Genomic DNA, 144,179 nt, shown 5'->3' with positions numbered 1-144,179 from the left:
GCAGTGGGGCTGGGATCTCAACTTAGATTTGCCTGATTCTGGAGCCAAAGCACTCCAGCACTGTACTCGACTGCCCCTGAATACATGACAGACGCATCTGCACAAACTGAAACTATAGGTAGGTTCCCTTAGGATTGAATAAATACACGGAACCCCTCCCCCACAGTGGTTTCATGATGCTCTAACAGATTTGGTTACAACTCTACCTTTATTGTGTTGAAGTTAAACAGATCTTTGTGCTTCACTCAAAATATTCCTTGCTTATATCCCAGGTAGGAGACAAAACCTTGGGCTGTATGAACTTCAGGGGCTGGTATTATGCTTCATGAGGACAATAGGCAACAGGATGCAGAATAGAGAAGACAGAGACAGCAGAGATAAGGCCTACGGTTAGGAGTCTGGGAAGCCTGCTTAAAGGGCTCTGAAGATTTTATTACAACTAAGTTCATGCTGATACATGACAGTTAGCCCAAACTTATGAGAAACCACTGGAGGTCATTTTTTTAATGACTAGTAGGGAGAAAGCAGTCTGAGACTTAAGTCCAGGCAATATCAGAACACATGCTCCCCAGACATGAGTTTTGTCTTGTAAGCCTGTCCTGCATATGTTCCAAGAGCCAGGTTCCCCCAGTTCCACCTCAGCCCAAGCAAAAAGCCTGTGACAGGCAGTGTGAGAACTGACAGGGCATCATATATGAACCGAAAGAAAACCCCATATACTTCCCTTAAATGACTTTGAGAAAATGCTTTTTTTTCATCTCTGACTCCAGACATACTAGTTGTCACTTCCATCTCTGTCATGCACACATGACTCATTTTTTAACTCTTCAACCCAGCTTTGCCCAAACACAGAGTAAAGGCTTAAAAGCCATTTTTCTGACCAGAAATCGTCTTCCTCTGGATGAGCTTTTCTTCTCACCCCATCAAAAATCAAAAGGGAGCCCCAAATGGCCTTGTGTCCTCTAACCCAGAGTCATCTCTGAAGTGGCGTACAGGGTGTACATCTTGCCTCTGCCTCATTCTAATCTGGGCTCCACAGCGGGTCCCTACTCGAGCCTGGATACCTAGGCAACCTCTGGGCTTTCTCACCCCAAATTTGGGGGAAAGCTGCTGATTGCGCCTTTCCCTCTGGAAGCGTGAGAAGGCACAGAACCATAGTGGAAAGAAAACTTACTATTAGGCGATCTGGCATGAACATGGAATTCAGAGGATGGAGTAAGGCTAACCTTTATCTTTCTCCCTAGTCACTATCAGGACATATTTATTTTAGACAGACTTTGGACAGATCCCAGAGAATCTTTGGATGACAGAGGTGATCCTTGCTGGCATGGCCTCAGAGGAGAGCATCTACAGGACAAATATGCCTTCCTTTTATAGTGTAGACTCCTGCTAGTTACATAATTTTGTAACTAGACTTATCTTTTCTCTACCTTCGGTGATCTGGAAGTTAGGCTATGTCTCCAGCAAAGGAGTGGGTAAGCCCCCCAGAGGATGAGGATTTGGGGTGTGGTAGGAAAGTCTTCCCTGGCACATAAGAAAGGGGAATGATAAAACCTTTGAATCACAACAATTATTTGTGATTCATCTATAATGTGACAAGTCCTGGACAAGGTGCATTGAGTGAGAGAAAGGTAAGTAAGCAAGACACACTCCCTTGCCTTCAGAGAGGTCCAGATTGTGGTAGAATATTCTAGAAACAGAGCCAGCTAGCTGAAGGAACTATGGAAGAAACCCTAGGGTGCTGCTACTCTAGAAAATACAATCTTAAAATTGAAAAGCCCTGTGGCTTTAGTAAATTAGCAATCTTTGGGGCTCTTAATTTTGAATTCTTTTTGTACTTACATATCTCATTATAGCTGTTTCTTTAAATAATTTCTCCTTCTTTATCCATTTCCTTTTTTTTTTAAATAATGGTTTGTACATGAATTATGCACTCAACGAGACATAGACCTTGAGTTAACAGTCAGGGTATTAAGAATAAAAAGGTACACACAGTCACTCCACATGGATGAGCACATTTGCATCAGTCCTGAATGAGCTATCCCTACACCCATCTCTGGCAAGTCTCTTTATTATCCAAACACTTAATGAAATAAACACAAAAGATGTTTTCAAACACAAAGTTTCCCAGCACCCACCTCCCCATCCCCTCTCCACCAACACACATTGAAAGGTGATCAATATGATAAAATAAACTATGAAAGGCTAAGCAGAGCTGTGTCATACCAAATCAAGTGTTCATCTGCTGCTCCGGCTGGGGCAGGGGAGGGGCCCTCAGCCCTGCCTGTTTTCTTTTCTCTCTGCTAGGCCTGGAATGTGAAGCTATCTGGTCCCCTCAGGGAAGCGCTGCCTGATGTGGTCTCCAGCAGCCTGGTCTTTTACCTTCTATCAAAAGTTCTCAAGCCCCATATCTAGAGCCTGGAAAGAAAGGAGGACCTTACCGCCTTTTGTTCCAAACTGCATACTCACAACATTACTAAAGGAAAGGAGACTTTTTAAAGGACTCAAGGTTTTAAAGAACTTTGCCACTAATAAAACTTGTACATCAGTCAGAGTTCTACCTTGTAAACAACAGAACCCACTTTGGCTGGTTTAAGTAGAAGAGAATGCCAGCTCACCCCCATAACTGCTGGGAGAACTGGGGGGTCAGCCTCAAGACTCAGCTTCCAAAACCATCCTTGAAGAAGACTCCACCCACACATCCCACACGTAGTTTCGCTGCCAGCACTACTGGCACCGTCACCAATGCCATTCTGCATTAGGAACTCAGTCTTGCAGCCATCACTGTTCCCCAAAGCCAGCCACCCCAGCAGCCACTGTGTCCAACAAAATGGGGCCCCCATTTCCTCAGGTGTCCTCAGGTCACTCCTTTCTAAATGAAAGTTTGACTTAGGTGCGTCTGAGAGGCAGAGCCCAGGTCCCATACCCGAGTTCTAATTGCAAGGTATGCTGGGAATTGGGGTTCTGACTTCCACTTTGGGAAGATAATGAGGAATTTCCCCAAATATAAGCAGACGACAAGTAGTCATGAGTTACAACAAATGTTCACTCTATCCCATAATCAGCCTTGAACATCAATTTTAAAGACCAAAAGCTATGAGGAGACCCATGTGCTCTCTTAATTTGCTACCCTTGTTCTCCATCATTTTGAATGAAAATCCAGAGAAATACATGACAGAATTAAGGATGTAAAAGTATTACATATATTTTTAGAGCATATTAATTTAGTTTACCCTAATATATGTAACGAACTGTGCTCCACTTTATGGGAAATACCATCCCCCCCCAAAAAAAAAATAGCTTCCAAAGATATAAGAAATATAGCAAGACCTTGTATCAGGGTTTCTCACTGTCTGCACTAGTGACATTTGGGATGGGATAACTCTGTGTCGTGGGAGGTTATCTTTTGCATTACGGGATGGTTAGCAGTACCCCAGGCTTCTACCCTCTATATGCCAGTAGTACACACACCTAGTTGTGACAACCAAAAATGTTCTAGCATTGCCAAATACCCTCCTGCAGTGAGGATAGGGGACAAAATCACCTCTGGTTGAGAAGTAGTGCCTTACACCAATACAGCACCTTTTTGTTTGTTTGTTTAATTTGTGGTGGTTTTTTGAAGGGAGAGGGAGGTAATTAGGCTTATTTATCATTTTTTTTAATGGAGGTACTAGGGATTGAACCCAGGACCTTGTGCATGCTAAGCATGCACTCTACCACTGAGCTATATACCCTTTCCCCCAATACAGCATTTTTAAAATTCACAAAGTACTCTGCTTGGGAGAGCTACCAGCCTTCATAGTCAGTTCTTTTCAGATGCCAGGACCTCAGAGTTGTATTTTGAAAACATATTTCCAAGATTGTCCTCTTACCACTTCCTAAAATAGTAATAGGACAAATTGTGAAAGATGATGTTTAAGGAAAAAAAAGAAAACCCTAAGATAAGTATGAGTTAATTGTCAAAGGAAGGAGAGAAACAGTCCAGAAGCCCAAATAAGGAAGAGCATACAGCTCTTGGGCTTGCGCAACAGCACTGCCACTACTAAATGTGAATTGTCCTAGTTCCAGAAGTACACAAGTCTTGGAAAATATAAGAAGTTCATAATCATGCCCACTTCTGAAGGACATTGAGAGGACCCAATATGTGTGAGCCAACAAACGCACAGCTGGCTCACAGGAAGCGGGGCTGCTCTTGGGTAATACTTTGTCCTGCCTTATGTCACCACCTCTTGTCAAGAGCATTTCTAGGATGCAATGCCTAGCTCTTCCACTTGAACACTATTTTGGAAGACAGTCTGTGGCAAGAATAATTTGCTGGTTTTTAGTCAAAATGCTTTCCTTCATTTTATCCTTGTTGACCAGTTATGCAAAGCCCAGGGTGAGATATTGTAAGAAGAATCAGAGACCCCAAAAAAGGACATTTATTGTCTAGAGTTTTGCAGTCTAGTGAGTAAGAGAGAAGTCTACAGAAATCACTATGCTGTACGATCATGATAAATGCCACTATCACCACCTGCTTTAAAAGGGAGACATTAATGATTGCTGGGAGATTTACTAACTGCTTTAGTAAATTAGAATTGTGTTTTCCCTTATGGATCATATTTATTTTCATGCACAAGTCTTTAAAGTGTTCATAACATTTTTTTCTCAATCATATCAACATTGCACACGTTGCTTAAATTTGTCCACCTTCCTACGTTTATGTCAAAGATACACAACTTAGGGCCTGTTATGAATCTCTGTAAGTTAAGTGTTCAGGTGGCAAGAAATTAACAAGAAGTCAGCATTCATTATGCCTTTCTAATCATCAAAATGTTCTTGCTGCTGAAGTTTTGGGTCAGGAATCCATCCTCCCTCTTTCCCCAGTCACTACTCAGCATCATTTCTTCCAGGGGAGATGCTCCTGGTGACCCCTGCATCCCTGTCAGGCCCTGGGTGAGACTGCTGCATGGCACACCTCCTCTCTCCTCCTTTTGACTGTTTAACTTTGAAATGTGTGTCTTCAACAATATCCCAAGAGCACCATGAATAATGCTGACAGGTGTGGCCTATTTTTGATGTGATTAACCAGTGGGGGAGGTGCAGGCTGGCTGCGTTGCTGGGCCCGACCCCTCTGCAGCATTCTAGGGTAGCTTTAGTACCTGTCCTTGGCTTATCTAGGGTCTCTTGTCACAGGCAGCCTCACTGCCACCATCCCTGGACCTCGCTGCCTTCCTGAAGATCCAAGATCCAGCCAAGTCACCATCTCTGGTGAGACTCTGTACAGAGACCACCCCTGCCCACTAAAGACACAAGGCTTGGCCAACCTGCCCAATTCAGGATCTCAGCCCATTTTATTTTTTAACTTTGATTGGACTCTTACTAATAGTCTGGTATTAGTGGCATGGATGGCATATCTAAGCTTAGTCTATTAGAAGTAGAAAATATATACAAATGCAGATAGACAGACAGACAGACATGGAAACCAAAGCAAAGCACTTGAAATCCATTTCTATTACATTCTTTTCCAAAGGCAGGGACAAAGCAATTTGCTTTCTCATTTTGATTCCTATCTTGCTTCATTATGGACTAGAAATGGCTTTTACGGATAGTAAAAATCACCTGGCACCTGCACCATGCCATTTAGCAGTGGAGGGCTCTTTGTGACCATATTTACACGGGAACCTTGACCTTACAGAAGCCCCTCATTTGGGTTCCCATTATTAAATGTCTCCCAACAAAACACAGCGATGAACCAAACTGCATCTTATTCTGTCCACCTCTGAATTATTATCAGAGTTCATTCTGGTGTTACTGTCTAATGTGAGGGGCCCTTTCTTGTTTTTTCAGACCAAGTGCAGAGCTGAAATGGTCCTTGCAGTGTTTTTGAAGTGCATTCATTATACACGTGCACGTGCACAAACACACACACACCCGACTTTCAGGGACAGCAGTTTGGCAATTCGAATGTCTCAGTATGTTCTCCCTGTGTTTTATCTTAGCAAGTGGGTCCTTGTCACCAGGGAAACAGCCCTGACTTTCATCTGGGAAGGACATCACGAGCAGTGTCTTCAGCAAAGGGTGAATTTATTCTCCTCCCAGTGTGGCCCAAAGACCACCTTCATCAGAAGCAACTCCGTTGCTTACTAAAAATGCAGATTGTTAGATATTATAAAAACTGAACTGTAATTGTAGATAATAATTCCAACCTATTATGGTTATTTAGATTTTTCTTAGTGAGATTTATTAAGAGACAGTATAGTGAAGAGCTATTTATTTGAAATTCAGAAATGCTTCAGTTTTATATAAGCTTCCTAAATGCAACTGAATACTATATTTTTTAAAGCAAGCAGTATTTGATTCAATTTTTCTAAAATTATGTTAACCTAGGCAGATAAAAAAAAAACTAGAGTGATGTTTACCAAATGATAATGATGGTTATTTCTGGGTGATAAGACGGATATAGAATAATTTTTTAAAAAACATTCTCCTATGTAACTTCCTGTATTGCAGGATTTTAAAAAAATTATGGGTATGTATCATTTCACAGAAAAAAAGTTTTTTAAATTAAAAAAATCACTATATTATGTTAAAGAAAATGCAGATTGCTGGACCGGAAGACAGACCCATTAAATCAGACTTGCTGATGGTGTGACCTGGGAAGATGAATTTCTCACAAACACTGCCGGTTATTCTGATGTGCTCTCAAGGCTGAGAACCACTGTCTGACAGTCTGCCAGTCTGCCAGTAGGTAATCCTGGAGCTCTCCTTCCCCGACATGACTGGGATGCCAGCCGGGGGTACAAAGCAGCTGCCACATTCAGCCTGGCTTCCTGCCACAGGCACCCACCCAGGGGTGGACTCCAGCCCTCCCGCTCTCCTTACATGACACATGCTGGAAGACAACTGTATTGTACTAGCACGATGCTTTCTCTATAGTCTATCCTTTTCAAGTTATTTTTAATGACATTAGTAGCACCTGAACACATTCTGCATAACAGGCATGAAACAGAGAAGCCTAAAGTCCCGTTTGACCTCCACCCTCCATCCCACGGTCTCCCGCGGAGGTTATATGAGTCCTTTCTCTGTTCAGTTACGTGCATATACCTAAACCCAGGGGAAAGAAGTATGGATGGACACTTAGGGGGGTTGCCACTTTTTGCTATTACAAACCTTACTGTAATAAATACGTACCAGGTGTTGGTCAAAGAGTGCAAACTTCCAGCTACAAAGTGAATAAATTCTGGGGAGCTAATGTACAGCGTGGTGACTATAGTCAATAATACTGTGTTATATGCTTGACAGTTGTTAAGAGGGTAGCAAGTTGGGCTTTTTGTTCAATTTCCATGATTCACCAGATCCAGTCAAAGCAAAGATGAGCTCATTCTTTTCAGGTGTTCTCCAGCCAGGTGACGGCGCGGCTGGTAACGATGACGCTTTTCATGCAAGATTTTTTAAAAATCGTGATTGTCTACTGTTCTCCTAGCTACTCTACTTTCACATCACAAGTTTCAAAAACACAATTAAGGGATGTGCTCAGATTTTTCCCCTTAAATCAAACCCACAAAATTAAGCACAGCTAGAAAGCTCCCTGAGATGTTTCTTATCCAAGTATCTTCTTTACCAAGAACAGAAAACACACGGAACACAAGGCAAATGGTGTTTTTCAAAAAACACCTGTCTTAAATCAAATATTCAAGCAGCTGTCAGTCCTGGGAAAATATTAGGACTTGAGATCTTCTTGCTTTCATTTCTCCATTTTATTTTTTCAATTCTGTTTACTGGTCTATTAAACATGGATTTCAATATTTTAGGGGTTTGCTACTCAAAGTCTGGTCCATGGACCAGCAGCCGCAGCACTTGGGATTTATTAGAATCTAGGCCCCACCCTGAACCTTCTGAATCAGAATCTGCATTTTAACAAGATCCCAGGGGATTGGTGCGCACGTTCCAGTTTGAGAAGTGCTGTGCTAGAAGCCTCTCTATCTTGCCTTCAGTTGGGTGATCAGAATCACACCCCTCATTCTGTATCCGAACAGATACACTAGTTTCATTCAGGAAAACCCCTCTGTGTAGCTCAGGCCAAAAATCAGGCCCCGAAAAGACATGAACTGTTTAGAGTTTACCCTGACCTTGTCCTGGTCTTTTGAATAAAACGTCTCGCCTTTCCCCAGCCACCACCCCGCACCCCTGGTGCCCTGCACAGAGCCCAGACAGCCTTTTGTGTCTCACTGCTGAGAGCATGATGTCCCTAGGTCACAAGCTCCACTTAACCACACTCAGGTACTGCAAAGTCCATCCCAGGCACCCAGGCACTTCCCAAGGAGCCCAGGAATAAAGACAAACATGGAACCTGGGGCAAGAAGGGTTTTACAGGTGAGGAGCCTGCGGCCAGGCTGAATGATGGGCCAAGGTCTCAGCGCCACTCAGCAGCACAGCGAGGCCATGGCCCCAGCTATCCGCAACTCACACTCAGCGCTCCTTCCTCTGGTCGGAGGGCGCTCCTGTGACAGTAACGGCCACCTGAAAGAGTAGCCGATTCCATCCGGTTTCCCAGACCTCTATGATCTGTCTCTTCTATTCATTCAAAATAGAAAGCCTCGCTGGTTGTGCAGGCACAATAATAAAAAGAGAAAAAGAGCAGAACTCAGAGGCCAAGTTTGTTCAGTTCCAATTCATCGCCTCAACTTGTCTCCAGTTAGAGCATCCCCAACCACGTTTATCTTTTAAAAGCCTGTTTATTTTCCAAGGCCAAGAGAAAATGGACCACTTCTCCCCATCTCAAGCCCACACCGACCTCCTCCTCTTACCAAGCCCTCCGACGCCGGCTGCCTCGCCTGTCCTGGGTCCAGCCCTCGCTCGCGTGTGCTGCTGTCTCCTTCCCCCAGGTCTCACTTGTTGGGCTAATTGCCCCCCGTGCGACCAGCCAGGGATGACGATTTACCTTTCTGTTCTGTGCAGCATGTGGTAGGTTCTGGTTAAATTACATCCAGATGAGGGAGACTTGACAATTGCCAAGATCAATTGAAGCAGCGTGAGCAGAAACACACCCGTGGGACCCGATGTTGGTTCCAGCCAGTGGGGATGAGATGAGAAACAGTTTTCCCTGGCGACAGAGTAACACAGCGTGGTGTCTGCTTTATACATTCAACCTCTGCCTTTTCCCTTCCATTCCTAGAAGGCAGAGCGTTGATTTTACAGGGAAAAGAACTGATTTGTACCAGGTCTGTTCACCTTCCTTTTTTTTTTTTCTCAGTCCAAACAGCCTTTGAGCTGCAACCGGCACCACTGGGGAGGAGTTGGACTTGGAGCAGAGAGCAGGTGGGCTTTGGTTTCCAGAGACGTTAAAAGAGCAGGACAGTCCCTCCGCTGTGTTCAGCCCCACTGCCTCCCTGCCACCCCAGGAGTCCGGAGACATGGTCTAGCAGCATGAACGCATCACATCCTCTGAATTAATTCCAAGAGTGTGACCTGCATTTCCTTTGGCCTGCCCTGGTAGTTATTCCTTGTGCACACTGCGAGGTCTGGTGCCCACAGCAGGCCTCCCCAAGCTCGGTTACCCAGGATTACTGACTACAAACATCCAAGCATGGGGGTGACGTTCTGGGCCAGAACCCAGAGGCAGGAACAGGGGAATCAGAAGGGTGGGAAAATACTCTCAGGGCCAACCCCTCAACAACAGCCTCTTTGAAAGCTCAAGCCTCGTGGAAGACACAGGGCAAGTGAAGGAGAAGCACGGCTAAGGAGGTAAGTTTCACTTGGGAACAAGCTTGTGGCGGTGGAAACACAGGTTTGAGGAGGCACGGGGGGAACTGGGTGGGCACCCAGAGGTGGCTTTGTGGAGGGGCCAGCAGAGACCTTTGGAAACCACTTCCTGGGGAGGTCTGTGGTGGGAGCTGCATGCCAGGCGTTAAGGACGTGACCTCAAATATTCTAACCCTGCCTGGCTATGTGATGCTGCATGAGTCATCTACCTCCCTGAGTCTGCTGCTTCTTTTCTGTAAAACCGGGTTCAGAACAGTCTTCACTTTCTGGTGCCCCGTGAGTCTAAATGAGAGACCCCAGGTAATGGGGCTCCGGGCAGGTCCCTACACGTGGTCAGCGTCCGGTAAATGTCAGCGACTACATTGGCCCTTCACAGGTTTTCTTGGTGCTCCGAACACCCATTGCCTTGTTTCTACCTGACAGAAGCCTTGAGATGTAGGTGAGATCATTACACCCATTTTACAGACTTGGGAGCTGAGGGTCAGAGAGATTGAATGATTTCCTGAAGCTCCTCTGGCTGGAGGGGCAGAACCTGGCTGCACACCCAGGTCCACTCCTCTCCTCACTCCAGACATCAGGTCACAGGTGCTTCTGAGAACACCAAGGAGCTTCTGAGCTTGCAAAGCAGTTTGCCCAGTACAAATAGAATCCTTCATTTAATTTCTTCATAAAATGGGAAGATAACTGCTCTCATGCTGTCCAGTTTGGGATTAAGAGTTTGGATTACAGAGCGAGACTGCTGGGTTCAAATAGAGGAGCCATTGCAGACTAAATATGTGACCATGGGCAGTTACTTACTCTCCAGGTGGCCTCAGTTTTCCTGTCTCTAAAATGGACACAGTAATTTTTGCACCTACTTCAGAAGATTGAATGATTAAGGTACTTAGAATGGCACCTGGCACAGAGTAAGCTCTCAGTAAATATTAGCTATGACCACCTACGTTTTACAGATGAAGAAAGTGAGAGGGGCAGAAACTCGAAGCTCGATTTCTAGGATTCTCCCCATCTTCACTTAAGAGACTGGCCCATCTGCTGGAGACTGGACCCACCAGCTGGAGCATCTCAGCGCCTGTGTCAGTCCCCTACCCGAATGATCAGCCCCCTCCTGTCTGACTCAATCCATAATTCCTCCTCCTCTCATGGGATTCTTTTAAAAATATTAAATAGATGCATTTTTTATTTCCTGAAGCTTTGTTGCTTTTTAGCGCACGATGCAGAAAGCCTTGGAGGTGAAGAGCAATGTAATTATGACAAAGAATAAATCAGTATTTAGAGGCTAATCTTGACATTGTGCCTTGAGCAACAAAAATCAGATGGATAGAAGCAGACTGAGAGCGTTGGTGAACGTACACTCAGATTCTAGACCATGATGGGAAATATTTTCACATTCAGGTGAAAACACTGTCTGGAAACATAATATGCTTTTCTTGTCTGTGGTTAAATAAAAATGTAATTAAATCACAGAAGTTGCCCTGGAGAGCTGTAATGAAGCCATGACGTGATCTAATAAAGAGAAAAATGTGTACGTACGATGTGCACACAAAGATTCAAGTCATCAAGCCCTGTGGCTGCTGATACTAACGTAAAGCTGGTATCGAGCACATTCTGCAAATTTTAGATCTGCTGCCGAACTGTGTAAAGTACCTATACTTCCTAAACAAATTTAAATATCAGTAATACAAACACTCATTTTCTCTTTTGGGCACAAGGGGTAACTTATTTTATTTATTTATCTTTAGAGGAGGTACCGGGGATCAAACCTAGGACCTTGTGCATGCTAAGCATGCGCTCTACCACTTAAGCTATACCCTCCCCCAACACTCATTTTCAAATGCTAGCAAATCTCAGCCTTTTTCTTCGCACTCAAAGATAAGGGCTTGGAATACTAACACGGAGTGGCATTTTTAGCTTTCAAGGGCCCCAGGTCTAGGATAGAGAATCTTGCCCAGGCTAGAGGTAATTTGGGTAAAAAAGGTGTGAGGGGGTTTACTGGCGGCAAGCCCCGCCTGAAATCACTGTAGGGGGTAGCTATTAAGAAAATGAACACATATGAGACAACATGAATAGTAAGGATGATGGAGATCAGCGGAAGTATAGGGCGTGAGTTTAAGGAGATGATTGTCCCACTATTTCACGAATTTACTTACCACTCAGCCTGACCCTGGAGCAGGTCTGGAAGGAAGACAGTGGGAAAAGTAGTGCCTATGTGATAAGAAGGCACACCTAGGAGGAAAAGCTGGTGGCACTGAGGTCGTGTAAACCAAAGAAACAAAGTAGCAATTAACAAGGCTTAGGGCAGAGATGGGGAGAGACTGAGGCATCCAAGAAAACATACTAATAGGATTATCTTGAATATGAAGGTTCCCACAAATACATTCATCATTAACATATATTTATTCATAAGAATAGAGCACACAGAATTCTTCATATTTAAGGATATTCTTTCTGCATGTATTTTTCTTGAATACATTTTTTTAATGAGTTAATTTTACTCAATGACTATGTCATCTTAAGGTTATAGTCTTATGAACATGTTCTTATAAATATATTCATGGTTCCTCCTCTTCCCGTCTTTTCCTCTGGGACCCCCTCCTCTCTCAGCCCTCATCATTACTCTCTGTTCAAGCTCTGCCTTCGGCAACAGGGAGTGAAGGCAAGAACAAACTGGATATTCCTTAAAATACTTCTGTGAAGACAGAGAGAAAAATCAGTAAGTTACAACTACTCAGTTCTACCTTTTTATTTTAATTTTTCAATCAGTGTGGTCATTCAGCAAATTGATCTGTGAATTAGCCTGGTGGCAGGTCATGTGGAAAAGATACAGAGATGCTAGGAGTTTCAGCCAAATCCACAATGAACTCACTGTGTTGGTTGGTATCCAGGTCATTCGAAATAAGTGAGTACATCAACTAATTGGACTAATTAAAAAGCTACACATATTTTGACAACATAATTAATAATAATAGTAATGGCTCTGCCCACTGACCTCAGCTGATGGAGTCAGAGGGGGCCAGCTGACCCAAGCAAGACCAATCAGAATTCTTCCCTAAGACTTTACAAATTGAAATTGAGAAAGAGAATGAGCCCTCCTAAGACAGAGCCCTTAAGACGTAAGACAGCTATAGGGGAAGAAAAAAATCTTCCTCAACCCTCTTAGGGTCCCTGGCTGGGCCTAAAAATTAAACTGACAAAGACAGGTTAACAGGAGAAAAGTGTACAGATTTTATTGGATTTTCACATGCACACAAGAGCCTGCACAAGAGAATGAAGACCTGAAGAAGTGAGCAGAGCAGGAAGCTTTTATATCTTTTCGACAAAGAAGGAATACCTTATTGAAGAATTGGCAATACAAAAGGCTTGGGCAAGGGGTGAAAAATGGTGACAAAGTAGCTGGGAAGATAAGGGTTGGTTTAACAAGGTTTGTTTGTACAGATTTCTCAGCCCCAAATTTGCATCTCTGGCGATAAGAATGTCTTCCTTCCTCCTGGTATAGGGAGAGCACCTTCCACATGGGAGATGTATTTGTTTCACAGAAGAAGAATGAGGATGGGAGGGGTCAGAGTAACCTTCCTGCTTCTGTCATTTTTTAAAAAATTCCTTCACCTTAAGATATTCGATACACCAAGGAGCCACATTTTAGGGTAGCGTATCCTGAACTCCATCATAGGGAATCCTGGACAAACTTCCACCAAGTGAAACAAGCTCCCAACTGAACGGAGCTGAGTGGCCGAGGGTAGCAAAGAACATGGAGCAAGAGTCTTGACAGTGTCCAAGCACCTGGATCCCACTCTTCCTGAAGCCCAGTTGCATCCTGACCCTGCCCAAAGGAGGAGGTGGCCAGTTCCAACCTGAGGGGATGTGTCCGGACATGTTTGGAATGAGAGTTGGAAGACGAGAGAGAGACTGAGAGGGACAGAAACACAAAGACCTGGAAGATCAGAGCCGCCCAGCCGAGAAATACCAGTGGTGCAGGTAGCGGAGCAGAATTTGGGTGAGAGGGGTCAGATGTACAGAAAAGGCTGGCTGGGGACCAGCAGGACCAGATCCGGAAGGAACCTGTAAACTAGGCTAAGGAGTTGGAGCTTTATACTCTAGGGACTGGGACCCACTGACAAGTCTTCGGCAGAGTAATGAAGGTCATTCTGGTGGGGGTGTGGAGGGAGGGTTGGCGTGGAGACAGGCAGGAGCTGGGGCGCCTCCAGGAGGCTGCGGCAGAGGTCCAGGTGAGAGGTGAGGAGCCCAAACAGGGCAGGAGTGCTGCTAACTCCCAGGGCCAGCCTTCAGCCCTTCCCACCCCTGAGTGCGCCGAACTTCTGTGTGCAGGTGGGAGTGAGGGGTGAGAGGGAAGGGAAACATGCCAAAGCAGCAACCTTCTGGATTGTTCCACAAGTTACCCCAGGCCCCCAGAACTTGCATGCCCTCCCTTCGCCTGTCCTGGCTCCCTCAGATGCTGTTTCCTTCCAAATACACACAAGGTGGCACGTGTGGCCAGCTGACCTGGTATCTATTCCTTGGCCCCTACGACAGTCGACAGCAGAAGCAGCAGCTCCCAGGAGCATGCTGTCTCTCTTCTGGACACATGGGATCCTAACCTGTCAATCCGCTTTATGCTTCACTCTGTGTCTACACCACAAACCTCCTAAATTCCTGTGCCCAGGCAGTCCCCGCAAAGTGGAGCTGCCCACCCCACAGGGGACCCAGCCCCTAAATACACTGCATTTCCCTGGACTTTTTTTTATCCATGATCTTGATGCCAGGTGGTAACATGGGGACCTGTTGCCAGGACAGTGGAGAGTGGCATGTGTCCAGGGCAGTCTTGATTGGGCCCACTGACCCTGGAACTCACACTGATTTCTGCCGTGTCCTCAGCCACCAGCAGAATGCAAACCACACCACTGTCCCCCTCTGGGCTGTCTGGTCTCATTTTACCCCCTCTTCCTCCAAGTTTCCTCTCTCCTTCCCCTCCGATCTAATGGACCAGCACATTTCTCCTGAGTTTGCTAATTTAGCTACTGTATCTACTGGCAAAAGTTGATCACTCTTCATAAACTAAGGATGTCCCCTCTCACCCACCAGTCACACAACATTCCCTCACTTTGGATGAGCGGCATTCTAAACTTACCCGAAAGGAAGCCCAGATGTAATTTCTCCCATCTGCCCTTTCTGTTTCATTTTTAAACTCATGTTGCTCTGCACTAAAACATAATAAATATATTTATATTTTATATCTATTTATATAATAACCAATAAAAGAATTCTATCCCCATTACCATCATTTCCCTTTTTATGCTATGTAACCAGTTCCAAGCTCCTTCTACAGAAAGATACCCTCGTATCCAGCTCGATTGCTACATCCAGACCACTTTTTTTCCACCGCTGCAGATGGAAAGCTGAGTTTCTTCTTTGTCTTTTTTTCTGTGTAGCTCATCACCCCTGCCACTTTTTGCAATGCTTTTTTTTTTTCTTCAGTGCTCTGTTGCCCGTTGTAAAGGTAAGCCTCTTTCATGACAAAAGCAAATTCCCTTTCTGCCACTGCAATTCAGAGCGTCCTGAGATGTCAAGAGTGAAGTCCTTAAGAGAGAGCACCTGTTCCTCAGGGCACGAACAGATCCAGCCTGCTCTGAGGACACTCTGACATGTCAGCTCCTCTAAAAAGAACTCTTCCCCATCTCTGATGTCCTTCCACCGGGAGCCCTCCCAGCTTCCTCCAGGTGGAAAGGTAGGTATGAGGACAGAGCTGCTCCAAACTGACCTTCACAACAAGGGACTTCCACGCAGCATCAAGCAGACATGCCCTCCAGGGATCGCTGCTACTGCTCCCAGTCAAGAAGCAAGGTGGGCTTCCATTTCTCCAGCAGAGACGTAAGACACAACTTTACTTTCCTTACAGCGTGCTCAGAGCTGGGCAGGACTCAGTCCCACAGCCGCTGCTGACCAGCTCTTCCAGAAGAGTCCCAGACTGCCGATGGAGACCCATGTACCTGATGACATCCTGTAGCTCCGTCAGCTCCGGGGCCAGCCGCCAGCTTGTCCACCAGCAAGCTCACAGTTAGCACCGGACAGGTTACTCAGTGACCCTCTCCTTTTCATGTATGTTTCTGCACCTTTACCACCACGTTAAAAATAATCTACCTTCCCCATAAGTGCTGTTGATCTCCTAGCTAAACAAACAGACTTTGTGCTTAAACAGCTGTGTTTCCCGCAGGGTTTACAAATTTCCATTCCCTTGTCTGTTTTTAACTCTTGGCTTAGCTTCCTGGAATTGACTTCAAAGTGTGTAGGTGTAGACATGACCTGCCCTAGGGCATCACTTGAGATCCAACTATGAATCCAAATGGAGAAACTCAAACTTCTCCCCAGGGAAATGCCAAACAGCCTTAAGATACAGAGCACCCAGTGTCATTTTCAAAAACTATTTTCCTACACTTGAAAAAAAAGATAAAAACGAAAGGGGGAGAACAACAGAAAGTATTAGCTCCTGAGGGCTGTTTTTAAACCCTCTCCTAATTTTCTCCTCTTGAGTTCTGTATATGAATTTGGTTTTGGATAAGAAAAAAATCTGCTGCTCCCTTACTCTCACACTCTGCTGCTACCTTGCGCACACTCCTGTGACCAGATGTGTATTTCCCCCACTCCAAGCAATTCAGCTAGTTGTCCTACAATTTAACTCAGTTCTGACCCTATCTACCTGAAGTCAGCCTCAGATTCCATAGGTTAAGGACTCAGTCCCTCAAGACTGCCCCCCACACTTCAGATGCCAATCACAGGTAGTCACCTGGCTTCAGACTGACTGGCTCTAAGTCAGAGGTTCCCATGACCCCCACCTTGGGTTCGATAATTTGCTAGAGCAGCTCACAGAACACAAGGAAACTGTTTACTTACTAGACTACAGGTCTATTATAAAAAGAAGACCATATGGTTCTGTTGTAACTCAGGAACAGCCTGATGGAAAAGATAAATACTACAAGGTACAGAGGAAAGGTTCAGAGCATCCAGGCCCTCTCCAGATGCACCCCACCCCCCACCCCCAGCACCTCCAAGTGTTCCCTAACCCAGGATTTTTATGGAGGCTTCATTATGAAGCACGATTGATTAAACCATTGATGGTTTGGTGATTAAATCCATCTCCAGCCCCTTTCCTCTCCCAGGAGGTGGGGCTGCAAGGTACAGCCTTCTTATCACACAGTTGATTCCCCTGGGATTGAAAAAGAATTATCATGAATAACAAAAGACACCCGTTTTACTTTCATCACTCTGCAGCTGTTTCAGGAGCTGGGAACAAAAACTAAACATCACGATAAGAGATGCCCCTAAAGCTCTTACCACTTAGGGAATTACACAGGGTTTAGGGGCTCTTTGCCTGGAACCCTGGAGCAAGTCCAAAATATCTATTCCTTATTATATCACAATATCATAATTGTCATTAATTCTTTAATTTTTTCTTCACTTTTGCTAATTCTTATTTCTCCATCACAAGCATCTTTTTTTAATTGACATATAGTCAGTTTATAATGTTGTATTAATTTCTGGTGTACAGCATAGTGACGCGGTTCTATATATATATATATATTCCTTTTCATACTCTTTTTCTTTATAGGATTACAAGGTATTGACTATAGTTCCTTGTGCTATTCAGTAGTATCTTGTTGTTTATCTGTTCTATATATAGTTGTTAGTATCTGCAAATACCAAATTCCCAATTTATCCCTTCCCACCCCTTTCCCTGCCTAGGAGCCATAAGTTTGTTTTCTATGTCTGTGAGTCTGTCTCTGTTTTGTAAATAAATTCATTTGTGTCATTTTTTAAAATCCCACATATAAATGATATCATATGGAATTATTCTTTCTCCCTCTGGCTAACTTCACTTAGTATGACAACCTCCAGGTCCATCCATGTTATTGCAAATGACATTACTTCATTCTTTTTTATGTCTGAGTAGTATTCCATTGTATATACATACCACAACTTCTTTATCCAGTCATCTGTCGATGGACAGTTAGGTGGCTTCCATGTCTTGGCTGTTGTAAACAGTGCTGCTGCGAACGTTGGGGTGTCACAGGCATCTTTAATGCTGATCTCTGCCTAGTTTCTCAGAGGAACAGGGACACATATATATTACCATAGTGCTGTCACCCCACAATTCCTTGAATTAACCAAGACTATCAAAAAAGAGAGAGTCAAATTAATATCCAAAGTCATCTAAGAAACGTGCTGTGACAGAGGCTCTTTCGCCGGCACCAAACTCCCTTTCCTTTTCCTCCTGGACGCAAGTTGGCCTACATTTCCCAGTCTCCCCTGCAGTTGGGTGGGGTGTGTGCGGGGAACCCTGGAGGAAGACCAAAATAAATATATTAAGTTCTGGCCCGCGGAACGCAGGAGGGATTGTTACACAGCACTGCCAAGTCTGGGCTCTAAAACTCCTCCGTGATCTTTTGTTTCCTTCCTGCTAGATGAATGCAAAGAGAACAAGACATTAGAAGATAAAAGACCCATATTATGGAAGAAACCTGGGTCCCTACATGACACAACCGAACAGGCTAAGCCCCAGTGCCCACTTCCGAATAGCCAGTACTAAACCAGCGGGCTGTGACATGAGCAAGAAGTAAAATTGAAAGCCATTGAAATTGAAGTTTTTTATGTTTTGTTTTGTTTTTGTATCTGTCCACCCCAAATTGTCCATGTACAAGTAGAATAATTTTAAAACTTCCACCCAGAAAATTTATGGAACAATCTCCATATCTTATATGCCTTCCTCCACACTGAAGATACTATGTAACTCAAGAACCAACCTGCGAAAGGCAAACAAACAACTAAATTGTGACGTTTTAGTTTCGATTCCACAGTGACCTTACATTTAGGTATGTTCCAGTATCATTACAAATAATTACCACATTTTTTTATCCCATCCTCAGGAGTTTGGGAAGCCACACTTAAAAACAAAATTCAACAAGTCACAACCACAGGAAGTTTTGGTGCAATTATCTAAATTTTTGCGTGAATTAACACGTTCTGCCTGTACTTATAATGTACCTCCATTCAGAGGCCTCCTTATTGGGGGGGGGGGGGGCTCAGCTAACACATTCTCTCCATTCAGGTCCCCTGTCCTTTTGTTGCAGGCTCCTCAGTAGTGAGACAGTCTCCCTCACCCTCCAGTCGGCATTGCACGACCTCTGACCCTCGCCCAGCACCATGCTGGGGAGCAGGTGCCTTTCTCTTTCTGCCTCTGGCTTGTGCTGTCACAGTAAGTAAATGAACATTGATGGTTACTTTCAGTTGGGTTCGTTGTCCTTGTTGACCACCTTGACACCTGGCAGCTCAACAATTTGTTCTTAACTGCTGGACTTTATCTCAGCTCCCACCCAGACGTTCCCAGAAACTCAAATGCATCAGATTCAAGTGCATCTTGGAGCTGATGCCCAGTCTGTCTTTTTCTTATCCTCCCCACCCCGCCCACCAACCACACACACAGACCCTTTCTCTTTTTCCTCTCCTCCTCCAAATCTTTTTCTCCTCAAGATCTGCCTGGACCACTGAGTTTCACCTGAATTTATCAGCTGAACTCCTATTTCTACTAAGTGATGTTGATGCCTTTCTATCATCCTATACGATGGTTATCTTCCTGATCAACAGTTAGATCACAGTATCACAGTCATGTACTTGAGATGTACCCAACACATGTCATGCACATGATGTGGACTCAATCATGTTGAGAAAATAGATTACGGCTGAGGGCAGGGGAAGGTTAGGAGGCCAATTCCAGGGGCTCTGTCTTGTGTGATGGAAAGGGAAGTGCTCTCAGGGGAAGATGACTGTTTCACTTGGGACATGCTGTGTTTGAGGAGGTGTCATCCCAGTAGGGGAAGATGCTGCATGGATTTATGAACAGGTTGGATGGACGCTTTCCTGTGTAGATGGGAGAGAAAGCCATGGGCATGGGCCATCTGCCGACTGTGCTGTCATCAGGGCTTCTGTACCCACAGAGCAATTGGAGCATCTGAGCCATGGGGGTCAGTCAATTCTGGGGCGGGGTTGGGGGAAGCATTTTGCCATTGAGCAAGTCATGAGGGTGGTCACCACGTTTTCACCAGAGAAACAAACTCTGCCTCTTGCACTGCTGTTCTTCAGGAAGGACATACAAGCAGAAAATCAGAGGCTCCTGCACCCAGGGAGTAGCTCCTTCTCCTCTGCTGGGTCAGAGTGGCCTCACTCGGGCTCTTTTTATCTCCTCCACAGTAAAAGCTCTCTGGAGATATAATTGCCTTTGCACAGCCAGCGTGGAAACTCTGAAAAGCCTTGGATGGGAGGAAACAGGGAGATCACAAGAGAGCCAGCTGGAGGTCCGAGGGGCCTGTGCCTTCTGCCCTCCCTCTCTATAGCAAGAAGGATGCTCCGTGCACTAGTGCCATAGCTCAGAGGGGAGCAGAGGGCTCAGAGCTGCCTTACAAACCAGCTGCACTGAATCAAGGGGCAGAAAACAGTCTCCTGCTGGTGACAGCAAGTTCCGTGACCAATGCGCTCCCTCTCACTCCTGAGCCTCCCCACCCTTTGGCTGGGTGTGGGAGAAATGGCTGCCGGGGCCAGTCTGTCCCCCAGTCATTTCTGAGCATGCAGCAGTGGAAGCTCAGAAAAGGATGGGGCCCATGCAAGGGCTTCCCAAACCTGCCCGACCTCCACAGCTCTCTGCTTTCTGATGCCTCCCAAAGCTAGGAGACCGTCCAAGATGCTGTAGAAGGATTCCCTGTGCTAAAGAAACCAAGAAGCTGATGTCACAGTTACTTCTGACTTGCTGTGTGACTATGGGAAATCACCGCCCTTCTCTGAGACTTACTTTCCTCACAAGATACATAAATGCAGCTGAGTGAGAGGCTCATGGCAACTACTCCATGAATATGAGCTATTTTGATGATGACGATAATGAGAATGTCAAAGGGGGCATTTGGATGAATGACCCATCTCCCAGTCCCCTTCCTGCCTGTGGCAGAACAAGCAAAACATCTGTTTTTAAGAAGCTGATACAATAATAATCAGAGACACTGTTCACTAAGCTGCTGTGTGCTGGGCACCGGAGTCACATTATTTCATTTATTTCTCTCTTCATCGTATCACTGAAGCCACCTCTGTAAAAAGAGAGAAGACATCAAAACAATATGGTACAAGTCAAAAATAGACACATAGACTAATGGAACAGAATAGAAAGCCAAGAAATACACCCAAGCATCAACAGTAAACTGATCTTCAACAAGGGTGCCAAGAATACACAATGAGGAAAAGATCAGCTCTTCAATACACAGTGTTGGGAAAACTGGATATCCACATGCTAAAGAATGAAATTAGACCCTTACCTCACACCATATACAAACCCAACTTAAAATGGATTAAAGCCCTAAACATAAGACCTGAAACTGTAAAATTATTAGAAGAAAACACATGGGAAAATCTTCTTGATATTGGCCTAAGCAATGATTTTTTTGGATATGACACCAAAAGAAGAGGCAACAAAAGCAAAAATAGACAAATGAGATTGCATCAAGCCAAAAAGTTTTTGCACAGCAAAGGAAATACTCAGTAGAGTGAAAAGCAACCCATAGAATGGGAGATGATATTTGCAAACCATATATCTGATAAGGGGTTAATAGCCAAAATATTTGGAATCCATACAATTCCATAGCAAAAAAATAAAATAAAATAAAAAATAAAAGTAAAAGTAAAAAATAACCCAATTTAAAGATGGGCAAAGGATCTGAATAGGCATTTCTCAAAAGAAGTCACACAAATGGCCAAAAGGTTTATGAAAAGGTGCTCAGCATAACTAATCATCAAGGAAATACAAATCAAAATCATAACGAGATATCACTATATACCTGTTAGAATGATGATCATCAAAAAGAAAAGATAAGTACTGGGGAGGATGTGGGGAAAAGGGGGTCCTTGTGCACTGTTGGTACAATTAAATTGTTACAGCCATTATGAAAAACAGTATGGAAGTTCTTCAAAAAATTAAACATAAAACTATGTCATGATCTAACAATTCCACTTCTGGGTAAATATCCAAAGGAAATGAAATCAGGATCTCAAAGAGATGTCTGCATTCCCTTGTTCATTGCAGCATTATTCATGATAGCCAAGACATGGAAATAACCTAAATGTTCAGCAACAGATGAATGGATGAAGAAAGTGTGGGAGAGATATATAGAAATAGAGAATAGAATATTATATATTATGTGGAATAATATTTAGTTTAAAAAAGAAGGAATCCTCCCATTTGAGACAACATGGATAAACCTGGAAGACATCATGCTAATAGAAATAAGCTAGATGCAGAAATACAAGTGCTGTATGATTTCATTTATATCTGGAATACAGAGTAGTCAAACTCATAGAAGCTGAGAGTAGAATGGTGGTTGCCAAGAGGTTGGAGGGGGTGGTAGAAGACACGACGAAATTTTGGTAAAAGGATACCAATTTTCAATAATAAGATGAGTAAGTTCTGAATATCTAATGTACAGCAGTGTGATTAGGGTTAACAATAGTGAATTGTATACCTAAAATTTGCTAAGAGGTAAATATTGTATCCTCACCCACCCTGAAAAAAAGTAGCTATGTAAGGTGGGTTTCTCGGGATATAAGAGCATTGGCACTCTACCTTTGAAAATGAAAGGGAATATGACAATTCATTCAATTTACAATACTTTCTGTATCTCCTTATGATTGCTTCTTTGACCAGTGGATTGTTTAAAGGTGTGTTGCTTCATTTCCAAATATTTGGAGATTTTCTAGATATCTTTGTTTTTAATTTCAAGTGTAATTTTCATTTTGGTTAGGCAGCATTCTTAATTTTAACCTTTTAAAACTTATCGAGACTTGTTTTGTAGTCCAGCATATGATCTCTCTTGGTGAATGCTCCGTTTGCAGGAGAAAAGAATGTGTGTTCTGCAGTTGCTGGGTAGAGAGTTCTACAGATGTCAACTAGGTCAAGTTGGTTGATAGTTTTGTTCACATCTTCCATATCCATTGTCTACTTGCTCTATCAATTACTGAGAGGGAGATAATAGATTTTCCAACTAGAATAGTAGAATCATTTGTTTCTCCTTTTAGGGTTCTGTCATATTTGCTGCTTGTATTTTGAAGCTCTGTTATTAGGTGCATATACACTTAGAATTGTCATGTCTTCTGAGAATTGGCCTTTGCATCACTATGAAAGTTTCTTCTTGCGGGAGGGTATAGCTCAAGTGGTAGAGCGCATGCCTAGCATCACAAGGTCCTGGGTTCAATCCCCAGTACCTCCTCCAAGTAAATAAGTAAATCTAATTACTCCCTCCCCAAAAAAAACCCAAAATAACTAAATAAATAAAAATTAATTAATTTTCAAAAAGAAAGGTTCCTCTTTATTTCTGGCAATATTCTTTATTTTGAGGTCTAGATTAAATAATTCATAAGCTCCCTTCCAACTCACGAAAAGAAAAAGAGAAGAAAATTTGTATGTCCCTGCAGCAGCCCTGGCTCATTTAAAGTCAAAGATAGTCTGTGGTTTTTTTTGGGTTTTTTTTTTTTCACTTTCTCTCTAGGAGCCCGACAGATCTCAACATTTAGAGCATTCATTTATATGAAAAAATAAAAAATAAAAATAAGTCTGCTTGGTTAAACCTTTCCAGATGTGATTTCAGTTCAGCTGCGGGGGAGACAACTGTTGATGTCAGATGGGCTGATGGGGCCCTTTGTCTTGGGGAAATGTGGCAATTTATCAGCTCTCTTAAACCCAAATCGTTGGGCTTTAGGGGGCAGATGCTAATTCTGCTCTTTGAAAACCTCAAGAACATAGATGACCTTCTCAGATAACAACCTCCTTCCTGTTGGCTTGTCTGTCATTTCACCTGCACAGGGATATGCTTGGATAGGGTAGAACCTCAGGTCAGGTGGAATAAAAGCAACTATTTACAGAAGCTCACCATGAAGCCAGAACTTACAGAGGGACCATGGGAGAATGAAAGGGGTACAAAGAGAAGAACCACAGGCATATGTGTAGTTTTTAGTTCAGAAGACAGGGGGGAATGGCGTTCCCAAAGACTGGAACGGGTTCTGATTGGCATTGTACTATTTCAGTTTTATATCCTCCGTGTTCAGCACAGTGATAAGTACCTCATGGATGCTTAATACATATTTTGGGGTGATTCAATAAATAAATGAATGAAACTGAAGTCAGAAGGTTCTTTCAGAGAAAGTAAAGGAATAAATCCAGGGTCAAAAATTGTGCACCTGTAGGGTCCTATTAGTCAGTGTTCAGTTGTAGATAACAGTAACTTCTGTAGCTAGTTTAAGTAGAAATGAATTTAATTCCAGGAGTCGAGTGTTAACAGACTCATTGGAAGGAATAGAAGAATAAATGATCTCTAGTCTGAGAAGAGATTCCCCAGAATACAAAGAACTGGGTCACAAAGGGAAGGGAATTGCTACTTGTGCTGTAATCAGGAGGCTGCAGATGCAGAAAGGAATTGCTGGCTGGACGTCTGCACCACCAGTGGTCGGGGGCCAGACGCTGCCCCTAGAATTGCCGGGTCTAAAACTGCATGGTGCTTGCTGGAATCCACTGCAGCAAACAGATGTTTAACTCAGTTCTGAATTCAAGTCCACCAAATGCATCTGTGAGTCAATCTGAATCATTTCTGGAGCCATACCTGCAGAGAATTTGGGAAATGCAGACCTTAGCTTTACAGCTTCTGCCATGGAGGAAGTTATCCTATAAGGAGGTTGGAACAGAAGCTAAGTGAGCCAACCTCCAGTCTCCACGACAGGCATCAAGCTGGTAACCTCTATGTGGTTGGTGTGAGACCCCAGGAGTGCCTGGGAATCAGACGTTCAGATTCTAAACTTTTCAAGAATATCGTGCTGGCCAGACAAGACACATGTCAACCACATCTGCCTCTCTCTCTCTGCAAGTGTGAGAGTCCTGGCATCAACACAGATTAGAGAGGCTGGGCAGAGCCTGGGGCGAGGAGCGGGGAGATGAGAAGCAAGAGTGGACATGAGGGGGAGAAAAACCAGGAAGTTGGATGTGGTCATGATCATCAGAGAAGGGGAGGGTCAGCGGCCCCTGGATTTGACCACAGGAAGCTCCTGTGAGATTGGAGGAGGGAGTAGCAGGGGAGAGCTGGGAGGGAGGGAATAAAACAACAGTGGCCATTTGGCAGGATCTTGTACAGCTGGAAAAGCACAACGTGAACCCTCCTGGGGGAAACTCACACGCATGCTCAGAGAGACAAGTACAGGCAGAGAGCTGGGGCCGCACAGAATGGTCTATCTATCTATACAGTGAATACTTGGAGAAGTTAAAAGGAGGTGTGTGTGTTGTCTGTGTCACACATACCAGCACAGACTGCAAAAGCAAAATGTGAGATGAGGGAAGCAAGAAGACCGATGACACGTATGGAACAATGCCACGTATCTCACTTTTTTAAATGCACACAAAAAAGTGTCCTGCTTATGGACACACGAGTGTGTGCTCACTGCAGTGTGGACGGGTCCGCGGCGTGCTTGCTCAGCAGGGTGTGGACGAGTGAGATGGGAGAGATGGGGCCCCACAAGTAGCTCCATGGCTAATGTTTACCATTTTTTAAAAATCATGGAAGAAAATAGGATAAGATGGTAACAGCTATTAATTTAAGTGGTGACAATATGATCATTTGTTATGTTCTTTTTTTACTTACTTTTCTGTGCAATTTAATTTCTCACAAAGTAGTTTTTTGTTTGTTTCTAAGCAAAGGAGGTGGGTGATTCTGAAGTGGTTTTGCATACGTACTGCAACTCACTGACATGTTTGTTTTTCACTGACACGTTTGGATCCGATGATTGCTGTCCAGTGGGGCCCAGCAAATCCTGCTTCTCCGAGGTTTAGGCAAATTGATGGGGCTTCAGGCAACTCATCTCTGCATATGAAGATGCAATTTAAAATCATCTCAGCTTCTGCTCCTGGCGGTACCTCTCTCCCCACCTGGTGCGGGGGTAGGGGGTGTCAGCCTCGGGGGAGGTGGACGGGATCCCCAGCCCCTGGAACCCACTGCCTCCTCTGGAGCAGGAGAGAGGAGCACCTCAGGATCCGTGGTCCCTCTCCAGCCCCTCCCCTGAGCCTCCCCTCCCCCCTAAGGAATCAGGAGTGAGAGAAGGATCCAAGGCGAGCAGAAGAACAAAAGCAGGGAAACAAAGAGCCCTCACAGCAGAGCCTTGCCCTCTGGGAGGCTCCCCACCTCACACTCAGGCTGTCTCCTCCACTTCAATAAACTCTGCTTCTCTGGGCAGAGAACGAGAGAGCACCCCCTGTCTGAGTACCCACATATGCCAGGCTCTGAGGCAGGCACTTAATTCAGCCAGACATCCTCTCTCTCATCTCCCAACAATCCTGTGGGTGATGTAGGTTCTCTGGTTACAAGCAAGAGAAATTAGCTCTGAAGAATGGAAGCAAAAAGGAATCTGGTTAGCTCATGGAAGTGACAAGAAAGCTGGAGAAACGGAATCAGAGGAGGAGCTGGAACCAGACAGATCCAAGGGCCTAAGGAGTCCGGGCTCGGTCATTCTGAGGCTGTCCCCACTTGGAGCCACTCTGGCCCGGGGGGAGGGCAGGACACCTTGACTTATGTCCCTCTGAGATTGCACATGGTGGGGAAGTAATTCCCCAAAAGGAAATCAAGGAGCTGTTAGCGAAGGAGGGAAAAGAGATGTGGAGCTGCCAATAAACAGCCAATTGGTAGGACTGTTATAATCACACCCATTTTACAGATGAGGGGCCCAGAGGGGTTTAATCATTTTCCCTGGGTCACACACTTAGTGCAGAACTAAGATTCCAGCTCCATTCTGTGGGCTCCAGAGCCCACAGCTTCCCACACTGCTCCCACGTCTCCAGAGACCACAAGCAGGACGAAAAGAGCAAGCATCGCCCCCAGAGTCAAGGCCCTGCCTGAGGTTCACTGCTGTACATTGGTCCATCTGAAAGCTACAGCTTTTCAAATTGTCCGTGCGTTCTCACCTTAGATGGGAATTAAGGCCGTGACCGTGCTCAGGACTTATTGCCGTGATGTGGGACGCTGCTGGAATAATTGTCTTATTATAGCAGGTCCAGAGACGTAATTTCCTCAAACCATCTGGCTGGAGTACGTGACTGGGAAGGATAAATGGAGATGCCCTTGGAGAGACTAATCAAATAATAAACGGCAGACACACTCCTGAGAGCACAGGTTCATGGAGAAGTAGCCCTGGGAGCTGTTAGGGACTCTGAGCCCAGGATGGCTTAGCCTGCCAGCCCGGCCCTGGCCCCATGCACCTGCCTTTCTGCTCCCCATCTCTGAATGAAGAGGCACCACCGTCCTCGTGGGGAGTAGGGAGGGGGAAGGAAAAGGGAAGCTTTGGGCATAAATGAAATGAGCTTGTTTGTTTCTCTTTTGAAGAGCCCAGCCGCTCATACCTGGGATAAAACATTTTAGATACAATCTTGTCAACATGATAATAACCAATATTTAGTCTGTGCTTTTTTCCCAGAGAGGCTGGAAACAAGCAGGGCTACACTTGTAGAAACATCTTCCTTCTGAGAATTGCCTTCTGAGCACGGAGCAGGTAGCTTGGAACTGGCCTGAATATATTTCAGATGAAGAGGTGGCATCAGGCTGAATGTTAAGGGACACTCTCCTGCTGCCTGGCTCCCAGTTAAGAGTGTGTGTGTGTGTGTGTGTGCGCGCGCCCGCATATGTGTGCACGCCCTACAACGCACAGGACAGCCCTGAATAAGAAAGAATCTTCCAGCCCAACACACAGCAGGGTTTCTCCACCTCAGCCCTATGACATTTGGGACGGGTTAATGCCTGGGCTGGCGGGTCGTGGGTGGGTGCTGTCCTGTGCACTGGGGGATGTAGATACAAGTAGCTCCCCACCCCGCCTCTCTCCAGCTCCTCCATCCTTCCCAACTCTGACATCCCACCAGCAACTCTGACAGCCTAGGTCAGAAACGGCTGAGTTGTGGGCCAAACTGGGCCTGTTTGGTTTGGTTTGCTGGTGTTTAATGCTTTAATCAGCTACTGACTGGCAGAACAAGTCAAATTTCCTTCTCGTCCTGAGAATTCAGAACGTGAGAGAAAACCCCTGACTCTCCTGGTTGGAGAGCAAGTGCTGGGCTCCAGGTGCTGGGTCACCATGGCAACCTTCCATCCTGCCCACACTCCCACTCCCCTCAGTCCTGGGACCAGCCCAGGCTTCAGACCAGTCGGTCGTGCCGCCTGGACAAGACCCCACCCTCGTCACAGCACTTCTTCAAGTAGCCTCCTTGTCTGGTTGCTCTGTGAGCCCGCTTCTCCCCACCACCCCGCCTCCAAGCACATCACTCTCAAGTTGCTGCCACAGGAACTGGCCGGGCAGCGGTTAATGTGTTCACGGCATGATTAGGGATAATGGTGCTGAGTCATAGGAGAGGTCTGACTGTTTTTCAGCTTGATTTTTCAAATTAGGGCTGGGAAAGCATTCCCACCACCACCCAGGCTCCCCCCTTCCCTGCCTCCTCCAGGCACAAACCGCCCATTCAATTAGAGGGTGTGAGAGGCCTGGCACCGCGCACTAGAGCTGTTGACAAGATTCTGCTCGATGCTGAAGCAGGTCCTCTGAGTTCCCAGTCCACCTGCTCTCAAAGCCCTGGTGCCTGTGCCTGGCCCGCCTACGGCAGGGGGTTGGGGGTGGGGGTTGTGCAGGCCAGGCCTGGAAATGTGAGGTGTCGGCCCCCTGCTGCCCTGCCGGCCCCCTCCAGCTGGTCCTTGTGCTATAGACTCCCCCAGGGCTGCCTCTAAGCTCGCCCCTTCTCCCCATTTCCAAAGACATGAGGACAAAGAACCACTCCCTGAACAGCTCCTATGCATCCGGCATCGCCTTGAGGCTTTTACACCAACCATCTCACTTAATGCTGGATTTATCTCTGTGTGGTAGGTCCCAATGCCGTCCTCCTCCACGGATGAGAGAAAGGGGATGCAGAGAGCTTGGGGAAATTGCCCGGCTAGGAGGTGGTGGCGGTGAATTTTGAATGAACCCAGCACATTGGCTCTCAAGTGTGATGCAGCAGAGCCTGGACAGGTGGGTGAGGTGGAGAAGGCCCTGGGGAGGGGGGGGCAGTAGTGCATCTCACTGGGGTGGGAACGAGCAGCACCTCCACTGGGCGCTGCTCTGATGTCACCCATGTCTGACTTTGATCGGGGCAGTGGTCACAGGAGGGAGGAGTCCTCACGCCCTTGTCAGCTCTCAGAGGGCACAGGGCATCAAGCAGACTTGCCTGATATGGGTCATTGTACACCCCCTTTGAGGCCTTGTGCCCAGGTGGAGCACCCGCTGGAGAGGTCCCCAGCCTCCCACAGCTGGGCTGGGACCATGCTTGGCCCTGCCCACTCCCCAGGAGCCTGAGGGCCCTCAGCTGAAGTCCATCACCAGGAGCCTCCCACCCGCATCAGTCTGAACTCAGCCCCCGTGCAGTACAAGCCCAGCCCCACATCCCAGAGGCTGCTCCATCCTCAAAAGTCTGGCAGGAGGCTCCCATTCATTTCCCCTCCAATTTACTGGCTTCCTTAAGTCCTTAACATCAGTTCCGTCTATCCCATTCTTCACTCTGCTGTCCACTGGCAACCAGGCGATGGGCAAGGGATAGCAAGATGTGAAGGACACTGGGAGACACTAATCCGGCCCAACCCTCCATCCCCGAATCAGAAGGCAGGAAACTAGGTTCAGATCTGTCTTCCTCCAATACTGACCAACCTCTGGGGCTCAGTTGCCTCATCTGTGCAATGGACATGAAAGTTACCAACCCACCCAGAGGCAGGGGCCTGGACCGCAGGAACTCCTGAAAGTGTGTCCTGCTCCCCAACTCTCTGATGGGCTGATCTTGGGGCTGGGTACCCTCCCTCCCAGATCACAAGTAGCTCTGGGGATGTTCAAGTGCACAGAGAAGGCTGCAGGATCTGGTTTCGGGGCCAGGGCTTGTCTGGCCAATCTGTGCCGCTGGCCCTGGAGTGGAGTTTCTGCAGCCCCTCCCCAGCTGAGGAGGCCTCCCCCAGGATGAGACTGGACAGCTCAGCCCCACAAGAGGGAGTGCTTCTCCAGGTGAGGTGCCAGGTCCTTCTCCTCTAGGGGAGTGGCTCACAACTTGGGCTCCTCAGTGCTGCCTTCACTGCCAATCTGACGTGTCCCTGCCGCCTTGGGTCCAGCATGAGGTCCTTCATCGCTGCAGAAGGACCTTCTTCTTTAGGGAACAGGCAGCAGAAACAGCAGAAACAGGCCTCTGTTCTCTGGTCTCCAAAGACCAGATGGGTCTGAGTTTAAGAAAAGGCCTTCGACCCTCCTTTTTTGCCACCGCCAAGGAGGGAGATGGGGCAGGGGAACTGTCAGAGGCAGACAGTCGATGCCGCTAGGGCGATGGGGAGAGTGAGGGCGCTGTGTCCAAACTCCTCCCAGCCCCTACCCTTGGTCTGAGCAGTCTGCCTGCTGAGCTATGGGCCAGGCTCTGCACTTGCATTTACAATATAGGGCCTGTAGCATCTCTCTGGTCTCATGGCCTGGCTGTGCAACCTTGGGCAAGTTGCTTAACTTCTCTGAGCCTCATGTTTTCTCAATTGTCAAATGCAGCATTTAGATTTAAGAAAAGATTCTGTTTTCAAACACTTTTAGCAGCAGAGCCCTCAAATATAAAAGTAGTGAAGGCAGAGGCTGACAAATCTGGGGAGCTTGGGGACAGTCACCAAAAGACCTATCTGTTTGGTTCCTCTCCCCAAGGCTGGCTGAGAGGCTCCTCCATGGACATGAAAAGCAGCCCATTCACCAAGAATCATTTTGCCAAATATCACATTGTCCAAAGGAATTGAAAATATCTCATGTGGAGACAGCACAATTGCTAAAAATCTCCAATGAAATGCTGGTAATAGTCTTTCTGCTGATGAAATATCTTAAGCAAAAGCAAACTCTCCTTTAATAAGTTACTAAATATTCCCTTTAGTAAATCAAACAGGAAATCTGATGATGCAGACAAATTGGTCATTTGGCAAATTGATTAGTGAGTTTTCTTAGAATGCAGATTCTTGGCCCCACTCCAGACTCACTGAATCAGGATCTGCATTTTAAACAAGATCTCCAGGATAGTCCTACTGCTCTTCAAGTCTGAGAAATGCTAATTTAAAGCAAAGATTTTCAGCCTTGGTTTCACATGAGAATCATGAAATCATGAGATATCTGCACCTCCACGTTCACTGAAGCATTATAGCCAAGACATGGAGGCAATCTGTCCACCGTTGACAGATAGATGGATAAAGAAAATGTGAGATTAGATAGATAGGTAGATAGATAGATAGATAGATAGATAGATAGATAGATAGATAGATAGATAGATAGATAGATAGATAGTTCAGCCTTAAAAAAATAAGACAGGAAATCCTGCCACTTGGAGGAACATGGATGGATCTTGAGGGCGTTATGCTAAGTGAAATAAGTCACACAGAGAAAGAGAAATTCTATAGGAAACTGGCATATGGAATCTAAAAAAGCTGAACTCGTAGAAACTGAGAGTATAGATTAGTAGATGCCAGGGGCTGGGGGCTGGGGGTGGGGGAAAGGAAATGTAGGTCAAAGGGTACAAACTTCCAGTTATAAGATGAATTAAGCTCTGGGGAGCTAGCGTACAGCATGGTGACTGTAGTTAACAATACTGTATTGTACACTTGAAAGTTGCTGAGAAAGTTGACCTTAAATGTTCTCACCAGCACAACAAAAAATAGTAACTCTATGATGTGATGGATGTGTTAGCTAACCTCATTGTGGTAATCACTTTGCAATATATTATATGCATCAAACCATCACACCGTTCACCTTAAATGTAATATTATATGTCAATTATACCTAAATAAAGCCAATGTGGGGAAGAAGAATCATCTGAGGAGCTTTTAAAAGCCATCAGTTCCCCAGTGCCAGCCCCAGAGGGTCTGATCTCATTGGCTGGCAGTGAGGTCTGGGCTCCCTGTTTTCAAGCTCCACAGCTCTCCGGGGCTTACATCTCACCAACTTCTGCCTCCCTTCTCTTTCTCCTGGGAACCTGGGAGCTCCAAGCTGTAGCAGATGCTCTCACTGGGGCCTGATTTCTGTCATCTGAAGTTGACAGTCAGTCACAACAAGCCATCAGCCAGGGAGATGCATATCTTTCAAAACAGCCGAAGAGCAGCATCGCTGTCCACACCGCTTTCCATGGGACCAGTTAATCACTGAGAGAATAACAGTCTGAGAAGCCACCCCTGCAGATTGCAGATCAATGATACCCAACCAGGAGCCGGGCCACCAGCATCAGGGACAGAGGCAGGGCAGGGCCAGCCCGCACTGACCACTTCCTTCCTGGCCTGCTCTCAGGTCCATGAGCAGGTCTGGAGAGGACATAGATCAAGGCAGATCCAGGGACAGCCAGGGCAAGAGGGAGGCTGCGAGAGGGAGTGGTGTGGGGCCAGGGGAGGGAGCCAGAGCTGCGAGCTGTGGTGGAGTTCAAAGCCGAGATTCTGGAGGCCCCCTGAGCTATGCTTCTCGAGCCCTGAAGACCCAGGTCACCTGGAGGGCTTCTTAAAAGGCAGATTGCTGGTCCCACCTGCTGAGTTCCTGATTCTTTCATTCTAGGGTAAGGCCCAAGAGTTTGCATTTCTAATACATTCTGATGTGCTGCTGGTGCTGCTGGTCCAGGGACCACACTTTGAGACTATACTTCAAAGCAGCCCCTCAATCACAGACTGTTTAGCATAATGGCTGGTGGAACAGTCTCAGGAGTCAACCAAAGCCGAGTTGGAAGCCTAGCTTTGCCACTTCCCAGCTGTGTTACGTGGGACAAGTTACTTAACCTCTCTATGCCTATTTTGCTTTGTGCCTATCTGCCAAGTGGAGCCAAGGACAGTAGCTATGCCTTAATGTTGTGAGGAGGAGTCAGAGGGGATACCTCCAAGGTGCCAGGAGCACTGGGTATCCTCTTAGCTGAGGCCAGGGTGAGTCAGGGGAGGTGTGTCTGTACCTCCTGTGAGCCTGGCCCCTTCCAGGGCTCAAGTGTACTTTACCAAATTTATCTCTTTTAATCCTCAAACCAACACTTAGAAACGATGCTAGTAATTCTCACCCCGCCCCGCTGCCTTCAGTTTACAGATGAGGAAATCTGCTCAGAGAGGCCAGGTAATAAGTCCAAGTTTACACAGCTAAGAAGTAGTGGGGCCTGTCTTTGACCCCTGGCTACTGATTCAATTGCCCTCCTGCCATCTGTTCAAAGCCACTGAACTGATACGACCTCAGCCTGTGCAGCCCTACTGGGTAGAAACAAGTTGTGTTCAGCAGGGTCTTGAAATACTGAGAATGGATCAGAATTTCCTAGAACATGGGCTTCTCCAGTTACCAGTAGTTTCCTTGCTTCTAGAGCTGCACTGTACAATGTAGCAGCCACCACTTGTAGCAATTGGCATTTGAATGTAAACTCACTAGAATTAAATCAAATTAAAAATTCAGTTCTTCATTTGCACTAACCACATTTCAAGGGCTCAATACCCACATATGGCCACTGGCTACCATATTGGACTGGGCAGACCTAGGACCTGCCCACCTTTACATAAAGTTCTACTGGACAGCACTACTCTAGACCCTGGATCTAATTCTCTGTACTTTCCTGTATTTTTTTTCCAAATAAAAAGAGAAAAGAGAACTTTGGTCCATTATCAGGAAGAAAGCTGAGCTGATTAAATGAAGCAAACATGTCTTTTAAACACTTGAAAAAGTAGTCAAGTCAATCAATATTATAGAAATGCAAATTAAAACATACTTAGGTACCAGAGTTTGCCTATCTGATTGGGATTAACCCCCAAAGTTAGCACACTCTGTTGATGGGGCTGTGGGTAGACACGATCTCTCCTACACACTAAGAGGAGTCTAAAGTGATTGTTGTTACATCTAAGGAGGGCAATTAGACAATAGCAAGCCAAATTTTAAATGCACATGCCATTTTTTTCAGTGATTTCACTTCTGGGGAATTAATCCTAGAGATGAACTTGTTCATATTCCAAATGGCAGATACATAGGATTTTCATTGCAGGCTGTGTATTTCAGGCAAAGATTAGAAGCAACTCAAATATTCATGGATAGGGGACTAGCTGGATCCATCAGTGCAATGGAATATTATGCAGCTGTAAACAAATATAAGGACAAGCTCTCTGAATTGATAGAAGGGATGCCAAGCAGGGGATGCACTATGAAGAACATTGTATAGAGGGGGTGAATTAAAATATACATATGTATTTTCTTGCATTTGCATATCTTTAATATGGAAGGACACAAGAAGCTAATTAATGTGGTTGAGTATTGATGGACAAAGGAAAGTTGGGGAGATTCTGGGCAGATGAGAGATAGGTATAAGAATGAAAACTGTCACTCCTTTAAAAAATTTTAATATTTTTATGAATATGAATGAGTTCTATACAAAAGATTTTTTTAAATAATAAAAGACACATAACAAATAATGCTGGAGATGTGGTGTTCAACTACCCACAGGTTTGCAGACAGGGGCCTCATCTCTTCAACAGTTGGTGATGTCTCCCTTGCCCTTCAGTTGCTGAGCAGTAGGAACTGATTGCCGTGAATCAATTTCCTCCACTTTCTCCAATGTCAAGGTTCTTCAGGCTTCTCAATAGATCTCTGGATCTCCCCAGTCCAGGTAGGAACTCAAACCCCAGATCATCTCCACCTTGAGTTCCAGAAAACCATTAGAGACAAGAAATCGGGCAACCTGATCATACTTAGCTGCTGGCACCTGCGAGTCTCCTGACAATCCATGAGGTAGGCGTTCTCCCCATGGGGCTGCCTGGGCTCAAAAGTGCTCCATGGGTCCCAGGCTCCTCACACATCCAGGCTCAGCAGCCCCACCTGCTCTCTGCACTGCATCACCACACTTGGTTTCCCTTAGCCACCAAGCCCTTCATCATTTCTCCACCCCAAGTGGTCTCCAGACCAGCACTGTCCATGGGAACCTCTGCAAGGCTGAAAGCCACTAAGCCACATGTGGCTGTCAACCACTTGTAAGGTGGCTTGTGCAGCTGAGGAACCGTAACAGAGCAGGACACGATGGGGCCTTCCCAGGGAAGACTCCTCCCCCAGATCCTCTGCTGTAGTTCCTCTCTGGAGGACCAGATAATAGTATCTCATGCATATTTCCTGAGTTTTTCCGATGCTAGAAACCACCATCAAGTGGAAGAAATTAACTACTTGATGATGATGAACACATGGCCCCCAAACCTTCTGGTGCCTAAGGATTGATCACCATTAACCAATCAGAATTGTGCACAGCTGATCATGTACCTGGGCTGCCCTTCCTTCAGCTGGTCTTTTAAAATGCTCAGCTGAAAGCCCTCAAGGAGTTCAGGGGTTTTTTGGGCATGGGCCACTTGTTCTCCTTGCTCGGCTCTGTAATAAACGTTTCTCTGCTCCGTACTCCTACGTTTTGGTTCATTTGGCCTCACGGTGCCTCAGGCACACTAACTTGCATTCTGTGCCAGTTTTGGTAAAGCCAGCCTAGGGTTCTGTGCCCGTGGCAGGTCAACCCCTCCCAGAGGCAGCCCCTTCCCTGGGTCCCCAGCAGCTGCTAGAGCTCACTTCACTCCGGGGAACGGGAGGGTCCTTCCTGACAGGCGCCAGCTGAGAAGCGTCCAGAGCTACGGTCTCGTCCACAATCAGTGTCCGTGGGGTAAGTCACTTCAGCTCGTACAAGGTGGGCATTCTCTCCACCCCATCCGGGCTCTTTCCCACCAGGAATGAGCCGCTCTCAGTCCTTTTCTTTTGAGAGCTGGGCCAGTCTGTTTGGAGGGCTCTGTCTGGGAGTGGAAGTGGGATTTTTAGACAGCAACTCCTCCGATTTTTCTGTCTGTGCTACCCGAGCTTATTTGTTGTTCGTGTTTTTGTGTGTATCATTTTGGGGTGAGCCACTCCAGTTTGTGCAGGATGGAAAATTCTACCTGCTCCATCTGGGCTCATTCCCTTCCAGGAAGTGAGCCATCCTGGGCTCACTGGGAGCCAGTCTGGATCCATTCTCTTCTGGGAACCAGGCCATTCTGGAAGCCTCCGTCTGGGTGTGGAAGGGGAGTTTCTGGACTACATCTCATCTGAGCGTTTGTTCGTGGGGCCATGTTTGTGTTTGTGTGTATCAGTACTTGCACTGGCCGTCTGAGACGTCTTCGGTGAATCACGGGGCTCGTATGTGATAATGTTGCTGGAGAGTAGGTTCTTGTCTCGCACAGGAAAGAATTCAAGAGCGAGCCGTAGTAAAATGAAAGGAGATTTATTCAGGGAGATACATACTCCATAGACAGAGTGCAGTCTGTCTCAGAACGCAAGAGAGGCAGCCCCAGAGCATAGGGTCCTCTAGGGAAGTGCAAGGATGTTTCACTTTTATGGGCTCGGTAATTTCATATGCTGACAAATGGGAGGATTATTCCAACTGTTTTGGGGCAGGGATGGGTGTTTCCAGAAATTTGTCCCCTGTCCACGTTTTGGCCTTGTATAGTCAGCCTAGGAACTGTCATGGTCCCGTGAGTATGTCATTTACCAGTTCATGTATTACAATAAGCCTCTAATGAGGCTCAAGGTCTACTGGAAGTCGAATCTTCCACCATCTTGGAGTTGGTTCTAACCAGTTTATGTCCTGTCTTCAATGGCTATGTCATTTTTTTAATGATTGGGCCCTGCCCGCTTCCCTCCTACCTCAAGGACACTGGGTATCTGCCCTACTGTGTTGGCTTCACCTGTGGCAGAGTGCTGGTTGGGGTTTTCTCTTGCTAGCCTTGATCTTGTACTCAGCCTCATCTCTGGGCATTGGTTGGGAATCTCATTTTCTGGGGGGTAGTGAACTGTGATCCAGAGAGACTGTTTTGCATTGTATTTGCTTGATATTTGACACCAGCTGTGAATAATTATGGGGTTATTCAGCACTCTGGTCCATCTTATGGTTCCCTGGGGTATTTTTGCAAAACAGGGAGATTTTTAGCTATGCTCCCATCAATGAAAAAAAATTTTTTTATTGTAACGTTGTATGGCCTCAGTACTCCCTGAGATCTGGAGAGCAACATCCTCTAACGGCTATATCAAAGTGGGCCTTTTGCAGTTACCTTGGCTTTTATCTTAGGGGTGTGTGTGAATGTCTCAGTACTTGAGTCCAAATCCTGTTCTCTCTTCCTGGTTTTGCTGAAAGTGAGGCACGTGAATGTAAGCAAATGATATATATTATTGTCTATTCCTGTTATTTCTTTAAACTGGAGTGGATATTTGGGAACTGCAAAAAAAAAAAAAAAAAAAAAATCCCTGAAAGTAGCCAAAATGGCAAGGTTTTGTGTAAGCAGTTAGAGGAGGAATTTGTATTTTAATTCCTGTGCCTTTGAGATGTAAATGATCTACCTGGGCTCTCAAGGGGGTGGTGGGGAGAGGTTTTTTTATTTAAAACTCAAGCAGAAAAGCTGAGATCTGTGGTTCTGTCGGTCTTTACATAAAAATTCAATATTAAATATCCGATGTTAAAGCTAGCTTAAGCTTGTTGGTATAATCAATAAAGACAAGTCTTTTATTGTACCTAGGTTTACTGAAGGTCAATGAAGTTTATTTCTGCTGTAGAGTTTGTCAGCAGAAAAAAAATTAATTAACCTGGTATGAAGAAATTCTTATAAGTGAATTAAATGCAAATGAGATAAGAGCTTTTGGGAGAACTCTTTAGAAATAATTATGTTTTAGGAATGTCTACTTAAAAATTCTCTCTCTAGATATTTGGTAACATGAAATTTTAGAGTTGTGCTAAATTAAAGTAAATGATGGAAATTTATTGAATAGCTAGATCGTTCCCAAACAAAATAAGATACTGAAACATTATTTGCTAAACACTGGCTTCCCTTTATAGAGAAACTTAAAGTATTTAGGACTATTATTAAATGTGTTTGGTGCCACCCTGAGATATTTTCATAAAAAGCACACATTTAAAAAATTATTATTGGTATGTATGTTTGCCAGTCTACAGAATACTAATGGAAGAAACAGTTCATAATTGCTTACTTCTTGGTTTTCACTTAGAAATTAAGGTTTTTAAGAGTTGAGGGTTCTAGCTTACATGTCTAATTAAAGCTACTAAAAATAATAGAGGAAACATCATTAAACACTCGGAAAGTAGTATATGTGTTTTGAGTTTAAAAAGGAAGATATGAGGAATGGAATTGCATTTAGTTAAGGGAAAAGAAAGTGATTTGGTCCTACTGGTTGTTTCTAGATGGGAAAAAAAATTAGGGACAAACTAACATGGATACAGGAGGTTGTGGAAAGTTTGGAGAAAGGAAGCCCTGCAAAAGGATTTACAATAGCCAAGACATGGAAGCAACCTAAATGTCCATCAACAGATGACTGGATAAAGTAGTTGGGGAGGGTGTATATACACACTATATATATAGTGTATATATGTATATACACACAATGGAATATTACTCAGCCATAAAAAAGAATAAAATAATGTCATTTGCAACAACATGGATGGCCCTGGAGATTGTCACACTAAGTGAAGTAAGTCAGACAGAGAAAGACAAATACATCACTTATATGTGGAATCTAAAAAAAATGACACAAATGAACTTATTTACAAAACAGAAACAGACTCACAGAATAGAAACAGACTCACAGACATAGAAAACAAACTTGTGGTTACTAAGGGGGAAAAGTGGGAGTGGAGGGATAAATTGGGAGTTTGGGATTTGCAGATACTAACTATATATAAAACAGATAAACAACAAGGTCCTACTGTTTGGCACAGGGAACTATATACAATACATGTTAATAGCCTATATTGAAAAAGAATATGAAAAGGAATATATATCTATAACTGAACCACTGAATGCTGTACACCAGAAATTAACACACCATTGTAAACTGACTATACCTCAATGAAAAAAAAAAGGCTCAGCTGAAACCCTTCAGGTAATTCAGGGTTTTGGGGACAGGAGCCACTCATTCTCTTTGCTCAGCCCTGCAGTGAACCTTTCTCTGCTCCAAACTCCCGACATTTTGGTTTGTTTGGCCTTTCAGTACTTCGGGCACAACAGCTTGGATTGGGAAACAGAACTGAATGTTTGATTGTAATTAAATAGCCACACATGCCTAGCGGCTACTGTATTGCACAGTACCGCTCTGATGGTACCTAGTTCACCACTTCGTAGTAATTTCTATTCTGAATGGTGGCTAAGAATCATTAAGCTAAATTTAAATTGTGTTGAATATGAGCTGATGCGTGTTTAATGAGGTGTGGAAGTATGTAAGTCACTTCAGACAGATTCCTTTAAAGAAGGTAAAGTTAAAGAGAAAGAACGGTGGGGAGCAGCACCAGGTAACTTGAGTCGTGCACTTGGGGGACCACCTGTCTCCCTGCACAGCCTGTAGATCAGGCATTTCTGCGTCTCCTGGTCAGTAAGGCAAGTGGGAAGCTGTTCTGGGAAGGGTAAAGCAAAAGGCAGTGTCAGACAATGAGAGTCATTAATAGCCCCACTAGCAGGAGCCCAAATCCTGCCTGCTAGAACAGAGCAGCCCAACCACCCGGCTCTGCAGGGGCCAGACCTGCTTCTGCTGGTTTTCCTGACTGTCTGGTAGCCTGGCTTAGAGGGCACTGGGGGTGGCAATTAGCTCTTTCCTTGCAATTTCCCCGTCTGAGCCTGACAGAAGCCTTTTGAAGACCATTCACCTGTCATGTTCCATGAGCTGAAGTGGGGCCACTGGCCTCTCTGCAGGGTGGATGAGTGATGCCCACAAAGGGACACTGTCAACCTCCCCAGAAACTAGGACCAGAGGGGTGGGATGGAACTGATGCTGGAGTCCCAGGGCCTCTGAAGCTCTAGGACTCCCATGGGTTTCCAGGACAGTACCTGGCATAAAACAGACACTCAACAAAGAATTGCTGAATGAACAACTTAACTTAACCTGTGCAGACTCTGGGGCCAGGCCACATGGGTTTGTGCTGTACTTGCAAGAGAGAATTCTAGCAGCTAGTAACGTGGCTTGGTGGTTACCTGGACTCTGCTTGCCAGAGGTCCCCTTCCTGGCGCTGCTGGAGTCCTGCCTGGCATGTCCGTAGACGTGGTCCACAATCTCCAGCTCCTGCTCTGTGTGCTTCTCCAAGCCTCACAACAGGGAGGAGCCCCAGGAGTGGAGAGTAGTGCCCGGGAGGCTGCCCAAGCATCCTGACTGCTGGTCAGCGCCCGCCCCCATGCCAGAAGCCCCAGATCCTCTCGGCAGGACGTGTCCTGGGGCAGTGCTTCATAGACAGTCCCCGTGTTGTCTTCAAATGTCAGAACCACTGCCGCTGGCCTTCAAGGCCCCTGGTGGTGAGCCCACTGGCCCAGAACTTGGAGGTCAGAGGCCACCCCATATCTGCCTTATTTCCCCTCGGGGCCTGGCCTCGGGCCAAGAGGCCAGTGGAGTCTCTTGAACAACAACCCTCCTCTCGCCACACCCCACTCTTCCCACTCCAAACTCAGACTGCAAAACAGAAGGGCAAGAACAGAGATCCCACCAAACTCAATCTCCATCCCCTGGGTAATGAATGGAGCCAGGCCTTGTTGCCAGAGTAACCGTTCAGAATCTATTTGAGGAAGGCAAGAATCCTGTTTATGCCAATTAATCTTTATTAATAAAGCCCTTGACCGCAGAGGGCTTGGGGCGGGGGTGCAGTGTCCAAACCAAAGTCCCCCTCCCCGTCCTGTCCCATCCCTCCCCAGCTAGCTGGGTAATCCCTCACGCTACCTGGGCCAGCAGACCACGGGCTCACAGGGGCTGAGCTGCAGCAGGGCTCACAGGGCTCAGGGCAGGCCTGAGCCAGGCCCCTCTCAGGACCCCCGTCTGGGGAGGCTGAGGACAGTCTGGGAAAATGTCATCATGAATTCTAGAAAATGGGACCTGTGTACCCTCTGTGCTGAGCCCCCATCGAAGGGCTCAGCTCCTCCTGGCTACCTCTGCATGTGAACCTACAACAGGAGGACAAGGACCACTGTGTGCCCCCATCAGCCTCCCACCCCGGGTCCTGGCACAGTGACGAGATTGAATAAAAAGATCAGCTAAACTTGGGATTCTCATCTTAGCGCTAGATGAGGAAAGTTGAAAGATGACTTCAGAATCGTCTTCAGTTAGACAACGTAGAAGTTAGACCCTTAGACTTGACGGAGCCTGTGTCCCCCAGGGTGGTCCGCTGCGCGTGCATCTGAGCCACCTGGAGCGTGAGGCTGACACACAGGTTTCCGGGCCCTGCTCTTGACCTTCGGCATCTCGGAGTGGAGGGGCAGTAGGAGGTAACCGTCTCCCTGGGTGATAGCTCTGCACACTGAGGTTCAGGGACCCTCCCCCTCTTCTCACCAGTGAGAAGAAGGGCAGCCAGCTGGCCAGGGACATGTGAGGAGGAGGCCTGGGAAACAGCTCTGAGAAACTGCTGAGACGGGGAGGGGTGATGGCCAGGCTTGATCTGCTGGGAGGCAGGTAGACAGAAGGCTCTGGACATCAGGGTTTTCTGCAGGGCTGTCACCCACTGAAGGAGATGCACACCTGGCAGGTGGAGTCTCCGCCAGGGGGCTCTTTGGGAAGGAGCACATCCCCTGGGCTGGGATCCACTGTCACATGGTGGCAACCAACCAGCAGAGGCAACAGTGCAGGAAATAGAGCAGGTGGGACCCTGCGCTGGGTCTGGCCACCTAGGCTCTGCCACTGGACTGCTGTGTGACCCTGGGTACCACTCTGCATCTCAGCTCCTTGTCCAAAAACTGGGACTAGCTGGGGTTCCTGCTTCCTGGGGGAGCTGTGGTGGGTGTGTGAGACCGTGCAGCTGCTCGGTTGCATTCGCCTCTCAGTCCTTGCTGGTTCCCCTCTGCCCATCCCCTCCTCTCCTCTCCCTGTTTCTGAGTAGATGAAGGGGAGGAGGGAGAAATGTGAGCTGCAACTCGCTCCCAGCCCCAAGCCTCCCAACCCTCCCGCTGGGGGCAAAGCCCCGGATCACTTCCTTCCCCGCTCCCCTCCTGGCCCCACCAGACTCTGCTCGGGAAGAGGCTGCCCACCCGCCCACACTGCAGTTACATGCTAACTCATTCTCTGTTTTTATTAATCACATCTTTAACTGCCCATTAGGGCCAGTTAGACCAGAATGAAACTTCCAAGGTGACCATGGAGATTTAATAGTGATCCAGCTGCCAAATGAGCCAATCTGAGCAGAATTTTGAGAGTAAATGATTGCTTTCTGTTAAGGGTCCTGAAATGCTAAGGTGACTCGGAGCCTCATTCCCAAGCTGGGATCTGCCATGTGGGCCGGGGCTGAGAGCACAACTTTTGAGGACAGACCCAAGTTGGACCACAGCTCTGTCCCCTAGTAGCTAAGGGACTCTGAATACGTTACTGAATTTCTCTGAACGCCACTTACCCCATCTGTAAAATGGGGCTGAAAATGTTGGCCTGCCATGGGGATTAAATGCCACAGTGGATACAACGCGCTTCACCCACAGCTTGACAGTCATTGAGAGCTACTGTTTCTACCCAAGGACTTCCATCCCGGCCTGAAGCCTTGGATGCCGAGGTGCGGATCAAGTAAGATGAAGACACCTCAGATTACCATGGAGATCACCTAATCCAGTCTGTGGAGGCCACTCCGTGGCTGTTTATTGAGTTAAAACAGGAATCAAATTTTAGCCCAAAGAAGAGAAAGTTAAAAGGCAGCTTGAGGAACGGGCTTTGGCTAGACAGCATGATAATAGCTGCTGCTGCGTTCAGCACTCACTCTGTGATAACCGCTTTCCTTTAATGAAAAAAGAGTCATTGAAATTCACCGCAATCATAGCTACTATCTTTTCCCCAGGACTAGTACCAGCCCCACTTCTAGTACGAGCCCCAGTGTATCTGTCGGTGGGGAATCGTAGACCAGTCACACTGCACTCGTGGTACAGCTGAGATGCGCCTGCCTCCCTGGAACCATGCTCCTTCCTGCCAAGCATCGCGCACTGACCGTCAGAAGGAAGACCCAAGCATTCTCACCCATCTCTGTCTCCCCTGGGGAAGGGGACAGAGGGTATGGCCCAAGCAGCTTCCAATATCAACCCCCAGTGAGCGGACTCCACAGGCCCACCACGCCCGGCACCAGCTGTGCCCAGGAGGCAGCAGTGTCAGGAGCTGATGGCCCTGAGGGGAGGTGAGGGCGGCCTGAATTTACCACCAGTTGGCTCCCCAGGGCCACTATGTAACAGAAGCCGCTCTGGAGTCAGACAGCCCCGTCTGGGACCCAAGACTGAGCCTCATGTGGACAACATGGGGGAGTGACGGCCTCACAAGGCTGAGTGAGGACACAGGACACGAAGTGTGCAAAGGGCCAGGCACCGTGCTTGGCCCAAAGCAAGGGCTCACTAATTCGGTGTGAGGACACAGGGAGGCCAGGGGACAGTGGGGGCTCTTTCTAGATCTCACCTGGCAGAGGATGAGAAGATCATTAGAGCCCGCTGTGTGTGGCCCACCCCCTCCATCCCCCACTGACCTGGCTCCCACTCTCCCAGAATATCACCTGTCCTCTCAAAGCCCAGGGGACCCAGCACCGAGGACCTGGCCCAGGACGTCAGATCGTCTTTGCAAGCTCAGAAATGCTGTGGTAGAAATACACCTATTGTTGCCTGGAGACTGAAAATGCATTTTCACTCTGCCAGGCACCAGGGCAAAAGCAATTTGCAAACAGTCAGCCGGAGGAGGACAAGGATAGCGATGCATTGCAGGTCATTAAACAGCGCAGACCAGGGACCCAGGCTGGGCAGAGCGACACCTGGGGGCTCTTAGGGACAGCGTGCCTGGTTACTCCATCCTTGGAGCCTTGGGTTTGGGATCAACTGAGACATCTCCCATTTCTCTCCAGAGAGAAAATGCAGAAGAGGAAGAAATCATCCTCTCCATCTCCATTAAGTATATTCATTTATTTGTTCATCACTTTGTTTCAGAAAAGCTCCAAAGTGGGAAACAAAGCCTCCATTTGCAGGGAAGGGCTTACACAGAAGCAAGAGTGCCCAAGAAATCTTCTGGGGTCTTAGGGCACTTGGGCTGCAAGCAAAAACACTGATCTTCACCACTTACAGTAGAGGAAGGGTGGTCACCAAGTGGAAGGCCGAGCCAGTCTTCGGGTGGACAAGCAGCTGTCAGCTCCAGGATCTTAGCAGCCGGAACCCCAGCCCAGTCCCTGGTGTCTCCACCCTGGGGAAGGGCCAGTTTCCGCCTCTTTCAGGCTTCAGATTGCTCCATTCACAATTCCAGCTCCTGGGGAGAGAGCTGATTGGCTCAGGTAACATGCCCATCCAAAGGCTGAGGAAGAGGGGACACCCTCACCAGCCCTGCTCAAACACCATGTTGAACAGGGAGGAGCAGTTCCCCAAAGTAAATAACATGCAGAAGGCTGAGCAAACCCAAACAATGCTGGGCACCACCTTGGGCCAATTTCTTTGTCTTACAGATGAGGAGACTGGAGGTCAGAGTGGTTCAGGGACTTGCCTGGTGAATTAATGGTGGGGCCAAATTTCCTCATCAGATACAGATTCTAGGATGAGGTCTCCCTACAACAGAGTTCAGCCTCCCCTGAGTACATATGACCTTGGCCTACACCTCTCTCCCTCCAAACAGCAATGGTTAGCCACTCAATTGTATTTTCTGGTGTGCTGGCAGGGCAGTTTAGTTTAGGGGTCTCTGGCCCTACTGAGAGAGCCCACTCTTGATAGACCTCTGTCGGGTATCTCTCTCTGTGTGCCCCAAAAGTCTGGTCTTCTCGAATCCCAGGGCACTTGGGGTGGGGCTCCGTCTGCAGGCTCAGGGCCTACTCAGAGCTTAGGGGGCACTGTCTCCTAGAGAATGCTGCCGACACAGAGACGGCCTGCAGGCCGAGGGCTCAGCGCCTGTAAGAGTGATGCTGCCTGGTCACAAGGAGGCTGAGTTCATGCCCCTAGACACCTCTGCCGCCCAGGCAACCAAGCCGAGGAGGAGCTCGCCGTGATGTGTGAGCACCTGCTGGGCACTTGCTCTGTGCCAGGCTCTGTGTTCTGGTTGCAACTTGAAAACCTTACGTCCCTGCCAATGTGAGATTGTGAAGGACAGCTGCTATGTGACAGCTGGGTGACCTTGGAGAGGTCACTTTACATCTGTGAGATCCAGCTTTCTCACTGGAAAACGGGGCTGTCATGTAGGTCCATGGAGACAGAGGAACAGAGGGCTTCCCACAGTGCCAGGCCGGCAGTGAAGTCTGGATAAATGTAACAGTGGAAGCAGTAACAGTAGTGGAAGCTGTCACTCTGAGACCTGAGGGATGAGAAACATCTAAGCCATGGAAAAAGTGAAGGCAGGAGCACTCTGGTTTTACAGCAGAAGGCACCGAGGCTCAGAGAGCTGCAGTGACCTGCACAGGGACAACACAGCACGTAAGACTGGGAGCCACTGACCCCAATCGCACCTCTGAGTCCGGGACGTGTATGCTGTCTCCTGCACCACAAAGCCTCTTCCAAGTCCTGGTCAACGTCCCAGCTCTGCACTTGCCCTCTAGCCTGAGTCTCTAGGTCCCCAGGTCTCCTGCCCGCAAGGGCTCACCCTAGGGCCTGGCCTGAGACAGCCCCATGTGACTGGCAGTCTTGGCTCTTAAAAATGCCTTTACATCCAAACTTCCCAGAGCACCTGCCGCTCACCTGGATTTTCCCATTTCTCCTTCCAGGGCCCCCTTGCCCCCTCCCGATAAGATGCCCCTCCCACCCCCACCACGCGGCAGGAAGCCCTTTCATGCCTGCTTTCTGCTCTTTGAGCGCCTCTCCTGTATTGGCAGATGGGGGGGGCACCTTTAATCTTCTTGCTATGCTTGTAGTTCTGAAGCAGTTCCCCAGTTCACACTGCCACCCTGGATGAGCAGAGTTAGCGTGATTTTCAGTAGACTCGAGGACTGTAGGTCTGTGGGAACTCCGGAGTGTCTGACTCTAACCAGGTTATCCTTGGAAAGCCTGGGAGCCGAGAGTGCGAGGAACCCAGAGTACAAGGGCCCCCTTAGTGCCCCGGGATGACCCCCAGCTCGGAGCCTGGGCGCCTGTCAAAGGACTTCGACCGCCCTCTGTCACACCTTCCTCGGATGGGTTGCAGTGACATTTTCCCTAACGTGAAGCTGATGATACCAAAGTCACTTCAACTCTCGAGCCCTGATTGGAAGCTCACATGTACCTTCAACCCCAGCAAGAAGACACTATGAACAAAACACAAGTATTTACATGCCAGCTTGTTAAGCTCAGACCCTTCGATTTGAAGATAAACATTTAACTCATCTCAAAACAGATTTTTACGACAGCTTAGAAATGAGCCACCAGCCCTAATACCCACACGCCCATCAGAATTACTGTGGCTTCCCCGTATGACTCAGATTCCTGCAAGAACTATTATTTCAGACCTCCTTATCGTTCTCTGAGAAACCCATGGGACTTAAAAAACAATTCTCTTGGGGAAAAGGTTTTAGATTTATGTGTGGGAGAATTGCAAAAATAGTGCAGCGTTTCTGTAAATCCTTCCCCCAGCTTCCCCTAGGGTTGAAACCTTACATAACCATGGTACATTTATCAAAACTAAAAAATAAATCATCTTTGGGGCAACATGATTAACTAAGCCAGAGAGTTCATCTGAATTTCCCCAGTTTCTCCACTAAAGGTTGCTTTTCAATCCCAGGACCCCACACTGGTTTTAGTCACTATGTCTCTGCCATCAGCTTTTTTTCTTCCCCAGATTTTTCATGATCTTGATACCTTTGAGGAGGAGCAGTCAGGTGTCCTGGAGAACGTCCCTGACTTTGGATTTGCCTGATGTTTTCTTGTGTGTAGACTGAGGTCATGGACTTGGACGTGAAGTGTCCTTCTCACGCATCGTACCGGGGGAGGACATCGACACAGCTCACTACCGGGTTGTGAACCTTGATCACTCAGTTAAGGGGCTGCCCCCTGGTTTCTCTGTGATGAAATCGGTTATTTTCCCTTTTCCGTACTCTGTTAGAAGCCAGTCACTGAGTCCAGCCCACATTCAGCGGGGAGGGTAATTAAGCTGTACCCCTTGGATGCAGGAATATCAAAGAATTTGCAGACATGTATTACACCAACCACACTAATAAATATTTGGGGGGTAGAATAACTTTGAGTTTACGTAACTATCCTATTTCTCCTTAAACAAATTCTGCTCACTAATTTAGCATTCATCAGTAAATCTTGCCCACAGCAATTATTACTGTGGTGTTCTAATGGACTTTTTTTTAATTGAAGTATAGGTGATTTACAAAGTGATATTTCTGTTGTACAGCATAGTGATTCAGTTATACATATTTATGTATTATTTTTCATTATAGGTTATTACAAGTTATTGAAGATAGTTCTTTGCTCTATATAGAATAACCTTGTTGTGTATCTACTTTATATACTAGTTTGGGTCTGCTAATCCCAAACTCCTAATTTATCCCTCCCCCTACCTCGTTTCCCCTTTGGTAATGATAAGTTTGCTTTCTGTGTCTGTGAGTCTGTTTCTATTTTGTAAAGAAGTTCATTTGTGTCATTTTTTTAGATACTGCATATAAGTGATATGATATTTGTCTTTCTCTGTCTGACATACTTCATTTAGTATAATAATCTCTAGATCCATCCATATTGCTGAAAATGGCATTATTTCACTCTTTCTTATGGGTGAGTAGTATTCCATTGTGTGTGTGTGTGTGTGTGTGTGTGTTTATTTATTTATATATATAACACACCTTCTTTATCCAATCATTTATCAGTAGACATTTAGGTCATTTCCAAGTCTTGGCTATTGTAAATAGTGCTGCTATGAGCATTGGGGTGCATATATCTTTTCCCCTCCATATATATGTGCCAAGGAGTGGGATTGCTGGATCATATGGTAACTCTATTTTTAGTTTTTTTGAGGAATCTCCAGACTGTTTCCTATAATGGCTGCACCAAACTACATTCCCAGCAACAGTGTAGGAGGGTGGGTGGTTTGTTTTTTGTTGTTGTTGAGTTGTATGAGCTGTCTGTATATTCTGGAAGTTAAGCCCATATCAGTTGCATTATTTGCAAATATTTTCTCCCACTCCGTAGATTTTTTTTGTTTGTTTTATTTATGGTTTCCTTTGCTGTGCAAAAGCTTTAAGTTTAGTTAGGTCCCATTTGTTTATTTTTGCTTTTATTTCTATTGCCTGGGTAGACTGCCCAAGAAGAACATTGCTAAGATTTATGTCAGAAAATGTTTTGCCCCTGTTTTCTTCTAGGAGGTTTATGGTGTCTTGTCTTATGTTTAAGTCTTTAAGCCATTTTGAGTTTATTTTGGGGTATGGTGTGAGGGAGTGTTCTAACTTCACTGATACGTGGCTGTCCAGCTTTCCCAACACCACTTCCCAAAGAGACTGTCATTTCTCCACTGTATATTCTTGCCTCCTTTGTCGAAGATTAGTTGGCCATGGGTGTGTGGGTATTTCTGGGCTCTCTACTCTGTTCCACTGATCCATATGTCTGTGTTTGTACCAGTATTTCCAACAGCCCATCAGGACCCTTCATGCCCCTTCCTAGGTTGATACCTACACTGCCCCTCCCCCCACACCCAGACCAGGTCGCCAGTATTCCGACTTCCATCGCCGCAATTCAGTTTCTCCTTTTCTTGAACTTCACACACGTGAGTCGTGCAGCGTGCGCTTGTCCGGGGCCAGCTCCGCCCCTCAGCTGTTGCTGTGTCTGCGAGTTTCAGTTGTGATGTTCTTCACAGCAGACACTCTCTTTCACTATTGCCTCTTATTACACTTTATGAATAGTCTGCAGCGTATACCAAGTCCACCTCATTGTAACAAACAAAAATCGGAGAGACAACATGTCATGGGCGTGTGCTTAACATCCCTTTAAAACCTCTACACCCCTTCTTTCCTCCAGCACTGCAGGCCTGAATCTCCTCTCTGTTCTCTTAACCAGAGTTAAGCCTGAATATTTCTGATCACTGCTTTAACGTCTTTCATCTCATGGTTGGTAAAACCAATAAAATTTCGCGTCGCCCACTGGTCTTTGATCCCATAGGGAGGAGCCGTCTGCTCACCAAGCTGTCTGTCCTCTACGCTGTGAATGCTTCTCCAAGCCTGGGCTCCAAATCTGAGGGCCTGCATTAGGCTTTTGACAAATAATAATCAAACTCAAGTGATGTCAAGTTGAATTTAGTCCCAGCCCTGGATTCTTCTGTTAAATTTCTTTTTTGTTAAGGCCGTTTAACTATCCATTTAACTATCCGACAGCCAGTGCACACAGGAAGACAAGCACTTCCCCTCATGATGAGATTTTATATTCACAAAACGCAGCCTGAGGACTAACTGGTCTTGGTGGCAGGTCATGAGCAGAAAGAACAACTGGGAACCAGTCTCTCTAAAAGGAGTCATTTTATCTGGCAGACGGTGAAAGAAATGATTCTACTAACTCCACCCAGGCCTCTTCTGTCCCTTGGAGACCCCAGTTGGCTTGACCCCAGTTGGACTAACTAGCTGTGTGAGCTGGAGCTCAGCTCTGAGTCTTGGCTGCTTGGGAGAGAGTGAACCCGAGACCGGCTGTGCAGCACTGAGCCGGGCGACTTCCATGCAGCATGTCCTTTCATCCCTGGTGGCATTATTGCCACTTCACATAGGGGAAATTGAGGCTCAGACAGGTAACTTGCCCAAATCATGTCACTAGCAAAGAACAGAGCTGGGATTGAACCCTGCTCGTCATAACTCCAAGGCCCAAGTCTCCACCCAACAGAGAACATGACTTTTCCCTATCCACCTGTCACCAGCCAGGTGACAAATGAAGAAGTGCCTGGGGAAGCATGAAGTATGGGACAAACGTTCCTAGAGGTGTCCTCAGGTGTAAAGACATCACAAGCACGGAGAAAGAACCCACAGAGCTGAACACGCTACCTAAAATCTTCCTTTTCAGAGCTCCGTCGGACATCACCCCACCTGACAGGTGCTGCGTCAATGGCTGGACCCAGTCAGGGTCGCGAACTCCAGGAAATCAGGCAGCAGCTACAGGCAGAGAAACCTTCTCCAGAAGGAGACATAGACTTGAGCAATCCAGGACTTCTGATGGGAGGGAGCAGGGCAGCCATGAGAGTAAAGTGGTCTAAGTCTGCGGGTGGGAGGCAGCCACTGGGGTGAGTATGGGAAACGTGGTCCAAACTAAAGAAGCAGAGGTGGGGGTGCCGAGAGCAGCATTTGACACCCCCTCCCCAGGCTCCTCCCACTTCAGGAGGCCCCTGGAAAGTGCAGGAAAACTTACAAGTGGGACTCACATACCCAATCCAGTGAAAGCCTCACTCTGTTATCACCTGGGCAGAGCCACGGGCTGGGGGAGGGGCAGAGAGGGGACAGGGCTTGAGGGGACCCTAAGCAGGGCTCTGCGGACAGGGAGTCCCTGCCCTCTGCCGGTGGCGCTGTAGGCTGCGCCATGAGGGGAGTCCCTTTTCTAGGGGATGCTCACGGCATGAACCGCCACCCTTCTCCCCACAACACACCTCAATTGTCCTTCTCTGCTTCCTTCTCAGCCTGGGTCCTGGAGGGAACTGAGCTCCTCTGCTCTGAGGCATCCGTTGTATGAACTTTTCCCTGTACATTTAGAAGTTCTGTGCCATCCTTGGGAAAAGTGGGGAAAAAGCACTATTCAAACTGTTTCCTATAGGGCCTCTCTCCTGGAACTCCAGCTGAGAAAACTGTCTCCCCTGAGGTTACTGTGGACACAGTTTAACAGCCCCAGCTAGGGTGGATGTGATTAGTGCGTCTTAAGAAAGACACCGCCTCTAACGAAACACAGGTCAGGGGTCAGGGGTCAGAGTTGGGACAGTGTTTACCTACACTGGAGGCTGACAGCAGGGAGGACCAAGCAGGGAAACAAAAGCGTCCTGACAGACAACTGTTTAAATCTGTCACTATTCTGTGACTTTGAGCAAGCTACTTAAATCTCTGACATCTTGACAATCTCATAATAGTTATCATAATAGTATCAAATTACTCTAAAACTTAGTGACTTAAGACACCACACATATATTATTTCCTAATTTCCACGGGTCCAGAATCTGGGCACAGCTTAGCTAAGTACTGTTTTAGCATCTTTCCCGAAGCTACTGTCAAGGTGTTGGCCAGAGTAGAAATCATCTCCAGGTTCCACTGGGACAAGATCCACGTGCAGTTGCTGTCAGGGCTCCATTCCTTGTGGGCGGGTGGCTGATGGTCTCAGTCCCTAATTGGTCGTGGGATGCAATCAATCTTCTCTCAGTTCCTGGACAGGTGGCCCTCCCTGTTAGAGGGCGCACACCAGCAGGTCAGATGCCAGTCTTCTGTGACCTCCTCACAGAAGTGACATCCATCTCTGTTGCTGAGTTCTCTTGGTTAGGCATCCCTAGGTCCAGCCCATGCTCCAGGGGAAGGGGTTACACAAGGGTCTGAATTCCAGGTGGGGATCACGAGGGCCAGACAGGAGCTGCCAGCCACACTGCTCTAGAGCGGGGCTAACGACCGCCTCGCAGAGTGTTCAGATGTGCAGGTATCCACAAAGAGCAGCCTTCACCACGTGGCAGGTGCTCGGTTCACGGCCACCCCCTCTCCCCTGGTGTGCTCTCTGAGCTGTCTTCTCTCGTGGATGGAGGATCTGTTCACCCCAGTGCCCTCTCGTCTTTGCAGTGTTAGATGCCGTCATGCTACTTCGCTTTGTGACGGGTGAAACTAGACCTGCCTGGGAGCCTCTCCAGCCAGGGCCTGTGTTCAGCTACCTCGGGCTCTTTTCAGCTTTCCCTTATCTGTAACTCCCGACTATTCCAGGAAGGGGGTGTGACTGTCCTATTGTGTATGGATTCTACATTTGGACCACCATGACTTTCAAACTAAAGCGTATCAGTTCATTCTGAAGGAGGTGTAGAAAGAGTTGGTGCGTATTTGTGTAGGTGTGGGGGAGACAGCGTTGATGTGCAATCAGAGGGTTCATTTGTTTTGTTTTCTGCCGTCTCCCAGGGGCTCCCAACTAGCAGCAGTCACAAGTCCGCGTAGTGGACGCGGGCAACCAGCAGCCATTCGAGTATCTCCTCTTCCCCAGGCCACTGGGGGGTGAAGCCCAGTTACAGCCCCAAGAGGTGAGACCTGTTTAGCCTAAGTCTGCCATGGTGGTCCCATTCTCCTTCCCACTGGTTAGTTTGGGCATGTTCACGTAGCCCAGTTTTCCCAGTGGAAAGTGAGGGGAATTGTGCTGGTGGGTTTCTGGGAAGTTTCCTGATGCTGGAGAACAAAGAGACCGCCTTCTCAAGTGGTTGGTGTCATCTCTGATGACTGCGGCAGCCAAGGGAGGATCCCGAGGGGAGCAATACGGGGACAAAGCTCACATCCTGAGGCCAGCAGAGCAGAAAGCTGGAGGGAATCTGGGTCCTTGATGGTATCAATGAGCCGCTGCATTTCTGGAGCCTGGAAACTGCCCAACCTTGGGACTTCAGTGAGATAACAAATCTCCCTTAGTGTTTAAGCTATTGGTCTCCAAAGCAAGCAAGAGGGAACACAGAGATGCAGGAAGAAAACATGAATTATATGTGTTTTTAAGAGTAAAGCAGCTTTACCGATATTTAATATACCCAGTGCACATGTAGATGGGTCCAGCAGCATGCAAAAAACCCATGAGGTATCCTGAAAGGAGCAGAGGGACTCGACAAGGCTTGAGGGGTTGACAACAGCACCATTCTCTTCCAGAAAATTGTAGTTTATACGCCCCCACAAGGCAACTGGACTTAGATTTTATCTCACGTGAGAGCATCTTTACAGTATTTTATGAGATGGAGAAATTCAAATCCCAAAACCGGTTTGCTGGCTATCCCATAGCAACATTCTTAAAAATACTGTGAATATTAAGGATGTTATGTATTTTTTACTTATAAAAAGACAAATGTTTGCAATTTGCCAACCTCTCTTGTGGTGACAAGAAAGAGCCTGTCAGTAATATGGAATCAAGAAGGCATTTCAGAAAAACAGAAAAGGTTTTATCTGACCGTTCAAGGTAAAGATAATATACTAACAATGAGTAAGACAGTGGCTATTTTTCCTAAAGGAATTCATTATTAAGAGCATTTTGAAACTGGTTAGACATGTTTCCAGTTTTATGACGATGTGTTGCCAAAAACTGTCACCTATAAAAACTCTCATAAAGTGCACTCTTGGGAACTAAAACCCCAAAGTGAGTTTCGGGAGGTTTTGAACCTATTTGTTAACAATAAAAATATCACACTTGAAATTACTGAGCAGGTACAAGTTAGTGTCAGTGAGAAAGATGGACGTTTATTACAAAGATTTCAACACACCTTTTTTTTTAAGATGAGCAGATAGAACTTAAAACTGAGTATTGTTTTTCAGAAAGCACAGTCATCTGATTCACAGATCTTACTGAAGTGGCTTTTTCAGCTACAACAGCGATTAAAACCTAGCATTACAATAAACTTACCTTAGAATCAGACATTTAAGTTGTGTTTATCATAAAGTGTTCAAACTAGGAGTTTCAAAAATAATGAAGTATTTTTAACCATGTGGCTCTCACTATATTTTTTAGAAAGAGCAAAAGGTTGGTTTTTGTTTTTGTTTTTACCACAATACACACAAAATACATTTTAAAACGTTTTCACCTCCTCTTTTTTCTTTTCTGTTTTTTTTGTCTTACATGGATTAGTATAGTGCATAGACATTAAGTTAAAAATATACACGTATATACAAATGCCCGGGGGTAGTGCCCTGCTGAGTGCAGTCAGGTGACTGGTTTACACAGGGTTCTGTTTCAGGCTACTGCTTACATCCTTCCAACAAACTTCTCCCACTTCAAGAAAATAGTCACTGTATTCTAGTTTTCATAACTTCTTTTGTCATTTTCAGGCCATCTTGAATTTTTTTGGTGAATGGTATGACAGGAATCAATTGACTTTTCTCCAGTTATATCTGCACCTTTCATTGAATAATCCATCATGGTCAGAATCATTTCAGAAAGCCACCTTTAACGTACTCAAAATTCTTGAAAGCATTTGAGTCTTTCTATTTTAAACGATCTTCCATTAACTTGTCTATTTTTATACCAGTGTAAAAACTGCACATTTTTGAAGTGCTTTTTGGTACAACAAGTTCCTCTTCTTCCTCCTCCTACCCCACCCCTTTCAATGAACATTTTCCCATTTTTGTCTGCTTATACCTCCATACGAACTTTTAACTTATATTTAAAATATTCTTTGGCATTTGGATTGACTTTATGCTGAATTTAGATACTAACTCAAGAACCAGTATGTTTACAGTGGTCAAAATGTTCCCATTGTTAACTGCTTATAAGCCCCTGTATTCCCTTTCACCCCACCCCCAAGGAAACCACACTCTTGAATGTTAGTAATTCTTTTCTTTAGAGTTTTACTACTTATGAATCCCCAAACAATACAGAGTTTTTCCTGGTTGTGAACTTTATATAAATGTCCCCAGGCTGACCGCTTCTGACTTGCTTCTTTAACTCAACACGACTTCCGAGATGCATCCATGTTGATGTACAAAGCTCTGCACTGCACTTCGGGCTCTACAGAATTCCTCTGCGCAGGTGTACTTCGTTTATTCATTTTACTGTAGATGAGCAGCTGGCTCTCCTGCTCTCCTTTTTGGTTACTACAAATAATGCTGTTGTGACCGTTTCTGTACACGCTCCCTGGGTGTAGACATCTACACAGGAGTTTCTCTAAGCGTAAATCCTGGGCTGTAAGATACCTGTTCAACTTCACTAGCCGACACTGTTTTCCGAAGTGGTAGCACTGACTTCCACACCAAGAGTAGCAGATGAGAGTTGCTGTTGCCATAATCTCTCCAACTGTTGGTATTTTCTGACTTTTTAATTGTTGCTAATTTGGTGGCTAGGAAATGGTATTTCTTTATGATTTCAATGAACATTTCCTGATGACTAATAATGTTGGACATTTTTTCGTGTTTATGGGCCACTTCTGTTTCTTCTCTGTGATATGCCTACTTAGACTTTTTGCCCATTTGTTTTTTTGTTATTGATTTGCATTCAGGTGCTTTTTTTTTTAGCAGTTTATGTATATATTGTGATTATCTGTGTCTTGTTCCAATTGGGGCTTATTGTTCACTCTAGGGCATGTTTGGTAAACAAAAAAGTACTTACTATTAATGCAGCCAATTTTTTTTTTTACCTTTTCACTAATGGTTTGCCCTTTCCATCTTGTTGACAAAATCCTACCCTTCCCCAAAGTCATAAAAATATTCTTCTATATTGTCTTCTAAGCTTTGTAGTTTTAACTTTAATCTAGTAAATCTCTAATCCACTTGGGACTGATTTTTGTGCCTGGTGCAAGGTGGAAGTCCAATTCTTTTTTTTCCCCCTTGGGAAGAATTACTAGAGCCCCACTTACTAAATAATCCGTCCTCCGCCTCTAACTGATCTGCAATGATTACTTCCTGTACACGAGTGGGTCAGTTTCCAAGCTGACCTTTATTCTTGTCCATTCACCTGTTTATAACCTCTGTGCCAGTTCCGCCTTGTTTTAATCATGTATTTCACAGTAAGTTTTATACTCTGGTAGTGCTAGTTCCCCTCGCACTTGATTCTTTTTTAGGAATGTCTTCTATATATCCTTGACCCTTTGCTCTCCCATTTATATGTGAGGATCAGCTTGTCAAGCACCACAATGAAAGCCATTGGGACTTTTTTGTTGGAATTGCCTGACTCTTAGGAAATTTGGAAGAAAGAGTTTGAGACCTAGATGATCTATGTATATATCACACTCTCCATTTATTTGGGTCAACAAATGTGCTTTTTAAAATTATCGTTTTTCTCATTAAAAGGCTTATATACCTTTAAGATTTTTAGGTACTTTATAATTTTTTTGTCCCTACTGTAAATTCTATTTCTTAATTACATTTAAAAAACTTAAAAGCCATTACTGCTTGTGGCTGCTGTGTGACATGTAATTGATATTTGCATATTGATTTGGTTCCAGCAACTTTTGATTAACTCATAATTCTAATTTACCTTGTAGATTCTTTGGATTTTCATAGACAATGTGATCACACAACGTTAATCCATTAATAGATGAGTCACATTAATTAATTTCCTAATATTAACCAATTTGCATTCCTGAGATAAATCCAATTTGGCCATCATTTGTTATACTTTAAATACTTTAGACTTGGCTTACAAAAAATGCTTTAAAATGCTTTCCTTATTGATGAGTGCAAAGGGATATATATGTCTATCAGATCAGATTTATTAACTGTGCTATTTAAATCTTTTATGCCCTTAGTGATCATAATAGTTATGTCTTCTGTATGACCTGCTAATTAAGAAGTGCATTGAAAATGCTTATTATATTAGTAGCTTAACCTATTTCTCCTTGTAGTTGTGGCCTTTTCTTTCTAAATCTTAAGGTATATTACTGGTCATTTAGGTGCATAATTTATAAGTTCAGAATTGTTATATCCTTCTGGCAAATTAAGTTCAATGTCATATGTAGAGGGGAAGGAAAAGGGCTTAGTGTTAAAACATGGGGAGACTGAGGTTCAGGAAAAAAACCTACCCAAGAACATACAACTAGCTGAGACTTAAACTTGTGCTCTCAGATTATATGTACAATATTCTTTCTACTATACCATGTTCTCTGAAATTCAAAATGCTTTAGAATTCTGGATTATTGAGGAATAAGACAATAGAGGAAATAAACACACATAAAGAACTGGCTCTAGTAGAACATTTTCACTCAATTTTTTTTAAAAATTGCTAAGAGGGAGGATTTAAATAGCTCTCTACTTGACTGGGACAAAAAAGCTGAAGAAGAAAAAATCAGTGATTCAAATGCAGAGAAAAAGAAAAGCTAAAGTCATCGAATCCTACTGTGTGGTAATCAAAGAGCGGACATTACAATACAGCTCAGGTTATAAAGAAGAGGAGGATGAGAACTGGCACCCTCAGAACACCTGTAAAGAGAGAGCAAAAGAAACTAAAATTGTGAAGTTAAGACTATAAAAATCTAGGGGATATTACTAATTTCATATCAAGGAAAACAAAAAGTAATTTTTATAAAGCACAGTATAATCAATGCAAAAAAGCTCCCAAATCATAAAAGTTTTGATTAAAGGTCCATAATGTACCAGTGTCAAAAAAAGAAAAACTACGTATGTTCACATGTCTATATACTATACATGTATATAGAATATGTCACCATATGTATAAGGTACACAGTTTATCACTGGCACAGAGGTCAAGACGGACACTGACCCTGCAGGCTAATTAACTGTGATGGGACATGGACAGAGTATGGTTATCATTTAGGAGGCATTATGAACGTCCTGTAAGCAAAACTGTACGTTCTGTATTGTAACAAAGTTACAGTAAACCAGGTATCAACATAACAAAGCCAAGGACATCTGTACAAGATTTATTTCATTAACCACAATGTTTGAGTGATGGTATATACCCGATACAGAAGGAGTGATTCAAATCCATCAAGGGTTAAAGATCAGAGCCAAAGTCAGTGGCTTTGAATTCCCAGTCAATAAGAGTTTCATCCACCAGTTTGTTTTTCTTGGATTAACAAGAGTTGATGTACAAAACACCCTGTTTGAAGCTCCACCATGCTCTCTAACAAACAAGCACCACCAGGGACTAGACTTCATTGCTTCACTTCATCCTTGCTCTGGCTATGCTGGTGGGTGGCAGAAGCCTCTTGCCTGCATTTGACCTCCATTTATTCATAAGCATTCCTGTCTCCAGCCATAGCTCCCCCCAACAGCACATCTCAATAATTTCTCCTGAATTGCATGGCTGTCATATTGACAAACAGGACTAATGAGAGCAATTAAGTTCCCATCTGTTTAACAAAACATACCCTTCTAAGAGAACATCCACAGTCTTATTGCATTTAGTACAGTCACAACATTGACATGGCATGTGAGAATCAATACAAAATATTTATTTTCTTCAAACCACAGAATTCACCCTAGAGCCACATTATAAATTTCCCAGAATTGTAAGCCATTAACATTCTTCTAAACAATGCAGTCCAACCAGAAATGAACATAATTTCCAATCAGCAGGGGTACAACATATACTAGGGTCCTGTAAGAATGTACCTCTGATTAGCATTTCCTTTAATTCTCCCACAGCCACTCCACCAACATAAGCAGAAAAAGTGTATGTACTTGTACCACTCGGCTCTGGAAAGAGGTTCAAAATAGGGTCTTGGCCAGTGGAGATGGGAAAGCGTCCATGACTTAGTTAATAACCAGTGGGGACAGAAGAGGAATCATTTCCTTTGAAAAGAACAAGAGTCCTTTCATATATCCTGGTGGCCAGAAACTGGGGCAAATTTCAACAGGGTAATGACAGTAACAGGAAAGCCACTTCTCCATGGACTCCTATGTCTGTTTTAACTTCTGATAAACATGAGCTACATCTTACACAATCTTATTGAAAACAGTCATCACAACCAAAAAGGTCCTTTTAAACCTCTCCTAGGTGTCAGTCAAGGGATTCATATTCTGATCTTAAATTTTAAAGTCCCCTTAAGAGGCTTAAACCTGGATTAAAGTACATAATACTCTGAAGCTCAATGAGACACCAATTAAAAAAAAAAAATCCAAACAATGACTGGATAGTCAATGGAGGGGTTTTGCTTTTTAGTTATAAATATTTTTAGTATCTCAGATTAGCGTATATTCATAAAACAATGTTTAGTTATCTAATAATAGCTGCTTATTAGACAATTGAATTTTAGCTCAAGGGCAATGCCACTTGCATAATAATCACGGAAATAATGAGCTGCAATGAAACAGAAAAAACATAGAAGAAAATAGAGCCAGTCTCAATGAGAAGACGACAAAATCTGAAGGGTTACCCTGGGAGATTAAACAGGCTCACTAAATACCATGACACAAGTGCTCCCGCTCACTTCTTAACTCCAGAAACCAATCGTGTTTGCTAGACCACCATTACCTTTGCTAGGACGTGTGCACAGACCATCACTCTGAAGTTCTCCTTTTGTGCTGAAAAACTTTCAAATCCCTTGTTCGGTCAGTACAGAATATTGCGAGGTGATGCGTGTGCAAACTCTTCCTGAGGAATTCTTTGTGTGCAAATTTGCAACCTGACAGAAAGCATGGCATAGAGCAAGGGGAGTGACAGCCGTGGTGCTGGAAAGGGGCATGCAGAGTTAGCCACCATGGGCATCCAGCCTTCCGCAGGCTCGCTCACACATCAGCTCTCATCCCCCACCCCAAAGCAAGGGACGGGGACCGCCTCAAACGTGTAAAAGGGACAGGGTGAAAAAAAAAATAGTAACTTTTCCACAAAATTTAATAATGCACAGCTCATGCATCCAGGTTTATGTTTCTTCTCACAAACTCTACCTAAGAACTAGTAGGTTGAGTCACACCACCAGATTTTGCTCTCTGCCCTACAGAAAACAAAGCAGTCGAGTTAGGATGCAGCTGTGACAACAGAGGACATGAGATGACACTGTTACTGAAGCTTAAGGCCAACCTTTGAAATAAGTACAGTCTCTCAAAACAATGATCATCTACTGATGTTACGTGTCATCATTCCAAGGGGAGCAAGCTGGCTTTCTCTGGAGGGTCTGGTTTCGGGCCGCACATACATACCAGGCAGTTTGGCCAAACCAACTGCGTGTGTTGCCTCATGAGACCACCAACCTGCTTTACAGTTTTCTGTCTTCAGCGACTTGGGCCCCACCAAAAGCCAGTGTTTAACTGGCATGGAGAAACTGTATACTGTGCTGGCAAGAAGAATACAAGGACACACGAGAAGAAAATACTTTCAGGCAAACAGTGCTTAGGCAATCCAAAATGGAGGCAAATCTGATTCCCTCTCATGTTGCAAACTAAGATTTCTGCTAAGACTCCCAATTAAATAAGCAAAGCCAGTAACAATGTAAAGAAACAGATTCTTCATACTGCAGTATACTTCAAGGGGCCAAGATGAGTAACAACCAGGTCACCTGCACTGGAAAAACGTGTATATTCTTTCTACAGTGCCTTCCAATCACGGCTTTGCATCACCAAGCCCTCACCCACAGCAAGCTGCAGCCACTGTGCAAAAATGTACAGAGAAATTCAGTTCTGCAAACTTTACTCTGCCCACTTTTTGTTAATACATACATAATAAAAAGACAATATAAAATATTTCTTCATTAACTTAATAATGCAAAAAGCATCCAAAGATTTTAATGCCAATTCACATCATAATACAATGCTTTTTATAGGGAAAGTTTCGTTGTTGGCTGAAGAATACTCCCTCCCAGAAAAAGCATTTCGGTATATGATTAGGCTACTGGAGAATTCATCCACCTTTAAAGAACCATTCCAATTTTATTCCTTCCAGAAACATCATTAAAACCACTCAAGAGCTCAGTTGCAGGTGTTATTTATAAGCCTGCAGCAAGCATTCCATCAAGTAAAATCTGAACTTCATAATAAAATGGAATTCTTCCTTGATACTAGAATGTTACTGGTGTAGCAAAACAAACTGTACAGGGCATACAGAGAGCCTGTATATATTCTTACAGTAATTCAGTGTTTATCGAGACAGTCCAAACTGCTCACAGTTAAATGAGCCCAATTTAAAGTCCTCCTCAAAATCCACCAACTCTGGTTGATAAGTACTTAAAAAAATAACTCTGACAACTTTTACTTCTCTGAAGAATAAGTGGACAAATAGAGGACTTATTTTAGGTGACTGACTTGCTCCTAACACCACACTTCTAACTCTCCCACCCAGCCCGCTCCCCCAAAAAGGACAAAGTGAATTGGCAAAGGCACCTCTACTAAAAACCTGCCATCAGAGTGTGACAGTATCCCTGCCAGGTCTTCTTGTGTTGTCCCAAGTTCTCTGAAGAGGCAAATATTAGTCCAACACAGCCCAACGCTCAGGCATATGCTCGATTCAGATTTAAGCAAAACTGAGGAGGAAAATGTTTTTCCCTTGCCACAGCTTTCTATTTCTCTTTGCCTTTCAAAAACAATTCAGAATAAGCTTCAGAGTCTTTTATAAGGAACTAAATAGCACTGTGGGTGTATGGAGACAGAAAACACAGCTTTGCCACAGCCGGAAGGGAGCCTTTAAACAGAAGTGCTGCTGCTTCTCTATTATGCTCAAATGTGATGTTTGAAAAGACGCAGACTGCAGACTTTTTTTTTTAAGTACTTATCTCACCCGTTTAAAATGAAATGGATCAGGAATCCCACATCATTGATTATATTTGGATTTAATAACCGTACCTGCTTCCTAGAGCATCGCAGGAACCAGCTTTTACCGATGGGTGATTCTCCACAGTATTAAAAAGGGAGTTTTAGTGCTAAGGTACTGTCCCCTAAACTAGCATAATGCCAACACTACAGCAGCTGGTGAGATCATGTTGTGATGGAGGAAATGGAAACGTTCTACAAGGTTGGTCCCTAACATGCCACGGTGAGGCCAGAGGAAATTTGGCCAATGTGCAACATGTTTCTATTTTCCCACTTATTCAGCATCCTGTTATCAAAGTCACACCTGACATCTTGGCGGGTTAGTCTGTGATTTGATAAACGTTTTCGGGAAGCATTTGTGAGTTTGACAACATGGTCACAGAGTTGCAAAGTGCACAAAGCTCAAGGCACAGAGTAGAAAACAGTTGTGAACTGATGGGGGGAAGAAGTTATATTGAAAGCAGGGTTAGCATTTTTAACAAGACTGTCTAATGCTAAATAAAGACCAACTCTTTTAAAGGGGTTTGTTTTGGTTATGGGTGAAAAATACTGTATTGTAATGATCTGCTTGATTTTAAAGCAAAAGATATCTTGATGTGTGAAACCAATATGCCAAAGTGCCAAGTCCACAAATGAACAAAACAAGTGCTTTAAAAGAAAAAAGAAAGATTCTTCTGCTCTTGTATTTTTGGAGGAAGCTGCTGATTTTGGCTGCCGTATCACACTTAGCAATGGTCACTCTTCATGACGCCTGTTGCTCACGGAATCTGTAGATAAACTCATTAGAAGATTGTCCCATTTCAAAATTATCCCCAAGTCTAGCAGCAACTGTTTTTATCGTTTTTGTTTTTCTTTGTTAGTTTTTTGTTTTTTAAAATTACAAACCAAAGTAAGAAGTCCAACATCCTCTTCCGAGAACAGCTTTGTGACAGAGCTCCTGAGTGTCTGCAGGACCCCCGCTGTGCTCTGCAGCTCCAGTGTGTCCTCTTTTCAGGAAGGAAGGTACCTCCAGCACAGTCACTATCTGTACCCTCTGGAACTTGCACATGCTGATGAGCTGTCTGAAAAAAACATCAGAGGAGGAAAAAGCACCAATGGCAGACAGCATCTGACAACGGTAGGAATGTTTATTTAACACATACATCTCACCCCTGTCCTAATCCCCTAAAAGGAGGTTGGGGAAAAAAATACCTCAAAACCATGTGGTTTTGAATGAAGTAAAAGGGGACAAGATCGTCAGGAATTGAGTCTGGGTCCTTATCTCATTCTAGGAGAGCCTGACGAGCTGGCAGCCTCTTGACAACTGCCCAAGAACCACTACCACCAACTGGACCTGAGAGCTGCCATGGCTTTTGCACAACAGCCCGACCCTGACCACACACGGGGCCCGAGAGCCCACCATCAAGAACACCGTGGGTATCATTATAGCCAGTGGCTGCCTTACATCACAAAACCATCAAAGACGGCAAGGAACATCATTACTTACTATAAGCCAACTCATCCCCAGCTCTCTTCCGGGACTGGTCACCTCTGGGGATAAGAAGAGAAGAGGGAGTCAACAGAGCTGACTGACATCTTCACACATCAAAGCAGGAGAAATACACTGGCATAACCGATAATGGAAATGGAGCAGACATTTCGGTGCTAACCATCTATTCTAAAACAGACATTAAATGGTAGCTGAGTCATTTATAATCTGAATGTTCTTAGATAAAAGGTGCTATCTTTTAAATATAGAAAGCCATTAAATGAAGGAAGGATTATCTATAAAGATGGTTTATACTGGGTTCTAGAAATTGGTTCAGACTAAAATGTCTTTGAAGAGAAATCTGGCTCTACTATCAATGTCCCTGGTGACCTGCATATAATAGGGCAAATTTCAAATATGAAAATAGAATAATTCAAAATCTTCCCTTAAAAGCCCTATTATGTGACCAAAAACTGCTTAAAGCTTCTGAAAAATCTCAGAATCTTAATGTACATGAATATCCTTCTTGCAGATAAAAGAACATGAACCTTTACATACATTAACCAGTTCATCTCCAAACACCAACAGAAGTTCTGGTTCCACTTTAGAGATAAGAAAATCGAGGTATGATTAAGTCTTATGCTACCTGTAAATCCTATTTTTTGTCTCTCTAGTTTCTTAGGCAATAATCCAGACAAATGACTAAAATGCTTAAGCAATGAGTGATAATAACCAATTCACTAGCTTTTTCTTCCTCGGCCTCTGAGCAGCATTTCCACAGTTGACCTCGTCCTTCCTAGGAAACAGTCCTAGCTCTGCCCAACAATCTATCCTTGGCCACTTTTTCTTCTCTGTGTATATTCTCCTTAGTCTAGGCGAGCGGTCAATCCTGTCTTGTAACTTGAAATACAATGCATATGTCAGTGGCTTCCAGATTTGTCTTCAGCTCTGACTTCCTCACTACACCGGGACTTACAGGTCGAGCTGGCTCATCGCCACTGCTGCTCGGATGACTTCCAGATACTGCAAACTTACAGCAGCCGGAATGCACTCCACCCCTACGCCTTCCTCGGTCTTCCTCAATAAATCGCACCACCATCCACCCAATTACTCAGGCCAAAATCCTAGGTTATCCTTGATTCCTCTCTTTGGCTCACTCTGGAGCATTCTGACCCAAAACATAATCCAAAATCAACCACTCCTCAACTGCACAGCTACAATCCCAATCCAAGCCACTACCATCTCTCCCCTACACAACGGTGAGAGTCTCATTATCAGTCCAGGCAAGAGTCAGGCAATCTTATGTACAAGCATAAATAAGATTATTTCATGCCTCTGAAAAGCCCTTCAGTGGCTTTCCATTACAGGTAAAAACTCAATTCAAATTCATTTTCCCAGCCCTGTGAGATACGGCTCCTCCTACCTCTCAACCCTCATCTTCCACCTCTGCTCACTATGCGTCAGTCACTCTGGCTTGCTTTCTGTCCCCGGGACCTGTCAGCACTTCTGCACTTACTCTTTTCTCTGCCTGCAGCACTCTCCCCCAAGTAGCCATGCGGCTGTCTCCTAGGTCTAGCTGGAGGCACTACATTACCAAGTGAGCTGAACAGCCCCTCTGCCAGGCCCTGCTCACTCACTCTCTATCCCTGCTTCGTGCTGTTTTTAGCCCTTGTTATTACTTGAAACAATTTGTTTACATGTCTGTTATTAATCTCCCAACAGAAGAGCATAAGCGCCATGAAAACAGGAACTCTGCCCGCCTTGTTCCCCCAGTACCCAGAGCAGTGTCTAGCACATAGTAGAAAATGGTGAGTAATTCATTAGCAGCCTCTACAGAGGGATTCAAATCCTAGCCCAAGTAATTACTTCATGCTTTCGTGTCGTCTTCCAGATTACCGAAGTTTCCCACTTTCTCTAGTTACGCCCAAGAACGTAAACCAGGACAGAACCCTCTTGCGCTGAGTGAGAAGTCTTAACGACCGGCAAGAAAAGAACACACCAAACCGTCTCTGAAGGGTTTTTCTCTGGGCTGAGCATTTAGAGAAAAACAGACGCAAGTGTTAGTATGGACTAGCTTTAGGTGGCCTAGGGAGCTCTGAGCAGACCTGCTCTCCTGCCACTTTTTAAGCATCTCTATTGTTAACGCTGGATCTAGCCAAAGCCAGTGGAGAGTCTTACACTAGCCATCATCACGGCGGCGTTAACCAGCTATTCTGTAACCAGTAAGATAATGCTGATCAAGAAAGAAGACACAGGACGGCTCTTGTATCTGGGACCTCTATAGACAGTCTTCATTCCTACCTCCCCCCAAATATTTTTTAATGGAATATGCAAAAATAGAAAACCACAGATGTGGAAACCACAGGAGGCACAAAGAATGTAAATGTGAGGTGTGTGAGAGGCTGCCAAAGATATTATTCAGCGCCACAAGCCTGGAAAGCTATTAGCTACCCTCAAAGCCAGATCCCTGCTACTAAACAGAAAAGCCCCAAGCCCAGAGTGACCCTCTCAGCTGAAAAACCAACAATACCCCTAACAAGGTTCTATTTTGTTCCAGAAATCCAGGTAACAATCACTCAGCAAGAACATTTTTACGTGCCTTTAAAAGCTATTTGGTACATGCTTCGAAGAGGCCTGGAGGCTGGTTTGAATGCAGACGCTCCATCTGAGGGCCTGCATGTTAGAAGCTCCCCAATGAGCTTATCTTCCGTAATGTGATCGCTGACAGCGACAGACACCAACCTGCCCTTCCCCCACAATAACAATACAATAATGCAGGTAACACGTAAACAGAAAATGTTTCTCTTAGCTTGTATGTTACTTCTAGCTTTGAAATAAGTCCACACTATACTTCCATGCAACTAAAGACGTTTCACATAAACTTCAGCTCAAATGAGAATCTGTCCATTAACTTCAAAAGAGGATATATTTGACAACATTAACATGTTATTTCAGAACACTTCAAAGACTTTCTCTGTGCCATCCACGTTACAGCTGTGTGCTGCCTATTCAGGACTCCCTACATCACATAAATGGAACACAGCCTTACATGAAAAAACAGCCTGCAAAGCTGAACGGGAATCACGTGATTGGCTAGACACAAACCATAAAATGACTGCTCACAACAGGAGAGCCAGTAACAGATTTTTTTGTTAGATAGCTAATACTATATTTTTGCATCATGGGACACCATTTCTTCCAAAACAATCTAGCCAAATAATGGTGGAAGGCAGCACCAAGTCTGGCAGGGCAGCTACGGAAGGTCCATGCGCAAGAGCTGGCAGCACAGGCAGCCCTTCCCTCAGCTGCCAAGTGCACGGTGTGCGCACACCTGTCTGACAGCTCGGAGGCAACTCAGCAGTGAGGTGGAGTGAGTCTGGACTGTCACCTAAAGCAGGGCCTACTCTGTGCAAAGCACCCATCAGAATAACTTATGAGGCAGACTTTAATCCTCCCAGTAAATGTATAATACACTGTTAATTCTAGAAATGGCCCAATTCAGTTCATAAAATAGAACATCTTAATTTTATCACCTTTTGGAATACTAATATTTAAATTTCACATGAAAGAATTCCATTAAGAGAAACAAAAATTCCAATTTACACAAAAATCCAAGGCATTTCCTTGAATATGACCAGCCTGGCCTTAGCAGAACAGCGCCAGGTTGGTTCTTCATGTTCAAAGGCAATGTTACAGGAGACTATTCATGGAGTCAGTGCCCCATCTCAGCCCAAGCAAATTTTACATTAAGAGCTGCTACACACCAAGCAGTCCTGCTCCCTGTTCCCTTATTCCAGTTCCAAAACTGGGACTAGGAAAATGTCTCCAGATATGTTTAAACAGTTCCACACAGTTCTGGATGGTGAATTTAAGGTGCTCAGAGACATGTACAAGAGCATCTTCCTACACTGCTTCACAGAAGTAAGTTTTCAGAAGGCTGTTTATTTGTTAAAGGCTCAAGAAGCTTGGCTCTAAAATTACAAGCAAACATTCAAATAAAACATGAGTGAAAACATAAAAGACTTCAAAATTATGGTAAGCCTAGGAAAAAAGTTACAGGTACACTCGGTTTCTTTTGCATTTATTTGAAAAGATTTGAGAAAAAACTTATAATTCAAAATACATTAAGCCATAAAGAAAAAACTTGATAACGTTAGTTACACAAAATAAAGAACTTACGCATGACTTCAAATAAAACAAAAAACCACCAGAAGCAAAGTCAAAAGACAAACTGAGAAAAATAACTGTCTTATCTTGAGTAAACAATCTCTTCACTACAGAAAGAGCTCCTAGAAACCAAGAAAAAAAGACTAAAAATCAAAAAATCAGCGAAACACAGAAACAAAGGCCACAAAGAACAGGCACTTTGACACGCTGCTAGTGGAGGTGCAGAATGGCACAATCCCCCGTGGAGGGCATTTTGTTGGTATTAAGCAATTTTACCACTGCATCTCCTCCTGACCCAGCTTTCTCACTTAACGGGAGTTACTCTCCAAACACACTGACAACAGGTACAAAATTACACATGCAGCTTTCTCTGTAATAGAAAAGACTGGAAATAATTCAAGTTGCCATCTACAGAGAACTGGTTAAATAAATTATAGTGCATCTACACAATGAAATGTTTAAGAAAGGAATAAAAACAAGAATATACATTGTGTTTCCTGTCTCTGTATATAAAATAAGCACTGAAGGGAATCATAAGAAACTAATAAAAACGGTTACCTAATGGCTGGGAGCAGATGAGGAGACAGGTGGGAGTAAAACTTCTCAGTGTATATACACTTCTTGTATCATTTTTTAAAACTATACGAATATATTACTCTTTGAAAATGAGTAAGTGAAATTATTATAGCATTAAATGGCCTCATTCTGTGTATGAAAATAATACTGCTGTCAGAAATACTACAATTGATGTCAGGAGACACCTGACCACTGGGCATCAGGGAGAAAAATCAGCTGTTTACATCCAGCATGTCCCAGTGGCCTTTCCTCCCCCTAACTTGCCACAGGAAAGGCAGGATTACCAGGCCTGTCTACACAGCTTCCTGGGGATAGCTGCCTGAGCCTTTCCAGTGTGAGCTGCCAGTGAGGGGGGTAAATGACCAGTGGATTACTCAGTGCCCCTCTACCACAGGAATACAGATGCCACCAGGACAAAAAGGGAATTCATACCAATCCGTGGGCCAACAAAGAACAAACCTGTGCTGAAACCAGAAACTTAGAAACAGTGATCTTGGTCAAGACTAGAATCCTGAGATGGAGCTTGGCCCCAGAACCTATGAAAGACGGTGCCCATCCTCCGCCCCACCCAGACAGGTGGTCTATTCTCAGGGCACTCTGTGGTCACAACTACGCCTCAGTGAGGAACTCGGGTGTCTTCCTTTCCACAGGTTTCTTCAATGTGAGGGATTCAAATAAGAGAAGGTATGTAAAAGAGCTAAGGAGGAGGCAAGGATTATGAAAATATAAAGTACCACACTGCTGTACCCTTCAATGATTTGGTGACGTAACAGGGTGTTTTCCCACAGGGAATCAAAGAATTTTTACAAAATTTTAGTTGAAAATATGCACTTGAAAGATTTTCTCTGATAAAGCCATGATACTGAATTGGAAATTTTAGAAAAATTAGCTAAGCATATGTATCAAAACCAAGGGAGGCAAATTTTTGTGGACACATATAAGTGATACTCTACTTTTTAAGAAGAAACAAAGTTTAGGAAAAAGTGAAAATATGAAAAACAGAATCTAAAGCCTCTTTACCAGTTTAGCCGTAAAACTAGTCATCTGCTAGTTTAGTCATCAAAGTACATTATAACTGATCATAAAACTTTTACGAAGTTTTTCCAAATGTTTGGAACTAGTCAGAAGAGCTCTTGGAGGCGGCCCAGCCTATCTGCCACCCCCACCCATAAGAGACCCCTTCCTCAAACTCTACTCAAGTGAAAAGCAGCTTCCGTGACGTCAGAGCCCAGCTTCAACACGTCCACGGACAGGGAACTGACCCCTCTCCCAGCAGCACCGCCCCGACTCCTGGACAGTTACCCCCCAAATCCTAAGAACGCCGGCTGCCCTCCCCCGCCGAGCCATCTGGCCCAAACAAGCAGATACCTTTTGTCACAAAAGGAAAAGAAAACTTGCCTCGTAAAACCGTTTTGTATAAGTTCTCTTTGAAGTTTCTGATCTTGAGCAGCATATTCAGAAAGTTCAGATTCCACCGCCCGAGGGAGAATGTTTGGAATAAATTTAGAAAATAGAGTCGGAGCCATCTGAACCCACTCTGTGAGGGAAGGAAAAGATCCATTAAGGAAATCATGCAGAGAAATTAAATAGAAACGAGAGAGTTTTCTTCTCAAAGAACAAGAATATATACTAAACCAAACTTAAAATGGGGAAAAAAATCAGTGCAATCCCTTCTGATACAGAGGTTAAATTTCCTTTCTAAATAGAAGTTACAGAAAGTGAGTATTTTTACATTTTACTGATTTAACAAAATTTAATGAAAACCCCTAGAGAATTTCTGAATGAACCTTATCAAAATTCCTAAATATATAAGAAAACATGAATAAAATAACCAAAGAATTCTAAGTGGAAGGGGACCTGGAGGGAAGGGGTTTGGTGGAAATACTTAGCCTGAAAAAGTATTAAATAAAACAATATACTGGCCAAGAATACAATAGCACATGTAGTAATAAGCAGACATAAAAAAAGAAGTACCACAAAAATGGGGAGGCGACAAGAGAGAACATGACAAAGATGAATTAGTATCTTTATTGTAAAGCATTTTAACAGATTAGGAAGTCCACATAAATGGGTGAAAGACAGGAATGAATTTAAGAAAACAAAAATAAACAGAATAATAGGTTTGTTAATATTCAGAAAAACTCAAGCTAAAACAAACATACACTCTTGCCCAGTACTCAATGGACACTAACAATATGAAAAATGCCCACCTGTATGCCCTTTTGGACTCTTTTAATCTAGCCCTTCCAAATTTTCCCTTCTGGAAAACATCTTGGCTGTATATATCAAAAACCATAAAATGTCAGTGCTCCATTTAATCTAGCAAATTCACTTTAAAAACTGTAATCTAAATAAGTAATTCTAAATCTGAAGAAAAAAACAAAACACGCTTAATGCTATGCAATGCTGAGTCATTAGTAAATTTTAAAAATGTCCAATGAGAGAATACCTAAGTTAGAGATGCCAAAAAAAAAAAAAAAACCACCAAAAAACTCAGAAAACAAGCACCGCAAATACCACCAAGGCCAATCCACTCACCACCCCTTGTACTAATTCATGTCAAAATGTTCTCAACAGTGCAGTGTCTGTCTCTCCTTCAAGTTCAGCTCAAAGATGGCTTTAGTCTCAATTCAGTGCCCTGGGGAGCCACTAACCCATCAGTCTGAGCTGGCAAGGAGTCAAACCAGTCTGCCATTTTATGGAACTCCAGGCATTCAAAGTGAAAATGAAGAACAAAGAAAGTATGTGTATTAAATGAAAAAAGGCAGGGTAGGGTGGTGGGAACTATTCCTAGACTGAGCTTTGAAAGACTGGATGGAAACACATCTAAAACGATACTATTTATTAGAATCTGCAAGGACTAGGGCCCAAGAATCCATAGTTTAAAAAACTTTAGGTGATTCAGATGCATTCATTTATAAAAATCAGCATTTAAGGACTACTGCAATGAAAGAAACATTTACATTTAAAATTCAACTTTTAAAATATTTTAACCTTAATCTGTCTGGTGAATAAAACTGCTTTAACAAACCAGGAACACAATGGGTACTGGGAAGACAAGTTAATGTCAAAATTTGCTTAACAGTATCTCAGAAAATACCTAGGGTAGCAAAAGGTTAGTCTGTGATAAAATTCACCTTTTCAAAAGGACAATTGTCAAACACAGAATTCTCCTCACAAGTAGTAGGAATCCTATTACCAGAGCTCAAACCTGGATAAAATAGCACTTAGATAAACATGTATCTGTAAGGTTTTCTACCCTTAGTGACTATGTTCATTCTGTAATTTTGTTACTTATGATAAAGCCAGAGCTGATAAAGCTGCCTATTTGGGAAGCAAAATTTAGAAATTTGTCATACTGCACTTGGATGCCTGCCAAAACAAAAGAACGAAATCATTCATAACCTGGCACTGAAAGAAAAATTCAGGAGCCACTTTCATCGCAGTTAGTAACATGAAACTCAAAATTCTGAGAAACTAGAAACACATGAGCTGATTGGACACACGCAATATTTCTGCCACCTTAGGTAAATAATTACAGGAATCGTATGTTAAAAAATTATGAAGACTAGAGTAAGAGCTGATCCAAACTTAAGCAACATTAAATCTGAATACTCTAGAAGTCACTAATTGTTTAAAGTAGACTGAGAAAGGAGTTATTTCTGACATCACAGTCTACCCCCAGTATCAGTTTTACTTGGTTTCCATTTTAACAAGCTAAATTCTGACATATATTTTAATACTAAGTAAATAAACAATCAAGACATCAATTAATTAAAATAAAATAACCACTGGATCTAAGTGGACAGCAGTAACCACAGTTAATAGTGGCATGCTTACTACACTACAGGTACTGTGTTAAGCTCTTTAGATCACATTTTATTTCATTCAATCCTCAAATGATAAAAGAACTTCACAAAAAAGGTAATTACTGTCAAAAAAGCATCCCTTATGTTTCTAGATTGAAGAACAGTTTTCTACCCTGAACTTCTGTAGTCTCTCTCCTCGCCATTTTTTAATTGGCTAGACAACTGTATGGGAAGTGTGAGGTTCTGGCTTGCAAACAGGAAGATATATACAAAAGCATGTTGGGATTCCTTTAAATTCACAGTGTTTTAGTCTAAGATAGAGACATTAAGATAATCTACAAACCACACCTTTGAATATAGTGATCTCTGAGTTTTGGCTCTGCTAGTCTCTCTCCTCAAAATATCCTTATGCAATGACTGTAACGTTACCAACACTTCCAGATTCCTTGTGTAACAGGCCTAACAATAGAGTTGTGAATGTGTATGTCTGGGCAGATCTGCAGGACAGGGCAGAAGTGAAGGAGAAACTCATAACAAAAAAGAGATTAATGACAGACATGAGATTCAACTTTCATCTCAAGTGTCACCTACAAATTATTTCTTGTATTTCCCAAACCTGTTGGTTTTCACTAGTATAGAGAGGTTTCCAAGGGAGGTCATGATATCTACTCAATTTTTTGCTGTAACAAATCCAAACACCATTAGGCCTCAGAAAACACAAAGAAACATGGTCCTCTCACACAGGGCTGGAACTGCCATAAATAAACAAGCCCAGCCCCTGAAGACTTGACGCTGTTTACCTGGTCTGAGAGTGTACAGGCCTTTCACAATATTTGCCATAGTTGAAGGTGTGACCTGAAATGGTGTTGACTGGGCTTCTAAAAGTAAAGCTGAAATAAAGAGAAAATGATTTAGAAAAATGTACCACTTACTGATTGTCAAGGTTTCTCTTTCTATCACCCTTTTTCCCAAAAACTGAAGGGTAAACAAGGGCAAGAAAAGAACAGCCCAAGAGGACAAACCAAGGGTCTATACACTACAGTTTTTGGTGTTTGTTTTTTTTTTTTAAATCCAGTGCAGTAGAGTTCAATCTAACAAGTAAATATGTGCAGGACTGTTGAGACACTAGCAGAAATGATTCAACTCACGGAGGTTCTTTAAAGTAGTAAAGCTTCCTAAAACCAACAGTCTTCACGGTTCTTGTGAGTTACAAGTGCTTCCCATTAAGTTTATGATTCACAACATTTACATTTGGGGGATGAAATGTTCCCTAACTCTCGTAATCATTTCAACATTAGGGTTCCCGTTCCTTCAAATCACCATGTATGATGCTCTTGGAATTCTTCTGAAAGACACGTCACTAGTAATTTTAGGAACCACAATCAGAGTCAGACACTCACTTTCCCAAATGCTGCACGTGTACTTTTTTCTTACTGAAGGTGAAGGTAACAGATCACACTGGCTCATCCTTCCCAAGTTCAGGACTCTGGTAACTACATGACCCTGACTAATCATGACAACAGTTCGTTTTCTTTTAGGTTATCTACGGCCATACAAAAATCTTATTAAAACATTTTTAAATGGATAGGAATAATTCCTTTAAATAACATTAACACATACAGATGAATTCCATCATTTAGTGACTACAACAGGTACTACTGACTCAAAACAGCTCGTTTTTCATTTATTTTTCAAAGACCTTAGTCTAAGTCAGGCTTGTAAAATTACATAAGCTGTTTTCTTCTGTCCACGCCTTTCCTAAAATGAAAACGCCATCTCACTTGGCCAAAAATGATTTTGTAGTTTCAAGCGTACAATGTGAGTTATATGTGAATTTATGATGAAGGCCAGGGGAGCACTGTTCAAGTTTATCCTTCTGATTTTATCATCAGTAGTTAGTTATAATTTTGAATGACAGATAAATTTTAAGGATGACAAATGTTAGGCATTGCAGAAAATCATATTTTAAAATGCGGTGTTCAAAAACTGAAATTATAAACTGTAGGTTCTCTTCTACTCAAGGTTCTAATTTCAAATGTACCCCAAACCCAGGCTCTGCCTCTATGGATCCATCTTCCACCTTTCTGGCCTTGTTCCCACTAACTCTTCATGTTCTATCACATTCATCATGTAGTCAAATATACACGTTTGCAAACAGCCTCTATATAACTATAACCACCTGTGTCAAATTTGATAGCTATAAAGAAATGATAAATTCACAGACTAAATTATACATAAAATGTATATAAATTTAGGATGAGTTACTTGAAAATAATCACATTCAATAATAAAAGGTTATTAGAGTTGAGAAGGTGTAACATTTCACTAAACTCCTCTGCACTTAAAACTCCGTAGGAAAACAATCTTTAGAAGATTTTCTAGTTGAAATCCCCTTTTAAGGAAAAAGAAATGGGAATTTGAGAGAGCAGTAGCTTGAGAGAGGAAAGAAAATATTTACTGAGTATTTAATACGTGCTAGGTACTTTACATATGTTTAATTCTCATAAGTTTTATTTAATTTAGGATTTACTTTCTCACAAGCTAAACTGTCATCTCCCTTTTTTTTTTTAAACACAAACAAGGAAACTGAGAATTCTATGCTACCATTTCAGAAACATTAACATTGCACTCCTTCTAGAATTACCTGTAACAAAGTTAGGGGTGAACCCCTTAATAATATCTCCCCCAATGTCAGAGAAAAAAGAAAAGGGCAGCAAGCATCATGTCAGATATGAAGGCACTGTCCAGTGACCAGGCTGCTCCTAGCTCCCTGGGTCACATTTTCAATTCCTCAGTGTCTCTCTCTATATAACTGGACTTTAACACTTGCTATATGATTCAGAAGACGTCAACATCAGGGTTGAGATGCCAATGCTCTTTGATTAAAAAAAAAAAAAAAAAAAAACCACTGCTAGTGTTATCTTACCCCTCTATAAGTTGAATTACTTACGCATTAGGCTGTATATGTGCTTTTCTGCAACATGTTCCGTAAACAGCTTTATAAGATCATCTTTTAAGTCTCTGTTAAGCTTGGTTTCGATGTAAAACTTATTCTGAAAAAGAAAATAAATTATTTTTCAGTGTATCAATTAGAAGGAAATGATTAGTCTAATGAACTGAAGCACTAAAAAAATTGTTTTGGCAAACAATTCATAAAGGCATCAATTAAAACATAAAAACTCGACATCAAAAAACAAAAGCCCTGTCACTATTAGTTATAGTCTTCCTAGCATGGGGTTAAGAGCACATGAAGATAAATGCTATGAATCATATACCCCAAAAGGAACATGGGAAGATACCCAACATTAACTAGTCAGGAATGTAATGGACCGCACTGTGTGACAGGCACTTAATATGTCCTTTTAAATTACTACATCATCATCTAAAGGCAATACCAGGAAACACTAGTGAAAGGTAACCCACTTGCAAAGATCCAGGCTGACAGCAGACAGTGGACACACATTGGTTGACTCTTTAACAAATATTCCACTTCAACGATTAGTGGACGTCACTCAGCTTATGACATTCCTTAGGGATGGATGGTCTTTGGTTCAAAGACAGACACAACCCAAGGTAGCCCAATCAGACTGAGAGAAACCTAGGCTTTAGTGAAAAGTATCTTACGGTCATCTTACAATGAGGAAAACAACATGAAACAGAAGTGTAAAGCAAAGAGACAAAAAACAACCTGAGGTCTTCATAACACTGCTGAACCACAGATTCAGCCAACCTCAGAGACTGCCTTCTTTCTAGAGTTTTATTACAAGAGATAATTCTTTATTTCCTACAATCACTTTGAATCGGGTTTTCTGTTTCTTGCAGCCAAAAGCATCCTAATAAGAACAACTGGCTAGTCAAAAGGAATTTGTTCATGTTTTAAATGTTAACTCAACGCACAGGAGTGGAAAATGCAAAGAGGAATGTCAGCAAGTTGCTCAGAAATTCTCTCAATGCTTAACATTTTTTTCTTTCTAAAAAATTATAAAAATAACATGCACATAATTACAAAATAAAGCCATGCAAAAGAGTATGCCACAAAAAGAAATCTTCCACAGCACACCTTCTCTCCCATTCCCAAAGGTCCCATTCTGCACTGCAAAAACTTTTATGTATTCTTTCTAAAATGTTTTTTGCATTTTTTTGGATATGCCTTTTTTTTCCTAATAAAGAAGAAAATACTTGCTGATGAAGAAATATAACATACTGCTTTATATCTTGCTTTTTTTCACCTAACGTATCTTGAGAAGATTTCTCTCTAAAATAACACACAGACATGTCATTATTATTATTATTTCTTGGTGGGGAGGCAATGGGTTTTTTATATATTTTATTATTTTTTTCTTTTAATGGAAGCGGGGATTGAACCCAGGACCTCATGCATGCTAGGCATGCGCTCTACCACTGAGCTATAACCTCCTCTCTCAGTCATGTCATTATTTTTTAATTGCGTATTTTTCTACTGTAAATATCCTCCATAAATTATTTAAATAGAAGTCCCCTGCTGATAAAACATATTTCTCCCAATTGTTCTGTTTTGCTTTTTTCAGTAAAGCGTATCTTGTGGAGAATAAACCATTTTATAGATTGGCATTACACATACAGCCATCTCTGCTACAAAACGTGCCACCCATCATCCCCTGATCTAATCAACAGAGAGGAACTGGGATATTGGTTTCTAAGGGCTCCTCCGTTTAACAGGAACACTAACATTAAGATCCTATAACTTAGAAACTAATACAACACTGTAAATCAACCATGCTTCAAAAAAAATCCTGTAACTTTATATATTTAGGGGGTGAAGGAGGAACTAATCAACAAAGTCAACAGGCTGCAAGTTATACTCATGGCATAATTCTCCAAATGAAAGAGATCATCAGAATGAAAGCAAATTTTATTGTTCTATTTTTTTATGACGACTTAAGTTGGCATTTACTATACGTCATGTTTTTAGATATGTCTTAACTCTCTACTTTCTGAAGATAAGAAATCTTTCTTACATATCTTTATTTTCCAAGCATAGAATCTTCCATATGGCAGAAAAAAATTAATGCTAATTGGGTGACTGCTGATTATTAATGCTTAATTGTCTATTCAGCAATGATATTTATGAAATTTTAGAACAGTAAAAGGCTAAAATATTTCTTCTGTGTCAACACTATCAAACATTGATGAACTAGATTAATTTCCTTTTTTACATAATAAACAGTAAAAGAAAAATAGAACATGCTTAACCTTCTGCCTGTGTCTGCACTTAGACCAAAAACTGGAGTATCTTGAAAGAGGAAACAGCTCTAGCTTACCATATATATGAAAAGAGGCACAATGCTCTGCAATGCTCCCATATATTGTCCAAGAGCTATATTAAATCTTTCAATATAGAGATCTGGCGGGCTGGCCTGTGAAAAAGAACATAAATGTGATTATTCTGGGAAATGTGGTATAAAGATCTTCCAGCACAATCTAAAATGCAAACAGAAGTTAATCAAAATCCATACTGAAATTCACAATAAAAAAGAGGAGGCTTATACCCTGAAATTTAGTTAAAGCTTCTATCTTTACTCCAAAATCTGCTATGCAAAGCTGAGGTTTGGTTTAGCTGTCATTAAAAATTGTGTAACCTTACCATATTAGTTAAAAGGCTTGCTCTGTTAACAAGTAAAAAGGTGAATTCACAATTAAATGATATTATTTTAAAAATTATCATTAAACTATAGACATTTACTATGGGAACCAAACTATATTTGGACCTGTAATAGGGAAAAAATTCAAGGAAGTGGTAAGGCTTAATATACTATGAAAATGGCTGTTGATAACATTATTGGCTAGAAAGCAGAACTCAGATGGTCCAAATACATCTACAGCTCTGGACAGCAGTTAAAATATAATACATGCTTGGCATTTAACTCATTGTTACCAAATACCATGTCATAAAGCCATCAAAAGAGAACACTTCCAATTTTACTGCATGTTGTGGAGTGTGTGTGTGTCCCACACAAAAACTGGTATGTTGAAGCCCTAACCAATGCAACTATATTTAGAGTAAGAACGTAATTAAGGCTAAATGAGGTCATGAGAGTAGAGCCCTGATCCTATAGAATTAGTGTCCTTATAAGAAAAGACACGAAGGGGCTCACTGTCACCTACTCCCTCTCACCCCCCCTTCACCCCCCAACCCGTGTACACTCAGAGGCAAGGCCATGTGAGCACACAGCAAGAGGATGGATGGCTTTCTACAAGCCAGGAAGACAGCCCACCAGGAACCAAATCAGCTGGCACCTTAATCGTGGACATCCCAGCCTCCAGAATGGTGAGAAATAAATTTCTGTTCTTTAAACTACTCAGTCTGTGGCATTTTGTTATGGCAGCCCAAGCAGATTAAGACACTGTGTTTTACAAAAATAAATCAACGTACTATTTCATTTTATTCTCTAAAGCTAAATTAATTAGGTACCAGTTTAATACTGAAGAAACATACAAATGGGCAAGCAATTTGCCTAAAATTAGTGTGTTAGGAGATGACAGATCCGTGTCTTCCAGTATAAATTCACTCCTGGGCCAGGGAGTTAGGGGAACGGGCATGGCACAAAACATCATGCAAACAAAACTGATTCCACACAAAGGGATGACAGACTCATAACCTGACAACCGTATCCTACACAGAAGGTCTGGCTTTCAAACAAGGATATAAAGAAATGCCATATGAAAGGCTCCTAAATATTCAATTTAAACACTTAAATTATAAAACCATTTCAGCTAAGCTGTTTTATAAATGTCCAAATACTCCAATAATACTTTTAAATAAGACAATTCACTTCTTTCTGTTCTATTTAGAAGCTTAGCGTATATGTAGTGAACTGTCCTTACTTCTAATTCATCTTCCATTGCTGAGTTCTTACAGGTTTGGTACACACTAGGTGCTTTTTTTTACATTTACTTTCCTTAGTCCTCCTACTGACTGTAAATTGAATGTTACTTCCATTTTACATTGAGGCAACTGGGGCTCAGAAATATTTAGTCACTTGACCATAGTCCCAAAGCTAATAAGCCAAGAACTAAGACTCAAATCTTGTTCAAACTGAGTCCTTCCGTCTATTTACATTTCGTTTTTAGCACCCTCAAACCTTTATGGAAAAAAGTTCCAACTTCCAATTTAGGGCACACTCTCTGCTTTCTTATCCTGCTCCTCCTCACGCAGAGCCCAGCGTGGCGATCGCATGGAACTACCAGCAGTTCCACAACAGCGTCCGTGCACTGTTCAGGCCTCCCTGACTGCGCTCCTACCTCACGCCCTTTGTCACCACCCCCTAACCAGACTCACCCTGGCTAACTCCTGTCCACCCTCTGAGGGTTGTGTCACTTCCTCAAAGCTATCAAAGCCCTTCAGCAAGACACCACCGCACTTATTCGCTTCTCCACTAGGTGGTCTCTTTCAGCCGCCGGAGGGCAAGATCTGTCTTATCTTTACATTTCTAGTGCAGACCACAGAACCTGCAACGTGGTAGGTATAGACGAATGTGAAAAAAAAAGAAAAGAAAAAAAAAATTTTTTTTTTTGCATTTAGGACAGTCTTGCTTAAATCCAAACTAGTTTAAATCTAAATCTAATCTAGCCTTGTTTAAATCTAAACTGCTATTTTACCATTAACAATGTTACATAATATTAGGCAATTCAGTTAGCCCTTTGAATTTCAATTTCCATAACTATAAAAAATAGGAAAAATACTAACTGTCCTACTCCTAAGATGTGCTGAGAATCAAAGAAAATAACGTGTATAAACGTGCTTTGAAAAATGTCAACTGTTACACATGCATATGCAAGCAGGAAGAGTAAGTAAACTCCTTTCTGAATTAACTACCCATTTGTCTAATACTTCAGAAAAACCTATTAACATTATCAAAGACATTCTTTGTTAACTAAAGAAGTTGGGGAAAATGGTTCCACATTATGGGCAAACTTTTCACTATAACTAATGAACAGAATCGCATGTAATATCGTTCTCTAAACTGCTTCAAAGAACTCTGCAAATGTTATTTCAGTATTCAAAGAAATAAATTTTAGAAGTATTATATGAAAAAAGAAAATCTGAAGAGTTTTTGCATTAAAATAATTTTCCCTTTTCATAAAAGGACATTTTATCTATCCAAAAGTTAAAAGTACGAACACAGATCAAAAGCCACACTTAATAGCAGACAGAATAAATAAAACTGAATTCCTTTTTCTTTTCAAGAATTCTCAAAACCTCAAAGGTTATGAGTATTAAAAAGCATTTTGTACTGAATCAAATGTCAGAACATTTACTTGGGTTTTTACTTCCATATTTCATACAGCACTTATTCAAAACCTCTTAAATGACAGGACTATAAATTATAAGTCTTCTAAAATAAACCCAATCTCTCTACTAGGAACCTAGAAATAACTGCTAGTAAAAACTAATCAAATTGTTCCTCCTTAAAACTTAAGTTCAATATACTTTGGGCCCCACTAGGGAAATTGCTACCTACTTGATTTACATAACTTCACCATGAATGTATTTGGCTTGGAGATTAAATGAAATTTTTACCCTCAAAATAAGCAAGCTTCATTTTCTTCTCAAATAAAATATGACAAAGCAAGTCACCAGAAAAATAACCATTACTCCAAACTTGCTCCAACTTTTCATAATAGACTTAAATTCCCTGAAATGTGTAATATAGCTGGTAGGAATGTTTTAATTTCTTTTTCTTTTCTTTAATGAGTAATGACTACATTCATCTGGTTTAAAATTCAAATGAATTCAAATGGGTTTACAGTAAAGAGTTTACCTTTCATTCCTTCCTTGTTGAACAAACCAACACTTAATTCCTTTTTATACTTCCAGGAGAATTTTATGTATATACAAAAAAATAAGTATCCCATTTATATTCCTTTTCACATAAATGCTAGTTTACAATGAAGCTGATCTACACTTTTCCTAACAATGTTATCTTGGAGACTTTTATTCTACTAGTTCTCAAACAATTTGGTCTCAGGAACCCTTTGTACTCAAAAATAACCGAAAATCCCAAAAAGATTTTATTTATAACATAGGTTGTAGCTATTAATATTTACCACATTAGAAATTAAAGCTGGGTTTTAAAAATATGTATTAATTCAAAGTTGACAATAATAAACTCATTGCATCTTAGCTTTTTAATGTTAAAATACAATTAAATAATTTATATTATAAACTATACAGTTGTACTTTATATGTGAATAACTATATTTTCCAAAAAAAACTGGTAAGAAGAGTGGTATTGTTTATACATTTTTGTAAGTCTCTTTAGAGTCTGGCTTAATCAAAGACAGCTGGATTCTAACATCTGCTTGTACTGAATGAGTTGTGACTCTGTATTCTGTTATAATAAAACCCACTGTTCTACCTTCTACTTTGAATGGGTCTTTTACACACGCATTTTATAGCATTTGGGTCCTTTATACATACATTTTATAGCATGACAAACTAGTTTTTTGCAAAATACTGACTCACTGAGTTATGTAGATCTTTCAAATGTTGACACATTTCACTATACAACATCAAAAAAAACAACAATTGTTAATATCACCTCTTATCCTATCAGAAGTCTTCTTAAGTATTGGGAAGTTATCAAGGTCAATGTGGTAGATATATGTTTTCCAAAATTCTAATTTTTACTTCAAAGTTCAAATTTTATCATTGGAAACAAACACTAATTGTTCTCCTTGGATTGACACACTTCCTTCATTTTTCAGAAAAACATCTATTAAATACTAGTTAGTCTAAATAACCAGTCTGTCAGTCAGACATTCCTTCAAATAAAAAATTGTGTTCTATAGGGAAAAAGAAAAAGGCTAGTTTAGCTCAAAACTCATGTAACCACACAAGTGCTATTTCTCAAAACAACTACTGTTACTTTGGTATACAGCTTCCCTTTTCTTCACAAAGAATTTTTTTTAAGTATACTGAAAGGCACAATTTCATGAATTAATACTTTTCACTGCTCCGTCTAGGACATTCTTAAGTGAAACGCTTCTGTTTCCTGCCGGGAGTGTGTGGAAGTGGGATGCGTGCTAAGGCAGCACCAGCAGCTTCACCCACTGCGGCTTGTGCATCATCAGAACAAGTATCAACCAAGTGAAAGGAAAAATAAGACCTTAGTAGCATTAGAAAAACAGATCTGATTTTACAGACTCCTGAAAAGACTTCAGGGACCCTCAGAGGTCCTCAAACCACTTTTTCAGAAATCTATTCTTTAAAGTACAATGTTTGAATGTGCTGTTTATTTAATCAGTCCCCATACTGACAGCTTGCTGCTAATCTTTTGTTATCACACAATGTTGCAAAGAATAAATTCACATAGATGCTACTTTGCAGACAGTAGTTTTAAAGAAAAATTAAGTTAAAAAAGGTAGAACTAAATGATAATCTTATGTATCATTATATAAAAACAAAGTAATTGTGGCACTTACAGTTTTATAGAACCAATCAGCTAAGTATCACTTTAAATACATACATACATACATACATATATATATATATATATATATATATGTATTTACTTATTAAGTATATTCCTTAGTTAACTTTAATTTTGAAAGCTAGATAAGGAAGCTTGGTCTGTCACTTTAATTAGATGTATAGTAATTTTAGAATAACATGATTTGTTTAAATAATTTTACTAGCCAATATACAAATATATTATGACCTAGTCAGTACTGCCCAACAGAACTTTCTGTGATGATGGTAATGTCCTAACATTTATTCCTATATTACCAAGTATGACTTTGGCATTTTGAATACCATACAAATGGACCGGAATGCTCTCTTAGTATTATTTTCTGAATCAAACTAGAAATTCCTTTTTTAAAAAAATCTGCCTCTATCTAACTAACTTTAGTAAAAACAAATAGTGCAAAAATGTGACAATGAGTGTGTATACGCCCATGTATGACTGAAAAATTGTGCTGAACACTGGAATTTGAGACAACATTGTAAAATGATTATAAATCAATAAAAAATGTTAAAAAAAAAGTGAATATTGCAAAAAAAAAAATAGTGCATAATGTGCTTTTGGTCTAACTAGCTTACTCCATGACTTTCCAGATCAACACCATATTGCCAACAGACAGATCTATCAAGGCTTCAGAAGCAACACTAATTACACCAAAGGCTGACAGAGATGCTACATAAAAACAGAATTTCTTCCCAAACAGACATATACATACACCTGACATTATATTCTTACCCATTCCCATTCCTGCTGTGCAGATAATGTTCCCATAGTAAAATATCCAAAAAACGTTAAGTTACATAAAAGGTAAATGAATCTCAGGAGCTATTAAGAGCTATAGCATACATTTCAGATGCTCCTAATATAAACTGCAAGAACGATTTTCTAACTAAAAGCAACAATAAAGAAGTCAGAGTGAGTCTAACAGTAGAAGACATTTCTCTCTTAGGTTTCTTAACTCTCAGAAAGTTAACAGCCACTATCACTATTATATGGAAATTTCTTCCTCACTTACTTCTAAAATAAGACTTTCCTCACTTTCCAAATACTATTTGGACCTGAATAGTAAACTGAATTCAAGTTTGGCCTCTGTGATCCTACATTCCTTTAGCTTATCCACATAACAAGATAAATCTAGGTTCTAATCTTAGCTTTTTAACTGACTAACTAGATAACAAAGAACAGTTACAAAAGGTTCGAGGATTACTTAACAGAGAAAACAGCCAGAGAAATCAGATGGACTAAAATGACTTCTCAACTTCCTATACACCTCATCCCTTTTAACACTGAGCAAAAAGTATCACTTATCCCTCATAAACAGACTCTGTACACTGTGATAATAAACAATTGCAAATAACAATTTACTATTCAAGTGATTTGACTCTCATCATCAAATTCCATTTTCTGAGCTCAGAATGCTGGTTTAACAGGAATAAACAGGTAATTCTAGTAATCTCGGCTGTAAAGCAAGCATATGTTTTCTATTTTTAGCAACTAGTAAGTACTGTTACTGGATCTCTCTTTGGGGCCTGGCATTATGTTAAGCCCTAAAAGGACACATGAAAAGAAAACACAGACACAGCCTCCAAAGGATGATAGTAAACTTATTAGAATAATGATCTGAATGGAAGCCTGTAGCCTGTGTTAAGTTTTGGTTTGGATTTAAAAACAGATCTCCTAATAACATATTGAGAAAAATGTTCTGTAGAATGCACAAGTGAAGAAAGAACTACTTACTGGTTGGCCGTAACATTTGCTTTACTTGAAATCTGAAATCTTCCTCACTCTAGCAAGGAGTGAACAGCATTATTCGGGGAGAATGAAAAGTTTTTTTAAATACACTTCATAGTTCAACAGATACAGAAATTATTGCCTTTAAAAACTATATAAAATTTCATGTGACCACATTTTACAACTAGTTGAGTTATGCTGCCACCCACCGGACGAAACACAAATAGCAAAGCAATCCTTGCTCTGATTTTAAACACAAAAGAGAGAATCTGGTTCACTAGGTTGGCAGTTTGGCAATAAAGCTTTTTATAGGTAATCTGGGGTCTGTAAAGAAAGAATCAAAGTTAAGTAAATCTGACGGATTATGATTTAGTTTCTATTAATTTCCACTGTTAACTGGTTTGAGAGTCAAATTATATTTAACTAAATCAAGATATATTTAGCTTAAAAGACACCATTACTCTAATTTCACTTAAATGAATGGTTTAAATGTAATTAGTTAACTTCCTTTTAATTAAAATAGTTGACAAATACTCATTTAACTATTCTAAATTCTGCCCTATTTGAGAATAAAAATTGCTGCGTTTTCCTTCTCTGCCTCTGTCTTTGTGTTCTCTCTTTGGGACCCTGAACTCAAGTTAGTACTAGCAGTTCTACGCCTAACACTTTAATATTACTGTCCTGGTCTGGGAACCAAAAACCTCTATTTAAACACCATTTCTTAGGGGTAACGTTCAGTGTAGGTTCCAAACCACTGACAAAGAAATTGTTGGAAGAGTCACACTCGTTAGCGGGTTCCTGACTATAAAGCTACTAGAGCAAAACATCACAATATTTTCATTCAGTCAAAGTGAAAATATACTCTCAACTCAATAAAGCTTATTAACATATTCAATGAACTTATCAACATTACGTGGGGAGAAAATGCCTAATTGCTGTAGTGAATTTTGGATTCCAATGTACACAAAAACCATCAAAATGTGTAAGTGTCATTAAAAACAGTAAAAGAGTAAAGGATGTTATGTCCATAAAGTTCAATAATCCAAATGGCAGTAGGGCAAAACAGAATATTCTAAATATTGTCAATTCAAATACTTCTTGTATCAGTCAAAAAACAACTTCCTAAATCTCAGTGACTGAACATAACAAAGCCTGGATAAATAAAATGTGGTATAACCATACAATGGAATGTTTTTCAGCCATAAAAAGGAATGAACCTTGAAAATATGCTAAGTTAATTAAGCTGGATACAAAAGGCCACATGCTGCCTAATTCTATTTCTATGAAGTGTCCAGAACAGGCAAATTCACACAGACAGAAAGTCAATCAGTTGTTGCCAGTAGCTGAGAGGAGGGGAGATTAGGGAGCGACTACTAACGAGAACCGGGCTCTTTCTGGGATGACTATAATGTTCTGACGTTAGTGGTGATGGTTGCACACCATTGTGACTATACTAAAAACCACTGAGTTGTGCACTTTAACAAGGTGAATATTAGGGTATGTGAAAAGTATCTCAATAAAAAAACAGATTCTTAAAAGGTGTTTTTAAAAAAAGGAAAAAACATATCTAGTAAAGCTTTCTCTCTCACTCATGTTACACGCCCATCTTGAGGGTCTGCTCCATTTTATACTCACTCAGGGACCAGGTGAAGGGAGCCTCTACCATCTAGAACACTTGCAGAGAAAAGGAAACATGTAAAATTGTACAGCCAGTCTTAAAGGCTTCAGATCTTCGGGTACACACGTCACCGAACACACTACACTTTCTCTCACAACTCACAGCACGTGGCCAAGGCTAACTTCAGTGGGACGTATCCAGAAGGAAGAAAACTGGAGACACTTGGTCAGCAGCATTATGAGCAGCATATGCATCTAATGAGGACCGAGTTCAAGACTACAGCAGACCGAGAGAAACCAGTGCTCTGCAGTCAGGACTCTCACCCTCAAGAAGGTCCCAGTGTTGCAAAAGTGACTTCCTGCTTGGTAACGAAATCTGTGCCAAAGTGCTAAACTAAGGACTCCAGCAGCAACGCAAATAAAGCGCTAGAGCAGCAAAAAAGAGAAAATGATTAATTAAGCCTACAAGCTGGGCAAACCCTAACAGACAAGCAGAATGCCCTCCTTTACAGAAAGGGAAGGGAGGAAAGAAATAGTGGCAAAAGAAATCAAGTTTAAAAAAAAAAAAACACAAAGATGAAAAAACCCTCTCCCCCATTTAAATTCTAAAAGCAAAACTTTGTTACACCATCTTGCTAAAGCGTGAAGAGCCTTGCGACCCTTGTCAAGGAGCACGGTCTTTGCTCTTTAGGCAAATGGAGAGCCAACGCATTCAGAAGATGAATGGCGTGCGGAAGTCTGAAAAATAAGCAAAGTAGACTGAGGGAAGGTGCAGGGCCAAGACACAAACTAGAAATTGTTTTCTATTGTTTCTGTTGTGTTCTGTTGTTGTACAAATGAGGACCTAAACCAGGAAAGTGGCAGGGGATAAATCTGAGTCATTTTACAAGGGAGAAAATCAGCAAGACGTGCGACTCATTTTGTATCTCTATCCTATTATGCGTGACACTCCAGTATATTACGATGATTATTACACCTTTCCCCTGACAGTACAAAGAATAAACCCATCTTACTTATCGCTGTACCCTGCGCACCTAGCATGATGCCTGGCATACAGACACTAAATGTTAGTTGGACTAAACATTCTAAAACCACCACCATTCTCCTTTCCTCTCCCAAGTCCCAGCTATCAACTTCTAACATTTTCACTGAAACTAAAATGACCTCTATCCTCTTACCCTCTCTTCCAACTAGTTACTGTCTTATCTATCCTGTTTCTTTGATCTTTGCAATGTGGCCCAGACACCTCTTTCTTCCTTTGCATTAACCAACAGGTCCACAATTTCCTATCCAAGATTCCTGGGGCAAGATGTGTCATAATTCAGAGCTTTGCAAACTTAGAAGGTATTATGGAACATATACCATATATTATGTAAAATACCCAGTAGAGATTAGGACTATCAACACATTGATATTTCTGGGAGAAAATATATGAATATTCCTACTAAGTTCCTCACATGTGTTTGAACCAAGTTACTACCAAATGAGTTTGCACAAACAGAGAGGGGAAAAATTCCACTTTCAAAGTTTTATTTTGTATTTTGGAATTACAGGTAAGGGACTGTGGGCCTGTAATTCACCTAGTGTACTGTGATTACACGTCATTCTTTCCTATTCCAATTCATCTTATATTCTCTTATCCCATCCATCTTCCTAAAATGTAACTCCTGGCATTTAAAGGCTTCTACAATTTGGCTCCAATCTGCCTTTTTCATCCTTACTGCCTCCCAATCTTCCTCAAATACCATACATTCTAAAAGCACAGGACACTGCTTGTTTCCCAAACCTCTCTGAAGTACTGCTCTTAACTTATGTTCTCTCAGCTCCCCAAACATCACCCATTCTTCATGATATATTTTTAATGCCTCCATCCTCTTCATTCCTCCATCTGGCTGTGATCATTTCACCTTTTGTCTGACACAGCACTTTCCTTATTCTTTGTACCACAGTTCCCTGAATATTTCTCATTGTTCCAAAGATCCACGAGTACAGATTGTGACCTAATAATTTGGGTTTCATTTGTTATTCTTTTTTCTAATTTCTTGAGACAAACGCTAAAGCCATTCATGTGTTAATTTCTCACTATGATTGTAGAGTTGTCTGTTTCTCTTTTTGGGTCTGTTAATTTTTGTGGCTATGTTACTGGGTACATACAAATTTAGAATAATCTTCCTAGCAACTGAATGTTTTGCCATAATAAAAAGCTCTCTTTATATTCAATAACACCTCTAGCTCTGAATCTATTTTTTATGATATCAATGTAGCTGTATCATTTTTCTTTTTGGTTACTGTTTGTATGGTGTCTTTTTCCATCATTTCCTTGCAATCTCTCTGTCTCCTTATATTTTAGGTGTGTCTCCTGTTTGCAGCATTTAATACAGCTGCAAAATTTCATTCAGTCCAATAATTATTCAATTCTTTTAATGCAGCATTTTGTCTTTAACATTTCATATAATAACTGATACACCAAAGTTTAAACTTATTATCTTACTATTTCTTTTCTATTGGTCCCATCTGTTCTCTGTACCTTTCTCTATCCTTTCTTGACTTTTTTATTTTCAAAGTGTTCTATTTTCTCTATTATCTTATCACATTTTCTTTTACTATTCCTTTAGTGATCACCCTAAGATTACAGACTGCATCCTTGGCTTATCATAGCGTAAAATAAACTAGTACTTTTACCTCTTCCTCAACAATGCAAGGGCATTAGAACATTTTAAATCCATTTACTCCCTTCTACCACCTTACATGAACTGCCATGGGTTGTGATTATTTCTATTATACCCGTTTAAGACATAATTGTTATTATTAACACTTGCATATTTATCTTCTCTGTTGTCCTTCATCCCTACCTGATTCTCCAAGTTTTCATCTAGAGACATTTTATTCTATCTGAAGAACATTCCAGTATTTCTTTAAAGTGAGGGACCACTGGTGATGAATTCCCCCAATTCTTATTTTAAAAACGTATTTCATCATTTCTCTTGATTTCATGATCACCTCATCTCCCAATACGACTAGTTATTTCTAATTGAGTGTCAGACACTGTTTATGAAAAATCATGGAAACCATTTGATGCCTAGGATAATGCTATCTTTCTCCAGAGAGAATTTACTTTTGCTTCTGGTAAGCAACCGAGGAGCTAGCAAATCTAGGCCATCTTAATGCAATCAGGAACAGGTGCCAGCTTCAACAAGCTAGTCCATAACTTATTAGTCTTAACTACTCCTGGGAAGTGATCCTTTAGGTTTGTGGGACCTAAACTCTAATCTTTATCAATCTACCCCCATTAGTCCATTAAAGCTCTATTAAATTTCTCAGCCTATTAGCTTCTTCTTCCAGAATAAATAGGTGCCCCCTAGTAGAGAAATGGCTCAAATGCTATTCTCCTCTCTCTGGATTTCTTTCTTTTCCCAGATCTTGGTCCTATAATTCTTTACGTTTGTATTAGCCCACTGGTCCATCTTTTTAAATTGTCCTCAGCAGGAGGGTTGGTCCAAAGTTATCTAGTCTTATCAATCGTATGTCCATGGCTGTACCGAACAAGAGTACCTCACATACTTGCACAGGAAAATGCTAGCTATGTTAGGTTCCCAACTAGGAACGCCTGCAACCAATCAACCAGCTCGGTTTTTTTATACTGACCAAGAAATCAACTGTGATTGACTGAGAAAAACAACAGGAAGTCTTTAAGGTTTTAGAACAAGAAAGTATGCCCATCAAATTAGCATTTTTGGAAGATCATTAAGCCAAAAGAACAGACTACAGAAAGGCAGAGCAGTTAGGAGACTACTGCACTAGTGCAGGCATGAGCGAGTAATGACACGGGAAAGGATGACAGTTATGGGAATGAAGCCATGAAATTATCGTATACTACCAACCCTGACTATCACCTGGAAATGAGGTAAGGGAGAAAAAAGGAATCAAAGGTGAATATGAAATCTCAAGTCTGAGAGTAAAGCTGATTTGGCAGAAGAGGAACTTAGATTTAGACATACATATGAAGTATTCATAAGAAGAAATTCAAGTTGAAATGTCTAATTAAGTATTTGGAAAACCTGGTTTAAGCCCTCATCAAAAATATAGTCATTGCTAAAAGTTTCAACAGAATTTTCCAAAACTAACCAGAATATCATTTACTAAACTAATAAACCAATTTTCTCTCCATGGTCATCTATTTCCATTCATTGGTGTATCAAAAAGTCAGAACTGAAAAATTGACATTTTGAGGTTTTGGAGACATGGGAAAAGGAAAATAAAATAGAGATGTTCACTATCACATTTAAAGCAGAGGAGTTAAGCATAAGGGGGGAGAATGGTTTAAAAAAACTAAGGCAAAATGTATGTCACAGTTCAAATAATCTAGTAGTAAGTAAGAAAGCAGAGAAATACAGGCAGTAAAACACAATAGTAAGCAGAATACCAAGTGGGTTTAGCTACTTAAGTGGTTTTATAAACTTAACAACAAAAAAATGTTTCGAAGTGAACTGAAGTGATTAAAAAGGTCATTTTTTCCAAAATAAAAGAAATATGGTGTTTTTTTTTAAGGTGAAGCAAGTTAGATTATGTTATTTTATAAAAAAAATATTTAGGTTCAACAAATTAAAATCATCTTTTAAAATCTCTAGAAACAGTATTCTCTAGCTTTTAAGTCAATAACTGGGGAATATGAAATACTGTATCATATACTCTTGAGTCGCTCCAACATGACATGGCTTTGGTAGAGATAATTAAGTCACTCTGACACAGTTTACAGTTTACATAGAGACCAGCTGCTATTTTAAGATGCCCTTGAAAGACAGAGGCTGATGCCCTAAAGGTCCAACTCATTGATTTATCAACCCCCCAACACTAAATTTCTGATTATCTGCCAAATGCAACTCATCCCACCTTTTGTTTTAGCTCATAATATTTCATTACTAAAATCAGAGCTGCAAACAAAACACTCCAGCCAAATAAAACTTTCCTGGCTCATAGGGCCTGGCTTATACTCTTGTTCTGTCACGAATGAAAACTGCCCTTTAAAGTCTCTGTAAAGCAGAGATTACACCAGGATTATGCCGCATACTTGTAACACTGAATAAATAAGTAAACTGAGTTAACTGAACAATGAATAAATTAATAAAATGCCTAAGCGTCTGGGGAACATAAAGGTTAGTGGTCATATAAGGCTAATTATGCTACTCTTCCCACTGGAACAGGTCAAATTTGATGCTGAGCGTTCATTCAGTAAGCATTTGCAGAGCTGGAACTGTGCTAGGCACTAAGGGTAAAAAGACAACAAGACAGAGTCTCTGCCCTCAAAGGAGGACAGACCTGTGAGGTGGCCAGACAGGGACACGGAAACGGAAACAGTACACACGATCTCTGCTGTAATAGAGCTGTTATTGCCAAGATGCTATGAATACACAGAAGAACTTCCAATGGTCTGTTTTGCTTTGTTTTAAGGGGAGTATAAGGATTCCAGGAAGATCTTACACAGGTGGACACATATGAGTTTAAGCCTGAGAAAAGAATGAAGCATTTGCCAAGCAGGAAGCAGAAGAAAAAATATCTTAGAACTTAGCTTAAAGGAACCAGATATTTCTGCAAAGCCATGTCATTTAATGTTGAGAAAATTTGCAAGATGATATGAGCATGTTTAATCAAGAGGCACACAGCTGCCAAGTGGCAGAGGTGAGACCAGAGCCCAGGTCCCCATGTTTTTATCCACTTTACTCTGCTGTTTAGTAATGGGTTTGACTTTACAGTCTTGCAAAAGAGATCATTTTGAAGTAAGATTTTTTTACAGTCCCATATTGCTGAACTCAAAGCAAGACATGTGCTGATTCTAAAAATAAACTAAATTCCCTGGTTTTACATCTAATGTTACCTTCACATTTATCAATATGGCTTTTCAAATACTAACATCAAAAGAGATTATCACCCTTGTCTATGTTTTAATTTTTGTAAGAATTATTCCTATATTAATACAAAACAAAAATTCTTTCATTTCCTAATACACTGTACTAGTAACGGTGACAGAAAACCAGCATTTTGATACATACAGAACTGGTGGGAGAGGGTCACTTGCTACAACTTTTGTGAATGCAGTATGGACACGGCAAACGACATGACAGACAGATCTCGGAGATGTGGGTTCAGTTACAGACCATCGCAGTAAAGTGAAATGACACAATAAAGCAAAAATATCAGTAAATCGAGACACACAAACTTTTTAGTTTAGTGAGATTGTACTTAAAAAGTTCAAGGAACTGAAATAAGTTCAGTGTGCAGGAGCAGAGAGGTAAGATCAGGCTGCAGAAATAAGCAGTAGTCAGATAATGAAAGGTTTTCGAAATCGTATTAAGTTTAGACTTTATTCTGATAGAAACATGATAATCAGAGCTGTGCTTTAGAAACAGTCACTCTGACTGAAATGCAAGAAGTCAGACGTGTTAAGCCTAGAGGCAGAGCACCAGTTAAGATGGGCGTTTCAGTAAAACATTTGAGATGTGGCCCAGACTGGGCAGTGGCAAGTGAACAGAAGTGGTCAAGAGCCAAGAGAGAAACAGAAAGTAAACAGGACTTGGCAGTAAGCGGGATACAGGGAGTCAGGGAGAGAGTAAAGTCAAGAGTTAGTAGCAAACCATTCAAAGCTGTAACGCACAGATCTTAGGTTTCATCTATAATTTACATATGATGTCTAGCACTAAATACATCTGTTAAATGAATGAAGATTTTGTATTTAATGGCAAAAGATGAAGAAAACAATTTATACTAACAATAGGAAAAGATATATTTGGCTATGATAAATACAGCTCTGGCTATAATTACAAAAAAAAAGCTACAAGTGTAACGACCGTTTGGAGTAATTAAGACTAAGGTGTCTCAGAGCCCACGGCAAGTGGGGAACAAAATCCAAGCCGTGGCCCAGCATCTGCTAGAGACTGCGTATTTCAGAATTGCCGGGGCACTTCCTAACCGTGGTACAGACCCGGGTGGTCTAGTGCTGAGGGACCTGTACACACATCTTGTAACTTCCACACCATAACTAAAACCGCGATCTGGCCCTGGAATAAAGACAGTACCAGACCTTCAAGCACTGAAATTTTACTGAAGTGAGGAGGGGCAGAATGGGATCAAGAGGCCAAGCGCCTCCTTTAACAAAATATCTTCCACAATTCGCCCCAGGCTTTACCGCTGGGATGATGTTCATCTATAAAAGGTTTATCAACAAAATGCTGACCTCAGTTGTTTATATTAGCAAATGTTAGAAACTGGTAGGCAACTCACACTCAAAAGATAGTAATAAAAAAAAAGTTCCAGAAAAAAATTAAAATATACACATACATTTATATTATAAAAGTCATCAAATAATGAAGTCGACAAAGATTTTAAATGAAGAAATGCTGACATGGTAACAAATGGAATCAGTTAAAGTCTGAAATACATTCAATCTAAACATTTCCACAGTTTATGTTAAAATTTCAGATTAACAATCTATTCCAAAGATAAAATGATCTGATCAATAGTCACCTAAAAATATTTATAAATTTATATTATAATCAAATTAACAAGCCTCCAAAGGAATAACAAACAGGTTAATTCAAACCAGTCAGAAAATCCCAAAGCAGCAAAAATCAATACAATCAGTTCTTTACCTGCAGCTCCTTTGAAACTCTCTCTAAGTGATTAGTTATCTTTTTAATCAGATCACTATACATCTGTTCCGAGTGCTGCTGGCACACACATTTATACACACAACTGTGGGGGGGGGGGGGAGACAGAAAAACCAAGTTAACAATGAAGCACTTAATTCAACCTATGGTTAAAGCATACTTTCAACATACAGCCACCCATCAAATAATTCAGGCCTAAAAAAATGACCAGTCACAACTCAAATAAAAATATATCCCATCCCAGTCAGTGTTCAGATGGGAGAGACATTATCACCAGCTACAAATTATCTTTTTGGGTACTCTGTTAAATATTTTATCAGTACTAGACAATCCAATATTGGGCGGTAATCTGAGAGTTTGACTATGATAACTACTTATAAACCAGCTTCTCTCACATTTTAATGAGTGTCAAAATAAGGAAGAGAGAGTGATAATCAGCACAAAGTTTATAACTCAGAATCGCTGTGCATCACTTGTACAGAACAACACAGCTGTCACTTCCTCCTCTTCTGACTGGACTGATTTCACATCCGACACTAGTTCCTCATTAATTTGCTGCTTCCATTTACCAGGAGATGGGAAACAAAATAATCAAAGATAGTTAGAATTGTGTCATTAAAATCAACAGATTAAATTAGTGTCTCCCTGTGAGACTAAAAATACATATTGTTTTGCCTTTTTCACTGACCTCCATAATTTCTGCATTATGTATGGCAGGGATGGCGGGGCTGAGGTGCGATTAACACTATCCTGGTTTGAAAACCAATTTTGAAGCAAAAAGTATAACTCAAACCTCCAATCCACAAGTGTGTAACATATAAATAACCTACAGAGCCCCATTTTAGGTATGATAGATTATACACATACTTACTGTCATCATTCATGTTGCTGTGAACCTCAATGTGCCCTCTCAAACCCAGGCAAATTAAACCTTGACTTACCTGTATATCTGTTCATAGGATATGGGGATATAGTCACCGGGACTCTGAGTTAAAAGCTGATCTATGGCACCATCCAATTTTGGCCAGTATGTGCTCTTATAATCTTCAATAGTTATAACATTCATTACTAAAAGTAAAAAGTAAAATTAATATTACTATATGCCACATGTAAAATAAACACAAATCACAGCAATTCTGCACTCTCAAATTCCTTTCACTTACTCTCTGATTTCACACTGGCATTCTATCACCCAAATACAACTCAAATTAGTAACCCATTTCCAATTAAAAAAAAAAAAAGCAACCTGGTCAGGGATTTTAAGCAGACATTAATTATGATTTAAAAAGGAATTACTATGAATCTATCCCTGTTTTAAAAATGAAAACAAAAAAATATGCAATTATCACTGATTTCCTTTCCTGGTTTCTGCAAGCTTCTGTTTATCAGTGGAGTGTTCTCAAACATGCACTGACCCTCAAAAACACATTGTCAATGATGTGGCAAGATGACCTATTAATAAACCACAATAAAGTTTTGGGAAACTATGACCCCCAATCAAACCTTACAGACACGCCTGGGAAAATCTACCTAAGGAAAGGACTGTGGAGATTCAAGGCCAAATGCTAGGGTCACAAAAGAGGGTGCTAGGAACTTGCAGAGATTTACGGCATCACTAGTACCTCCGAGACATGACCAGAGCTGAAGGTGGCTCTCACTATCTCACACTTTAGATAAGCCCAACAGAAAAGTCATCCATGAAGTGGAGCCTTACCTCATTCCTAATGGCTGGCTCTTTTTCCTTCACTATGGGTTTAATAAAGCATTTGTAACAACTTGTCATAACAACTTTGAAATGCAGGACCGACAGGTGCTTCCCAACAATAAAAAGAGCTACCCAGAACACCTAAGATGCCCTGCGTCTTATGAATCACAAAAAAAGCTAACAACTACTAGATCAGCCATTTTACTATTTATTTTACTTGAAACTGGGGAACAGAAGGTTGACTTCCCCAAGAGCACACGGCTAATTACTGGCAGAAAAACCAGGTAAAGTAACGACTTAACCTAGCATCCAATTTTAGTCATACAGGTTCAAGATGTTTCTCATACCTACGTGCCACCTCTATCATGTTTGTTCAATATTTCCTTTAAATACATTCACTTTTTTGGCTTAAATGTATTTATTTTAAAAGACATCTGGGGAGTGCACTAGTGATTTACACAACATGAAATAATCCTAAATGTATTCTGCTAAGTGAAAGAATCAGACCAAAAAGGCTACATATGGTAAGATTCTCACTTATTTATAAACGCAAAACTATAGGAAGGAAAACAGGTCAGTGATTGCCAGGGAGTGGAAGGTGGAAAGGACTGTCTACAAAGAGTCAACATAAGGGAATTTTTAGGACAATGACTCCACCGCTCCATGCATTTGTCAAAACCAACAGAACTACATGCTATAAAAAGTACATTCACTGTATGAAAATAAAAAAGAAATGCCTACCAGGATGTAGTGGTCAAGATGGAATGCAAACTGTGACAAATGAACCTAATCTGCAAGTGAATCACATAACCTGCACTAAAGGGAATGGGGAAGGCAATGGGGAAGAACTGAATGTTTTTAACTCACATGAGGTTAAGAACAAAAAGAACTGCCCACGCATGTGCATATACAGGCACACACACAAAAGGCAAGGGGAGGTCAGATCCGGGAGGGCCTCATGGGCACTGGAGAGACTTTGGCTTTTACTGAGTAAGACGGGGACATCTGGAGGGTTCTGAGCAGACTAGTGACGTAATCTGACTTAGATTTTCTATGGATCATTCCAGCTGCTGCACTAGGAGTAAACTAAGCTAGAAGGCTGCAAGATGACAAGGGGTTCGACCAGGTGGTGGCAGGGAGGGCAAGAGGAGGTCAGATTTCAAATGTATTTTAAGGTAGGGCCAACAAGATTTGCTGATGGTTTGGATGTGAGATGTGAGAGAAGGGGCAAGGATGACTCCAAAGTTTTTAGCCTGGGATGAGGATGCTGTTGACTAAGATGAGGAGGATGTCAGAGAAGCTTATTAGCAGGTTTGGGAGTGTAGCTGAAACTACTGGAACCATATCACTTACTCTGTCCACAGAGATCACTGTCAATACCTACCATTCTTTGACTCTGTTCTCTCTGGCTGCCAGAGCTGCTCTGCCTGAAGGAGGGGCAGGTTGGATGTTCTGGAGAATGAACACCCCCAGGAGCTGCTATCAAGGAATGACTAACAAGAACTTGGTGTAAACACCCCAGCATTTCCTCTGACTCTCAGTTGAGTGCTACACTGACTCCCAAAGTCCTCACTGGGATTACACTCCAGTTGCCACGGCAGTGACTTCACCAGCTTCCTTACTGTTCCTGTCTCAGTCTCCACTCTCCTGTAGGAATCACCCCCTCTTGTGCTTAAAACTACTTGCATTAAAAAAAAAAAAACAAATTGACCAAAAACAGAAAAGCAGTTATTTACAATATAGAAATAAATAGTGTTATTAAATTCTACTAGGTTCTACTGCCTTTAAAGGTTCTGAGTGATGCTTGCTTTCCCTTTAATAAAAAAACAGAGATCGGCAGATGTTGAGAAGTGTTACCCACTAGCTCCAAAACTCTAACTTTCTGCTTTCAGAAATATTAAAAAAAAAAAAATTACCAGAAATAACTGAAAAATAACTTTCTCACTAAGCGATTCTAGGTTACTGAATCTCCAATCAGCGTTATCACCTAAACCACATCATACACCTGCTCTACACCAAAAGCTGGGACTTAACAGAAGGGAACTGACACGCTCAGAAAGAAAACTTCGAGAACTGAAAGCCAAGAACGAACATGTCAATCCCATCGGCTCCTGGACCGCTTTTAACGAACTACATCCTATGCTGCTGAGGAGCATGCGTGCTTCTCAAGTGCAGGTTTCACACGTCTGCAAATCACCGAGTCAAAGGTATGATGGAGGAAAACATGAAGGCTTGCAGAAGTCCCACTACAGAGCAGTGATTTCTGATGCCTCCCCAGGTGTCTTTCATGTGGCACTAAAAAAAAAAAGTTCTGCTTTTAAATATCTTTGAAAAGAAACTTTCAAGCCAAAATGAAAAAGGCATTAGTCACAGTAGAAAATCTTAAATCTTATTTCCAGATCTAAAAAGACACTATTTCCACCTATATAGAAATCTATTTCCACATATATTTTGCTCAAAAAACAAATAAACAGGAAACCAATTCACTTACATGCGGCTATCGTGGAGTGAATGTTTGTGTCCCCCCAAGACTGATGGTGAAATCCCAACCCCCACTGCGATGTCATTAGAAAGTGGGGCTTTGGGGCAGTGATGAGGTCATGGGGCGGAGCCCTCATGAATGGATTCAGTGTCTCCAGAGAGCTCCCTCACCCCTTTGGCCATGAGAGGACCCAACAAGAAAATGGCATTTTATGAACCAGGCAACAGGCTCTCTCACCAGCCTCCGAATCTGCCAGCACCTTGATCGTGGACTTCCCAGCCTCCAGAACTGTGAGAAATAAATAAGCCACCCCATCTATGATATGATATTCTGCTATAGCAGCATGAACAGACTAAAATACTAGCAAACGTAACTTTCTTCTCAGGAGACCAACCAATCTTCACCCCAGCAGCAGAGGAAAGCAGAACACAAGCATCTGCGGGGCTACAGGGGGTCTGAAGAATGAGCACTCGTTAGTATATCTGCACTCTGAGTCAGAGATTAGGAAGGCTTTTTGTAACAATCTGCAGTCAACACTTAAAATGACAATACAGGAATTGTGCTCTATGCTGGATTTGACACAACACTGTAAAATGACTGTAACTCAATAAAAAAAAGTTTAAAAAAATGACAATACAGGAACCTTTAATAAAATATTTAATCCCTTGCTAATCTCAACCCAATCTCTGATTTAAAACAAACAAAACAGATTAGCTGTTTGGTTTTTTTTAACATTTGATACAAAGTGTGTGTGTGTGTGTGTGTGTGTGTGTGTGTGTTCTTGAATTTTAAAACTAGATCCTTCTGTTAGAGAAATGTAATCAGTTGCTTACAACTCTGCCCATAAAGTTCAGACTGACCAAAAGAAATACAAAGCATTGAACCTAAACGAAAATGAAATTACCATTAAATAACTATTTTATTTAGGTTTTCCAGCTTAAAAATAATGCACTATTTTATAAACCATTTTAAAAAGGCATTATAAACTCAAATGCCTTCAAGGCCCAGGCCAGTAACATAAATGATTAAAACAGGACTGGTATAAGAATTAAAAAGAGCAGCGAGCACTTTAGTGAACACATATGCCCTCTGGAGACATTCAAGTTGAAAAATTTTTTAAAACCTCATGTTAGCCTCAAAACATCATGCCACAAGGCTTAAACCTCATATTTTACAAGATAACAAGCTCATGTAGCTTCAGTCCTATTGAGAAAGTACTTCAACTGACCTTTACTAAAATAAAGCGGAATAAAATCTAAAACACATGGACCAGCTGGTATCTAAGGTTCAGGAAATATTAATAGGTTGCTAATAAATGAGAAAGTATCAGAGATCTGTGATTCATACCAGGCAGGAATCAGTATGTTCAACTCCCATACTTTTTATCCAAGTAACTAATCAAAACGACATATTATTTGTTTATTATCCATCTTCCTCAGAATAGACACAAGCTTCCCGAAGCAGGGATTCAGTGCTAGAGCCCCAACTCCAAACTAGCACATGTAGGGATTCAATAACGTATGTGAACTAAACTAATTTAATGGAGGTCAAAATGAATACTTACTACAAAAACCGTCCCGGGCGTAATACTAATTAGTTGTTCTGGAATTAAAGCTTGAAGTGTATTTGGTTTCACACAGGCTAAAGCAAACCAGGTAAACCCTACTAGATACTCCTTTTTACTTTTTTTCTTGTTACCTGTGTGTAAGGGGAGGATACATTTAGAAATTATAGCAGGTATTATTAACGCATACTTGGTCTGCTGCAAAGAACAGTCATCACCTTCTATCAGGGGCTCTCAAATGTGATACTCAGAGCAGCATCAGCATCACCTGGAAACCTGTTAACTTGATGTAAATGCAAAAAGGCCGGGGAGGGGGGTGGGCAGAAAGGGCGGCGGGGGCGGGGCGGGGTGTGACACAGGATACAGAAATCTGGGCCCTCCAGCTGATTCTTACAACTGCTAGTTTGAGAACCACTGCCTAATGATACTATTCAGCTCAGAACCGCCAAGGTCACAGGTGCTCCTCCGTTCTCAACTGCTAGCACATGGTTGTTGGTTGTGAACAACTTGAACTGGCGAGTCAAATAAAGGTGTAAATGTAGCAAAGAAAAAAATGTAAAGGGCAGCTAGGAACTGTGTTCATGTCAAAACTCATTAAAGTCCTCTCTCCCATATCTCTTCTCCCTTGCAAAAAAGCCACCTGCATTTAGAATTGACTTCTTAAGAATATATTCACAATTATGAAATAAAATGATTAAGCCAAAATTAATGGGCTAAATTATGTCTCAAACATAATGACTTTTTTGATTAATTATAATTAACTACAATTAGATAATCTGACAGATGGACTGGCAGAAAAAAGCTCTGGGCTTTCTTTTTAACTCTGGCCAGTGTATGTGGTCTAAGGGGAAAATAATAACTTCTTGCTGCCACAGTGTGCCCACCTACCAATAACGATCTAGTAAATGTGTGTGGTCCAAAACATTACCACCTGGTAGAATATTCTCTACCTCCAGCACAAGGGGATGTCTGAAATCTTTCAATTAATGAAGAGAGAAGAGCTGAAGGCCAAGAACCAGGCCTGCAAAACATGGGAGAAGCCTTTGGGAATAAAGGAAAAGATTAGTAAGAGGGGAAGAGGAGGATCAGAATCAGAACAAGGTAGTGCAGCCTAATAAATCAATAGTTTTACTCTTTATTTTTAAAAAAAATCCCAGTTACTTATTTCTCTCAAAAGGAAAATAACCTGATCCTGGCAAAGCAAACAGTACTACTTAGCTGCTCCTAAGAGAACTGCCCAGTTGGGGGAGAGGGGGGATAGTAAAAGATGTTACCAAATCCTTTAAATATCCTTTTCCTCATTAGGAAGAAAAAAATAAAACCTGCACCTCCTACTCCGGTTTATTTTGATTCGCCAATAAAAGAAGATAGCTAATGTTAAGTTCTAACGAAGCAAGTGTTTCTAAAGTAAGCTAACATCTTTTAAAAGTTACATGCCCTATGAGGAGTTTCTAAGTTTTAAGTTCTAAGTTGCATGTGTCCGGTGAGCTTCTAAGGTTTAGAGTTTGTGGTTTGCATAATTCAGTTTAAACACTATGGACAATATAAAATGTCAACCGTGATCATTAAGAAGTCATTCTCTGTGATGTAGTTACATCCATGTAAACATTAAGCTGCATTCCTATAAACAAATAACTAGATAACATTTTGGTCCAGATAAGGCTTATACAGTTTCACATATTATGTTATAACCTGATTTGCCTTGCTTCAAATGACATGTTTCTTTCCCCAAACAACTGTAAAACTTGTACAGAGAACACATTTGATTATTGTCTTACTTCTTAGAAATCCACACATTTCTCAATTTGAGGAAAAATAACTTAATATTAGAAACTTCCCTCATCACTACTATTTTAAAAAACAAAAAAGTAGCTGCAGTGGCTACCAGCAAGATCGAAATCCAGATCACTTTACAATAGTTACCGCACGTTATTCTACAATTACAACACCACACTTGAGCCTGTGACCCAGTTCCCAAAATGAACATGTTATGAAAGTACATATATGAAAAAGTCAAGTGCTATCAAAACATCCATTATGGCTCCAGCTCCAACTTACCCCAAATCTCACAATATTCAAACAGAAAGTATCTGATTGAGATTACATAGGCACATAGTTTTTAAATTCTGATTTCCTGCAAGGTTTAAACAAGTCAACCTCTCCATGGCATTAAGACCAGGAAATAACTCTGAAGTAGTAGCACAAGGCAGTGTGGGCTGAGGTGGAAACACACCAACAGGTGATTTAATCTTGCCCTGCAGGATCCTGAGAAGTTCAGGACCTGAGGACAGGACATACAATGAGTCACGGTTAGAGGCAGAGAGTTGGTGGGTGGTGTGGGAAGGGTGAAAACTGATTACAGGTCTGGAGACTAACTAGTAAAAAAGGGAAGAGAGGGGGTTATTCTGCACAGAAACTGAAAGATAAAAGCTTGGGACTCCAAGACACAGAGACAAGGTGGGTAGGTGGGTGTGTGAAGCACAGGGCTGGCAGATTTCAGTAAAAGTCAAAATAAGAAATGATCGAACATCTAACCATGCTCCTTCTCTTTAATTCTACAATGTCATGGGCCAGGGGAAATGTCTTTACTTCCTGTACCACCTACCCACCCCCACCATTCTCTCAGAATGGGAGATCCTTCCCTAGAGAAACTTAACAGTTCCAGAGAAAAAATGTTCAGGTACTATTTGGCAGTTCCCCAGGAAAACAGCAGCTCTGCATCCAATTAGCCTGAAGTGAAGCCCAATACTTGCACTTGGCAAGGTCCCTTGAAAACAGAACTACCAATCAGCCTTTTTCATTTTTAAATATGAATAGACAGTTAAGGATCACCAAGATTCGCAGTCTCAGACATGAGATCAAAATAAACAAAAATTGCAAAGATAAAAGCAAAGATAATTAAGAGAATAAAATAAAACTTTTTAGAAAACCTTTAATTACTATGCTTGGAGAAAATAAAAATTCAAAAGTCATGAAAAAAAGCAGTCCAAATTGCTCTTAAAATTAAAAATACAGCCACTGTTAAAAATCCAAGGAAAAAAGAAGAAAACATCAAGAAAATCCCAGAAAATTAAGAGAAACAGACTATAACATAAAACAGTTAACAGACTTAGAAGATCAAAGCAGGAAATTCAACATCTGACTACCAACGATTTAAAGAAAAAGAATAGAAAAAACTGTAAAGGGAGAAAAACAGTGACTCATTAATCTAAGAAAATATCCCAATAATTTCTTCAAGGGAAAAAAGGCCACATGAAAAATAAGAATTAAAAATGGTACCTAAATTGTCCATTGTAATACTGCAAGCTTAAAGTCAATGAAGCAAGACTGTAAAATTTATTTAGATAAGAATTCTACACCCAAACTGTCAATCAAGTGTGAAACCAGCATTTTTGTATATTCAAGACCTGAAACTATTATCCATACACATTTTCTCAAGAGGCTGTTAGAAGATATGTTCTACAGACACACACACACACAGAATACACCAATAAAAAGGAAGACATGAAATGATGTGGACAAGACAGTGGAGTACAAAAACCCTGAACTCACCCCTCCTCCCACGGATACACCAAAATTACAGCTACTTACAGAGCAACCATCTGTGACAACGGCCTAAAAACTAGCAGAAAAGATATTCCACCACTAAAGACATAAAAAAGGAACCACAACAAGCTGAGTAGGAGAGATGGAGACACAGTATAGTCAGGACCCACACCCCCAGGTCAGGGACTCCACCAATGGGAGGAACATCACAATCACAGGAGTTCTCCCCAAGGAGCAAGTCCCAAGCCCTCCCACCCAGGCCAGGCAGAGAGCAGTGGGAAGCCTACTCTACTCTCCAGCAGCCCCACAGCCACCACATGAGGCAAGGCCTAGCAGCCAACCAGGCAGGGGGCCAGCCTGCCTCGGTGCCCACCCACAGCAGCAGTCCTGCCAAACAGAAGGGTGCACACAGCCCACAAATGAGGCACCCCTAGAGCATATTGTTCTGATGACCAGAAGGGAGCGTGCTGGTGGGCCCCATAGGATGTCTCCTACAAAGGTCACTTCTCCAAGACTGGGAAATGTAACCAATCTACCTAACACAGACAAATAAACACAGAGAATTGGGCAAAATGAGAAGACAGAAGAACATGTTCCAAACAAAGAAACAAGATAAAAAGCTCAGAAAAAGGACTAAATGAAGTATAGACCGGCAAGCTACTCAATGAAGAGTTCAAGGTAATGATCATAAAGATGCTCACCTAACCTGGGAGAAGTATGGATGAACACGGTGAGAACTTCAGTAAAGCTAGAAAATCCTGAGATGAAGAATACGATAACTACAGTTAAAGATACACTAGAATATTAGATGATACAGAGTAGTACTTTGGAAGAGTAGTAGAAATCACCCAAGCTGAACAGGAAAAAGGAAAAAATAACTTTTTTAAACGATGATAGTTTAAGAGACCTCTGGTACAACAGCAAATGTACTAACTTTACAGGAGTCCCAGAAGAAGAGAGAAGAGGGCAGAGAGCTTACTTAAATAATGGGAGAGGGTATACCTCAAGTGGTAAGGAGTGCGTGCTCAGCATGCACGAGGTCCTGGATTTAATCCCCAGTACCTCCTTTAAAAATAAATAAACCTAATTATCTCTCCCCCACCCCCAACAAAATAGAATTATCAAATAATACAACAATAAATTAATAACATTTAAAAAAATAATAATGGCTGAAAACTTCCTTAACCTGGGGAAGGAAACAGACATCTGAGTCCAGGAAGCACAGAGTCCCAAACAAAATTAGCATGGGTGCAAAAGGTCCACACTAAGACACATATTAAAATGGCAAAATTAAAGATGAAGAGAAAATTAAAAGCGGCAAGAGAAAAGCAACTGCTTACATACAAGGGAACTCTCATAAGACTCTCAGATGACTTTTTAGCAGAAACTTTGCAGCATGGAAAGGAATGGCATGATTTTCAAAGTGATGAAAGAAAAAACCTACAACCAAAAATATTCTACACAAGGTTATTCAGATTTGAAAGAGAAATAAAGAGTTTTATAGACAAGCAAAAGCTTAAAAGTTCAGCACCACTAAACCAGCTTTACAAGAAATGTCAAAGGGGCTTCTCTAACAAGAAAAGGCCACAACTCAAAGTATGAAAACTTTGAGAGGAACAGTCTCACCAGCAAAGGCAAACATACAGTAAAGGTAGTAGACCAACCACTTACAAAGCCAGGAGGAAGATTAAAAGACAAAAGCCAGTAGGAAGGTTAAAAGAGTTTATAGTAAAAATCATCTATATCCACAGAAAGTAGTTAAGGGATATACAAAACAAAACAAAACAAAAAATGGAAACAATGACACTGAACATGATGGGGGCAGTAAAAGTGTAGGGTTATTAGAACACATTCAAACTTACAAGCTGATCAACTGAAAACAATGCCAGAGGGATGTAATATCCAGCATAAGATACATGGTCAATAATACTGTAATGACTTTGTATGGGGACAGTTTGTATACAGTGAATCTGATAAGGATGTTGAAAAGCTTTAAGAATAATTTTTTTTAAAACCATGCAAGTATAAACAAGGCAACTTCATACCAAAGTTCTCTGTGAAAGAAATGTAATCTGAGTACACTCCTCGCCCTTCAGTAAATGTTTACATAGTCATAATGTACGTACAATTTATTACTGAACCAAAAATTGCGGTATTAAGAGAATTAAAGAGGTAAGGTGCATAGAGGTAGAAGAAAACTAAAACTTCAAGTTAGTAACAAAGTCAACAGATAATACAAAAGTGATTAATTCATCAGTAACAATATTAACACATCGAAATATGTGGATAAAAACCAGAAGAAACAACCAAATGAATTAAAAATAATTGACTCTGCGTTACAGGTCTAGGAATGGGAAGGAACAGGAGAGGGAACCACTGGTTTTCATTATCAGTGAATTAAAGATTCAACATATTTCATACAGTTTGAGTTTTTTAATTATAAACCTGTGTAAGAGAAAAGTTCTGTGTTGTTTTAAGGCCAAAGAGTTTGGTGAATCTCAAATTCTCAGAAAGGGAAAAACAAATCTGGTGAAAATAAATTTTTGTTTCAATACTTCCAATATTCTAAGGCACAGAAAATGAGAAAGCTCAGTTTGCCAACTGCCTACCAGACCTCTCTATCCAAATGTACCATAGATAACTTAAAAAAGAGACAGGTGCATGTGTGCACACGCGCGCACACACACACACACACACACACACACACACACACACCCCTACCACCCATATTGCCCCCATATCCATATTTTCCCTTGTTCACCCCCAAATTTTATAGACTGAAGTCACAAATATTTCCAAAATCTGACAACTCTCTTCCAATGCTTTATTTGTTCAGGCTGTCACCTCTTGCCTAGACGACAATAATTACAATCCCCAACCAGTCTCTATGCTTCCATTCTCTCTTTTCTCATCTAAATTAACACACTAAGACAAATTTTACTGAGCTGGCTCCCTTAACATCCTTCAGTAGCTCCTGTTCCTGTAAAAGAAAATCCAACCTCTAACGAGGCATGCCCCTCACATCTAGGCCTTTCTACCTAGGTTTGGTTTGTGCCACTCCCTCCTCACACCTCATGTTCCAACAGTAATTTCAACTCGTGAGTCTTTGGCACAGGCCTCCCCCTGTGCAAAGGTGTCATCAAGCCCAACCCTGCCACCTCGAGCCTCCTGACAAACTAACTTTCATTCATTTCAAAGATTATTTTTCCTCTACACTACCATGCATATACACATAACTTTACTATAGCATTTAATCATAATGTATCATCATCAGTCCATCAACTCCCACACTGAACTGTCTCATTCAACACCAGAGGCTAAAATATTACCTTAGCATACAGAAGGCAGTAAGTAAATATTTGCTGAATAAAATGCCATTCTAGTTGGCAAGCCTGCAAATATAAATTACATACCTATAACTCCATGTATAGAGGTTAACAGACAAATGACTACAAAAGTAAAAAAAAAAAAAAGGAAGGCCAGTTTGCCCTGCGAAGACATATTACAAAAGGATATCAACAATAATTTTTTATATAGCACTTAACAGATTACAATGTAATTACATATGGTCTACAGCTTACAGAGTTACAATTTAAAGAAGTAAACAGCATTTTTCTTTAAGGATTTGGGCCTGGGCCTCACATAAGCATTACAATGGCTTTATCTTACAGTTTCATCAACGCCACTTTGTCCAATACATGGCAAAAAAACGACAAGACAAGATCTCCAACGAGTTCCTAAAATTCGGACAATCACTATCAGAGTGATGCTTGCTGCAGCACAACTCCACTAAGCTGGAAGGCAGGAAGATACCAAATAACCACCACAGATGCTGCAAACAGTGCCTATTTTAAGACCTGAATACATTAACTGATCCACTGACAAAACAATCTGGAAACTGGCAGACAGGACCTGACCAAGTAAAGAGCAACTTTATTTAGAATTTACTAAAATCAGTTAACACTTTCACTGAATTGAAAATTTTAACACACTTTTGAATCATTAACTTAAAAATGGAATAATTTCACTCAGTTCAATTAAAAGTACTGTGGAGCTTTTGTTCATCTGGAGAAGCTTTTGGTGCACTGGGTCATAATTCTGAGATCATGGCACAGTATCATGAGTTAATGCAAGATTCCCCCACCTCCCTCTTTCCATCTATCCATACACTGCCTTTTATCCTCACACTCCAGTCCCACCTGCTCCCATCACATGCAGACAAGGAACCGCTCTATTCTATTTAATATATCTGGAATATAAACAGATGTGACATGTGCCACGTCTGAGCTACATCTGTGTGTTGCTGTCCACTCTCTTCTGCCTCTGCCAGGTGTGACAGGACCCAGGAAAGAGCTGCTCTTCAGAACAAGATGGCCTGTGAAGAGCCATAGACAACTGTCGGCCACTAATACAACGTGAGCAAGAAATAAGCCTTTGTTGTTCCATGAGCTCCTGAAATGTGGGGGTTATTATGATAGGAAGCTGACTAATGTACAATGGAAAACTGAAATAAATAATCACATTTCCCAAATTGCATTCCATCAACGAGATACATTTGAATGAGATTAGGAAGGCCAAGGACAGATTATTGCTGTGGGTGGTTCTGGCAAGTAAGGCAAGAGACGTGAGTCTGTGGCAGCCAAACTCCAAGTTCCAGTGTCTGATCACCAACTTCAAGGATGAGGGAGGCAGCCGTGATGATGTAAGAATGGTGGTGGCGGCGGCAGGGGCAGCAGCCTGCCCTCTGGCATACAGCTTTAGTGCAGCAGCCTCACTGACCTCTATACCTCCAACCTTTCCAACAATTTACAAAGGACCTAACTCGTGCTGTTACATCTCCTGTTGCTTTAGACACCTAGAGTGTTTTCTTGCACTGAACTGTGACTGGTAAAGTCTTCGGTACCAGAGTAGTTACAGTGACAGATTCTTAAAACCTAGGAAGCTGGCTTTGGTTTTCCAATCTAGTTGGATTTAAAGGCAATGATTTCATTGCCACCATTAGATAACATGATACTAACAGCACCTAGCATGTAGCAGCAAAGAATTACTTCAACATCACCTGTAAATACCTGGAATAAAGTTCTTCTTGAAGAAAACATGCAGACTGCTATGGAAGTTAAGACAGAAATGAGAAAGGCAAGGGCTGTGGAGTGGTCTGATTCTCATGACAGGTCAAAGCTTTAAGAAAATGATTAGCTCAATGAACAGAGGACCCAACAGCATCCATGGCTGCATAAAAGAACCGCTTACTTCTTATAGTCCCAGGGTTGATACAGCCAAGAATTAGAAACCAAATGATCCTGCAAGTTACAGAATTACCATACAAAAATAAGTCAAAGCCTAGAGAGATGGCTTAAGTGAAAGTTAGGGCACTGATTACGAAACAGCAAGACCCTGAGGTCTGAAATGGGGTCAGTTTGGTGGGGTTTGATCAATCTGAGAACCCTGATCTCACAAAACTCACTGAGCCTTCCCTGCCTAAGACGCACTCCCCCTCCCCAATATGAGGCTAATCTCTACTTGACTGAAGACCCTGCATAATGTTACCTGGAATCTTGCAAGGAAATGCAGATTCTCTTCATGCCTAACCTTCAAGCAGCCCTCACTGCCTCTAAACCTCCAACTGAATCAAATTTCCCAGGGGAACAGGCACCAGATGTGAACAAACAGGAGCCAGTCTACAGTCCAAAAGAACTACAGGCACACCTCGTTTTACTGTGCTTTGTTTTATTGCACTTTGCAGATATTGTGCTTTTAACAAATTGAAGTTTTGTGGCAACAAGTCGAGCAAGTCTTTCAGCACCATTTTCCAACAGCATTTGCTCACTTCGCATCTGTCAAATTTTGGTAGTTCTTGCAATATTTCAAACCCTCCACCAGCAAAAAGACTGACTTGCTAAAGGCTCAGATGATATTTAGCATTTTTTAACAATAAAGTATTTTTAAATTAAGGTACATTCATTGTTTTTTAGACACAATGCTACTGCACACTTAACAGACTACATTATAATGTAGACGTAACTTTCATACACACTGAACCACCAAAAAATTCATGTGATTCGCTTTACTGCGACATTCGCTTTACTGTGGTGGTGCAGAAATGAACCCATGTCTCTGAGGTGTGCCTATGTGGACTCTTGGAAGACTAAGAATTTTAAAGACAAACATAACTTTAGATAAGACATAAGTTATCAAAAGAAATACACCTACTGAAGATTATTCTTTATTTATTTTACTATTTCAAGATGCTAGATGTGGTTATAACAATTTGCTCAGTTAACTGACTGAAATCTGGACTCAGTGACAGCCTATGTTTAAAAAAATTGGAACTCTTGCTCATTAAGAACAGATTAATGAAAACAAATATATGTATGTATATGCATGACTGAAACATTGTGCTGTACACAAGAAATTGACACACTGTAACTGTACTTCAACTTAAAAAGAGACAAACCATAAAAAAAAGGTTAGACAGCAAATACAACATAGCAATAGAAACTAACTGAACTAAAGCAGAGGGATGGGGGGAGAAAAAGCTGAGAAAGATAATGAACAAAGCCTCAGTGACTTAGTGTACAATAACAAATGGCTAAATGCATGTGTAATGGCAGGTATGGGGCAGTAATTCTGAAAAAATACATAACGAATGATAATGTTCCAAATATGACAAATTCTAGAACCCCACAAATCCAAGAAGCTCAAAGAACACTGAAAAGAGTAAGCATAAAGAAAACCCTACTGTAAGGAACATCACAGTCAAATTAAATTTGATTTAGTGAAAGATATAGTGAAAATCTTAAAACCAGCCAGAAAAAAAGGACACATGATATAGGAGAGGAATAAATATAAGAATATTCAAACATTTATTTATAAGAATAATGGAGGGCAGAAGACACGGAAAGACATCTTTAAAACATTTAAAGGAAAAACAAAAATAAAACAAGACTGTCAATCTAGAATTCTATATCCAGCAAAAATATCTTTAGAAAATGAGGGTAAAATACTTTGCAGACAGAAAAATAAATTCAAGGCCAAATCTCTGGCAATTTTAGGCACGATAAGTATCTTCTCTAATTCTTTTATCTGTCTTTTGCTAAAAAAAAAAATCTTCAGTTTTTATCTAAGTCATTACTTTTTCATCTTTATAAGTTTTAGGAGCTTTAAGAAGTAAAGAGCTTCTTCAACATTGTCTTCCATTAATCTTATAACTTCTCCTTTCATATTTAGATCTTTAATTAGCCATAGTTCATCCTACCTGTGGTACTGCTTGTTTTTTCTCCATACACTGAGCCACTCTTCCCAGCAACACGACCTTTTCTCTGGTGATTTATGATGCCACCTTTATCTTAAATTCCTGAACATATATATATATAGATAGTAAGTCTCTGCTCTCCAATTTGTTCCCCTCAGACTATTTTTATGTTCTTGCACTTACACTAGTTTTATTACTATAGTCTTGAAACAGTATCTTAACTTCTGATAAGCAACTCCCCACCGAAGCAAATCTTTAAGACTGATTTAGCTATTCACAGACTTTATCCCACCTGTCATATACATTTTAGATCTCAGTTACTGAGTTTGTCGGACAAACCAACTGGAATTTTGATGGCAGTTTAGTCAAATTTATGGATTAAAATGGAGAAAACTGACATCCTTATGACAATAAGTAATCTTATATCCCATTTACTTCTAGCTCCTTATTTAAATTTTCTCCTTAAAGATCTTATGTATTCTCAGGTTAATTCCTAGAGACTATAGTTTTGTTGCTATTAATGTATACAATACTTACTGTTGATTACCTTTATTAGCTGGTTATTGCTTAGTGTAGCAAATGCCACTAATTTTTGTATCTTAAATCCAGTAACTCTGCTAAACTCTAACTAGTGCTAGTAGTTTCTCTCTTCTCATTGTTCTTCTAGGTAAGTGATATTATCTGCAAATAATGAGTTTTATTACTTTCCCTTCTGTCCTTATACTTTTTATATTTTCCCTCTGGAGTGTCAGTCATGTTAAACAGTAACAGAGATAGAGAGCACCCTTATCATGTTCCTAATCTTAAAATAAATGTATCTAAGATATATCTGTTAGGTATTACTATTTGCTGTAGATTTTTGGTAGTGACTATTATCTAGTTTTCTTGTATTCCAAGCTTGCTAAGAGTTTTTATCAGGGGGGAGGGTATATAGCTCAGTGGTAGAGCACATGCTTAACATGCATGAGGTCCTAGTACCCAGTACCTCCACAAACAAACAAATTTAACTGCACCCCCTTCCCCAGAAAAAAGAAAAGAGCTTTTATCATACACGGGTGCTGGATCTTATCAAATGATTTTATGATATCAAAATGATAATTTTTCTCCTTGAGTCTATTAATGAGATAAATTACATTAACAGATAAACAGATGATAAACCACATTTACATTCCTAAAAGAAGCTCTACAGATTATGATTCTTTTAACACACTGTTGGATTTGATGAGCTAGTATTTTGTGTAGGATATTTATATTTATGTTAATAACCGAAACGTGTTATTTTCTCATATTGATCTTACCTAGTTTTGGAATCAAGATTTCAATAACTTCAGAAAAAGAGCTTGGGATCTCTCTTTTTTCGTTCCCTATTTCCCAAAACAACTTGTAAAAAGGAACGATTATTTAAAAGTTCACTGCAACTCGTAAGATTATCTCCATCCAGAGTTTTTGAAAGGGGAGGTTTTACTATTTCAGTTTGTTAAATATTTATTAGTCAGCTTAAACTATTTCTTCTGATACCAACTTTCATAGTTTGTAGTTTCCCAAGAATTTATACATTTCCTCTGCGTTTTCAAATTTATAAATCTATAGCAATTCATAAAATTCTTTTTTAAACATATCACGTTTGTAGTTACTTCCCAGTTATCACTTATTTTATTTGCATCTTTTTTAATCAGAGGTCTGTTCAGCTTATTAATCTTCATAAAACAATCTTTTAGTTTGGCAAATCTTTCTTTTGTTCCTAATTCTACTGATTTCTGCTCTTATCTGTATGCTGTCTTTCTGAACTCTTCAAATGAACTTTGTTGAAGCACTAAAGCAAGCTTCCTTCAGCATTTAGAGAAGTCACCCTGCCACTCCATCTCATGTTTGGTTTCACTAAGAAGACTTCAAAACACACACAATATAAACATTATTCTCATATATGCAAAATAGGGAAAAAAACCCACACAATTCTCACCAACCATACCCACATATGAATGTCTCTGACTAAAGCAGAATCTTGAAACAAGTAAGGTTATGTGCTTGTTCCCCCCCAAAAAAAATTTTGTAAAGCTATGACTACGTATATGAACCAAGGGAAATATTTTCTCTGCACAGCTAATTGGACAATTACTGGCACAGCTTGATAAAATTAGTAACTAGAAATGAAATCTCCAGTTGCTTTACCAGATGCCATTCAAAAACTTGCAGTTATTAATAGGAGAGAAAAATCTGGCTGTGACGGTCAATTTTCACCACCACCAGCCCCCCAAAAACCCACTTAAAGCAAAAGCACTTTTTTCCCCTGTGGAAGCATACATCCTGGATGGGAACAGTTTCAGTTACAAAACAGATTTTGATCTTAAATCTTTCTGCCTGCCACTGAATGCTTTAAGGCAGATCACTAACATGAAATTCAACATTCAACAGAACCTTGGATTTGGACACATATGGAATGGCTTATTCTTACGAGTGTAGGCTTCGAAAAGTAATTTTACACATTATTAGCTTCAAAACGGATGTCGCAGCTCCCACTGTACTGGTGTTACTCAGGAAGGTTAACGTATCTCCCTGTTAGGATGCAGAAGGCGTACACTGGAGAAGGGAAAGAACCAAGTGTAGATATAGGTCAACTTTCTAATTCCTGACTTGTTTAACGCAGACTGGCTAAGGGAACAAGAACACAAGCTGCCAGATTTCTTTTTTTCTCTAACTGTAAAAAAACACTGAAGGCCTCTCCCAAACGAAACTCAGGCAGCCTTATTTTCCCTTCACGTTGGAGGGTTAAACTTTAAGGGGGAACGGAGAAGAAAAGAGCTTCCAAGGGTTGAGAGATAGCCAGTTGTGATACGGATCGCGTTTGTGGGAGAACTTGGGGCTGTGTGCGCAACCAGGCTGCTCCTCTGGGCCAGGTAATACAAGAAGCCAGGGCCGCTCCGGCGCTGGCCGCAGACACCAAACGAGGCGGGGGAGAGAGGCGGGGAGGGAAGGGGAGACCCAGGCCTGAAACAAAGGGAGCGGGGCTGGCCGACAAGGGTGGATTCGGCGTCCGGGTTGGGAGGAGAAAAGCCAAGGCTGCTGGGGAAAGGCTGGACTCACAGAACTTGGAGGTGGAGGTGTTGATGTTGATGGTGGAGCTGGGGGTGGGGGCGGGGGCCGCCTTGGCCACGGCGGCGGCCGCGTCGCAGCTCTTCAACATCATGATCACACCATTGGCCTCCGGCGGTGGTGGCGGCCCCATCGGGAGCCCCTCCTTGGGGCCCTTCCTGTCCACGGAGACCGCAGGCATTGCCAGCAGCTGACCCCCCGGAGGCTCTCGGGCAGGGGCCGGGATCGAAGAGGGGGGCGGCGGAGGTGGTGGGGGCTGCCGGAAGCCGTCCACGGCGGCCTCCCAGTTGTTGTGGTTCTGGTCGTCCATCATCGCCTCGTAGCTGCCCCCCTCCTCCTCTTCCATGCTTTCCTCCATCCTGCAGGCCCCCAGCACCCGCCCGCCTCACAAGCACCTGCTGCCCGTCTCAACCCCGGGCCGGGGGGCACAGCAGCCTCCTCGAGCTCACATCGCCGAAGGCCGGAACGGGCGCGGCGGGGAGGGCAGCGAAGTGCCGGGTCTCTCACTCTCCGCAAGGCCGACTCTCAGAGATAGGCTTACGGCGGTGGGCACTCCCGGGCTCGGGTCTGGGAGAGGCAGCCGTAAAGCCGCAGCGCCCCTCACGACATTTTACAGCAGCTTCCAACAGGCACTTGTAAAGGGCAGCTGGGGGAGCGGCCAGGAGGGCACGTGGTGCGGGGAATCAGCCGCGGGAAAGCTAAGCGAAAAGGGGCGGGAGCTGTGAGCCACCCCGACGCAGTAGAGCAGAAGTTCGCCCCGCCTCGGCTGGCCCCGGCCTGAGAGGGACTGGGCTGGCGTCCCGAGCAGCTTTCGTCGGCCCCGCCCCCAGCCCGGCCTCACGTGATAAGGGAGTTTGGCTGCGCACGCGCGTTCTCAGTTCGGTTACCAAGACGACGAGGAGCGGACGGGGCTATTGAAGATGCTCCCAAAGCCCAGCGCGCGGTCGGTGTGACCCAGGCTCCCTGTCTCGCTGCGGTGTTTTTCTCGAGCTCGCCCAATTTACCCGGCCTTAGCATCGCAAAGGGCCTCTCAGCCTCGGCCTTTGGCGACGGAGCTAGGGGGCCACTAGAGGCTCCGCGCCGCACATTACGAACGGGTGGGACCGCCCTGGGTGGCCCTTGAAGGGACTGCATGCTGGCCTCAGCCCACACAACCTAAACCCTCAGAATCGAGAATAACCACCGAAATATCATGGTAGCTAAAATAATACATGTGTTTGAGCTATTCAGGGATTTTTTTTTTAAGTTCCTTAACTTCTCCATACACTGAGGCCAGAAATTTTACACTTAAAAATGCCATGCGCCGTGTGCTGTTTCACAAAGCTAACTACGAATTGGAGATTATGTATTAGAGTCTTGAGGGACAAAGAAGAAAGAATGTGTGGCTATTATAATTTCTTTGGCCCTCTACATTCTCAAATTATAGTAACAGCAGTATTTTCTATGAGAATGTATAATTGTTTATTGTAGAGCTCATTCTAGCAACTGGTGATAACAAAGTTGTCTAGAAAAACCATTTATTACATTTAAGCCAGAGATAATGAATCTTTATTTCCACAGATACGTAATTAGTGTGAAGTGAAGTAAAAAAATCACTTAAGCCACTGGGAAATTGTCTCTGGTATACTTCGTTGTCCACATTTGCTTCAGCTTCTCTACACGTTTTCTCAACGTAACTGTGCACTGAATGAACCGTTTTTACCGATCAGTTAATATGATACAATTTCAGACAGTGTTCCCTCATATTAATTAATGGCATGTAATTTTTGGACTCAGCACACGTCTTTAATTCTCTGGGCCTGGAACTATACTAATTATCTGGCCTTGGGATATTTGGGGGATATGAAAAAAAAAAAGAAGAAAAGGTTTTCTCAAGTAAAAGACAATTGAGTGAAATGCTGAGGGGGGAAAAGGTAACCTTAGAATTCTATGCCTAGCAAGAAAAGGAAAGACAAATTATAATGTTTTTCAGACAAACAACTGATAGTTTGTCATCAATAGATGTTCTAGGTGGTTGAGTGCTGTTATGTGTAACAAGATAAAGAGAGGTCTCCACATAGTAAAAGACTCAATACACAAGGAAGATCTGAGAGTCAAATCTGTGGCTAATAACATGTTCATGAACAATATGAAGCAAGAGTTGACAGAAGTACAAGAAGGAAGAGAAATCTATCATCAGAGTAGGTGATTTTCACATCTCTAATAGGTTGCAGTGGGTTGAATAGTAGCTCCCAAAAAAGAAATGTCTATTCATGTCTTAATCCCTGGAACCTGTGAATGTTACTTTATTTGGAAACAGGGTCTTTGCAGATGTAATTAAGTTAAAGATCTTGAGATGAGATCTTCCTAGATTATCCAGGTGGGCCATAAAACCAGTGACAAGTGTCCTCATTAGAGAAAGGGGGGAGATTCGAGACAGAAGAGACACAGAAGAGGAGGCAATGTGACTCCAGAGACAGGTATTGGAGCAGTGTAGCCACACTCCCACCCCAAATGCCAACAGCCACACGAAGTTGGACGAAGCAAAGAATGGATTCTCCCCTAGACCCTCCAGAGAGTGGACAACCCTGCCAGTGCCTTGATTTCAGACTTCTAGCGTCCAGAACTGTGAGAGAATAGTTTCTGTTGTTTAAAACCACCACCTTTGTGCTAATTTGTTACAGCAGTCACAGGAAACTAATACATAGATCAAAGAGACCAAAAAAATCTTTAAGGGATTAGAGGATGTGAATAACACAATTACCATGCTTGATTTAAATGAATACATATAGAACATCACACTCAACTGCAGGATATACATCCCTTTCAATAATATGTGAAACATTACAAAAATCGAACATACTGGGTCATAAAGCAAGTCTCTTTATGTGTCTAAGGATTGGTATCATAGCAACCACATTCTCTGATCACTGTGTAGTTAAATTAGAAATCAATAACCCAACAGACAGCTAGTAAATCCCCATATTTCTAGTCTTCCAATCAACTCATGTGTCAGAAAATCATAATGGAAATTAGGAAACATTCAGAACTAAAGGGATTGGTACTATCACAGCACTGTAACTTCTACCTGTAAGGCCCTATTCCAGAGGTTTTTACCCAGCATACTGGTGACCACTGAACCCTTCCCATGTATACTGCCAAAATGGTCAATATAAGACATTCATTTTAGCTGGAATTGGCTAAACACATCATTATGGAAAAAAATCTAACAGTGATTGAGCCAAAGCAGTTGCTGACAGGGTACAACTTACCATAAATAAGGTGTATCACCTACTGAAGTGAAACAAATGAACATACTGATAACTGGTTGATTTTATGGACACCGTGAGACATTTTTATATTACCCTTAAAAGCTTAATATATTTTAATAGGTATTAACTTAAAAATCTTTGGTGATTTGTTCCAGGATGTAGAGATGGGGGAAAATATTACTAGCAACCATTGACCCAACACTGGACAGTTATTAACAAAGGTTAATAATTACTACAGCCTTCCATAGTCTCAGATATTAATCTGTTTGTTTGGCTTTTGGGTTTGTTTGTCTTCATTTCCCACTAGGCTATGAGTTTCATTAAAGCAGGATTTTATATAAAAAAAATATATATATATATACACACACACACACACACACATTTGTAAAATATGTATGTAACTTTATATAAAGAAAAGATTAATTCAAAACATTAATAGGAGTTATCTAGGGCTCATGAGTTATAGATGGTTTTAATCTTCTCTATTTCTGTCAGTCTTTTTTATATTCTCTACAGTGAGCATGTATTATTTTTATAATCAGAAAAATATTCCTAACCTTAAAGATTAAAGAATAAAAACAACATTAAAAAAGTAAACTGGGATTCTGTATATTAAAATTTATTTTGGCTTCCAGAAAGAGAAATCTCAAGTAAAAGTTGCTTAAAAATCAAGGCTATTCAAGATTTACTATATGACCCAGTAATTCCGCTCCTGGTCATATATCCAAAAGGAACCCTACTTCAGAAACACACCTGCACCCCAGTGTTCATAGCAGCACTATTTACCATAGCCAAGACATGGAAACAGCCTAAATGTCCATCGACAGATGATTGGATAAAGAAAATGTGGTATATTTATACAATGGAATACTATTCAGCCCTTAAAAATGACGACATAACACCATTTGCAGCAACATCAATGTTCCTGGAGAATGTCATTCTAAGTGAAGTAAGCCAGAAAAAGAAAAAAATAACGTATGAGATTGCTGATATGTGGAGTCTAAAAAAAAAAAAAGGAACATAAATACAAAACAGAAACAGACTCATAGACATAGAACACAAACTTGTGGTTCAAGGGGGAGAGGGGTGGGAAGGGACAAACTGGGATTTCAAAATTTGTAGATACTGACAGGCATATGTAGAATAGATAAACAAGATTATACTGTATAGCACAGGGAGATATATACAAGATCTTGTGGTGGCTCACAGTGAAAAAAAATGTGACAATGAATATATGAATGTTCATGTATAACTGAATAATGGTGCACTATGCTGGAATTTGGCACAACATTGTAAAATGACTATAACTCAATAAAAACTGTTTTTAAAAATTAATTTTTTTAAAAAAATCAAGGCTATTCATTGGCTCACAGACTGAAGGTTTAGGAAGGGCAAAGGTGAGGTGTGGTTCAGTCAGGGCTCCAGCTCTGTTCTTCACCTTGTTACTTGACCTGATCTCTCTCCTCTTTAGCAAGCTTCAACCTCAGGCTGCGAACAGAATGGCTGCCACAGCCCCAGGCCTCAGATACTTGGACAACGATGTCCAGAAGAAGAGGGCCCATGACTTCTGGTAGCTGTCTATTATGGGCAAGCAAGTTCTCTCCCAGAACTTCCTCTCCATGTCTCATTGACTCATTCCTGAACCAATTTACATGGCATTTAGAGCCATTTACTGCAAAGAGTATGGATTTACTCCTGGAAAATTAGGCCCATCTCTGGGTCTCAGAGTGGGATACAAGAACAAAAACTAGGGTCAATTTGGGAGGTTTAAATGGGTGCTGGGCAGGCAACAATGCCCATTATAGGCCCAAGTACCTAATTCCCAGAGCCCTTCCATTAATAATCTCATTCCAACTGCTCCCCTCCCTCCCCTTCATAAATGCTTCCCTAATCAATATACTTATACAAAATTATGTATGCACTGATTAGAATCAAGAAAGACATAATTACTAAATAAATATGTAGCTAATTGTCTAAAATAGTTAAAACTTGGAGTCAAGGCAGAGGGCGGTGGCACAGAGACTTTGTCACTAAGAATTAGTCTTTGTATAGCTTTAAATACCTTAACATCACCTTTCCCACAGGATAGTGCATTGCAATTGTTCAATATTTTTGAATAAATAAATACCTTAAATCTACTTGAAACCTTATTTCATGTCAGTAGTCCTTTTTTCTTTAGTCAACTCTTAAAACATAACCTGGACAATGATATATATTTCTCCCTAAGAGAAAGCAACTTTTATTATTGCCATTTTTACATCTTTTCATCTATACTACCTTCCTAATTCTTGCATTGTTAGAAAAGGATGAAACTGCTCAGAGGTGAGCAAGGAGAGGAAAGAAGAGAAGAACATTTATGACAAAATTAATGACAAAATTCACAAACAGCACATGCTTCTTCTCAGTAATCAGGTAAGAACTAATTGAATCAGACAAGCTTATGGTAGACAACATACAAACCTACAGATGATTTGTTTTCATTGCTATTTCATTTAATATTTACTATTAATTTCATGAAGGCATTAGCATGGAAAACTTTAAAATACAACTTTGATAGAGATAAACTATATTAAGATAAAGGAGAATGAATATTTTTTTTAATCCCTAGGAGATTATAATGGTACCAGTGCGGCCTTTGACGAAGAAATGACTTGTGAACGCATAATGCAGTTGGAAGTCTAAAAGCAAAGCTATTGGAATGATCTTGATTAGACGGTAAGAGGATTAGAGACATGTAAATAACTCAAGCGTCAATAGCTGCACACCGAGATTACTGCTTACAGTGAAGATGTGTAGCCACTCGGGGGAGTATTCTCTATTCGATCTTTCTTTCCAGGTTGGATTTTGTTCTTTCCTTCTACATCCCAGCATCTGAATCCTAAATTTCATCCTAGCAGGGGAACAGAGATAAGGATGCAGATTCTCTCTGTAAACCTGATGAATCTAGGAGCTGGAGGAAAGGACTTTAGGCTGAAGGAGGCTGTAGAAAAAAGCTTTTCCTCCCAGCACCCTGTTGCCGGTCTATTCCTTTCACTTAGTCATTCACAGATGTCTGTGTTCAGGCCCTGTGTTGGGGCTGCAAGAGTCAACAGACAAAAAGGGTTTCATCCCCTCATGGGTTGCCATTCCTCTGAGGTGCCAAGATTTAAACAACTAACCGCATGAACCAAAGCCTGACACCAAACATAATAAAGGAAAAGATTAGCGTGACGAGAGGGCATAACAAAGTTACTTTACTCTGGGTGATCAAGGAGAATCGTCCTGAAAAGGTATATTTCTGCCAAGATAAAAGGATGAGTAGAAGTGAGTCAACAAATTAGGGAGAGAGCTTTCCAGGCAGAAGGCATTTGACATCATCCAGGAACTCTGAAAGAAAGGTCATGAGACTCTAGTGGAGTGAAGAAGAGGGAAAGGGGCGTGCCTACAGAGGAAAGGAAAGAAGTAGCCAGGTTCTGCTTGTCTTTGTAAGTCTTGTTGAGGATTCTGTGTTTCTGTTCAAATGGAAAAGAGGTAAGGAAATGCTGCAAGACGGGACTTACAGTCCATATGGGCACCCAACTTCCCTGAGGGGAGTGGCCTGTAGAGAAGGAAAAAGAGACAAATTAGGGAGTCATGACAATACTTCAGGCAAGAGATGATGATGGATTGGATCAAGGGGGTGGTAGTGGGCACAGAAAGACATGGTGGACTGCAAATTAATTTTGGCGTTTGAATGGACAGCACTTGATGGGTTAAACGTGGAAGGTGAGGGAAAGGTTTCAAGGATGACACAGCTGCTCTGACATAGATCACATTCATCTAAAGCTGGGGTTTTATCAGATCATGCAATTGAAGGAGAGTTGGATTAGTGATGAAAATGATGAATCAGTTATGGACTGCAGGCTGAATAAGAATGTAAAGACAGATGGGGCAGATGGCTAGAGAGAGAGGAGAGTTGTTGGTGGATGAGAGGTCTCCATGAGGTGGAAGATCTACTGCAAGGATGTCGGTCCCTGATCAAGAAACCAGCAGGAGAGGTGATAACCAGGAGGTAGAATGTTTGAATTAGCAATTCAGTATTGCTTCTCCACACCCCACATCCTCGAAACAAAAAGCAAAAGCTTCTGGATGCCATGAAGGTTTCTGGGTGGTGTCTACCACCAACATGAGACAGCGGCATAGAGTGCAGAGAGGATTTGAGCAGCAGAAGCACTTAACTGAAAGAGAGGATAAATTAATTAACTCCTGAAATCCTTTCCACTTGGCATTAATGCGATAGATACTTGCATGACAAAGTATCATTTCCCAGTTGTGCCAAGTGTCCATTTTCTTGTTCTAATTCATGGTCTTAGAGCTACTCACTGTGTTAAAGCAATCTGATTTAGTTTAGACAAGATAGATGAGATGCACTTGAAAAGTAAAACAATAGATCCTCAAATATGAGTGAACTGTAGTCTTCAGTGCAAAATAAAATTACTTATTTTGTATTTGTATTTACACAGTCCACAGGTATGTGGTATGAACTGTTGCTTACAAAAGAAAACCATAGAGTTGTTTGTGTATTTCACTTTTTAAAGCATCAATATTATAATTTTTAAAGTAAGTTTTAAAGAAAACAAAAGTGTTTGCACAACTATAAAGAGACTCATACACAACTTCCCAAAACTAATTTCTGTGGAGACTATTTTTGGCCATTATAGGTCAAAATGTAATCTGAAGAAAGATTTTAAGAAATTAAATAACATGTGCAGTTGTCACTTACTCTTATCTCAGCATTGAAGGATTTAAAAGGAAGATACTTCAATGTATGAATCTTGATCTTGCTCTTAGGAGCCAGTGAAACTCATGATATTCATGAAAGAAATTTTCACAATGAAATTAAAATATTTTGTACTATTTTCTGTGACAATAATTAATCGTATACAGCCTAACCCCATCAAAATGTTATATACTAAACATGATGTATTAAACCCATGATATATCATGATCATATGAACATGATATATTGGACTCATGGTTCATTTCCGGTCTATGTGTTTCTTTAAAAATTTAATTGACAATTTCAGTTGCTCCTCAGCCAAACAGTTTCTTCATTTTGAAATTAATGAAAAGCACCCTTAGAACCACAATGTCCCCAGAAGTTTGTCTAATTTGTCATTACTCTCAGTAGAACACAAATTATGTGAAAGTCTTGATTATAACAACATAATTAGTAATTTACTTAAGTGAAGGCAAGAAAATTAACTTTTATGGAATAAATATAATTTATGAATTATGTATAAGTTCATCTTATTACTTATCCAAAGAATAAGCTCATGGAAAGAGCACCCAGACATATATAAAAATAGTTAAATTCAGTCATCTTTGAAATTTTATCATAACTTTATACATTTTTTTAAAATCTTGTCATATAAAGGTATTTATCAAGGAAGGGTTTAGTACGTGTCCTGTAACGTATGTTATTTAACATTTTGTTAGCTAGATGTATACACGTCAATATTTGGACACATAGATGAGCCTCCATGGGCACTCTTGCTGCAGATATTAGAACTGGCCTGGTGAGGAGGCTGGTGACGCGAGAGGCTGGAGGACTGAAAGGGCAGCCATGCAGGTGTTGCTGATGTTTACCTCATGAGAACGATGGCAGGAGGTGACGTGGAGATAAAGGGCGCCTGGAAACAAAAGTGAGGGGTGGTCATGACCAGGAGGTGGTCACTGTGCAGAGCGGGGTAGAAAACTCCAGCGGTGTGAGCCTCAGTGGAGCTCACAATGGGCAAGGGAAGGAAAGGAATGGAGCAAGGAGGACGCCAAGGCCACCTCCCCACAGGAGGAACACAGGCTACAAGAAAGGTGTCCCTCTGAAAGGTCACAGGGAAGCTGGCTCAGGGGGTAGCTAAGTCTGGGTTAAGGCAAAGACGTGGAAGGAGTATTGGAAGAAAAACTACATAAAAGAACGTGCTGGTCATGGAGCAAGTGTTCTAGAAAGCAGAGCAAAAGGGATTATGAAGGTGGGGAAAAGGTGAAGGAGTGCTTCAGGGGAGAAGATTACAGAGGAGTTTGGAGATGAGAGTTGAGAAGTTTATTAAAAGTCACCGCTTGCACTTGAGTGATGAAATGGTGTTGAAAGTTCCAGTGCATCCCATCCTGATGGAGTCCCAAGGGAAGGGAACACCTGGGCCTAGCATAGTTCAGCTGTGACCTAGAAATAAGGTCCTTCCTGGGATTAAAATTCAGAACTGGCAGTCCGCCATCAGCCAGCACTGGCAGGTGCCATGGCCATAAATGTGGTTGACAGCAGTGAGCACAAAACACCTGGCTCTTCATGGCCATCAATTCAGGCAATTCTCACTGGCATTCCAGGTGGATGGACCAAGATGCTTCATGATCTTGGGGCCAACACTCTCAATGGATTAGCCCTGGGCAGGGACCAGAGCCTTTTAAAGACCACACTGATCATCTGGTAAGAGCTGACATCTATCTTGTCATGTTTAAGAAGGAGCAGACACAAATGGGCCTCAACTCCATCTGTTTTGCATACATTCAGCACTTTCAAACATTATACCTCAAATTGCCTCTCATCTTCTAAACCCAACCATTTCCAGCTTTGGCACAGTGGTGCCTCCTGTTAGCCAACTGGTCAGTTTGGGCAGCTCCCTTTCAGTATCTGGTCAACAGTATATGTTCATGAAAATTGCATGTTTTTGCCTTATTGTTTTATAAAAATGAGTAGAAAATGGAAAACTGGATGAACTGATACCAGTGATTTTTAGAAAGCTGTAAAGTGAATCCTGTTTAAACACAGATGGAAACCATTAGGAGAGCCTCAGAGGCTCTAATCTCTACTGGCCGTTCACTGGACTTCAGCCAGTTATTCACGTGTTTAATTGCAAAATAAAAGAACAAAATGAAGTTCAAATGGCAACAAGATATCATCAAGGAGTATTAAAAAGGACAATTGTGATCGAGGATTTTATAATATTTTTAGCTTTCTGAGAATGGAATAGCCATTTATAACTACGTGGCTCCACTGATCAACCTCGTGCATGCAGTTGTCCTAACATCTTGAGAAACACGTTTTGTAGGGAAGTGGAGGTTGCCTGTGCTGTCAGCAGAGATTCAAAATGGAAACTTCTCTCCTGGAGCACAGTGTCTCCAAGGTGACATTTAAGCATCACTCAGAGGCTTGAAAGGAGAAACAGGTACAGCAGAACAGTAGAGTTTGGATCAGACAGATAATCCCACCTCAGAAGACTGCTGGGGGCATCTCCTAGATGCTGAGGTCCAGTCCCACTTTCTCTGATACCCTCATTCCCAAGGCAGGGCTCTCAATGTCCCTCGGAGACAACAGGGCCAGCTTGGCCACTCTCATAGCCACATGGACCTCTCTCTCATCTTCCAGTCAGTGTGGCTCCTCCACCATTTTCTAAACAGTCCTCTTGCTAACCGATCTTTTCCATCCTTTTCCCTTACATTACCAACACCACCTACAAGCAAAGCTAAAGCTCATCCCTCAGGAATACAGAGATGGCAGTCTTCTGATGGAAAGGCAAGAAGCAGTTATTTGCAGCTGGAGTCCTTTGAGCATCATATTGCAGATCCAGGCTAGGCTCAGATAGATCTGCCTCCGGTGTGGCCACGCTGGCTCCAGGCATGGACAGTTGGTACCCTAGCTACCAGCTACACCCCCTGTCCTCATGGCCTCTGCTAAGTTGCCAGCAGGCATCAGGCTTTGGGCAACCATGGGTTCCACAGAATGAATCTTTGACTTACCCAAGCCAATCATGGTGATTCCTTACAAACAGTGGTTGACTTAGGAAAAGCCTGGGCTAAGGTCCTGGCCAAGGAGTCACAATAAATCTTCTGGAGCTCAAGGGATGCAAGATATGCATGTCCTCTTCTAGGGGACATGGGAAAGCTTGGAGCTGCAGCAGGGGTCCCACAACCTTGGGCTGGAGGTCAGAAGCCAACACGCTGAAGTTAGTAGAGCAGGAAGATGGAATGAGCCTGGGTGTTTTGAAAGTAAATTAACTAACCCTGGAACTGCCTCACCTCCATGCTTCTTACCATGTGAGACTTTAAGTCACCTTGAGGTTCGAGCCTCATTTGGTTGGATCCTCTATTACATGCAGCTGGAAGCTCCCTGATACAATAGCCCAGTAGCATCTGGTAGCCCTTGCCATCACTGGGGTACCACGTCCAAGTCTGCTTCTGAGTTGGGGGCGGGGGGGGTACTGTGGGAACTCTAGTCCCATTACCACCGCCCCAGACCTGTGGCCAAAATGCAAGTGAATGAGTGAGAAGTGATATAATGAATTTTCCTTGAGGCCGGGAAAAGTGTCAGAGCACTTTACAATCAAACCTAATTGAAAACAGCAGCTCTTTCATCGAAATTTGCAACATAATCAGCCTTCTGCTTATCTAATTATAATTAAATTAGATCGGTAGTGTATTTCATATATGCTAATTAAAAGCACCAAAAGAAAAAGCTGCATTTGGAAACTGCTGTGTCTCTTCATTCCCTATGAGAGCCAAGTGTGAACGGGAGCCCCCTGGGCTGTAGATCTGGAGACCTGGGCTCTAGTCCTGCTCAAACTGGCTGTGTGACTTTAGGTGAGCCCCTTAGCCTCTCTGAGTCTTCTTGTCTGTAGGATTCCAATCAAAGGCCAAGTGTCACCATTTATTCATTTTACCTGTTCTTTTTTTTACTTTTTTTTATTGAAGTATAGTCAGTTTACAATGTTGTGTCAATTTCTGGTGTACAGCCCAATGCTTCAGTCATACATGAATATACATAAATTTGTCTTCATATTCTTTTTCACTGTAAGCTACTACAAGATATCGACTATAGTTCCCTGTGCTGCATAAACTTGTTTATCTGTGTTATATATACCAGTCACTATCTGCAAATCTCGAACTCCCAGTTTATCCCTTCCCACCCCCTTCCCCCCGGTAACCGTAAGTTTGTTTTATATGTCTGTGAGTCTGTTTCTGTTTTACAAATAAATTCATTTGTCTTTTTTTTTTTTTGGATTCCACATGTGAATGATATCATATTCATTTTACCTGTTCTTAAACGTCATAACTAAAATCATACACAATGTACTTTTGTGTGTATCTGGTAAGAAGCCTACTACAATTTTTAGGGTGTTTTATTGCTAAAGAAATGACAAGCCCAAACTAGCAAAGATTTTGACTGTTCAAGCATTAAACAACCCTCGGGGCACCAAGATTGCACAGGAATTGCGGGAAGTTGGCTTGTGCAAGCTGTACAGCCTCTAAGTAGGGCAAACGCCCCAAGATTCACTTTAGATGTGGCCTCGGAGATAACGATCAAGGAGAACTCTCCCAGATGGCGGAGTCAGCCATCAAGAACAATGGACCAGGGAGCTCCTCCCAGAACTCAGAATGGATTCAGTGAAGGAACTTCTCCAGCCCTGGGCCCCTCTCCTCAGTGCCTGCCCAGCAGTAGGGCACAATTATCAGGGGCCAGGCACTGCTCTGGCTGCCAGTCTTCCCCTTGCCCCTTTCCAAATACAAGTTTGTATTGTAGTCATGCTATTTCTGCTCTACCTCTGTGGGTGTGGGGGTGGGGGTGGGGGGTTCAAATAACTTGTCCTTTTAGTTTTTATGTCCCTAAAGCAACAGAAGCCACATCCAAACTCGAGAGGACTGCCCATCCTCATCTCTGAACTGGGTACAATGCCCTGAGAGTTCTTTGGATCGTTTCCTTTGGGGACGAGATGAGTATGTTCTGGGAGAAGGAGGAGGAACGGTGCATACCGAGGTTTAGCTGGTCACCAAAGATTTGTGACCCCCTTCTGAAGTGTGCAGTTGTCACTGGGGAGCCCCAGCTGCCTAGCCAGGGATGACGTCTTTCAGACCCCTTGCATTCTTTTTTTCAATTGAGGCAAAATTCCCATAACATACAATTAACTGTTTTAAAGAGTATCATTCAGTGGTATTTAGTACATTCACAATGTTGTACAGCCACCCCCATATCAAGATCCAAAACATTTTCACCACCCCCCCAAAAGAAAACTGTGCGCCTACGCCATCTCTGTAGACCTACCTATTCTGGATACTTCTTACAAAAGGAATCATTTAATGCGTGTCCTCCTGTGTCTGGTTCCTTTCACTTAGAACAATGTCTTCCAGGTCCATCCGTGTTGTAACCCGAATCACTGCTTCATTCCTTTATATGACTGAATAGTATCCTATTGTTTGGATTTACCGCAAGTTGTTTATCCAGTCATCTGTTGATGGGCATTTGGGCTGTATTCCACCTTTTGGCTTCTGCGAATAATGCTGCTACAAACATCCATGTACAAGCATTTGTTTTGAGAATCCCTTTTCAGTTCTTTGGGGTAAACACCTTGCAGTGGAATTGCTGGGTCGTATGGTAACTCTACGTTAAACTTTTTAAGGAACAACCATACTTCTTTTCACAGCATCAGCCCCCTTGCATTTTGGTGGCATCATGTGACTGACCACTCATTCTTGCCAATGGCAAGTGTGTGGAAGGGATCTCTGTCACATCTGGGCAGAAGTCTCTGCCCACACAGTGGACTCCAGACTTGCACGGGAGGGAAGAGACACAGTATGGAGGGATCTGGGTCCCTGGATGAAGGCTGCCTGGCCAGGAACACCCACACACCATGGTGTAAATAAGAAATAAACATCAATTCTGTTAAACCCACTAAGGTTTCAGGGTTTATCTGTCCCAGCTGCTGGCGTTGTCTTAATGAATACATCACTCAGGTTCCATCTCTTAATTTCCATCTTCCTGGTAGAGTCTGATCTGTATGATCCACCCCCAGCATCTCAGCTGGCCTGTATCAGAAACCAGATTCATCGCTTCTGTTCTAGACAGGGAGATGCTGATCTCAGGGATCAGAACCCACTCAAACTAGCTGAAGCAAAGGAAGAGTTTACTGTAAGGCTACTGAGATGTCACGGACTTTAGAGACAGGAAAAAAAGTACATCCAAGCCCGAGCCAACAGTCAGAGGCATAGCAGGTGTGGAGGGTAGAGGGAACATGGGTGCCTGAGTGCCAGTCAGTGCGGGCATCACAAAGATGTAGGTAGAGAACTTTTTCTATTTCAGTTTCACACTGCGCTACTATTTTTAAATATGTTGACCATGAAACCTCTAGTTTTGCTATGTGCTTGATATTTGTTTCCAGGTGAAGACCAGCCCCTGGGCCCTATTTATCTCCCTCTGTCCTGGGATGAAGGTCCAGATTGCCTTTAGAAGCCGAGGCAAGTACAATCGCCACTTCCTCATCCAGGGTCCACGTGGTCTCAGTCCTCTGCTTCCCTTTTGGAGACTGTGCCAGGCCCTGCCCTGAGGACAACCGTTTCCTGCTCACTTTCCTCTCCCAGGCCTGGCTCCCTGCTGGAGACGGTCCAACCCTTATTCCTGAAAATCCAGACCTCACTGGCTTCTTGGTTGCCTCTGAAATCTTAAGCGGTGTGCAGTCCCCTCCCATCTGTCACCTGGAATTATTACCTCATGTGGCTGGTTCACTTTCTGGTAAATGTTTATCTCATCTCTGCAGGGAGAAGACAGGGCAGAGTTTCATGCCCAGGTCAAAATCTGGCATCCCCACACGTTATTTTGTGATCTCAGGCAAATGATTTAATATCTCAGAGCCTCAATTTTTTAATCTACAAAATGGGTAGAATAATAGTACCTACCCCAGAGTTCTTGCAAATATTATGTATTTTTTTAAAAGATAATGCAAGGAAAATGCTTAGTAGGGTTCCTGATACACAGTGAGAGCTCTCCATTGTTATGGTTCTGTCTCCCTCCTCAGCCTTGCAGGTGTTTGAGGAGTAGCAATTGTGATCATAGAATCAGTCTGGTCCTCAGACCTTTAGATGAACAGAATCAGATAAGGAGCTTTGGGAAAGATTCCTGGCTCCTCCCCCATGCAACTGGATCAGAATCCCAGGGTTGTGCTGAGATTCTAATAATCAGCCTAGGGGAGTCCCCACCGGGCTGGCCATGCCACCTCCTGCAGGAAATAGGGTGAAAATGCCAATTTCAGGGTAAAGCAGTTATCCCCCTGCAGTCACAAGAGTTCCTCCCTCTCTCATTCAAGCCCTCGCTCAAAATCCATCTCCTTCCTGGTCCTTCACAGCCCCTGTCACTCCCCGACCTTGAGTGTGTGTTTACTGTTCATCTTCTGTCTCCCCCACCTTTGATGCACCTGGCAGTGCCTAGCGCACATGAGGAAGAATAGAACAAACCAGCCTCTGCTGAATCTCCCTGTCCCATCCTTTAACAATATCTTGGGCAGATTTCAGTTTCCAGGTCCCCTTTCTTATTAAAACTCAGCCCAGTCTGGTTTAGAACTCTGATGCCTTACCTGATTCCATGGTTCCCCCTTCCCCATCACGATTGGGCCGGGAGCTCTGAGGACCTGAGAGGGGATAGGCAGTCTGCTTTTCACCTCCTCCCCCCCATGCCTAGGAGTGAAGGGGAGCTTGGTGTGACTTTGAGATAACCCTCCCCTTCCTCGGGCTCATCAGGGGTTGGAGGCTGGGAGTCAGCAACTTGTGGGAAAAGAGGGAGGGCTCCTGGTGGAGCTGGTGCTGTGCAGTCCTCTCTGGGTTGGTAGGTGAGGCTTGCCTGGCTAACCCTGGGCCTTGTCGGGGGGCAGGCATGGGTTCCCCCGGACTCGAGCTGGCCTCTGCGTGCCAGCCAGTTCCCTAAGTGAGCGATCTAGTTCCACTCCACCACGCTCCTAAGCTGCCCTCCACCCCCGGCAGTTACACCCACCATCTCTTGCTGCTGGAGTCCTTCTGCCTGAAGGCAGCCACCTCCCACTGTGTCCCCTTGAAGGCCTGAGAAACTCACACACGTGGGTGCTCAGAACACATGTGGGTGGACAGGTGCCGGCCCTCACCCTGCCATTTCTCTCAGCCCTCTTCTGCCCTGCGCAGTGAAGCTCACCTGGAGACCAGCACGTCCCGGGACTGAGCACTGCCTGATGTGGATGAAGTGGCGTGCTCCCCGCCCTGCAGGCACCCCCAGTCCCGACAAGGGATTCTTCTGCAACGTTTCCCCGGTACGGGGCTTAGTGGCACAGTGAGGGTAGAAACACAAAGGAGCAGCCCCACCCTCCCACAAACACACCCTTACAAGTGTGCAGCCTTGGGCCCAGCGCCATAAGGCAAGTCCCACTCTACAGTCTGTCCAATAACCAAACACTTCTTGATCTTCTGATCAAAGCTTGCAAGTTTGGAGGCTCTGCCAAGGGCAATGAGCTCATGAACCTTGTAGAAGACACACTCATAACAGAGCCATAGGAATAAAATTATTGGTTCCTCCCTCCCCTCCTTCCTTCTCCAATTCTCCAATGACTGAAGGAATGTAAACTGCCTTCTAGGAAGAGGCCCTTAAAGAAAGCTGCAGGATCTTCCCTGCTTCCTGATGGCTAGAAGGTAGACATGATGGATGATAGCTGGAGCTGCAGCAACTCTCTTGGGCTATAAAGTAGACTTCACATGATACAGGTGTCAGAGCAACAGAGTAGAAGGAGTCTGTTCCTGACAATCATGATACTGCCTTTCTAACCCTGGGCTATTTGGGTTTATTTACATGAGAGAGAAATATACCTTAATATGTTCAACCAATCTTTTCAAACTTTCTTTCTCTCACAGCCAAACCTCATGCTGATAGTCTGGCTCTACGCTTGAGGTCTGCTCTTTACTGGAAAAATTGTTTCCTTAATATAACCAGGATTGAAAGATAAGTGGAAAGGAAATGATTATTGCATTATGATCTGGTATTCTTTAAACATGTTTGTGTACTACTTAAGTTATCTCTCCTGCCACAGGTGGCACCTGCCTCATGCTTTAGGAAAACCTCACAGGTACACTCTACTAGATAGACAATAGATAAACTCAAGGACCTACTGTATAATATAGCACAGGGAACTATATTTAGTATCTTGTAATAACCTTTAATCAAAAAAAATCTGAAAAACAGTAGATATATGTGTATAACTGGATCCCTTTGCGGTACACCTGAAACTAACACAACATTGTAAACCATCTATATTTCAATTTTTTAAATTTTTTTAACTACTTAAAAATTTTTAAATAAATAAACTTTAAAAAAAAAAAAACACCTCATAGATTCCAAAGTCAATCAAACACAGGTTAGAAATTGGTTTCTCAGATTCCCCAGCTGTGTAACCTTAAACAGGTTCCCTAACATTTCTGAGCTTTAGTTTCCTGTTTTATTCAGTAAGAATAATAATGTCTGTCTCCAAGAGTTCACCCAACACATTTTTATTGAATATCCACTATCTGCAGGACATTATGCTGGAGCAAAGCCTCTGCCTTCATGGGGATTGAAGTCCAGTGAAGGTGAGATGGCAAAGAAGGGAAATTAATAAGCAAACAGAATAGTCACAGTAAGCAGTTTACTGTCACAGAAAGTATGAATGTGGGAGCCCTGGGAACTGGGAAATCATCCCCTCTTGGGACTAAAAGAAAAACCTCATGTCCCGCTCTGAGCACACATGCCAGTTACTATCATGATCCTCACCTGGAAGCTTCCAAACCTCCTTCCCTCACAGGGGAGCCTGCCATTAACAAAGCTTGAGACCACCCCCACCTCCACCCCCACCCCATGCAGCCAGTGCACAGCTCCTACCAGGGTAACCCAATCTGTGCCTTTTCTGTCCATCCGAGGAGGGAGGGAGGGATTGGGGATGGACAGACAGAGGGCCTCACACAGACTGCCAGCGGGGAAGGCTACTGGCCGCAGACCCTGCCTGGCACAGACCCACCACTGAGCTCGCTTTGTCCCTTTGCCTAATGGGCACCACCTGGGTCCCAGGGCAGGCAACTGGCATCAATTAGTTGTCCTTGAGCCCAAGCTGGAGTGGCAGCCTGGCTCCCCTCCCAGGTAGTGGAACTGGAAGCCGCCCACGCCTGGGCTGAGTGTCTTTCACTCCTAATAGCCTCCACCGGTGACCTCTTTTCGAGTAGGCAGGACCCACCAGGCCCGCAGCTGTCATCATCATGAGCAACCTGGTTCTCAGAGCTAAGGGATCCGACTCCATCCACCACAGTGCACCTGAAGGGGCCAAATGTGTGCACCGAGGACAATGGAAGCAGCAGCAGGACTCTGAAAATTCCCTTCCTGGCTTTCCTCCTTAGAATTTCATTCAGAAGAGAAAGACAGGCGGTCCAGAATCGGAGGTTTTGAATAGAACCTAAGCAGGCACTGTGAAAGCTGACCAGGGAGAGCGGCTTGGTTTTTCCGTCTTAAAGTGGGCATGGTAACCACAGTACCTACCCCATACTGGGGGGCAGGAGTAAGTGAAGGAATCCACATAAACACATTCATGAAATGTCCCGTGTGTTCGCTGTGACCCATCTTCTTCACTCCACAAATGTTTCTGAGCATCTAACACGGGTGAGGCTCTGTTCTAGGCTCTGGAAGTGCGAAGACAAATAACAAAGCTGGGAGGACCATTGAACGCCATCTCTCCTGGTGACCACCCATTTTTAGACTGCGACGCATCTAAACTAGGCGAAAGGCGGCGCGACCTACCCACCCCACTGTATCACTCCGCTTTTGCGTGTGACAAACCACTCCAAAACTCAGTGACTTCCAGCCATAAACGCTTCTCCTGTCTCATGACTGTGGGTTATCTGGGCAGTTCTTCTGGTCCGAGCCAGCCTGGCCAGGGCTGTGTGGGCCAGGTCAGTCCCACGCACAGCTCCTGCGCCTTAGCCGGGGTGTCTACAGCGACCGTCCCATGGTCTCTCAGCTCCTGGAGGCTCTTGGTGGGCTTGCTCTCAAGGGGCCAGAAGACCCCACAGTAAAAGAAAAGGAAGCGGCAACTCATAAGCCCTTTCCAAGCCTGACACATTAGCTATCGTTCCATTGGCCAAAGCAAGTCACAAAACTAAGGTCAGAGTCTATGGGAGGGGCCTCCCAAGGGCGTAGAATGAGGGAAGCACGAATAAACAGGGGCTGTCATTGCCACAGTCAACCACGCTGAGCCATTTTCACTTTCAGAGGAAAAAGAATTTGATAATAAAGAATCAGAGAAGGGATATATGGTGTGAAATAAAATTCGTATTTTATGGCAAGACAAGAAAAATGTAAACATAAAAAATTCTCTGCCCTTTGACTCCTTACACACCACTGTGCACTGTGGATATAAATCCATCTTTCAAGTAACTTTTTTTTAATTTTATTTTATTGAGTTATAGCCAGTTTACAATGTTGTGTGAATTTCCAGTGTAGTGCACAATTTTTCAGTTATACATGAACATAATACACATATTCATTGTCACATTCTTTTTCTCCGTAAGCTACCACAAGATCTTGTATATATTTCCCTATGCCATGCAGTATAAACTTGTTTATCTATTCTACATATGCCTGTCAGTATCTACAAATTTCGAACTCCCAGTCTGTCCCTTCCTTCCCCCGTCCCCCCGGCAACCACAAGTTCATGTTCTATGCCTATGAGTCTGTTTCTGTTTTATATTTAAGTTCATTTGTCTTCTTTATTTCAAGTAACTTTCTTGATAATACTAATTTTGGGTGGCAAGGGGACTGACTTCTTCTTAGATCTCATTTCTACCTCGTTATGTGCTAATACAGAGTTCACACTAGCCGTCTCAGCTAATCTTTTGTTTTTTCCCAGGTCTTGTGCTATTAGTATTGTCTTAAATCTTCAGTCTCTCTACAATAATGTATTAAACAAGTTTCCCATTTTGTGGGATTAGTTTAGCTAAAACTAGATTGTGTAATTTGTGAATCCACTTACCCAATAATACCTGAAACTCCCCTAGCGGGTCACGCACAGGTGAGGTTGCCTCTCTTGGCTCCTCATTGTGGAGCCCCTGAAGGCCTACCTGTGCCATGGGCGACATCAGACCCTCTGACAGCTCCACTGGAGGAAGCTACTGGTGCTGATCTCAACCTGCAAAGATCAGGAAAGTATAACTGTGTTCTTATTTGCGGGGGGAGGCTCAAAGTTCCACTTTTTCCACACACCCAGTGGACTGTGTTGAGCATCCCCCTGGAGACCCCTGATTGGCTCTGTCAAAGACAAACATGAGATTTGACACACGATATTAAAATTTAAAACAATGCCGTATGCCCAAACTTGGTGGCCTAAAATAAGAGGAATTTATTCTCTTACAATCTGGAGGCTTGAAATCTGAAACCAAGGTGTGGGCAGAGCCCTGCTCCCTCTGGAGGCTCCGGGAGAGAATCCTTTCTTGACGCCTCCAGCTTCTCTTGTTGTCAGCACTGGCTGGCTTGTGTCACTCTGTGATGTCTTCACATTGCCTTTGTCTCCAGGTATGTGTCCTCTCCTCTGTGTGTCCTTTACCAGGACATTTGGCATTGGATTCAGGTCCTACCCAGACAATTCAGGATGATCTCATCTTGAAACCCTTAACTTAATTACATCTGCAAAGACCCCATTTCCAAATAAGGTCACATTTGCAGGTTTTGAGGGTCATCATTCAACCCAAAGCACACATCCTGCCCACAGTTTTAATGGGCGAAGTGGGGCCCAGTGTGAACCAGCTTCTGTCTTTTCCTCCCTCATGACTGTGCAGAGCTCCTCTGAACACAATGCTTCTTTACAGAACGCTTCCCCCTGCAAAGAAGCACTTCCTCGTTGTCATCCGTAATTCACTCCTGTTTTCTGGTGTGAAGGAAATGCTCGTGCCTTGGAAAAGCAAAACCAATTTCTTGCCCTTAAGGACCATTAAGGCTCCTTCCTCCTGTCTTTCCACCACCATTTCTACGTATTTCTCCTCCTCGAGGACTCTCAAAAACATTCTCTCCAGAACTACCAGCCTGGTTTCTGATTTCCAAGGAAGGAGCCAGCCATCGGGGTTTTATAGTGGGCATGACAGGGCAGAGCCTGGCCAGCCCCAGGGCAGAGCTCTTGCCAACAGGAAAGGGAAGAGTGGCCTGGGGAGACTTCCTCTTGGCCTCAGAGTCAAACCACTTTCAAGTTTTAACTAGGTGTTTGCCCTGTGATCAGGGTTGCTGTATTTAGCAAGTAAACACAGGATGCCCAGGTGAATTTGTATTTTGGATAGACAATGAGTAGTTTTTTGGTATAAGTATGTTTCATGCAATATTTTTAAATCTACTTAAAATGCAATATTTGGGACATACTTTTTTTTAATTGTTTATCTGAAATTTAAATTTACCTGAGTATCCTGCATCTTATCTGTCAACCCAACCTGTAACCTTCCCTCCCTCTCCACCTTTCTTCCTTCCAAAAAGCTTACTCTCTGCAAAGTCCTATATTCAGCATAAATAAAACATAATGCTTTCCTTCAAGTATTCATAGCATAAAGAAGGAGGCAAACGGGTAACAGATGCCTTTTGCACAATATGGTCCATCCCCATCCTAATAAATTTTATACAAATTATTTGGAGGACACAGAAGAAACAATTAATTCTGTATAAGGAAAAGCCGGATGAGGTGGAAGAAAAGCTTGAGAAAAGACGCAGGGGTTGAGGTTCCTGAGCTGACCTCCAGGGACAGGTGCAAAGCAATGGATGGTGTGGTCTGAGGAAGACACACTCTGCTCTGGGAGCCTGGGGGGCCCGCGGGGGCTGGGTTGGTGAGGAGGAGGCTGTATGTGTCTGGGTGGGGAGGGGACTTCTGGCAACACTGATGTCAGAGGTGAGGGCCAGAAATGCTGTTTGGAGAGTGAAGGGCTCTTTATGCCAGGCTGAGGAGTTGGGGCTTTCTCTGAACATCCAAATGGACAATGCCCAGATCATAGATGACAGGAGAACTCTGACCACAACCTCTGCAGCAATGGGCCCGGGAAGCCAAATCACAGACTCTGCAGCCATCTGGCCAAAGAGGTCAGGACTCGGTCAACCCCTCCCCGCTTCCCAATCCTTTGCCCCTGCTTCCAATTCAGAATGAATTACTCAGTTCCTCATTACCCACCTCCAGCTTCCCCAGGCCGCCAACCCCCAGTCAGGGCACATCTGAAGTCTTTCTTCTACACTGTAGAACTTTCCTCTCCCCCACCCGCCTTTGAGTTTCTGCTCTAAGTAAATAGCTTATTTATTCTCATTTAAGCGGTCTCTCCATTTATTTCCACAATACAGACCATGGGTATTGCTTTGTAAAAGGAGGAGGGGGGCTGTGGGAGCAGTTAGCTCTGTGGAAGCAGATACCCTGATATACGGTGTTAATACAACCGCAGATAGCAGTGTTATTCAGAGCTAGAAAAATCTGCTTTTTGAGACCCTTTGCAATCTATACACACACACAATTTTTTAATATTTATATTCACCTGAACATCCCCGAATTCTTTAATATTCTAAAGAAAGTCTTTGTATCTCCAAAGTGCAGTTTAAAAACAAGAGTATTGTTAAAGTTGTCGTTAATTTTCTTTTTGACAACACCTTGTCTCCCCTTGTGGTAAATTGCATCAATTTACCACACTTTCCTGCATCCAGGCTCTCAGCCCTTTGACTCTGCAGCACCTCCCACCAAGTGGGTGGAGCCCCATGATGTTAAGTCTGATCATGTGACCTGCTTTGGCCAATGGGATGTTAGCAGATATGATGCAAGCAGAGGCTTGAAACAGCCTTACTTCCCCGGGCTTGGGCCCCTGCACCTTGGCCAACTGCAGGAGAAGCACGTGCTGGAGATAGTCTGCTGGTCACAGGAAGAGGATGAGAGTCAGGTGGAGCTGTGCCACCTGCAGCCAAACACAGTATAGTTTAGACAAACACCTGCTGACCCACAGACCAATAAGCTAGTTATGTTTTGATGCCTCTAAAATTTTATGGTTCTTTGCTAGGGAGCCCTTTTGTACCCATAGTTGACTGTCCCACCCCTCGATTTCCAGAATCTCAAGAAATTTTTCATTACCATGAATATGTGATTATTAATAGCAAATCCTAATGATTGGCTAGCCAAATCTATGCCCCCTGCCATTCTCTCCCACTAGTAGAGCCTTGATTTTATTTTCAGGAATTCACTCTCTGCCAAGCCCAGACAAGTGCACTCAGAGGTGTCTTTTTTACTCCCAAGGGTCAAATCACAATTAATTGATGCCAATTGTGATTTGCTAGCGATTGGTTTAGAGGAGAGCATATAACACAGTTATGGCCGATGAAACATAAGAAGGTTGGTAGGGGCTCTCTGGAAAGTCTTCTCTCCCCTTTCTAAGAAACTCATGGAGATGATGCTTACTTTTCTTATGCCACTAGACTCTTGGAACTGCTGCCATCATTGGGGGACCATGAAGGGAACTGATGACAGAACAAACCAACATTGTGAAGAGGACAGATTGGGAAGAGCATGAATCCCAGATGTCACTGAGAAGCCATCCCAGAGCAAGCCTTGGCACTGCCCTAACTCAGGGCTACTTGTTATGTGCCCTTATTTAGGCTTCATTTCCTTACAGTGTCTGTTCCTTGCAGCTCATTTCTTCCTGATTGAGATGCTTCCTCAGAAAAAGAAAACCCAAGTTAAAGAGAGAGATTGATTGATTTTCTTTTCTTATGTTTTTATCAAGTGATTCATCACTGGGGCAAGGCCTCTAACAAAACCTGTAACAATGGGCTTAAAAAAATGTTTGTTCCGATGGATGCCTCCGAAATTTCACTTTAAGGGGTTTTGCCAGTGCTACTGCTGTAAAATGACTTCTGACTTCACCGTGTGACTCTGTGCTGCTTTACCCAGTGACATGAGGACCCCTCGAGGACACCTTTAGAACCTTGGGCTGACAGGTAAACGCGGGAAGAATTTCCCCAAGCATAAGGTTCCTTGGTGATGGTCCCTCCTGCCAAAGAGAGACTCCCAGGGTCTATCATCCTTATGTGGCCAGGGTGAAACTGATCCCCTTTTGAGGAATTGGAGCTAAATTATAAAAAGCAAATTTAATCCACAAGCGTGATCTTTCTCCAGCACAGTGAGCACGTGATACATTTGCTCAGTATGATAGATTCCACTTCAGTGGACAGCACCTTCAGAAAACCCATTAAAATGTCATTAGATTTTATCTAAACTTGCTGATGATTTGGGTAACTTGACTGTCTCCCCCTCTTCCCATGCTGTGCTCAGCAGAAACCAGCTCATGCCAAATTATCATTCATTTGGTTAAAACAAAACTTCAGGCCACCTCTGGACTTGCCAAACTTTCTCCTGCCCTTGGGCCACTGCCCTCGCTCTTTTTGTTCCCTGGAATGTCTCTCTCTCACTCGCTGCCTGGCCACCTCCTCATCTGGCAATGCAAAATTTGAATGTCAGTTTCTCTCTGAAGCTTTGCCTGGGCCCCTGGGGCATCACTGCATGAGGGGTGGTTAAAGTCAGGCCCACCTGATTTGGGATTCACCTCTGTCCCCAGTTAGCTAGGTGATCTCAGTCAAGGAGCCCATCTTCCCTACCCATAAAATATGCACCCTGATCACCCCTGTCTCCGGTCTGTGCCGAGAATGAGCCAAGTTCACGTGAGAGGCCCTGGCACAGAGTAAAGGCTCAATGTTTTGGCTGTTGTTGCTGGATACCTTCCTACAGAATCATAAAGCTTTATAGCCAGAGGGGGCTTCAGAATAGCTCCTCTCAGTCTTTGATGTACAACAAATCACCTGGGGATCTTGTCAAACACAGACTCTGATTCAGGAATTTAGTGGCGGTGCCTGAGATTTTTGCGAGTTTCTTACAAGTTCCGTGGTGTTGCCGATGCTGCTGACCCAGGACCGCACTTTGACCCACACGGCTGCACGAGACGTGAGCTCCTGTGACTTTATAGAAGAGGACAATGAGGCCTGAGAGGGTGTGTTTCTGTTGAGAAAGGTAACACGGAAAATTCCTCCTGGTGGAGTTTGATGAGAGACACTTTTCAAAGCAACCCTCATGTGAAACAAACACGGGAAGTTTACCTGTGCATTGCAAATTGGTTTCCCCGCCCCAAGAGCCAGCCCTCCATTTCCTGAAGAGGGAAGCTTTATTCCTGACCCCAAGATGGGAGGAAGAGGGACTGAGACGGACAATGTCAAGAATAAAGGCATTAAACCAAGATGAGCAGTGTTCTCTTGGGGGAGAAGAGGAACCATATCACCTCAGGACCTGTGGCATAAAATGTCACTTATAAGGAGCCACCATGGGGGTGGTGACTATAGCTCAGTGGTAGGCACATGCTTAGCATGCACAAGGTCCTGGGTTCAATCCCCAGTACCTCCATTAAAAAAAAAAAAAAAAAAAGACTTGAAAAAAAGACAGTGAAAAATAAGTAAATAAAAATTAAAAAAAAAAAAGGACCAACCATGGGTTTTTACTCTTCTCATCATATCCTTAAAAAAAAAAAAATCAAAGTTTTTAGGAAATCAGGAGAGTGTAGGAACAGTCATTGCTTTTTCAACATGAGACAATTACTAAGTGTCCAATGTTAGAGAAATAAGCAGCTCTCTCGTCTTTGGGAGGCATCTGGGCTGATGCAGCTACACTGAGTGGCAGACAGAGCTGGGTCCTCCTGCTTTCCTAAGTATATCCCAGGGTCATTCCTTAATTGAGAGGACATATCCATTGCATCTTACCGTTTGGGCCACTGCTCAGGGACCTGTCACATTTACTGCCACTGTGGGTTCTACTTCTTTTTTCCCAGACCTGACCTTTTCTCTCCTTTGGATCTTCCTGAAGCTCAGTCCATGCTCCCCAGTGTGGCTGGAAAGGACCCACAGAAAGGGCTGGAATCTATCAGCCCCTGAATACAATCCTTTTGAGAAGGCATGACTCTGTCCTAAGTAAGAGCTAATACTTAACAATCTTCCATCATCCACAAGCCCTGTTGGCGTCAGCAAAGATTTTTCCATCAGCTGCTGGAAAGAAGAAGAAATGGCAGCACATCAGCCAAGAGTCGCTTATGTCCAAAAGCCAGAGTCCAGAGGTGCAAGTACCAGAAGACATATCAGTTCTTCTGCATTAGAACACTAATAATTCCAGCAATTCTTTTCATTTTTCTATCAAAGCACAACCAGCAAACACCCACAGGTCTCTGTGCTGTTTGCTGGAAGTAAAGAGACAAGACAGATGGCTCTGGTCTTCAGAGAGTCAACAATCCAGTAGAAGGAAGAAGAAATGACAGAAGCAGCTAGAAAATGAGATGAAGAGGGGCTCCTGTGGGAAAGGGGCAGGGGGACTGCTGAAGGAAGGGAAGGTCAACCCTGGTCTTAGAAGTAGAGTTCCGCCCTTCAGGCAATTTTCATAGTTAGTTTCATGGCCCAGCTTTCTCATATTTCCTAGGGATATCTCACATATGGGACAAGTTGTCTAACTTAGAGTAAATGAACAGGCAATATTGTATATTGGCAGTCCTCTGCTTTTCTAAGTATGAAAATGTGTATGAAAGTAACTGTATAGAAGTGGAACAAAAGACGTACACATTATAAGTAGTTGTTTCATCCCAAATGGCACTGTACAGTTGAGCAGGTTGTGTACTGTTCAAGGGGGTAAGTGAGAACTGAAATCCAGCTATGTGCCCTGGTGCAGAGTTGTATTTATCCAGGAAAAAAAAAAGGAGCCTCTTTTTCTGACTTGTATAAGATGCCATATTGGCTAATAGTTGCCCTGATTCTGAGAGGTTAAAAAATTTTTTTTTATTTGAATCAAATATTTATAGCATTCTCTTTCATGAGGTTCTTTTCCTTTACCATTGAGTCTATGGTAAACCACATTCCTCATGGGGGATGTGTCCTTGTGCCAGAATAAGACACAAAAGGTATTAGGACACCTGGTTGTCTGTGGACTCAGGCCACATGAAAGCAAACTCTTCACTAGAGATTGCCAGCTCAGTCCAGCAGCCTATCTACTGAACACCCACTATGTGCTGATTCTCTGCCAGGCCTGGGAAAAGAGCAGACACAAATGCAATTTTGTCCCTGCTCCCCCAGGATCAAGATAAACATCAATAATTCTCACAAGTGCAGACCAGGGGGAAGCACTAAGAAAAGTGGGAGTAACTTGGTCCTGGAGGAAGGGAGAGATTCTCTATGGCCAGAGGGACTGGGAAAGCTTCTTGGAGGAGCTGGGAATTGATCTGGGGAACTGAACAGTCCAGAGGGGCCATTCCAGACAAGGCCAACAGCTTGAGCAAAGACTGGGAAGTGAAAGAAAACTGGGCTTGTAAAGGGAGAGAGGCGAGGCGGGGACCCAGGATGCTATGGTGGAGGGGGGTGGGTGGAGGGAGAGGTGGGCGGGAGAGAGAGCCAAGAGGTCAGAGCTGTCAGTGGAGATAGGAGCTAGGCCTGAGAGTGCTGAGTGCCAAGCACTGAGATTTGTACTTAATTCTATGGACAGTGAAAGGTTTGAGTCAGGGGTAAAAGGGTCAGAGCTGTGTTTAAGACTCATGTTGATGACTATCTGGTTTGTAAAAGTCAGCGTCACCTCCCAGAAACATCAAAGTGCCAGTGGAGTGGGTGCTGGTACAAATGGCAGGGAGGAGCTTGCTGAGCAAGGTCTGTGGTGCTGGCTTTGCAGAGGAGGCTGCAGGGCAGCAGGACTGGGCTCTGGCAAACGCAGTCTGCTGAGATCTTTTCTCTAATAATCAGCTCCCTGCTCACCTGGAGCTGGGATGAGGATTTCTCCCTCTCTGGCCTTGAACATCTGCACGTGCCTACTGGTAGCTGTTCCAGAATATTTGGCTTACACGCCCACCCCAGAATCAACCCTGCTGGTCATCCGGTGACAGGTAACATGGAACAGGCAGTCCAGGACCTCAGGCAGAGATGTTACCAGGCACACAAATGAACTTCACTTACTTAAAAAACAAAACAAAAAACCAGATTTCCTGTTTGCAACTCTAAAGAGGAAGTTTCTGTAACTTCTCGAATCTTTCAGGCCCCAATGCTGGCTTTTCTCTCCCTTAGGAACCTGCAGCCTCAGACCTGGCAAAAACGGTCCCTTTGTGAGTTGGGATCAATCACACTCAACTTTAACGGCTGATTCCAGCCAACCTTCTCCTCTCCCTGTTTCCAACCCCAAGAGGATGGCAAAGACTAATTAGAGAGAAGCTGTCTGCAAGAAAGCAACCACATTATGAGTCTCCAGAGAGCAGGGCCCCTGCCTAATTCAGCCACTTATCCCATAAATACTTATTGGATGTGCCAGGCATTCTTCCAGGTAACAGAGCAGAGAGGTTCTGGGCACAGGCTCTGGGGCATGACTGCCTGGTTCCTTTCTCAGCTCTACTACTTACAAGCTGTGTGACCTTGGACAAGTTAATTAACTTCTCTGAGCCTTAGGGATAAGGGTTTTAAGGCTTAAATGATATCTTTAAGTTTCTGAGAACAAGGAATGAGAACATATATCCACACAAAGCTTGCACACAGATGTTCATAACAGCCAAAAAGTAGAAACAACTCAAATGTCCATCTGATGAGTGGATAAATAAAATGTGGTACATCCATACAATAGAAGATTATACAGCAATAGAAAAGAATGATGTATGGAGAAATACTACAATAAGGATGAGCCTTGAGAACACTATGTTAAGTGCTAAGTGTGAAGTAAAAGAAGCCAGTCACGAAGGAGCACATATTATACGATTCCATTTATATGAAATGTCTAGAATGGGGAAATCTAGACAGAAAGTAGATTAATAGTTGCCTGAGCAGGGGGAGGGGAAAATGAGAAGTGACTGCTAGTGGGTACAGGGTTTCTTTTTCGGGTAATGAAAATGTTCTAAAATTGATTGTGGTAATGGTTGCACAATTGTGTGAATATACTAAAAGCCATTGACTTGTATATTTTAAATTGATGAGTTGTATAGTATGTGAGTTATAGCTCACTAAAGCTCTTTGTTTTTTTTTTTTTTAATGGAGGTACTGGGGACCAAACCAAGGACCTCACACATGTGCCTACCACTGAGCTATACCCACCCCCTGCTAAAGCTGTTTAGAGCAGTGCCTGTCACATATTAAGCACTAACTAAGTGTCAGCTAGTATTATTTGGTGCTCGAAAAACAGGAATGAAAAAGATGAGCAGATTCGCTGCTTCCTGAAGCTTGTATTTACAGAATTCACTTCTGCATCCGATGCATCGCCAAGCTCAGCGCTGGCACAGGGCCAATGTTCACCAGTGTCCGTTAGACAGTGTGCATCCATAAGTCCCTCCATATTCCTCTAGGTGAAGGTATGACTTGTGACATCTGGCCAGGCCTGACTGCCTGTCCATTCTTGTCCCTTAACACCCTCTCATGGTCGATATGGTCAACTCACCAGTTTTCCTTCTGGATCTTCTCAACTTCTGACCTGGCTTCGTCTCACATTCTTAGAAGTCTTTGACCTCCTCACTTCCCACCCCACCCTTGGACTTGACAATGCATCTGTTTCTCTGGTTTGGACCTTCAGTTCTCAGGGACAGGCTCTGGACCCCCACCCAGGGGATGGGATGGTACCAGTGAAATGGGGCCATCTTGTTCTCAGGGCATGGCCAAGGTTCCAAGCACACCAGTTCTCAGATCATTGAATTCACCAGAAGGACTCCAAGTGCAGAAGCAAAAGAAGATTTCATCTCCCAGGAGCCACACCTGGGTTCACACAGTCGGGTGACCGCAAAGCTGCACTCCCGGGGAGCCTCAGGGGAGCAGGAGAGGCAGGCTCTGTTCTTCCAGGACAGCAAGGCACTGCCTCCGGGCCCATCCAACCCTGGCTTTCACATAGGGTGACCGACTAGTCCCAGCTTACCAGGGACTTCGTCAGTTTTAAAACTCAAAGTCTCACCTCCCAGGAACCTTCTTGGTCCCAGGCACATTGAAGTGGTTGGTCTCTTTAGTTCCACAATTCCGTGGGAGGGGACTTTTCCCAGCACAATCTCCCCTGGCAGTCAATGACCCCTCCTTCTCTTCCTCCAACTCCTCCTCCTCTTCCTTCTCCACCTCCACCACTGGTAACAGCCAGGGTAGAAATTATAATTAGAGAACCAGGCTAAAGACAGAGGCAGAGCCAGCATACAGGTCACCAGAGACTGGGAGGCAGGGAGTGGCAGAGCAGAGGAGCTGCAGGACAGCTCACGGTGCCCCTGCACCACCAGTCTGTGGTCCCGAGGGAGGAGGCTTCCAGGAACGAGTTGAAGAGGAAAAGGCAAGGAGGCCAGAATAGCAAATGCATTCCAGGAGAGGGCTGGGCTGGGCTGGGCTGGGCTGGGCTGGGTCATCCATCCTCCCAGAGCCCCAGCCAGCTCCAGCCTGTCTGCAGGGGCCACCTTTGCCCTTGTCACCCTGAGTCTGTGCCTCCACACTGCACACCTGCCTGAATGACAGCAGCCATCCATCTTCCTGTGAAGGCGGCAGTGGTCATCAGGTGGAATGAAGCTGGTGGAGCAGAGATAGGCATTCACAGGTGTGGGCAGAGGCTGGCGTGGCTGAATCCCAGCACTGTGGGTTTAGGACTAATGAATGCCACACATGGGAGCCAGACAGCAAAGAGCCCCTGAGGAGTGGCCTTCCTCATCTCTCCCTGGGGCTTTTCTGGTGGCTGGTCTCTCAGTCCAAGAGAGCCAGGCCACAGTGTGTAAATTCATAACCAACCAGAACTAACACTCAGGAAGTAATCAGGGTGAATATAGCATCCTCCACCCCCACATCACACCAAGGAGGGGCTTTTTAAAAAACAAGTAGTCATTGACACTTTAGTATAAAGTCCTGCAATCAAGTTATCAGGTTCTTCCCTCCTAAGCCCTAGGTGACAGCATCCTTAAGTGTCCTTGGAGAACAGGTTGTGGGGGCTGGAGGGCTCCAGATGGTGGGTTGGGGAGGGGGAGCTCTGTGCAGTCAGGATCCTGTGGTAGGAGAGATGGAGTGCTGAGAGGTACCATTTTTACCTCTTCTCAGCTGATTTTTCCTCCCTGCTCCCCAGTGCCCATGCCCACCTGCAGACCAGGCACTACCTAGGTCTGAGACCAACCTGATGGGCAGCAAGTGGCAGCCTGAGCAATGCCAGCCCCTGGGCCTGGGGTGAATTTCTACTGCCCATGGGCCTAAGGCCATGCAGCCAGGTCACTCTGGGAGCCAGAAGCCTGCATGGGGACCCACGGGTTGGCCCAGCATGTAGGACAAGGTTCTGGCCTCACTTTCCCTGCCCAGCACTCTGTTGCCCCCACAGACCTCAAGCCCAGCTCTGAGTCCCCTGTCTGCTAAGTTGGGGACCTAACACTCTGCTTGAGTTTTTCCAGCCCCTTTCCTAGAGGTTGGAGCTCACTTCCCAGACTGCCCAGAGCTTGTCATTGGGCCCTGGACACCTGGCCTTACCGGGACCACACTTGCCCCATTCCCCTCGGTCCTCAGCTCTTCTCCCTTCCCGTGAGCCTGGCAACCACGTGGCTGTGGCCCCAGTCGGTCTCACACTTGAGCTTGTCTCCTTTCTTTCCCTTCTTCCATATTCATTCAGTGGACTGGAAGGGGTGGCCCAGTTGCTGAACAAGTGGCCATCACTTTACTGAGGACAGAGAGGAGCCAAAAGGGAGCAGAGGCAAGAAGTGTCCCTCAGGGAGGCAGGTGCTGCTACTCAGAGGAACCAGAGCAAGAAGAAGGTATGAAGGGCAGCTGGGAAGAGGCCCAAAGCAAATACAAACACAAATATGACACCAAAAAAGTGTTGCATGTGGGTTAAATGCCCAAGATCTGAATCAGGCTTCCCAGGTTCAAAT

General features: G+C 42.7%; 1 protein-coding gene across 1 annotated transcript; it reads right to left on the bottom strand.

Annotated features, from left to right (window-relative positions):
- Positions 1 to 54,931: 54,931 nt before the first annotated feature.
- On the bottom strand, positions 54,932 to 113,032 carry CACUL1 (CDK2 associated cullin domain 1). The gene is made up of 9 exons (XM_032490795.1): positions 112,258 to 113,032; positions 93,569 to 93,695; positions 92,610 to 92,712; positions 76,414 to 76,509; positions 74,064 to 74,166; positions 71,914 to 72,003; positions 68,703 to 68,841; positions 62,580 to 62,623; positions 54,932 to 62,154 (listed from the first exon to the last, which is right to left on the bottom strand). The coding sequence occupies exons 1-9, from the start codon at positions 112,622 to 112,624 to the stop codon at positions 62,114 to 62,116; spliced, it is 1,110 nt and encodes a 369-aa protein (XP_032346686.1). The 5' UTR covers positions 112,625 to 113,032; the 3' UTR covers positions 54,932 to 62,113.
- Positions 113,033 to 144,179: the final 31,147 nt, after the last annotated feature.

This window comes from Camelus ferus, chromosome 11 (genome assembly GCF_009834535.1).
Source record: "Camelus ferus isolate YT-003-E chromosome 11, BCGSAC_Cfer_1.0, whole genome shotgun sequence".
NCBI classification, from domain to species: domain Eukaryota; kingdom Metazoa; phylum Chordata; class Mammalia; order Artiodactyla; family Camelidae; genus Camelus; species Camelus ferus.
Note: the sequence above shows the minus strand (reverse complement) of the source record. Positions and strands in the feature narration are given on the sequence as shown.

Excerpts from the sequence above, each read along its gene's own strand:
- CACUL1 (XM_032490795.1), bottom strand. The coding sequence starts at position 112,624 with ATGGAGGAAAGCATGGAAGAGGAGGAGGGGGGCAGCTACGAGGCGATG. Across the intron at positions 93,696-112,257 it reads CACCTCCACCTCCAAGTTCT|TAATGAATGTTATAACTATT; the intron begins GTGAGTCCAGCC and ends TTTTACTTTTAG. Across the intron at positions 76,510-92,609 it reads GAGTTTCAAAGGAGCTGCAG|GCCAGCCCGCCAGATCTCTA; the intron begins GTAAAGAACTGA and ends TCTTTTTCACAG.